Source organism: Haliotis rufescens, unplaced genomic scaffold (genome assembly GCF_023055435.1).
Source record: "Haliotis rufescens isolate VD_foot unplaced genomic scaffold, xgHalRufe1.0.p SCAF_58, whole genome shotgun sequence".
Classification (NCBI taxonomy): Eukaryota; Metazoa; Mollusca; class Gastropoda; order Lepetellida; family Haliotidae; genus Haliotis; species Haliotis rufescens.
The window spans coordinates 827823-972001 of NW_025964312.1; the positions used below are offsets into that span (position 1 = coordinate 827823).

General features: G+C 38.6%; 5 protein-coding genes, 4 long non-coding RNA genes and 1 pseudogene across 18 annotated transcripts; 4 read left to right on the plus strand and 6 right to left on the minus strand.

The window, feature by feature from the left end:
- The first annotated feature begins 2571 nt into the window (after positions 1-2571).
- LOC124112818 lies at positions 2572-14805 on the plus strand. Of its 3 annotated transcripts, none has more exons than XR_007218637.1 (5): positions 2572-2699; positions 4722-4781; positions 5156-5218; positions 5626-5688; positions 14669-14805. XR_007218637.1 is itself a non-coding variant. In XM_046472975.2 (5 exons), the coding sequence occupies exons 2-5, from the start codon at positions 4768-4770 to the stop codon at positions 6475-6477; spliced, it is 768 nt and encodes a 255-aa protein (XP_046328931.1). In that variant the 5' UTR covers positions 2572-2699; positions 4722-4767; the 3' UTR covers positions 6478-6604. The 3 variants fall into 3 exon arrangements, 1 of the variants encoding a protein (XP_046328931.1); XR_007218638.1 differs by having other exon boundaries at positions 5626-5699; positions 14669-14796; XM_046472975.2 differs by lacking the exon at positions 14669-14805 and adding an exon at positions 5850-6604.
- LOC124112816 (caspase-3-like) lies at positions 4890-21234 on the minus strand. 5 transcript variants are annotated; one of them, XR_006857674.2, is made up of 11 exons: positions 20899-21232; positions 19273-19828; positions 17818-17873; positions 16904-17086; positions 16100-16319; positions 15891-15944; positions 15651-15737; positions 15014-15123; positions 14654-14781; positions 6086-7533; positions 4890-5669 (listed from the first exon to the last, which is right to left on the minus strand). XR_006857674.2 is itself a non-coding variant. In XM_046472973.2 (10 exons), the coding sequence occupies exons 2-9, from the start codon at positions 19814-19816 to the stop codon at positions 14677-14679; spliced, it is 1359 nt and encodes a 452-aa protein (XP_046328929.2). In that variant the 5' UTR covers positions 19817-19828; positions 20899-21232; the 3' UTR covers positions 4890-6270; positions 14654-14676. The 5 variants fall into 5 exon arrangements, 3 of the variants coding, with proteins under 3 accessions (XP_046328929.2, XP_046328928.2, XP_046328927.2); XM_046472973.2 differs by having other exon boundaries at positions 4890-6270; XM_046472972.2 differs by having other exon boundaries at positions 4890-7533.
- A 3368-nt stretch (positions 21235-24602) lies between these two features.
- LOC124124429 lies at positions 24603-48641 on the plus strand. 4 transcript variants are annotated; one of them, XR_007218629.1, is made up of 9 exons: positions 24641-24727; positions 25220-25284; positions 35329-35386; positions 36069-36131; positions 36540-36601; positions 44992-45051; positions 45426-45488; positions 45896-45958; positions 46119-46252. XR_007218629.1 is itself a non-coding variant. In XM_048385388.1 (8 exons), exons 5-8 carry the CDS (start codon positions 45038-45040, stop codon positions 46744-46746), a joined length of 768 nt encoding a protein of 255 aa, XP_048241345.1. In that variant the 5' UTR covers positions 24603-24727; positions 35329-35386; positions 36069-36201; positions 36540-36601; positions 44992-45037; the 3' UTR covers positions 46747-48641. The 4 variants fall into 4 exon arrangements, 3 of the variants coding, with proteins under 3 accessions (XP_048241345.1, XP_048241344.1, XP_048241346.1); XM_048385388.1 differs by lacking the exon at positions 25220-25284 and having other exon boundaries at positions 24603-24727; positions 36069-36201; positions 46119-48641; XM_048385387.1 differs by lacking the exon at positions 25220-25284 and having other exon boundaries at positions 24603-24727; positions 46119-48641.
- On the minus strand, positions 45151-108968 carry LOC124124428 (annotated as a pseudogene).
- LOC125374492 (caspase-8-like) lies at positions 59135-64203 on the minus strand. Its single transcript, XM_048385392.1, has 5 exons — positions 64167-64203; positions 62506-63073; positions 60728-60781; positions 60114-60298; positions 59135-59558 (listed from the first exon to the last, which is right to left on the minus strand). Exons 2-5 carry the CDS (start codon positions 63059-63061, stop codon positions 59310-59312), a joined length of 1044 nt encoding a protein of 347 aa, XP_048241349.1. The 5' UTR covers positions 63062-63073; positions 64167-64203; the 3' UTR covers positions 59135-59309.
- Positions 67805-93112, plus strand: LOC125374493. The gene is made up of 6 exons (XR_007218630.1): positions 67805-67843; positions 82222-82279; positions 82962-83024; positions 83433-83494; positions 92622-92681; positions 93056-93112. It is a non-coding gene; the product is annotated as an uncharacterized LOC125374493 (long non-coding RNA).
- Positions 93531-94674, plus strand: LOC125374490. Its single transcript, XM_048385390.1, has 2 exons — positions 93531-93588; positions 93749-94674. Exons 1-2 carry the CDS (start codon positions 93581-93583, stop codon positions 94374-94376), a joined length of 636 nt encoding a protein of 211 aa, XP_048241347.1. The 5' UTR covers positions 93531-93580; the 3' UTR covers positions 94377-94674.
- Positions 108969-113424: 4456 nt separating the features above from the next.
- Positions 113425-114145, minus strand: LOC125374496. The gene is made up of 3 exons (XR_007218634.1): positions 114014-114145; positions 113671-113732; positions 113425-113466 (listed from the first exon to the last, which is right to left on the minus strand). It is a non-coding gene; the product is annotated as an uncharacterized LOC125374496 (long non-coding RNA).
- Positions 114146-114706: 561 nt separating this feature from the next.
- LOC125374494 lies at positions 114707-116382 on the minus strand. Its single transcript, XR_007218631.1, has 5 exons — positions 116339-116382; positions 116095-116148; positions 115242-115334; positions 115044-115072; positions 114707-114770 (listed from the first exon to the last, which is right to left on the minus strand). It is a non-coding gene; the product is annotated as an uncharacterized LOC125374494 (long non-coding RNA).
- A 705-nt stretch (positions 116383-117087) lies between these two features.
- Positions 117088-119613, minus strand: LOC125374497. Its single transcript, XR_007218635.1, has 3 exons — positions 119559-119613; positions 117497-117565; positions 117088-117140 (listed from the first exon to the last, which is right to left on the minus strand). It is a non-coding gene; the product is annotated as an uncharacterized LOC125374497 (long non-coding RNA).
- Positions 119614-144179: the final 24566 nt, after the last annotated feature.

Sequence of the window (144179 nt, forward strand, 5' to 3'; positions counted from 1 at the left end):
TTAAAATACGCGCACGCGTACCTGTATATTGCATACCTGGTGTCACGTAATTGCCCAGTGTGATGTATCAACGGGACATTAAATGGGAAATGAAATAGAAACTAACTAAAATTTAATGTTGTGGAAAATCACTCCAATGAATTGGAGTAAACGCACATGAATTCGTATGATAAACTGTCAAAACGTTTTGAGAGGTAAGGCCGGGTTCATTAAAGATCGCTACAATATGTAAAACAGGTGAAATTTGTAGAACTAAAGGAAACATCCAACCAAATGCCCTTTTTAAATAGTCATGTAATGATATAATATAAAGTATATTTCACATGATACAATATACTTTGCAAACAGTTAGTTGATGCTTGAAAGGGACTGACGAAAACATGGGCGAAATATTTTAATAACGCCGTAAAATAGTTGAATTAAGTAAAAATTAGTTAAATTTTGTGTCATGATACTAGAATAAATACATTTAATGTATTTGCGAAACAAAAACATGAGTTTTGAGTAAAGGAACATATACTCGCCCATGGGCCAAACCTTTTTCTCGCCCATGGGCGAAATATTTCAATATCGCTATAAAATCGTTGAATTAAGTTAAAATGAGTTTAATTTTGTGTCATGATACTTGAATGAATACATTAAATGTATTTGCGAAACAAAAACATGAGTTTTAAGTAAAGGAACATATTCTCGCCCATGGGCCTGCCCATGGGCCAAACCTTTTTCTCGCCCATGGGCGAAATATTTTAATAACGCCGTAAAATAGTTGAATTAAGTTAAAATGAGTTAAATTTTGTGTCATGATACTTGAATGAATACATTAAATGTATTTGCGAAACAAAAACATGAGTTTTAAGTAAAGGAACATATTCTCGCCCATGGGCCTACCCATGGGCCAAACCTTTTTCTCGCCCATGGGCGAAATATTTCAATATCGCTATAAAATCGTTGAATTATGTTAAAATGAGTTTAATTTTGTGTCATGATACTTCATTGAATACATTTAATGTATTTGCAAAACAAAATCATGAGTTTTAAGTAAAGGAACATATACTCGCCCTTTGGCCAAACCTTTTTCTCGCCCATGGGCGAAATATTTCAATATCGCTATAAAATCGTTGAATTAAGTTAAAATGAGTTAAATTTTGTGTCATGATACTTGAATGAATACATTAAATGTATTTGCGAAACAAAACCATGAGTTTTAAGTAAAGGAACATATTCTCGCCCATGGGCCAAACCTTTTTCTCGCCCATGGGCGAAATATTTCAATATCGTTATAAAATCGTTGAATTAAGTTAAAATGAGTTAAATTTTGTGTCATGATACTTGAATGAATACATTAAATGTATTTGCGAAACAAAAACATGAGTTTTAAGTAAAGGAACATATTCTCGCCCATGGGCCTGCCCATGGGCCTACCCATGGGCCAGACTTCGCCCATGGGCAGGCCCATGGGCGACATAGTCTAAATATTGAGTTTTTAAACAATTTTTTTTTCATTTTTTCTTCCTTAGTATGTTCCCATGAAAACGGCATGTTTAATTTTGTAAATACCTTTAACCGAGACTGGGCAAAGAGCGTAGAGTTTCTGGACTTTTGGGTTTCCAGAATTAAAATGGGACGTGTTATATGGTATTCTGGCACAATTAATACTTCAGACGGCGTGCGAGTTAATAAAAGCGATAATGATTAAAGCGACAAAGCACATTATGCAACAAGGGTCACCAGGAGATGACCTGACCCCACATTCCGGGGCAATTTCGAAATCGAATTTAGCTACTTATGCCATTGGGCACCTCCAGGTCAGTGAAGAACACAGTAATGCTGTTCAGTATACTTCAGTAGACCAAATCATGAAAACGCACTAGTTAACTTCAAGACTGATCTGTACAGCAAAGTTCATCTAAAATATAACAACGCTCTTGGAGTTCACACACACACACACAAACACACACACACAAACACACACACAAACACACACACACACACACACACACACACACACACACACACACACACACACACACACACACACACACACACACACACACACACACACACACACACAAAAGAAATAAGAATCCGAAATCATTAAAAGGCACCAGTACACCACTTGACTGATCTGTGTAGCAAGTTTAAACAACATATATTCAACGGTTCGGGTGTTCTGCTCTGGAAAACAGGGAGGAGGGTGGACATCGCTATAACACACACCCCAATCCCCATCCCGCCTGCGACCCCCTCCCCCATCTCCCCTAACTAATGAATTGAATGCTTTCTTCATCAGTCTTATAACTAAATCAAATAACCGTTATATCAAGCCACCAACCTCAGCAAGGCCCCGACATGTTACTGATGATCGAATGGTTCGTCGTCATACATATAGCACAATGTATGTGAAAAAAAGGTTGTGGGTGAATTGTGTGATAACAAAGTCACCAGGTCGGTATGACATAGTCTGCACACATGAGCAATCTTAAACCAGGAGAAATCGTTTGCCGTAGCCATGGTTACATGTATTTGTCAGTGGAGTCGATCAATAAATTTTCTCTCCCATGTTACATGCACATTTGGCAAATGCCAGTATTCGTCGTCACATTTCTGGATGTGTGCATACAGCTATTACATTGAACCGAGACATCGATCTGCATCATGTGCGAATGGATCGGCGGGCAGGATACGATGAATGCTAACAGGTAAAGCAGAACTCTTACACGTTAAAAACACTTTCTTCATTGTTTTTTTTTTTTAATCTGTATCAAGGCATACTGTAAGCTTTTAAATGTCTGTTAACAGGATGCGAAATATTAAAAAAACAACGTGTTCCACTGACTCGAATAATACACATGCTTGCTCATTTACCATTATTCCTAGGGAATTATGGGAAATTCTAGATTGCCAGCATCCGGTCTGTGGATAACCCATCGGTTGGCCAGGCTCGTTGACTTCACTGTGTTTTGTCTAATGTTGTAAAGGCATAGGTCATTGTGCGTTCATAGTTGTTTGCAAGCTGTTGTAATTTTCATCTGGGATAGTTTGACTAACCCCTATACGTATATTTCATTCATTAGATCTATATGAGCTCTTATTATCAATAATAAATTGAACGACCTATTGACTGCCTATCGTATATTGTTCTCACATTTCATTGTACGTAAGGCTGGTGTTTTTTAATCTACATGGGTTATGAGTATGTTTGTAAATTATATCACACGGTTATACGCACGTTTGTACAGACATTTCACAAATGCAATATTTTGGTTGTGCAGGCAAATATGGCCACACTTATCTATTTTGTTAGATGAAGTGCAAATGTAAAACATTGTTTCTCGAGCTCCTTTGGGGAGTGAAATATGAGTTTTCTTAAAGACCTATACTGTGGAAGCCATTTATATACATTGGCTTTTAGGCAAATACAGCGTGTCATGGAGAGATTATTTAATGTTGTTGCGATCATGTATTGACTACATATCATGTTTCTAACTAATAATATTTTGGAATCAAGTCAACGAAGACCTAGCTTATTTCTTGTACAGTGTAGGGTATATATCTGTATGTCTTGAACTGACTTTGCAACAGTGTATCAAAATAATGCATCTTAGAAATGATACTTTACTATGCATAAGGAGCACCTGATGCTTGCTTTGAACCTGTTCCTGACGAATTCCATTCAATTTTAGTGTTCCTTTTTTGAAGTCTTTGATGATGCCCATGATTCTATACTTCTCATCCTCATCCGTCAAATCATACTGGTTCAGATCTTCCTGGCAAAGATCTAGAAGCATTCTCTCTTTTGTCAAATATGGCAATAGTTTCTTCTTGTCGGAGCAGGTTTTGAACATCTTTAGATGAGGCCTTCATTGAATATGTTGAACCTATTTGATCACTTTATTAAGTTTTATCATGCACTATTATACTGCTTTATATGAAACGTTCATACATTGGTAATGGCATATCGTTCTTAGGTGTTGATACAATTAATGATACTCTGTTTGCTTTTAAACTGTAGTAAGTTTTATGACACTATTTGCATGCTGAATGCATGAAATGTACCATGGGTAGATTACTCGGATTTTCAGTGATTTGTGGACCCACGTCTGCAGTCTTTGACCCTGTGTGATTGTCTCTAGTAGCTACAGCTCACAATAGTTCCAGATTGAATTTTCTGTATGTATCTTTAAAAACAAATTGACTGTTAGTGATCCATTCATATGATTTTCAAATATGATTTTCTATTTAACGTTTGGAATCTGTTTCGGCAGATAATCGAGGCGTTGACGTGTTCAATCGGCACTGAATGCATACCAAACGCAATACAACTACGCCCAACATAGGGATGTGCTCAGGTGCGGGTCCATGAGAAATGTCCTATTGTACCTCAAAAGTTGTGAAATGTAGACATAAAAGAATCGGGCTGCTGGAATATTGTTCTACATAAAGTTGTATATTGGCAGATTAAAGTCATCCCTCTTGTCATACAATATTGTGAATATGTTTTGTCAATCTTACTCGTTATAAATAGATCTAATTATCAAACAGATGGGTCACGTGTTCATATACACAAAAATGCACCTTGGCTTTCATTTAATGCCATTGTGAATGTCTGGCGTCAGTTTACATGCAAACAGCTACACTACCGGTTGCCTCTTGCCAGTATGTTCATACATGTACGTGCCATTCATACATTTTCGTTGATGTGAACATGTTAATGTTTGCAGGACTGTCACCTTGATAGTGAAGTCATAGATCAAGGAGAAAAACCACATGCCAAGAACACGGTAAGAAATCTGATAAGGTTACCTCATACATAATTGTTATGAATAATATCGTACTGATACTAGTCACACAGAGAAAAATATACGAAGGAACACACTGGAAACATAACATAACTTAAATTAGCATTTAATGACACACCTCATTCAATGCGACATAACATATAAATGACATATATATATTTCTGTACACAAAACAAAGTAACACTCTGGTTCAGGATAGAGCAAAAGTGGTCTCACGTCATTGTCACCATCCCAGACTTTTATGCAATATGCCGCAACGAAAACAAGGAAACAGTATACAAGATATAATTAATTCAATAATGATGGCAACATTACACGTTCCTAAGAATAATTTAATACATTTGATTTCCCTTCAGATCCGGTAATACCGGTCACAGACAATGCAAAGATGAAGCAACAGGGATGAGCGAAACCATTAGGTGAGGACAATGCGTTACTGGAAACTCTATATTCATACAGGACAGCAATGCTCGTCCCCACTGTGAAAATGTGGTTTATGACTTATGATTTTTACGCAGGCATTTATCTTTAACATTAAAATTACACATAACTCATGTAATAGTTTCTTGATTCTAATACAGATAACAATATTTTGCTGCATTTGAATTCTTTTCAGGTCAGGTGATGCATATTTCGGTCAATGTAAAGATGAATCAGCAGCTATTAGAAAAGAGGCATTATGATTTTAAGAAATATTGAAGTCAGAAGCCGCAGAGCAGCACTGATGTGCTACAAAACTTCAAATACAAATTGCACTTTACTCTGTAATAAGTTTTTGACACTAATACAGATAACAACATTTTGGGTTATGTGGCTTCTGTTTCAGACCCGGTAAAAGTAATCATGGTCAATCTTCCACAACAGATGAAGCTACAAGAAAAATGCTGAGGTGAGGACAAGGTATGACAAGAAACGCAACAACCATTCAGTACAATAATGCTCTTTCACTCCGGGGAAATGTGGACAATGCCTTTCAGCAAAGCAAAGTATTCATAGTTTTATTATATTGATGCAGATAACAAAGTGCTGCTATTTCTTATTTTGTTTCAGACCAAGTAAACCATATTTAGATCAATGTAAAGATGAAGCAACAGCTATCAGAGAAAGCATTAGGCTTTTAAGAGAAATTGAAGTCAGAAGCCGCAGAGCAGCCATCTTGTGCTACAAAACTTCAAGTACAAATGAATGCTTATATATATTATTTGCAGTTATTAAAGTGATGGTCGTTGCTGTTGTTGGGATCATGACACACAAATATCTGTCGAAAATAGTAGAGGAAAATTTACCAGAAATCGTGTCATCGATAAAGCAGGCTCCAATTGTCGCACAGGTTATTGCAGGTATCCTGGCGAGTTGCATTGTGTTTCTGGTATCCAGTGAAGTTCTGAAGTCATATTACGAAGACAGAAGCATGCGTTACAACGTGGCAGCCGCAGGGTGGCAAGCCTTAGAGCTTAAGATCCGTGCTTTCCTGGCAACAGCAATTGAAGGCAAAATTTCATCTGCTGAATACAAGATCTTCATTAATGAATGTATTGAAAAAAGAGAAGAAATATGTATCAAAGCTCGTCCAGATGAAAAGATCTACAAGGAGTATGAAAAAGTTATGACCATATATGATAGAGATGAAAACGTAAATGATATACATGTAATACGAATAAATAAGTGTTTGTATTAAGTTTGATGGATTGATAAAGGCTACAAAAGTAAAAATGGTTCACTAAACCGTGTACAGACTTACGTATTTAAGAATATGTAAGGTAACCCTACATAAGTCGCTGAGCTTATAAACTGACCTTCGTAAATAAACGCGACAAAAAACAGTTCCACAATTTTACGAAATCTCCACTAAAAGCAGAGTCCATTGTACGATTTCAACCGAATCATTAGCATGTCTTGATGAATCACTATCAAATAAGGGGTGTTCGCAAAAGGGTGATCGTATCCTGCCCCTCCGGTAGCATCCATTACACTTTGACCATATATTCCATCAATCTTTAAATTAAGCATTACTACTTACATGTCGTGCGCTGACAACACTAAATATTTTCTGAAATCTAAGAACTCTCTCCTGATCTTTTGATTTGTCTGGAATTTGATGTCAACTTTAATATCCTTGTAAACAAAATGACTGCGCGTCGTGAAATCTATCCAGCCTTTATGAAGAACATGACAATATATTTACAGAATAAATGGTATTAGATTAGATAGATGTATAAGAGGTGTAAGTATAAATAATTCCCGTGACTTATGTATGTAGTAACGAAAATGTAAATAAAAGCGACAAACGCTTTATTTATAAGAAATCTCTGCCAATTACAGAGTCGATTGTACGATTCCGACTATATCACGAACATGTGTTCCTGAAGCGCCATCAAATAGTGATGATGCCAGATGTTTTCTAAATATATAGGTCGTTGAGCTGATATACTGACGTTCGTATATAAAAGCGACAGGACCATTTCAATGAGCATAAGAAGTCTCTGCTGAAAGCAGATTCCAATGTTCAATTCTGAATTCATCATAAGCATATCACATCCTACCCCAAGGCAAGTGTTTACTTATACTATACCGGTAATACGGGTGTCACATGTGCAACAAACTCCATCCGTGTTGAAGTGGATAGAACATCTTCCCTGACAGCTGTTCAATCCCGGACTGCGTCATATCAGAAGACGGTTCTCTTACCCTGCCTGGCGCTCGGCATTAAGGAGATGAGGCAGGGACTGGCGAGCTATAGAGTCAGTAAAATGTGTCTGTGTGGGCTATCCAAGTTAAACTGTGGCATGGTATATCAGTTGGGTTGTCAATGATATTGGAGTAGTACAAGCAGCCTCACTCACATGGACATGCACCTTGTTATATAAATGAAATATTCTTGAACATTACGTATCAGACGAATATATCATTCGGCACCACATGCATGTTTCCGTACCCTATAACAAGGCTCGTCCCCTTCTCGAAGGCATGCCGAAGCGTCTAAACGGCGCAGGCCACTCAGAATGCGTGTCAGGATATGGGTACGTGATTAATATAATACCGAGTATTTAAAGTAATTTTGGGAATACGCTTTTGTTTATAAAACGTGGATAAATGTAAATTGTTGGTTCCACACCACAGTGTATACGGAGAACAGAACTGTGTTATATTAACTGATGTTCTTATTTGTAGAGCCATGTTGGTTGATAGATTTATATGTACACATGCACTTGTTTACATTCCATTAACTGCGACATCTGTTCATTTGAGACGTCACAAGCCTTGGCAAAAACTACATTCAGTGTAATATCCATTTGATGGTATACCACGACATTAGAGTTTCCTGCTGCATCAAAATTACCCGCTAAGCTAATTGAAGATAGCATACGAAAGGCTCTTAGTATTGAGCAATTAAACCTGAGAGAAAAGTCTGAAGAAAACAACATTTGGAATAATTTAACTCCAGTATCTAACTTCAACCCTAATCATGAAAAAACATTGTCCACGCTGACAAATGACTGGTCCGTAAACGGTGTTGAAGTAAAAGTACTTCATGACTAAATATGACGTGCATGAATAACCATCTTGAAAAGGGAAATGTCGCAACCGTCCCTTACCTGCCAGACGGCGGCGTGAGAGATAACGCTAGTTCTTTACCTACTGGATAGGATGATGCCCACCATATGGGTTATGTCAGAGATACAAAAACAACTGTAGTGGAGGGTAAGAACCGTATTTGAAACCATTTTAGCAAACGTATCTAAATTCGTCTAGAAACATGCATTCATTGCGTCGGGATTTGAATTAATCAATAAGAAATGAACACTTGTTGAATACGAAACTTTGTTGAATGATTTCAATTATCAGAAATACATGTAACCTGTGCCATTTCCATACATGTACGTTGTGAAAAAAGGCTGAAATCAACTTGAAATTCTTTGTCCTTTCTACGGATTTCATAAAAAGAACTTTATCATCAATTAATTAATGTTTGATCTTAAAACACTGCAAACACGAAACGTCGTTTGTGGTCACTGGACTGAAAAACGACGTCATTTGGACGCTTTCAAACCATCGTTTTTCCGTCCAAATAACGTCGTTATTTGACAACTGAATTTACAGGTTGAGAACGATATTATCAAGCTCCTCCCTTTCTTGATTGACATTGACTTTGTCAATCAAGCAACAGCGTCTACCGGTATTTCTACTTCTCAAATTTCATTGGTCAGTTCTCGCGTGTTAGATTACTGGCCGGAGTTTGACGCTGCCTCTAAAACTGTATCGTTTTCAAAGAAACAAGTAATTCCTTTTAAATTGAAGATGATCCCTGTGTTCTTTGTCTCATTGCATTTATTCACCTGATGAAGGAGTAAGTATATACTCCGAAACGATGTGTTCCTCATAATAAAGACGTTGACATCCATATATTTTCTTCCTTATGTGTATCACTTCTTAACGTGTCTCAAAGGTCATACTGGCCGGGCATTCGGCATATCCACCCGAACTACGTAGCCATTTTTTATGCTGTACAATTCTTCTTCTTCTTTTTCTCCACACACACACACACACACACACACACACACACACACACACACACTTTTTATTGTTTTATTACATGTATCCTCGAGAGTCAGTAAGAAACTAGAAATAACTGCCTTTGTTCTGTAAATCTCACCAAGTTTCAGCTTTCGCCTCTTCCTTTTTGGAATGAGGTTTCACATTTCTAAAATGATCTCGCTTATCTGTCTGTACCATCAACTTAACTGCCCTCACCCCCTGCAGTTTCCCGTCCCATATTGCCAAGCAGGTGACCCACAAGGAGGAATACGGCCCTCCCTCGGTTATACTGTGCCCAGCACAATATGTTGTGAATATGTAGCCTTGCTGTGGCCAAACATTTTGAAACAATTTGGCAAAAATGTAAACAGCAAATATAATTCAGTTTTATTTCATCTTAATATCAGTTGAATCCTGTGAAGAGCCGGGTTAGAATAGGTCTCGGGTGGTCGGGCTTGCTGACTTGGTTGATGCATGTCATTGTATCTCAATTTCGTGGATCGATGCTCGTGATATCAATCACTGGATTGTCTGGTCCAGACTCGATTATTTACAGACAACCGCCATATAGCTTAATAATGCTGCGTGCGGCGTTAAACACAGAACAACAAAAACGGGAAAAAATCCGGATCCTACTTATTTTGTGGATACCCCAACAATTAATCAAATCAATAGATCGTTTGAGCTAGCATGAATATCAAACATAATTAGCAAGACGATAGTCATAATTCCCTCGGTTGGTCCGACGTGAAATGTTCGTCATGAATACTGTAAATATTAAAATTAACGCAATAATACGTCAGCACATCAATGCGAGTATAGAACCCTGACCTAAAATGCGTCATGACATGTATGAGAGTAGCCTTGCACAAATCACCGTAGGCTCACAATTCAATAATGCAGTATTGGCTTATAGACGTTCGGCCGAATAATATCATTTGCTAATTTCAATTGTTCATCTAATTTCCATTAATGTATGTCACATACATGTAGTTAATATGCTCATGGATGTCTTCTTTGAATGTACAGTGTGGAGGACTACTTCAGTTGAGGATAATTAACATAAATAATGATGATATTATTATGATATTATTGTCATTATTGAAACTAATTTGTGATAAGTCACGCAACAAACGTATACTCTCGATATACATGTTGCTCTTTCTTTAAAAAAAACTATTGGGTTAACAAGATAAGTATATTAAAGTGTCATGCTTTCCTGCTGTGCTATCATTTTAATTTGAAATCATGACATAAAAAGTGACCACTCATCTTAGAATATTTTTCAAGGTTGGGTTAATCACAAACATATTTGAATTTATATGCAACAGCTAAACTTACTTATCTTTATACCTAAAAACATCAGGTTTGTCTGTCATACAGACCTCGAAAAATATACAACCCAATATTTGGCAAAATGAAGAAAGTCTCTTGGCGTCTTTTTATTATATTTTATAACTATTGTTTTACAACTGGTTTTTTTCTGTAAAATATGTTTAATTCAGAGATGTTATTCAAGCATCACGTCTGTGGTACGTTCACTGCATCAGTGTTGACATTTAAACGATATTTACATATATAAATACATACAGAAGAAATGCCGGCTTTCTAGTGTGATGTAACATCCCATAATTTCCTATAGAAAGAGAGCTAAAAGCACGAATAAAGATCACGAGATGAAACTGATGCATACATCTGGACATATTTGCGTAGAATTACTACGTTAATTCATCAGTATATATGTAATTTGTGCTAAAGGATATTGTAGGATCGACGCTGACATGCGCATTTAACTTATTTACCAGTGTTGTAATATTTAACGTTTGATATATATCGATAGGAACATGCATATGGAGAGTCTGTCTGTAGAAATATAGACAGGCATGGGATCTTTTGGATAGTTGTACTTTACGGTTAGTCTCTGAAAATATATCAGTTGGATGTAAACGAGAAACTATATTAAAATTTAAAAGGAGTCCCAGTGGGATTAGAATTTCAGCCGGAACTTGTTGAACATCTATGCTTGTTTCATTTGGGGCTATTGCATTGCAGTAAGGCCTGGGCGGAAGGGAAAATAATATGGTTCAGGGACTGTGAAGCAAACTACCTCACGGTCTGTTTCGCCGCCGTGACCTTTAGAGCTACGAAATTTGAGACAGCGACTCGACACCTGTTTGCACCCTTCAGATACCAGTCACTACTGTCACTACAACTCTCTCAAAACGAAAACAAAATACGAAAAATGTCGGAAGTGTATAATTTTAATCCTTCTAATTTACTATTTAGATACATGTTTTAACTTTAAAGTAATTATATGTATCTCATGTTCGAAATTGTACTATTGGTATCTATGATGCTGGTACCGTTTTGTCGCCATTGTGTAGCTTTTGTGGAGTTACTATGAGTAGCAAATACATGTCTTGAAATATTGACTTGTAAAAGAGCTCATCATTGAACCATATGCATGCAGTCTAACCCATTTAGTTGGCGTGTATAGATAGATGTATTATCCATCTACTTATACACACTTATCAGGGGCATATACAGAATTCAATTGAAAAAGATTTTCCGTGAAAATTATCCGGGTTAGAATAGGCCTTCAACAACCCATGCTTGTACGAAGGCGACTAACATGATCGGGTGGTCAGGCTCGCTGACTCGGCTGATGAATGTCATCGTATCCCAATTGCGTAGATCGATGCTCTTGATGTCAATAACTGGATTGTCTGGCCCAGACTGGATTATTTACAAACCACCGTCATATAGCTGGAATAGTGCTGAGTGCGGCGTTTAACAACAAACAATCAAACAAAAACTATTTATTAAACACAGATTATTCAAAGAGCGACAATGCGACAAATGGCCAAAATGTGGCGTTGTGCGAGCTTTGGTTAATTTTGACAAGTTTTGCTTTTTTTGGTAAGGGCGTCAATGCGACAATGGGACAATACGACAACGCGACAATGTCCCTTCCAAGATCCCATAGTGATCCGTGCAAATAAAACTGAGTTACGAAATAGAAGTCTAACATGCCAATTGAAAGATAAAGTGTAGAAATGTGCTATTGCAGCTTCTGATTTTATAACTCTTCAAGAAGGATTATCAATAATGGAATGGCTGAACAGTTCAACTGCATGCAGAGTCTATACGCTGTGATTAACAATAATGCTCTGAGTCAATACATTTTGTCAAATTATGATATGTATTACCTGTAGGAACATTTTGTTTATACTCGTCCGTGTTTTTGACGGACAATATCGTTTACATGCTCCGCAATAGTGAGGACGGGCATCATTGTGTGTTTCCGTGCTCTGTTCGGGTGAACAATTGACTTATTCTTGCACGTGTTTGTGACGGGTGCCACCTTTGTGGCAGGATACGCTCAACTTTTCGCGAACACCCGTTGAATGGCCTGAACCACTTCGGAATTTTATCCCATATCAGTGTGATACAGCGTGATTTAACTGAAATACTGTTCAAAGTGGTGTTTAATGCGATCACCATAGTGTGTTACTGCAACTGTCCAAATTTTGGGTAGTGATGTTATGTGATATGTAAAAGAAAGCATATTTAATTATCCAATTGATTTGATTAGAATATATTTGCGTCGATGTATTTTATTAACGCCCAAAACCGTATTTTTTAAACACGTACATTTTATTAACGCCAAAACAATACATACAATAACGGATCATATACACGCATGGTCCTTGACTTACTACTAGCTTTAATAGGCCATCCCGGAATAAAATAGTTCCCTCCAAAAGCGAGGAACATCTGTTTTAGTTTGTTTACAAGAAATGTATTCCAAAAAATATCCTCATTAGATGAGAAGGTCTGATAAGAACTACGTCAGTAAGTCAATGACAGCGTCGTAATACATTTACATCAAGTACAAGACGTCTAAATGGCTGACACGATAAACGTGATGGGGGATATTCGATAGTTGTTAATTAACCTGTGGCTTTTTCAAGTCTTTGTTATCACTGATCAATTGGCCGAACATAGAAATATGTGTCAAATATATACTGAGGTAAATTCATTGATTGCTGTAGATTGTCACCACGATAGTTTGGATTTTTGTTTTTTGGGTGTTTTTTCTTGTTCTCCAGGGATGAGTTGTAACAAGTGTATCCTTGAACGGGCATGCAAATCAAACTTTCTGACTTATCCCAGAGAATGCTAAGACGCTAAGTTCAAGAATACAGTCACGTGAAAAACGTCATGTGACCGACCTCTCGTCCTATGGAAAAAAACGGATATCTTGCAAATTGCACATTGAAAAGTTAGTTACTGTTACAAAATAAAACACTACCCATTATCTCATAGAGGTAACTGTGCATAGCGGAGGGATATGCTGTCTCAATAAGCTTGCTAACATTGTTTGATTTGACTTCTTGGCGCGTGTCTGAATTCCATTAACATGTTACATATCCTAAAACTGACCTATCAGCAAATCTCGCTGCACTGCGCACGACGGATACTATAGCAAGGCACGCCAGAAATACGAAATTTCCGTCTATTTTACGCTTGAAAAACTCGACGCTTCACTAAGAAATGACAGTATGCGTCAACTGATGAACTCTTGAAATATAATAATTGATTTCAAAAGTATGTACTCGGAATGATAATGGACAATAATACACTAAGAGACCGACCATTTGATAGTTGTGTTTCCTGCATGTTTTAAATATTGTCTCAGAAAAGGCTTGAAATAAATAGGTGTGCTTTGGAATGTTTAAAATAATACAGTCAGTCACAGAAAATATTTTTTTCCATGTGGTTCTTTTTCCAAAATTAATTTAGCCTCTCAGTTAAAAAATACCTATTTTTGCAGCTGTTCCTGAAACAATATCTTCTCTCCACACACAATCCTAGGCCTCCTCCAGAATATCAAATGGTTGGTCCCATTTGACCCAATTGTCGAAAAGTCGAATTGGATATCAAATACCGCAACTCTCAAAGAATGAAGCATTTAAACTACGTTGGCAACCCTGAGAGCTTGCTTCTGTTGTCAACGCTTGTTGACATATGTGATATCAAATGACAAGACACTTCCTAGTAGAACAGATTGGTTAAAGCTTTACCTCGTCACCCAGAAGACCGGGCTCCCGATCCCCATATAGTCACAATTGATTTGAAGTCAATATATGAAATTGATGATTTTTCTGCTTTCAACACATTTCCCTTTTTTCGCTATTATTGCTGATTATGGGCTTATCTTAAATAAAAGATCGCCTGTATCAAATGACAATCTTAATATGTGTGGTTAAATTCATGAAAAGTAAAGCTTTATGTCCTAATGTTCAATTACCTACATTTCTTGATTTCAGATATGTCCCTAAATCCCTGGAAAGAAGAACAGCTGCTTTAGTAAGGTTGATTTTCTCTCGATGATCTGAGGACTGTGATCCCTTGATGTCAGGCGCTCAACGTCGAATGCAACCTACAAAGGCACATTATCCTGTTACATTATATTTTTCTTTGACATCTGCCATACAATCCCTTCTTGAATATATCCGACCTAAGTGTATAAACCTCACACCTCCTCAGTCATCGTTTGTGGCGAAATTACTAATTGTTATTTGAGGAACAGATTTCGCCGAACACAAAGTGTTGATCATGACGATCCACCCCAAGCAGGATGCAGGACTCATATATTTAAAAGTCGGACTCACTTTAGACATCATGTTGTCCAAATCGTATTGATGGGCATACTTTGTGAATACATTCACAAGACTTGAAATGAAATACGATCCATCTTCTTCATCCCTCAGTGCCCCGTAACCTATAACAGAAACGTGATAGTTGCATCTTTCTGTGTGTGTATACTGACTAAGATGTACATGTGCAGGCGTGACAGTCACACGTTCGTGATACTATATTTACGTGATACAAATCATAACCAAATATTGCTCTTATATATGAACATTGAAAATCAGTAAAGACACCAGGTGTCCCGGAAAGGGTAAGCACGTCCTGCTCTGCAGGTACCGTTGATATATTTCTGAGAGGCCTCAGAAATTATCAAGTGTAGCATTCTTAATATTTACGTGAGAATATGAATATGAGTAAGAGGGTGAAACGCCACGTCCAGACAGCAATGGTACAAAAACTTGATAATGGTACATAATATCAGTGGCAGGGAGGACTTTTGGATATTTGAAATGAGAGGATGAATTTATAGTACTTGTCAATGCTGAAGTGTTCACAGGAGGAACCAAGTGTACTATGTGAACATGGCGTAAACCAAACACCTCCAGGCACTCCTTCATATAAAATTACACAATCATGGGTAGCTATGATTGGATATACCAGGCACGGTTGCTGAGGTCCAGTAAAAGTGCGCTCCTGGGTGTAATTTGGATTGTTTGCCAGTAGTCACCGCGTGCAAAGCCGGACCTGAGAAAAAGAAAATTACTGTTTTCATATATTTCAACGCTTCCTTTATCTTCAGATGTCCATTATGCCAAATTATCTTTATTGTATAGAAGGGTTAATATCATACATTGTTGCAATTAGGGATTCACAATTATAGATGTGTAGCTCACTCGCCTTCCTGAGATAATTTGCCTGGTTTGTCAGGCGTCACATCGGGCGAAGTCGGACCTGAGAAAGAAAGAAATTAGTGTTTTCTTATTTTTCAACCGATCCATTGTTTTCAGGTGTCCAACATGACTAGTTATCTTGATTGTATGGAGGGGTTATTATTAATGCGTTGTTGCAATAAAGGATTCACAATGATATATTTGTATCTCACATGCCTTCCTGACAAGCTTGAATAAAGAACAGCTTCGGTTTGTCCTTGTGAAGTATCAAGTGTTCATCCAAAAATATATTCTTGATTTTTTCTATAGACACAGAGTCGCCATCTGTGCCGACTACGCCACCTTTTATGCCATGTGATAAAATGACAGTAGCGAAGCAGCGATAGCCACTCTGTTCAAATGCTTCGACTTGTTGCACAAATGTGTCCATTATGCCCTGAAAAGAGGAAGCACTATTAACATGACTTTGTCACAAACTGTGCACAACAAACAGTTCATCAACTAGAAAGAAAAAAAAATTCAAAGTTTAAGATACCAAATGAATGTGTAATCAAATTATATACTTAAAGGCTGAATTCAAAAACATGGTCAAACTATGAGCTAGTCGTTGACCTGCAATGTAAGGTTTACCAAATGTCTGTTCTGATTTTCAACATTTCATTATCAAACTCAACTTGTGAAGGGGAAGGCTTCGCGAGAACGTTTGAAATGGCCTAATTAACAGTTCATTCTATACATCTCTATTTAATGTTGCTTAAGGTCAGGCATGAATGTGATAAACCTAAAAGAGTACCACGTGTCAATGTTACCGTTAGGAAATGGCTTCTTCATTGGTTTTAAATGTTGAAACAGAAGGCTCGTATATCGTAGTGTTAACAGTACTTATAAATTACCGTGTTTCTGTTTTTCACTATGCACATGTGAGATTTATGACCGGTGATACATGAACGCAATAAATGTATATGAACACAATAAATTATGTATCCATCTCTCAATAAAACTATGAACTCAAAGCAGTACCTGAGCTGTCAGATTGTTCTCCGTTTCAACTTTAAATCCAAACTTCTCAAACAATGTTTTCAGAGACTCTGCGTCTTTACAACTGCTATCTCTGCTGGGATATTTTTTTGAATCTGTAAATTCGTAGTTGTTAATGATGAACAGGAGCCCTTTTTTATCGCCACTCATGTCATAAACCTGTAACTAACAACATGAAGAAGCAACCATTATGTGTTTCCATTATGTTTAAAGATTTTGTAAGGGCAAAAGAAATGTGGTTAAGTCGTATAGGTCGTCGCATTCCGGGTTGACTTGTCCTAAAGTTATTTGTATATATACATTCCTGTATATGCAGTATGGGTCATATTACCCGTGCTCATGGGTTTCACCATATTGGTAAACGTCTGAGTCCTGCACCTGTTTAGATTCCCTTCCAAATGAAAGTGGGGGCTCGGGTGGCCCAGTCGTCTAAGGCGCCGCGATTCGCTGTGCAGAGTTGTGTCCCTTGGGCACGCCAGAAACCTATGATTCTGAGTTCGAATCCCGGTTCGCCTCGATTATGTTTCTAGGTTTGTCAGCACCATACCCGTGCTCGTGGGTTTCACCGAAGTGGTAAACGTCCGAGACCTGCATCACTTCGGGCTTTCCTCCCACATTAAGCTGACACGCCGCGATATAACTGTAATACTGTTAAAAGCGGCGTTAAACCCAACTCACTCACTCACTCACTCCAAATGAAAGTTAAACGCAGAAACCGAAATACTGTTGAAAGCGACGTTAAACCAAAAACACTATCACATGGATTGTTGTATATATCTATCTTGACTTATCTGGGCGATCATGGATTATTACATCACGATAAATAATCATGCCTTTATAGTGTAAACAAGAAGCTCGACAGGACCGAGTAACAGTAACAGGTCAAAAGTACTTACATCGGAAAAGAGGCGTTTGGTTTTCCCGTCATTCGGGTCACAGAGTTTCACCGGAGCTGCAATCAAGTAGCCAATATAACAGTTAATATTAATATAATATTTCCGAAAATGAAATATTTGTTCTTCCACTAATATTGTCTTATTTATAAGATAAAATTAGACGCCACAATACTCAAAAGAAATAAGAGGTAGAAATTGCGAATCACTTCGAATATTAGAGTTTACAAGGTATCCCTTTCCAATCTGGAAAATATACACTCGTGAATGGTGTTTAGTTTTCTTTTAGAAAGTAAAGTTCATTTCAAAATACTTTTCAAGTATATTTTTGTTCCATCAGTCAATCAATATAATGTTCCCTTGCACTGAAAAGAATCAAATCTATTTTCGTGAAACATACTCATGTAGTAAATCCTGTACTATACAAGTTTCATTTTCTCCATTCTGTCGCAATGACAAAATGGTCTCTATCGACTCAAACAACCAAGAGGTACTGTACCTAGGTTGCAAGCGTATGTGTTTTATTATGTTACTGCAATATAATGTGTGAATAATCAGTCTCGATTTTCTACCGAAACAGATTACATTGGGCATAAAATGGGGCAATATAGTGGTGCGAATTATGTGAAGGGATCATTGAAAATCGTGAAATCATGTTTACAACACATGTTGAACTTGGAAGACACAAAAATATCATAACAGAAAACAACAGTTAACATGCCAGTTTCGAAAGACCCTGTTGGTAGCGAGTGTTGTCGGGAATGATTTTAAGGCGTTTTCCAGCCAGTATTATCAAATTCCCTTCATTCGTTGTGCATATGTTTAACCAGCCACAAAGTCACGTCCATACAAACAGAACATCGATGGACATTTTGGTATTTTGAGGAATTTATACAAAGCCTGCAATTAACCACCAGGGCCCACTTGCACGAAGCGATCTTAGCGCTAAGACTATCGTAAGTAAGCCTAAGTATGGGAGTTACAATCATCTTAGCGCTAAGATCACTTCGTGTAAGTGGGCCCTGGGGAGACCTATAAAAACTGATACCTTGTAGATGTTTGTTGTTTAACGTCGCACTCAGCAATATTCCAGCTATATCCCAGTGATTGACTTCATGAGCATCCATCCACCCAATTTGGATGCGATGACATGCATCAAACAAGTCAGCGAGTCTGACCACCCGATCCCGTTCGTCACCTCTTACGACAAGCATAGCTGCCTTTTCTAAGTAGATGTAGATGTATCCGATAGACATAATTAGACATGTGGACGGCACCGTTTCGAGTATCTGTCCTCATGACAATAAATTGATGTTTCCATCGTGTAACCAGGATTTTGTGGCAGTAGCGGGGTTCGGACTAAAAGGTTTCAAGTCAAGAGCAACCTGATGGAAGTGATATAGAAGAATGCAGGTTTTTATTCGGACAAATATGACATCAATTTGTGTGGAACTTTACCTTCAAGTTTCAAATTTTCGATGCGCCATGTTACATCTTGTTCCTTTTGCCATATAATAAAGTCCTCAATCTTTCTCTTCGTTCTCGTTTTGGCTGATGGATCCCAAAGTAATGATTCAATAGATGCCAGACCTGATAAGTTAGGAAGTCCTTTTTCAGTGCAAAGGGGGCGAATATAATCCTTGGCCTCTGTGATACGAATTTTCACAATTAGTTCGTCTTTAGTGAATTTTGCTACCATGTCGTTGGTTGTATTATGTGTTTGAACTACTAACACAAGCCAGCATTGTGAGGCAATTCTCCCAGGTTTCTCAACAAGACTTCCGCTAAAACACTCGTCTGTCTGCAGACGGACATCAAGGTTTGTTTCCTCAGTCATTTCGGTCAATATGTTAAAAGCTTCCTCCTGGTCGTCCTCCGCATATATTAAAGCAACATCATGCGTTCTTCGCAAACACCACTCTAAGTCAGGCTCATCGGAAGGTGGAAGATTTAGACTGCTGGGTGGAGATGATGGCACTGGGGGGAAGTCAAACTCTTCCATCCTTTTCTTTCACTGCAAAAACACCAACAAGTGTTTGCAAACCCACGTTACGGTTGATATCAGTATAAATACCAAGAATATCAATGTATTAGACTCCCATGTAATGCTCCACAAGGAATGAAATGTGTCTATTATGCGTAAATGATATGATGGAAGTATATTATGAGAATGCACCGCGATAGGGATGTAGTGAGTGAGTGAGTATGGTTATACGCCGCTTTTAGCAAAATTCCAGCAATATCACGGCGGGGGACATCAGAAATGGGCTTCACAAATTGTTCCCATGTCGGGAATCGAACCCGGGTCTTCGGAGTGACGAGCGAACGCATTAACCTCTATGCTACCCGACCGCCCCCAATAGGGATGTAGGTAGGTCATGCAGGTGCATGTAGATGTGCATGTGCTTACAAAATTGGCTCACAATCCGGAAACACGTCTGTATCAACATAGACTTTTTTTATCAACGCCACGCGCATTAACAGCAGTGTAAACTCCTCGAATATTTGCTGTTTACACTTTCTTCATTTTATTTCACAGACATAGACAAGGGAAATAACTCATGGGTAACCTTTGAACTCATACATTGCTGGATATTGTGTATTTCAGAAAGCTGAACTACACTGGTTCTATACATGTACATGTCTGTACACTTTACATATGTACTTAAACTCTATTATTCTATTAACTATCAAGTACAGTACTACCCTGTGTTGACATGGCAGCAAACGCGCTATTGCCGGCTCGCTTGTAAATACTTCCTTGTTTCGTTTTAATTTTCATAGTCGGGACAGAAATAGATGTGTAATGCTATGATGTGTGGATTAAAGTAAATTTACCATCACAGGTCACATGGATGTCTGTGGTTGAACTCTCTCCTAGGCAGGATAACCTTTCAGGTCAACCGAACATGTATTAAGAATTACAAATTGACACTACTGGGTGGAACTACGAACACGACATCACAATCTTAACTATGAGGAGAAATCTGAACTTAAAGTTTACTTCCCAGAAGAGGATCTATACATTAATGTAATAACAATGTGGAAGGTGCTTCCCATAAAATAATAGTACTACATATTCACCTTATTGTATCCGTAATGAAGTCAAACCTCTCGAGTGCAGGGCGCCTGTCATATGTAGGTCAATCGACAAGCCTTCACGGTGTAACGACGCAGCGGTACATCTCGTTAATGCATGGTGGAGGCGCATGGCACTGAGCGTCACATGTGCAAGTGGGACGTGACAGTGAGCTGACTCGCTGTCTTTGTTCATTTCCAGCAAAATTGTTCACATCAATTCATGTTGCGGGTACGGGGCTTCTAACTGCTAACCATGAGGCAGGAGGCATAGACTTACACAGGCTCTTGCCAAACCATGATATAGTCATATACCACCTCCCGTTAACGCCTAGTGATCACAATAAGTCTGTAATCTGTAACCACAATCTCGTTATATATTCGCTATTTTAAATAGGAAACAAAATGTACAAACATGCAGTTAATCTACGTTTTCGGATACAACATATGTACATGTACCTCCCCAGCATAAGGGAGGTTATCAGTTTTATCGTGTGGACAGCAAGGAAACCGAGTGGCACAAATAGGCACATCTATATAACTAAAGCACTAGGACTGAAACAAGTTTTTGTTTCTGCCATCCGTTATAGGTTCGAATAACTGGTCCTTATTATACGCTCAAACCTCTTATATATAATAAACACACTCGTAGTGAGTGAAGATGGAGCTTCTGTGATGCAATCCAATGTAAAACAGGTGAGGTGTTTCACGTCGCGCCCCATATAATAGCACTTATATAGCGACGTTCATGCACGTGCGTGTGTGTGGCTGCTTGTACTACTCCGGACTGATGCCGATTTAAAGGGCTACTAGCCCACTGAGATATCATGCCGAAGTTTAACATAAATACCCAACGCAGACACAGTATACTGAGCCGTCCAGTCCTTGTTTTAGCCCCTTTACGCTGAGCGCCAGACAGGGTACCATCAAGTACCATCTTTTCACGTCTTTTGGTATGACGCGGCCGGGGATCGAACCCCGGACTTGCTGCTGTCCGGGTGGACGCTCTACCGCTAGACCACGGAGGCGGTCCAATATATTACAGAAGAAGGTACACATACATTAAAGTAGATCGTAAGCTAAACAGTTGAAGCAAAACCTACTAATTTCCAAAGGACAAATCGACATGGATGTTAGGGGAAAAAGCGATAACACTAATTCCATAATCATAATAAATATCTGTTAAAACCACAGTCTGTTTCAAACGTTTGCAACTATATTATCAACATGTGTTTTTGAAACGTTATCAATTAGTGATGAAACCAAAAGGCGTTCCGTATCCTGCCTCACTGGTGGCACCCTCCACATACACATGCAAAGTCAAGTCAAACGTCCACATGAATACAAGTAAAAAAAAGAGCTGCATTGGACATGAATTATGTCACTGATGCGTTAAAAATATGGAAATGTCCTCCACATGTCTGCCATCAAACATTGCATTTTCCAAACTACATTAAGCCTATACATGCTGTAACACTGACAGCCCAAAAAGCAAGAATTTAATTACGCTTTTGAAGTAATATAATTATACAAAATCTGACATTATTAAAGATATGTGATGAAAAAAAGATCAGGTGTAGGGAACAGTGAGGCCATCTGATGACAAAGGTGAACACAGAACAAGATTATCATATAAAAGGTAACGTAAAGGCAACACAAATCGAACAAGGTAAAGGATGGATACTTTTCTTCAGGCACATACAGTAAAATATCGTGTCTGGAAACCTCACCTTCAATGTACTGTTGTGGACGTCTACAAACATACGTAAAATAATATAAGAAAACACACGAACATAGATGAATCCGGATTGATCCAAAGATATTGTGAAATGTTAACGTTTTATAAACTTACGTGATGTGCTGTAAGACTGGTAAGGGCCCTGATTGCTTATCAATATTGTCAGAATTAGTAACAGCTCAAACGTAAAGCATATACTAATAATTATTACAATTATAAGAGAATATAAAACGATAACGCCAGACAATAATTATTCTCGCTTATCCGTTCCATTAGGCGTCAAAGGCAAAACCGAGACGAACACTGTAATAATTGTACGGAAGCCTTTTAGGTCCATTTTTTTAGTTTGTATCTTGAAATTTCAACTTATTATCTTGAAATTTCAACATAGTATCTTGAAAAGATTTCAACTTAGTATCTTGATCTGAGCCTCTGATTGACCATTAGAATGGAGTCTTTTACAAATTAATGGTGGAATTTTCATTAACAATCGGTACATTTCGAATGCGACTTAAATGAGTGGTTAGCAAACATAGTTGAACTCCACTTTGAAAAGTGTCTCAGCTGCAATGGGAAAGCCGAGGTGATGCAGCGTGTACAATCTATGACCACGGGTATGACACTCACGAAATGATAAACATAATCATGACGATTTGGGTTTGGAACCCACGATTATAGGGATCTACGATTTCCTAATTTGGGGATGTTAATGGACTCTCTAATTGTCTTGCTGTACAGGGTTAACATACACATCTTCTGTTGTATGACGCGAAACAGCTAATCTGATATAATTTCAACGCTTCAACGACCAGGATACCCCAACTCCCGCCACAAGAATACGTTTTTGAGGGTAGACATGGACGGATGACAGAAGCATAGGGTGAAACCTTAATATAAACGCAGGAACGAGAGTTTCAAACTCTTCCAGCAAATCTGACATATTTTCATATTCAAAATATGATTTTGGACAGGTTATAGGCGTGTATTCATCTCCTGCAGCACAAATCCTGGAATCATGTTGGAACCAATTATGGTAAATCGAGTCACAATTAAGTTTAAGTTTTTAATGCTGTAATGTGTTGTTACGTATATTATTCGTAAAACAGTGATAGTATTCTATAGTGATCTGATACTTCTGATGACAGTTTCCATGATAGTCAGTGTCTTTTGGTATAACATACTAATCATTAAAGCAGTTGGTATGGTACGCCACTTTTAACAATATTACAGCACAAGCATGGCGGGGGACACCAGAAATGGGTTTCACACATTGTACCCATGTCAGGAATCGAACCCGGGTCTTCGGCGTGAGGGGCGAACGCTTTAACCACTAGGCTACCCGACCGCCTCAATGATTAAAGGAGCAGAACTCCTACATTTAGACCTTCCGGAGAGTTTTTTCGACGGTAGTTGTTTCTTAAAGTTTTAAAAGACACGAGGGCTAAATTTTATTTATAATCATTCTGAAATATTAATTGCAATAGTTCCTTTTTTTCAAGTTAATGTTTGGGATTAGCTGCATCATTTTCCTCATTACCAAAGCGTTCAATAATTTTACGTTTATATGACGATAAGATGGGTAGGTGTTTGCGAGCACCATTTCGAGAAACCTGGTGTCATCATTATTTGATAGTATAAATACATGCTCATGATATTGTCGGAATCGTACAAACGACGATTATGCAAATATATCTATTGGATATGGAAAGGGTTTTATCGCTTAATTTGTGAGAAATAAACACTACAGAGTTAAGCGATTCCAATGGGTGAGCCGCACCCATATAAAAAAAACATAACTATGTTTATGGTGCTGACAAACCTAGAAACATCATCAGGGCGAACATGAGCTTCTGGCTGTCCTACGAGACCCAACAGTGTACCTCAGATTGCACCGCCACTGTTGTATGCTAAACACTTATTAGGCCATTTATGATTGGCTGTGCACTGGATTTAATCTTATCAGTCAGGAAAATGTGACAGCGTGTTACTTCTGGGTATGTGTAGTGCATTTATTGAATCAGATCCTGATTTATTATTGAGTCAGATCAATTCGTGTATCTGGAGTCTAAAGGATTCGTCGAGCATGGATGTTAACAGGTTTGATTTAAACATTTTATTGCAAAAATCACATAGATAAGGCACAAATTAGTTAAACACTTTACAATGTGTGTGTGTGTGTGTGTGTGTGTGTGTGTGTGTGCGTGCGTGCGTGTGTGTGTGTGTGTGTGTGCGTGCGTACGTACGTGCGTATTAGTTCCTTTCAGTTTTCCTTTCATATGTCCAAGAAAGTGTATTTTCACAATTACTGATCCACACATGCACCAACGGATTTTTCATGTTTCAACCGAGGTCGTCAGAAATTGTACGCAGAGGTTACATTTTCCTTTGGGTGGCCTGTGTTGTAGCTGTGGCAATGGACATATTTGTACAGTACAACTCAAAAATATATTACCCTAGAACGCGTTTATAAGGCACTCATGGCTGAGGAACAATCGGGGAAGGTAAACGCTTCTCATCATGCGCGGTACCGTGTGTAAGAATAAAATGCCAACGCCACAGAATAATCTTTTTCGATTTTTCGCCGAACAGATTCCATTGGATGTAAAAGGCAAAATGGTGGTGGAAGTACCAACTTTGTATGAGCTTATAAAAAGGTAGGGGATACTCGGAAACAACTTGACATTTAATAAATTGCTAGCCATATTAGTTTCTTGTAATAGTTGTGAGGTAATAATGAAGAAATTACACCCGATAGTGAAGTATGACAGTAGATATTATGATCGCCAACAATCCTTAAGGACGAAAGGGATAAGATGGGAAAGTTGACATGTTTGGCCACGATTTGTCATACATTCATTCACACGACTAGACAACAAAGTCTGTCAATGACGATTTGAGGCATTCTGTCCCACTCCTCTTGTAGCGCCTGGCCAAGTTCAGGCAACGTGGTCGGTGGCCTATAATGTTGACGCAAACGTCTCTCTATCATGAACCGGACGCGATCAATGACGGCAAAGGTTTGGCTCATTGCTTGCCTTGGCATTCTATGGCTGTTGTCCTGCCTGAGGTGAGCGCGGGAGTTGTCGTCCTGAAAGACGGACAACAACGAGTGTCAGTGCCCAGTTGCACAATATGGTGTGGTGTGGTGTTCAGTCAGTCATTGTGATTCCACCCCACACCATGACCGGTAAAATCTGTCATGAGGCAACAAGTTGACTTTGGCTTGACGTTCATTTTGACGTCGCCAGACACGACCACGCCTATCATAACTAACGACGATTACACCAGTTTCGACGTTGTATACACCATTGACGCCTGTTACAAATATATGTGGCCGTCGAGCATGGGGTTCAGTTGCATGTAAGCGATTTCTAAGATTAGCTGACTAGTCACCGATCGGTCTCAAACAGTTGCAAACATTTCGCCGTATCTGCGGTGAACCGTTGCCGATCAATCACTGACAAGTTGCAAAACGTATCGCTGATTGATCGGCGATCATATGCTTATTCCAAATATGGGCAGAAGTAGTTGCACCAGTCTCAGCGATCGCCAGTCGGTCGCAAAAGAAATCAGCCGCCAAGAGGTTGCACCGCGGTCGAATTGTCTGTGTGACTATAGCTTAAATGACACTTCAATGATCAGTAGAAAATGGTCCACGGAGCTTAATCGACCTACGCACGTGTGTGTCGCTACTGCGTGCGGCACATGCAAACTATCAAATGTCTTTTACAGACATGATATTTCATGATCCTCTACATTTTAAGGTTATGAAATAGAGGTATGTAAGGAAGGCATTGTAAGGCTTTTGATGCGTAAGTTAATCGCAAACTACATTGGAATACCCAGAAGATATATTTATAATATGTGTTATAATATGTTGGTTGTTTTTATAGTTTACAAGATAAATTAGGCGCCTACAATAAACAGTATTACGGAGGATGTTCAAAGAGTTAATTATTAAAAAAGCTAAAATATTGCATTCTTGACGACTCCTCGCTTATTGCAGAATGAAAGTTCATGCTTTCATCCAACAATGGATTATTGCTTGGCAGGCATCAGCATCCACACAGACTTTTGAATAAATAACATAAAAAGAATTAAAACACTGCACTGAACGGGGAGGTAGAAGGACCACCTGCGTAGTCTATGTATGTACTCTGTGTATGTAGTCAACGTATGTACTCTGTGTATGTAGTCTATGTATGTAATCTGTGTATGTAGTCTATGTATGTAGTCTGTGTATGTAGTCTATGTATGTACTCTGTATATGTAATCTGTGTATGTTGTCTATGTATGTACTATGTGTATGTAGTCTATGTATGTACTCTGTGTATGTAGTCTATGTATGTACTCTGTATATGTAGTCTATGTATGTACTTTGTGTATGTTGTCTATGTATGTACTCTGTGTATGTTGTCTATGTATGTACTCTGTGTATGTAGTCTATGTATGTACTCTGTATATGTAGTCTATGTATGTACTCTGTATATGTACTCTATGTATGTAATCTGTGTATGTAGTCTATGTATGTAATCTGTGTATGTAGTCTATGTATGTAGTCTGTGTATGTAGTCTATGTTTATACTCTGTGTATGTAGTCTATGTATGTACTCTGTGTATGTAGTCTATGTATGTAGCCTGTGTATGTACTCTTCGTATGTACTCTGTGTATGTACTCTATGTATGTACTCTGTGTATGTAGTATATGTATGTAGTCTGTGTATGTAGTCTTCGTATGTACTCTGTGTATGTAGTCTATATATGTACTCTGTGTATGTAGTCTATGTATGTACTCTGTGTATGTAGTCTATGTATGTACTCTGTGTATGTAGTCTATGTATGTAGTCTGTGTATGTAGTCTTCGTATGTACTCTGTGTATGTTGTATATATATGTACTCTGTGTATGTTGTCTATGTATATACTCTGTGTATGTAGTCTATGTATGTAGTCTGTGTATGTAGTCTATGTATGTACTCTGTGTATGTAGTGTATGTATGTACTCTGTGTATGTAGTCTTCGCATGTACTCTGTGTATGTAGTCTATGTATGTAAGCTGTGTAAATATGCATATCATGTAGGCAACGTATATCCCACATTAGCACATGGCACAAAAGGTATCAGCCCATAGGTATAATTCTCCAGGAAGCAAGCCACGATTGAAATGGGTTTCCTACATGTATATTATTGGTGCAGGTTGCGCTGAACACACTATCCTGCCTGGAATCACACATTGCCCATAAGGTAGTTGTTCACATAAGTCAACAAGTGGTGGTGTTACGGTACAATGCCCACGTATACGAGATAACGCCTATGTCATCGTGACCTGAGAGGACTCGATCTCAATGCATTCCATGACAGCTCGTGCGGGAGAGTGTAGGGTGTCCAACAGAAATGTGACACAAATAATATGGCAGTGTTTAAAGATCTGAAAGTCTTAGTATTCCGGATATTGCATGACTTGGCAAAACGAACGTGAAGATCCGCGATAGAATAGCTTTTCAGCAACACGTATGCCGATTTTACTATGTTTACCGACAACAGAGAGGACAATGAAAAACAGATAATCCATAAGCTACCGTGGTCGTCACGCCCTAGATTACAGGTGCTAAATAGCATAAGGAAAATAGTGTAATGTTGTCCTCAAATACAATACACAAATAATATCGATTTCCTCATGCTTGCGCCAGAGCTTCCGCGTCGGTGCGTTACAGATGTGATTAAATATTAAATACTATTTGCCATGGGGCCGACTACAGTTGACAGAGAATACTTCTTATGGTTACAATGAAACACCAGCACAGAGGAATATGTGTAGCACAGTAACACTGAAACCCTGTTAATCTGGACGGTACGGTTCCCAGAAAACTCATTGATATATTAACGTTTTATCCTACTTACTTGACAACAGATCTCGTTCTAAAACGTGAGACAGTTCAGAATAACTCTAATAGTAAGTTTTCGTCGTTATGATTGTCTTATTCATTTCTCTTCCATTGTTTTAATGTCAGCAGCATTGTCACGCATTATTGAAGATGACGTGATACATCGCAGCTGTTCAGTTACTATGGCTTAATCAGTAGGTTGGATCAGGCCAAACATTAAGCTTGACAGATCATTGATGACAGTTTATACAATAGTTTCTTCTCAAATGCACTAAAGGTATAATAGCCAAAATCAAAAATAAAAATAAAACAAATTAAAAAACAATTTTAAATATCTCGGTTCTATGTCATATAAACATTATGAAATTACAGTATATTACCTGGGTTATCTATTTGTGCCATGAGTGATTTCTGGTCTTTTAAATCACCTGTCAAATCACCCGGTCATATGTAGTTTAGCCCTGGACAACCAGCAGTATTCCATGATGCGTTGGGGTTTGAGGGACTCAGAGGTAGCATAATCGAAAGGGTGAACCTATCAACTACATTTAGGGTGCTGACATGATGGCAACATTTCAAAAAGCATTAGGATTCGTTGTGGACAGGATTAAGTCCGAGCACATGTATTAAATAATGCAACACAGTTAAATTGGACCGCCTCCGTGGCCTTGTGGTAGAGCGTCCGCCCGGAGAGCGGAAGGTCCAGGGTTCGATCCCGGGCCGCGTCATACAAAAAGACGTTAAAAGATTGTACTTGTTGTCACCCTGTCTGGCGCTCGGCATTAAGGGGCTAAAACAAGGACTGGTCGGCTCGGAGTCAGTATACTGTGTCTGAGTGGGGTATTCATGTTAAACTGCGGCATGGTATCTCAGTGAGCTAGCACTATAAATCGGCATCAGTCCGGACTGGTACAAGCAGCCACACACACACATACACGTGCATGCACGTCGCTAGATAAGTGCAATAATCTTGGACGCGACGTTAAACCCAATTTCACCTCACCTCACCTCAGTTAAATTGATTTGTGTATCTTGATTTGTGTATCAGTCTGGAAAGGCAATCAATGAATCTGTATGTAATGCTTGTGCATGGTTTGAACACGTATTGTACATGTCAGTTGGGGCGATCAATGCGTTATCTCGCTGAAGTAACGTACATACTTTGGCAAAGTGCCAGTATTTACTTATGGGTTTGTGCCCTACACGTACCTCGTGCAAATGGATTCGGAGGTTTGATGTAGTAATATTTTATTGCAAACAGTCAAATTGATTAGGCAGGTGCAGCCCTATCGAAAACAAATTGTGATGAGTAAAAAGTAATAAGGATTCGCTGTGTGCATGATATAGTCAGGACACATGTATTGATAATTCACCCGAGTTAACTATTATCCAGTTGAGGCGGTCAATGCGCTCTCTTGCTCACGCAGACCGTCTCCGTGGTCTAATGGTAGAGCGTCCGCCCGGAGAGCGGAAGATCCGGGGTTCGATCCCTGACCGCGTTACTTGTTCTTACTCTGTCTGGCGCTCGGCATTAAGGAGCTAAAACAAGGACTGGTCGGCTCGGTGTCAGTATACTGTGTCTGAGTGGGGTATTCATGTTAAGCTGCGGCATGGTATCTCAGTGAGCTAGCACTATAAATCGGCATCAGTCCGGACTAGTACAAGCAGCCACACAAACACACACACACACACACACACACACACACACACACACACACACACACACACACACACACACACACACACACACACACACACACACACGTGCAATAAGTGCAATAATCTTGGACGCGACGTTAAACCCTATTTCACCTCACCTCACCCCACCTCTTGCTCCCGCGATATACATACTTTTGCAAAGCGCCAGTATTTGACGTGTTACTTCTGGGTATGTGCAGTACATGTAGTGGATCAGACCCTGCTTTAATCTACACTGCGTTCAAAGTGATTCGGCCGATATGGGCGTTAACAGGTTTGATTTAAACATATTTTACTGGAAATGTAATGTAATGTATGTATGTATGTGCGTGCGTGCGTGCGTGCGTGCGTATATAGAATACTGAAAATACACTTGTAATTTTATGAATTTAATGAAACTCATGTAGAGTTCTTTCGCTCGTCATAAAATTTCGTTTCATAAATTGGTATTACACGGAAGCCAGTTTAGTATTTTATTTATTACTTGCCGTTGATAACGTTTCCAAATTTCACATTAGTGTGTGAATAGACAGACATCTACGCAATCCGCAGTCATTTACTTGACTAGCGCTAAGGTTATCGAAATACCCATAGACTCTCGACTGCCTATGCGCTACCGATCGCCTGGTCCTGCGCCACAATGTTTACAATACGTCTCAATACCCTATGACGTAGTTTGTGGAATTCTGTTGCAAGCCATGTGACGTCAGCCTGGCAACAGGGTTGCTGGGGTCATCGAGCATGCATAGGATCGTCTCTGTGATCTAAAATCTCTCCACGCAATGTCATTGAATAAGCCCAGGGATATTGGGAGTGTTCAATGTTTTTTAAGTGAAACTTGTTCCCGCAGTCAAACACTGGTATTACACAATGTGTAATACAACTAAATGTTTATTAAACGGGTGATCTCTTCACGGTCGAGTAATGAATGTATGTATGTATGTATGCCTGTGTATAAGTGTACATTTATATAACAAATACGTAGCGTTAATATCGCAGTAGGTAGTAAAACGATGACAATGTTGGACATTTAGAATTTCAGTAACACGCGGAAGCTAGAGAATAATTACTTAACCGTGATATTTACATGATATATTATTTACAACAATAAAATATATAATACAAAATATGACTGCGGCTATTGTACTATAGCAATATATTACATATGCAAGCAACATGGAAGACGTGATACAATAGAGAAGTAGTGATCAATACTTCTTCTTAATTAATTAATATATTGATTGACATCGTTAAAATATTAAATATTTTGTTCTTCAGATTGAATTTCGTTACCATTTAGAATTTTGCCGTATTAGGCTTAGACCCCATATTAATAATGCTAATAGACAAAGGTTGTCTAATTAATGTTTATTTGTTACATTCGGGAAATGTTTTCCAAAGGTGAACAGCAAAAGCAAAAAATAATGTGAGGCAAATTAACCCTGAACACCTCATCATTCAGATTGCTACATGTACATCTACGTAGCTCTGATAACATGCGGATGAATTCTTGTTTTTAATTCAGCGATTGTACCATTTCCATTTTGTGAATTCCATTCCTTTACCGAATGTATATTAACGGACACGGATTCTGTGCTTCATATAAAGTGGTGAAATGTTATGTTGTTGAAATGAACAACATAATACTGGGTGTTTTGTCTGGTCAAGGTTTTATCATGACAAGTTTATTGACAACACCCGTACCTGGTAGCAGGAGACAGAGGGACACGCCCTGAAAGAGGGATGGTGTAACAACTCAATTAACAAAGTCAATATCGTAGACGTCTCTCCATCTAATCCCAGACATATTAAATGGGGAAGAGGTCCGGAGAAACAGCCAGCCATGGTAGTACCACAATGTTATCCTGCCACAAACAATCTGTTGCAACTCGTGCAACGTGTGGGCGGGCATCAGCCTCGTGCAAAGTGAACTTACGTCTCTGCATTTGCACGACCATCAGAGCTGTCAAGTTTCCCCTGGACTCATCTGTGAGCAGTTGTAACGCCCATTCTGGTCTTCTTAACCTCAGATCCTCAGATCATGTTAGGCATGCCTGACAGTGACATGGAGTGGCCATTGGGCCTATCGCTGGACGTTCCAGCTTCAGAATCTGAAAATGATCTAAAAATTCGGGAACTGTGTTTATCAGTGAGCAAAAGCGGCTGACTTAAGAATCCTTTTCCAATATTTAGAACTGTTTTCATTCATTTGTGTAGACAATGATCAATCCAAGTTTATATAAAAAAATACTTTGCAACTTTCCTCAAACCTTCACTTTGTTTCCATGTTTTCAATATTTTGAAAAATCGCGTCGCGTTGCATTTTCATTTACTAGTTGAAAGGTGTAGTCGGGTACCTGTACCGACAATATAAAAGGGTTTTTTGCTGTTAAAAGTGCAGGCAGGTTGTCAATTGCCCTCAAATAGAAATACATGTAGAAATGAGCTGGACACAATTGATAACTGTTGCCAAGCTCCATGGTTGCTCTCCCATATTTGCCAAATAGTGTTACACCTTACAAAAGGTGACCGATTACAATATAGTTATTGTAAGAGCTAAGAACGTTGTACACATCTAGACTTGTAATTAGTGACTAAAAGCATTTTCTTTGAATGACGTCTTGGTGTTCTGCTCCGGAAATGGGAAACCGGATAGAGGATGGACACTGCTATAACCATTGCTATAAGTGATAGCAAGTCAATGAAGACCTAGCTTATTTCATGTACAATGTAGGGTATACCCTCTTCAAATTCGAGACGCACAGGTAGTATGTAGTTCATTGAACCTGACTACACAAAAAATCCGGTATATGATTTGGATACATGTTATTTAAAAACTTTGGTGGCCTGATGTTCGACAAACGGTGCGTCAAAACGCAGCCATTGTGGATTTGCAATGTCTTAAATGGCATTGTCTTCACACTTGTTCCAAAATGGCATGGCGGAAAATAGTAAAGCAAAATGCACGTGCAAGTTATGGCATTAGTAAGTCGTGGTAGTGGCTATAAAAAGGCACGCATGAGCCAATAATTAGTCATTCAATTGTCAACATTTTTCAAGATCGAAAATGCCGCGACTCAGCGCTGCTGATCGGAGAGTCGCTAAAGAGGGGAACCGCAGTCTTCGGTTGCACTTCAACGGCCACCACAGCACCATTTGCCGCCTTGGGATCGATACACACAGTTTAATTCCACTGCAGGCCGTCCGAGAAATGTCCGAGGCGAAGAGTTACCACCCCTGCACATGATCGCTACATTCGACTGTTCCACCTAAGTCACCGCAATGCCACAGCTACTGTAACTGCTCGACGCATACCTGGTTTGAGGAGGATATTGGACCAGACTGTCAGGAACCATCTTCGCGGGACTGGAATCCAACCCAGAAGACCAGTTATCGTCCCTGTTTTGTAGCACATCCATCGACAGCGACGCTTGCGTTGGTGCCATACCTTACAGTCTTTGAATTTGTGAAGCTTAAAACGAGTGTGGTTTAGCGATGAATCACGATTTCCTCTTCACCATTGAGATGGAAGACAACGTGTTTATCATCGTCGAAATGAGCGTTTTGCCCCACATTGTGGACGTGAATTCGACAATTTCGGTGGCGGTAGTGTCATGATGTGGGCGGTCATATCCTAAACCATGAGCCCTTACTTGGTTTGTGGTTCAGGGAAATTTGACAGTAAATCAATACATGAATCAAATCCTTCAACCTCGCCTTCTTCCAATCATTGACCGCCAGAGGCAGCTGTTTCAACAGGACAACGCTCCACTTCACACAGCTCGTGTCACGATAGACTACCTTCATAATGCACACAGCAACGACTTGCCCTGACCGTCGAGATCTCCAGATCTCAAACCAATTGAACACCTCTGGGATGAGTTCGATCGACGTGTACGTCAACGTAAAAACACGCCACAGACACTCCTACAACTGACCAAAGCATTACAAGCAGAATGGCGCAGAATTCCGCTGGACAGAATTTGTACACTTATCCAGTGAGTGCTGAGGAGATGCCAAGACGTGATAGCTGTCTGGGGCGCAACCTTGTGGCCTTATGTGACAAGACAATGAACAGTTTTCAATGCCTTTGTTCAACGACAACATGTGACTATCGAGCTCCAAAACGTCCTATTTGTATCAATGATATTAAATTAAATTTATCGACTTTATTAGGTACAATACATTTACTAAAATCTACCTGTGCGTTTCATTGTTTGAAGAGTGTATGTCTCTATTTCTTCAACGGGCTTTGCAAAAGTGTATTAACATAATGCATCTCAGAAATGATAGGCACATAATAATTAGCGGAGCAAGAGAAGCAAAAATAAATGCATACTTTATTCAGCATAATGAGCACCTGATGCTTGCTTTGAACCTGTTCCTGACGAGATCCATTCAATTTTAGTGTTCCTTTTTTGAAGTCTTTGATGATGCCCATGATTCTATACTTCTCATCCTCATCCGTCAAATCATACTGGTTCAGATCTTCCTGACAAAGATCTAGAAGCATTCTTCCAATAATTCTCTTTTTTTCAAATATGACAACAGTGTCCTCTGTCGGAGCAGGTTTTGAGCATGTTTAGATGTGGCCTTTATTGATCTGTTGAACCGATTTCAGTTTTATCATGCAATAGTTTACTGTTTTGTATTAAACGTTTATACATGTGTAATGGTACATGCATCTTAGGTGTTGATACAATTAATGATACTATGTTCCCGTGTGAACTGAAGTAAGATTTATCACACTATTTGCATGCTGAACGCATGAAATGTAACAGTGGCAGATTACCTAGAAGCTCCAGTGATTTGTGGACCCACGTTTGCGGTCATGGTCCTGTGTGGTTGTCTCCAGCAGCTACTGCAGCAATAGTTCCAGATTGAATTCTTTGGCCTGAAAACCAAATATTTACATGTAAAACAAATTGATTGTTAGGGATCCATTCATATAAATTTTAAATATGATTTTCTATTTTACCTTTGGAATCTGTTTCGGCAGATAATCGAGACGTAACGTTTTCAGTTTCCCCTTTGTCTGCCTCTTGCCAGTAGGTTCACACATGACATTCATACATTTTCTTTGATATGAACATTTTAATGTTTTTGAATGCTTGCAGAACTTTCACCTTGATAGTGAAGTCATACAAAGGAGATAGGCAACATGCCAAGAAAACGGTAAGAAATACGATGTTATGTAATAAATGATTGTTATAAATAATATAATAAATACTGATAACCTGTTAACCTTGTCCTGCATAACAGATTTCTGACATCAGATCAAATGACAAGAACTTTAAATAATGCCCCATACGGTCACATTAGCATGACCACCATATGTATGACAGTCTCCATTCGCAATGTCAGACAGTTCGCTCACCACTGACACAACGTTATAGGCAAGCTCGTTTGCTTTGATTCCTGCGTCATCAGTTTTGGAATCAACGGTAGTGGCAGTCAGTCCTGTTTCTATATTAGACCAGTGTCAATCGTTTCAAACATAATGGCCGCTGTTACCAAGCTGCCATGAACGGTTTGATAAGGATGTTCTAGTGGCGCATACTTGATTTGGTGTCAATTCTTTAATGCTCTGGGTGACATTATAGGTTCTGCAAGGACACCGGTACACGTTGTTGAGAATAAGAATAAGTTGGCCCACAGTGTGGTCCTGTGGATGAGGACTATACATCATATAAACGCTACGATCTTACAGGATATAACACACCTTTGAAATCTACCCAATTCATTAACGTGCTGTACACGGGCATATAAATTCAACATAAAAATAATCTTTTCTCATATAGTTTTTTTCTATACTGATACAGATAAGAATAATTTGATACATTTGGTTTCCCTTCAGATCCGGTAATACCGGTCACAGTCAATGCAAAGATGAAGCAACAGCTATGAGCGAAACGATTAGGTGAGGACAATGCGTTACTGGAAACTCTCTATTCATACAGGACAACAATGCTCGTCCACACCGTGAAAATGTGGGTTATGACTTATGGTTTATACACAGGCATATATATTGAACATTAAAATTACTCATAACTCTTGTAATAGGTTTTTTATACTGATACAGATAACAATATTTTGCTGCCTTTGAATTCTTTTCAGATCTGGTAATGCCTTTTTTGATCTAAGTAAAGATGAAGCAGCAGCTATTAGAAAAGAAGCATTATGATTTTAAGAAATATTGAAAGTCAGAAGCCGCAGAGCAGCAATCATGTGCTACAAAACTTCAAGTACAAATTGCACTTTACTCTGTAATAAGTTTATGACACTAATCCAGATAACAACATTTTGGGTTATTGGTCTTCTCTTTCAGACCCGGTAAAAGTAATCATGGTCAATCTTCCCCATCAGATGAAGCTATAAAAAAATGCTAAGGTAAGGACAATGTATGACAAGAAATGCTACAATCATACAGGGCAATAATGCTCTTCCACTCCGGGGAAATGTGGACAATGTCTTTACTTGGCATACATAGACATCTATATTGTACAGGAAAAGTACACATAGTTTTATTATATTGATATTAATAAATTTTGTTTCAGACCAAGTAAACCATATTTAGATCAATGTAAAGATGAAGCAACAGCTATCAGAGAAAGCATTCGGCTTTTAAGAGAAATTGAAATCAGAAGCCACAGAGCAGCCATCTTGTGCTACAAAACTTCAAGTGCAAATGAATGCTTATATATATTATTTGCAGTTATTAAAGTGATGGTCGTTGCTGTTTTTGGGATCATGACACACGAATATCTGTCGGAAATAGTAGAGGAAAATTTATCAAAAATCGTGTCATCGATAAAGCAGGCTCCAATTGTCGCACAGGTTATTGCAGGTATCCTGGCGATTTGCATTGTGTTTCTGGTAGCCAGTGAAGTCATATTATGAATACAGAAGCACACGTTACAACGTGGCAGCCGCAGGATGGCAAGCCTTTGGAGCTTAAGATCCGTGCTTTCCTGGCAACAGCAATTGAAAGCAAAGTTTCATCTGCTGTCTACAAGATCTTCATTAATGAATGTATTGAAAAAAGAGAAACAGTATGTCTTGCAGCTCGGCCAGATGAAACAATCTACAAGAAGTATGAAGAAGATATGAGCATCTATGATAGAGATGATAAAGTAAATGAACTACATGTAATACGAATAAATAAGTGTTTGTATTAAGTTTGATTGATTATTAAAGGCTAAAAACGTAAATATGGTTTCCTAAATTGTGTACATAACAGGGTTCTCCACTCCAGTGTAATTACATCATAAATCTACTCTGCCTCCTACATGTATATGTACTTGTCAACCATACTCTGTGCATCACTCGCTTCATAACGGTATTAGAACTTATACCAAAACGTCACTCTTTATTGTTATAAAGAAGTTGTTCATCCTATATATCTTATCCTTACTTAATTACAATGAGGTTACCTTGTAACATAGAAGTGACCTAAATAACAATCTGTTTCTGTATACACAACAATTCTCGTTTCACGGAATGAAAGTGTTTTGCACAAAGGTGCACAGCTCCGTCAGTTTTCCAAGGTCAGTTGATGGTAAAGTAGTCTCTTGTCATTCTCCAAAATCAGAAAACGCGATCAAGTCACTATCTCGTAATGTATACTACAGGCAGATTGTCCTGAAATATGCTTCACAGAAAACAAAAACAAACAAGCATAGATGTTAATATACACATGATAAAGTTACTTAAAATGGCAACATTGCATGCTTCTTTCTGTATCCTACATTATAAACTACATTATAAAATTCTAGAAAACCAATGTGACATCATAAATGAAATTCTTATACATGCAGGTAACAAAAGTATCCCACAAAGTGTGTTTAAGCTCTTTCTTAAACCATTTTGGAGACAAGATGGTCTTGATAACACACACTATCGTATGAGGGTGGCTCGAAGAGCTTGGATTCAAAATGGTACATCGAGAGATAAAGATTCAAACGAACGTATATCTTACAAAAATGAAAAAGGTGTTTTAGACGCCTTTATCGCAAATCCAAAAAAGGTAAAAGGAAGAAAGTCCTTACAGAAATAGAAAAATCATCTGAACTTGATATACATTCCTTTTACAAAACTGTAAGAAAGCGTGGTCACAAACTACAGATATGACAAAACTCAACTATGAGGGAGAGAGAGAGTGTCACAACACCCTCGGACATTTGTAAATTGTGGGGAAAATATTACTCTGATCTAGCTCAGCCATATTGCTCAGACACTTTTGATGAGAATTTTCGAAAAGAAATATCTTCTTCCCTAGAACATATTCACAAAGAGAAAGGGGCACATAATGAGGAACTAGAAAGACAATTTTCTACTGTAGAAATAAACGAAACTGTAAAAACACTGAGTAGAAACAAGTCCCCTGGGCCTGATAAAGTTACAAACGAGCATATAATTCACGGGAGTGAATCCTTGATAAGATATATATGTGCCCTGTTTAATGCTATGTTAAGACTACAATACATTCCTTTTAATTATAGACTAGGAATGGTCATTCCTATATACAAGTGTTAGAATGACAAATCGGATCTCCGAAACTATAGAGGTATAACCTTAACTTCATGCATTGGAAAGCTGTTTGAAAAGCTTATTGCTAAGCACCTTGAACTAAAACTAACAAAGACTAATCTTGATTTCCCTGACATGCTCCAGTTCGGCTTTAGGAAAGAACATTGGGCAATAATGTCCGTTTTTACCCTTATTGAAAGTATTCAATTTTACATAAAGCGAGATTTTACTGTATATGCTGCTTTCTTAGACAACGAAAAGGCTTTCGGCAGAATATGGCAGAACGGCCTTTATTTTTTATAAATTACACCAAATGGGTATCAGAGGAAATACATGGAAGTTATTAAACCATAGCTATACACATAGCCATGCTTTTGTTACTTATCAGGGTGAACAGTCAGATATATACCATTTAAGACAAGGTGTCGGACAAGGAAGAGTTCTCTCTGCTTGGTTCTTCTTAGTCTTTATTAATGACCTTATAACAGCCCTTAGACAAGCAAATAGTGGTATTTGTGTATTTGGTCTAGATATTCAAACTGTTTTGTTTGCAAACGACACAACTCTTGTTAGCACCTCACCACGAGGCTACAAAAAGCACTTGATACAGTACATTCATATGCCTCAAAGTGGCGACGAACGTATCACCCTTCAAAAAGTAATGTTGTTGTCTTCTCTAAGACAAAACAAAAGGGGTTAGATATTAACTGCAAACTTGATGATATAAATATAACAACCTCTGACTCTGTCATGTATGGTGGCATGCTGCTAACACATAACCTGTCATGTAAATCAAGTATTGAAAAATGTTGCCAAAAAGCAAGACAAAGTATTAATTCGTTAAAATCTGTGGGACTCAACAGATCTGAGCTACATCCAGCTACCAGTGTAAATATCTGTTTAAGAATGATATTAAAAACAAGATTTTACGGCTGCGAACTGCTCTTTGATATTAAGGGTCAAAACAATATTGTCATTGAAAATACTCAATGCTATTTCGCACGAACTGTACAAGGACTTGATAAAAGATCTCCATCAGAATCCACTATTGCTAATCTTTGGCTTTGGACAATGATCGGCAAGTGTAAACTTCAGCTGCTTGGCCGCTTATGTAACTTACCCTGTAACAATTTTTTGTTAAACATCTTTTTTGTGCATACAGTGCAAATCCAACTAATCCTAAATCTGTATGTGTACATTTATTATCAGTTCTTAACAAGTATAACCTACGAAACAACCTTTGTACATATGTAAGCTGTGGTGTATTTCCTACAAAGAGAAACTGGAAGCAACTGGTTAATCAAACCATTCATGAATATGAAGAAAATATGTGGCGCAGAAAAGTTTCTATCAATACAGGTCTTTCACGCTTCATGCTAATACACACTAAGCTCACTCACCATATATTATGGCAACTAGCATATCTGTACCCAGATCAGAGGTCAAGTTTAAAATTTTGTGTTAGAGTTTCATCACGAAACAAAACTTCCAGGGACTGTTTATTGTGTAACAAGCATGCCTTTGATTATGATTATCACATCATATTACATTGTGAGGCTCTACTGCAGGAAAGAAATTAACTGTTTCAAATTTTTTGTGTGAATACGTTTGATTTATTATGTATAATCTTCGGATTAACTTCTGGAGGAAATAAAGAATCTCTCTCTCTCTCTCTCTCTCTCTCTCTCTCTCTCTCTCTCTCGATGTTAATATACACATGATAAGTTACTTAAAATGGCAACATTGCATGCTTCTTTCTGTATCCTACATCATAAACTGCATTATAAAATCCTAGAAGGTGCCTTGGGGTATTGTCTCATTGTCGACCTTACAAAAACATAACGTCATCCTTCAATATCAAATCAAGTTTGCTGTAAATGATGAAAACCATTTTTCCTCCAAGACGTCAAAAGACGACAGCTGCCACACGTTCACTGAGACAAGTGAAGGTCCGAGGTGGAATAGGTCTTCATCAACCCATGCTTGCCTAAAAGGCGACTATGCTTGTCGGGATCGGATGGTCATGCTCGCTGACTTGGTTTATGCATGTCAGAGTGTCCCAATTACATGGATCGATGCTCGTGATGTCAATCACTGGATTTTCTGTATTGCGTTCCTTTAACAGACAAGTGTTAGAGGATTGCATGTAAAATAAATATAACTGTAAAATGAACGTATTTCCCTAATGCTACCGGGAGGGCAGATCATGCTTACGTGTACCCTTTTCGCGAACCATTGGTATCATGTCATCACTGATTATCGGTGGTCCATTCATATTTTTTTCACAGCTATTTTGCCTTTTACGCCAAATGCAATCTATTTCGGCTGACAATCTAGACTAGTTATTCTCTTGCATTGACAATATATATTTGGGGTGTTATATTATATTGCCGGAGTGCCGTGATATTGCTGGATTATTGCTAAAAGCGGCGTAAACCATACTCACTCACTCACTCACTCACTCGACGACGACAAGAAAGACACAGGCAAATCTCAGGCATGTAACGTCGAGAAAACATTAAAACAAAAATACATAAACATATGTAGTTGTAAAGTTCAAATTTGAAGTAGCTTTGGCCTGAGCGGTTATAAATTACTTATTATATGAAACTTGACTGTTACGCAGCTTTATCTCATTGTAGCCGTCAATAAATGTGGATCTGTTAAAATCACACTTGATTTGTTACAGTTCGAAGTGATTGAGAGTAAGATCGGCATGTGGCTTGACAAGCTGCTGAGGTGATAAATTGCCTGTAGAGAAGAAACATTGTGCAAAGATCAAATAATTTCAGCTGGAAGACATGTTATATTTTAGTGGAGAATCGCGATTCTGAACGAACGAAGAAGTGAATAATGGTTGTTGTATTTCTTTGGAGAATGAAATGAGTGATTGCTGGCGAAACTGACGCAAAAAAAAGCTACGAAAACACTTTCCATAATCAAAGGAAATTTCTGCTAAAAGTTATGGCTATCGTACGATTCCGACTTTGGCATAAGGATTATGAATCAGTATCAAATAAAGCTGATACCAGGTGTATTGAACGTGTATACCAATATTTTATTTTTCTTGTTTTTCTTGCTGCACGAAATGTGTTATCATAACAAATTACTACATATTGATCGATTTAAATCGATGATTCATATTCATGTCGACAAATTTCCAATTTCGAAACATATTTCTCACAAACTGTGTATTGCATATAGATCTCTAGTCTGTCATACAGGCCCTGAAACAAATACATCCAATGCAACCCATGTACAGAAGTGAGTCTCTGGGCTCCTTTGTGTTTCATTTCATAACTATATTTCAACAACGGTGTTTATCTGGAAAATATATTTCATTTCTGGACGCATGATCGGCTGTTTACGAAGCTGTGACTTGGCCAAAATCGTTGCTTATGATTTCAGTCACTGAATTGGCCTGGTTTTCCAAGCTGTCCAACAATAGCTGGGATATTGCTTTTTCGCAATAAATCTCCAACTTCAGAGAATACAATACACACGCAGATATTGATAGTCACTGACCTTAATGATGCCAATGATCTGTGTGCTTTGGGTCTTTGTAAATGCTGACCAACGACATTCTTTTTTTCTGAACACATTTCTACACATTGTACGTTTACAACGAGTGCAGTTCAAAACTGTGACTGATCCACGATATCGACCAGGTCACAGCTGTCGACCAGCCGATCTAACATAGCCCATTATTCACCCAGAAGTACATATGGATTCCTACATGTATTCTAACGTGATGCAGGAATTAGCCGTTCACCGCCTTGGTGAATCCAACGAGCATCGGTATTATGCTGACAAACCTATAGTGAGTTAGTTAGTTGGTATAACACCAACGAGTCACCTTTATGTTGGAGGAAAGCCCGAAGGTCTCAGATGTTTACCACTTTGGTGAAAGGACAAACCTGGAACCATAATCAAAGTGAATATGGTATTCTGGCACAATGAATACTTCAGACGGCACATGATCATGAGCAATCTTAAACCAGGAGAAATCGTTTGTCGTAACCATGGTTACATGTATTTGTCAGTGGAGGCGATCAATAAATTTTCTCTCCCATGTTACATGCACACTTGGCAAATGCCAGTATTCGACGTAACATTTCTGGATGTGTGCATACAGCTATTACATTAAACCGAGACATCGATCTGCATCATGTGCGAATGGATCGGTGGGCAGGATACGATGGATGCTAACAGGTAAAGCAGAACTTTTTAACGTTAAAAACACTTTCTTCATTGTTCTTTTTTTTAATCTGCATCAAGGCATAATGTAAGCTTTTGAATGTCTGTTAACAGGATGCGAAATATTATAAAAACAACGTGTTCCACTGACTCGAATAATACACATGCTTGCTCATTTGCCATTATTCCTAGGGGATTATGGGAAATTCTAGATTGCCAGCATCCCGTCTGTAGATAACCCATCGGTTGACCAGGCTCGTTGACTTCACTAACTGTGTTTTGTCTAGTGTTGTGAAGGCATAGGTCATTGTGCGTTCATAGTTGTTTACAAGCTGTTGTAATTTACCTGGGTTAGTTTGACTGCGACGTTAACCACCGACATCTAACCCCTATACGTATATTTTATTCATTAGATCTATATGAGCTTTTATTATCAATAATATATTGAACGACCTATTGACTGCCTATCGTATATTGTTCTCACATTTCATTGTACGTAAGGCTGGTGTTTTTTAATTTACATGGGTTATGAGTATGTTTGTAAATTATATCACACGGTTATACGCACGTTTATACAGACATTTCACAAATGCAATATTTTGGTTGTGCAGGCAAATATGGCCACACTTATCTATTTTGTTAGATGAAGTGCAAATGTAAAACATTGTTTCTCGAGCTCCTTTGGGGAGTGAAATATGAGTTTTCTTAAAGACCTATACTGTGGAAGCCATTTATATACATTGGCTTTTAGGCAAATACAGCGTGTCATGGAGAGATTATTTAATGTTGTTGCGATCATGTATTGATTACATATCATGTTTCTAACTAATAATATTTTGGAATCAAGTCAACGAAGACCTAGCTTTTTTCCTGTACAGTGTAGGGTATATATCTGTAGTGCTTGAACTGACTTTGCAACAGTGTATCAAAATAATGCATCTTAGAAATGATACTTTACTAAGCATAATGAGCAGCCTGATGTTTACTTTGAACCTGTTCCTGACCAGTTCCATTCAATTTAAGTGTTCCTTTTTATAATAAGTCTTTGATGATGCCCATGATTCTATACTTCTCGTCCTCATCCGTCAAATCATACTGTTTCAGATCTTCCTGGCAAAGATCTAGAAGCATTCTCTCTTTTGTCAAATATGGCAATAGTTTCTCCTTGTCGGAGCAGGTTTTGAACATCTTTAGATGAGGCCTTCATTGAATATGTTGAACCTATTTGATCATTTTATCATGCACTATTATACTGCTTTATATGAAACGTTCATACATTGGTAATGGCATATCGTTCTTAGGTGTTGATACCATTAATGATACTCTGTTTACTTTTAAACTGTAGTAAGTTTTATGACACTATTTGCATGCTGAATGCATGACATGTAACAGTGGTAGATTACTCGGATTTTCAGTGATTTGTGGACCCAAGTCTGCGGTCTTTGACCCTGCGTGATTGTCTCTAGTAGCTACAGCTCACAATAGTTCCAGATTGAATTTTTTGTATGTATCTTTAAAAACAAATTGATTGTTAGTAATCCATTCATATGATTTTCAAATATGATTTTCTATTTAACGTTTGGAATCTGTTTCGGCAGATAATCGAGGCGTTGACTTGTTCAATCGGCACTGAATGCATACCAAACGCAATACAACTACGCCCAACATAGGGATGTGCTCAGGTGCGGGTCCATGAGAAATGTCCTATTGTACCTCAAAAGTTGTGAAATGTAGACATAAAAGAATCGGGCTGCTGGAATATTGTTCTACATAAAGTTGTATATTGGCAGATTAAAGTCATCCCTCTTGTCATACAATATTGTGAATATGTTTTGTTAATCTGAATCGTTATAAATAGATCTAATTATCAAACAGATGGGTCACGTGTTCATATACACAAAAATGCACATTGGCTTTCATTTAATGCCATTGTGAATGTCTGGCGTCAGTTTACATGCAAACAGCTACACTACCGGTTGCCTCTTGCCAGTATGTTCATACATGTACGTGCCATTCATACATTTTCGTTGATGTGAACATGTTAATGTTTGCAGGACTGTCACCTTGATAGTGAAGTCATAGATCAAGGAGAAAAACCACATGCCAAGAACACGGTAAGAAATGTGATAAGGTTACCTCATACATAATTGTTATGAATAATATCGTACTGATACTAGTCACACAGAGAAAAATATATGAAGACACACACTGGAAACATAACATAACTTTAATAAGCATTTAATGACACACCTCATTCAATGCGACATAACATATAAATGACATATATATATTTCTGTATACAAAACAAAGTAACACTCTGGTTCATGAGAGAGCAAAAGTGGTCTCACGTCATTGTCACAATCCCAGATTTTTATGCAATATGCCGCAACGAAAACAAGGAAACAGTATACCAGATATAATTAATTCAATAATGATGGCAACATTACGCGCTCCTAAGAATAATTTAATACATTTGATTTCCCTTCAGATCCGGTAATACCGGTCACAGACAATGCAAAGATGAAGCAACAGGGATGAGTGAAACCATTAGGTGAGGACAATGTGTTACTGGAAACTCTTTATTCATACAGGACAACAATGCTCGTCCGCACTGTGAAAATGTGGTTTATGACTTATGATTGAAACGCAGGCATATATATTGAACATTAAAATTACACATAACTCATGTAATAGTTTCTTGATTCTAAAACAGATTACAATATTTTGCTGCATTTGAATTCTTTTCAGGTCTGGTGATGCATATTTCGATCAATGTAAAGATGAAGCAGCAGCTATTAGAAAAGAGGCATTATGATTTTAAGAAATATTGACGTCAGAAGCCGCAGAGCAGCAATCATGTGCTACAAAACTTCAAATACAAATTGCACTTTACTCTGTAATACGTTTATGACACTAATACAGATAACAACATTTTGGGTTATGTGGCTTCTGTTTCAGACCCGGTAAAAGTAATCATGGTCAATCTTCCACAACAGATGAAGCTACAAGAAAAATGTTGAGGTGAGGACAAGGTATGACAAGAAACGCAACAATCATTCAGGACGATAATGCATTTTCACCCCGGGGAAATGGGACAATGCCTTTCAGCAAAGCAAAGTATTCATAGTTTTATCATATTGATACAGATAACAAAGTGCTGATATGTCTCATTTTGTTTCAGACCAAGTAAACCGTATTTAGATCAATGTAAAGATGAAGCAACAGCTATCAGAGAAAGCATTAGGCTTTTAAGAGAAATTGAAGTCAGAAGCCGCAGAGCTGCCATCCTGTGCTACAAAACTTCAAGTGCAAATGAATGCTTATATATATTATTTGCAGTTATTAAAGTGATGGTCGTTGCTGTTGTTGGGATCATGACACACAAATATCTGTCGAAAATAGTAGAGGAAAATTTACCAGAAATCGTGTCATCGATAAAGCAGGCACCAATTGTCGCACAGGTTATTGCAGGTATCCTGGCGAGTTGCATTGTGTTTCTTGTTGCCAGTGAAGTTCTGAAGTCATATTATGAAGACAGAAGCACACGTTACAACGTGGCAGCCGCAGGGTGGCAAGCCTTAGAGCTTAAGATCCGTGCTTTCCTGGCAACAGCAATTGAAGGCAAAGTTTCATCTGCTGAATACAAGATCTTCATTAATGAATGTATTGAAAAAAGAGAGGAAATATGTATCAAAGCTCGTCCAGATGAAAAGATCTACAAGGAGTATGAAAAAGTTATGACCATATATGATAGAGATGAAAACGTAAATGATATACATGTTATACGAATAAATAAGTGTTTGTATTAAGTTTGATGGATTGATAAAGGCTACAAAAGTAAAAATTGTTCACTAAACCGTGTACAGACTTACGTATTTAAGAATATGTAAGTTAACCCTACATAAGTCGCTATCAAATAGGAGGTGTTCGCAAAAGGGTGATCGTATCCTGCCCCTGCATCCATTACACTTTGACCATATATTCTTGAAATTGAGTATTACTACTTACATGTCGTGCGCTGACAACACTAATTTTATTCTGAAATCTAAGAACTCTCTCCTGATCTTTTGATTTGTCTGGAATTCGATGTCAAGTTCAATATCCTTGTAACTAAAATGACTGTGCGTCGTGAAATCTATCCAGCCTTTAGGAAGGGCATGACAATATATTTACAGAAAAAAATGGTATTAGATTAGATAGATGTACATGTATAGGAGGTGTAAGTAAAAAAACTTCCCCTGACTTAATGTATTTAGTAACGAAAATGTAAATAAAAGCGACAAACGCTTTATTTATAAGAAATATCTGCCAATTACAGAGTCGATTGTACGATTCCGACTATATCACAAACATGTGTTCCTGAAGCACCATCAAATAGTGATGATGCCAGATGTTATCTAAATATATAGGTCGTTGAGCTGATATACTGACGTTTGTATATAAAAGCGACATGACCATTTCCATGAGCATAAGAAGTCTCTGCTGAAAGCAGATTCCAATGTACAATTCTGATTTCATCATAAGCATATCATATCCTGCCCCAAGTCAAGTGCTTGCTTATAATATACCGGTAATACGGGTGTCACATGTGCAACAAGCTGCATGCGTGTTGAAGTGGACAGAACATCTTCCCTGACAGCTGTTCAATCCCAGACTGTGTCATATCAGAAGACGTTAAACATTTCTCTTACGCTGCCTGGCGCTCGGCATTAAGAAGATGAGGCAGGGACTGGCCAGCTTGGAGTCAGTAAAATGTGTCTGTGTGGGCTATCCAAGTTAAACTGTGGCATGGTATATTGGGTTGTCAATAATATTTGAGTAGTACAAGCTGCCTCACTCACATGGACATGCACCTTGTTATATAAATCAAATATTCTTGAACATTACGTATCAGACGAATATATCATTCGGCACCACCTGCATGTTCCCGAAACCTATAACAAGGCTCGTCCCCTTCTCGAAGGCATGGCGAAGCGTCTAAACGGCGCAGGCCATTCAGAATGCATGTCAGGATATGGGTACTTGATTAATATAATACCGAGTATTTAAAGTAATTTTCGGAATACGCTTTTGTTTATAAAATGTTGATAAATGTAGATTGTTGGTTCCAAACCACAGTGTATACGGAGAACAGAACTGTGTTATATTAACTGATGTTCTTATTTGTAGAGCCATGTTGGTTGATTGATTTATATTTACACATGCACTTGTTTACATTCCGTTAACTGCGACTTCTGTTTCCTACTGCATCAAAATTACCCGCTAAGCTAATTGAAGATAGCATACGAAAGGCTCTTAGTATTGAGCAATTAAACCTGAGAGAAAAGTCTGAAGAAAACAACATTGGGAATAATTTAACTCCAGTATCTAACTTCAACCCTAATCATGAAAAAACATTGTCCACGCTGACAAATGACTGGTCCGTAAACGGTAAAAGCACTTCATGACTAAATATGACGTGCATGAATAACCATCTTGAAATGGGAAATGTCGCAACCGTCCCTTACCTGCCAGACGGCGGTGTGAAAGATAACGCTAGTTCTTTACCTAATGGATAGGATGTGAAAAAAGGCTGAAATCAACTTGAAATTCTTTGTCCTTTCTACGGATTTTATAAAAAACCTTTATCGTCAATTAATTAATGTTGGATCATAAAACACTGCAAACACGAAAACGTCGTTTGTTTTTCGTTTATGGTCATTGGACGGAAAAACGACGTCATTTGGACGCTTTCAAACCATCGTTTTTCCGTCCAAATAACGTCGTTATTTGACATCTGAATTTACAGGTTGAGAACGATATCATCAAGCTCCTCCATTTCTTGATTGACATTGACTTTGTCAATCAAGCAACAGCGTCTACCGGTATTTCATTGGTCAGTTCTCGCGTTTTAGATTACAGGCCGGAGTTTGACGCTGGCTCTAAAACTGTATCGTTTTGAAAGAAACAAGTAACTCCATTTAAATTGAAGAGGAGCCCCGGTGATATTGCTGATTCCGAGATGAACCTATTTTATGGATATCTAGGCTGCCACCCAAACAGATCCAAACGGGACCCGAAGCTTATTGTATGCTTTAAAGTCATATGGAGGTGGACCACAATTATACATGGTATTTAGGACTACTGTGTTCTTGCATTTACTTATAAGTCAGGGAAAAAAACTTAAAAGGAGAGTTGTTGAATAATACATGTATATGTATCAGATATTCATTAACGCATGTTATCTTTCTAAAGTCATATCTCATATATACTCAATTCTCATATAACCCTATAATGTTCATAGTATCAAAGTTTAATCAACAATATCAAGTGCAGCAATTTAAACTACTGAAACACCCAAACACAAGGCTGTTTTCAAGCGCTAAAAACTGTATCGGGGTGTCTTCAGAAATACAATGTCTTGCAATATTTACACTACGTATTTGAATGTTGATACTAAAGACAACAACTCATTACTTTTGCAGTGACAATATAACACTTATACACCTTTATTGGTAACTTTCATCAGTTTTGCTCTTCATTTTTATAACGTTGTTTTCGCATATACATGTAGCAATACCCGACTAGCCTGTCATTCATAATTATGGGGCCGTTTTAACTTACTCTGGTGTTCCTGAGCGAAGCTTATAGGCTTCGGTGTTGTACCCCTTTTTTTTCTGGTAATCCTATTATTACTTTATTTTTTTCTAATGACACCCTGTTCTCCGGATCACGGCTGCGTGACTATCCATAACAATTAAGATGAACATTCGGTTCAAGTAACTGAATGAGTTTGTGATTACATTTCTACCAGGTCGAACATCGCGGATGCTCATTTTCTACCTTAAGATAATCAGAGTTCATAAGCTAATCCATCTACGAATACCGTCCCGCTCTAAATGACCTTACTTGTTGTTAATTCAATCTACTTTACCCAACTCTCCTCCTGGATATTCCTGGTCCCCATGTACCTGGAAATCTCATTAATATATTCATGCGCGGCATTCTCCACCTTAAGAAGATCATAGTTAACATGCTTATTCTTCTACCATCCCGCTCAAGATGAATGTTTTATGTAATATCCAATAGCCCCCCCCCCCCCCCTCCCCACACACACACCCCAACACACACCCCAACACACACACACACACACACACACACACACACACACACACACACATACATTTTGCGTTACCAATCCCTGAATTGAGAAGACGTGCGTTACGAAGCTCCTCCAAGTCGTCATCAATACCCCTAAATACCTGAGATATTATTACCCCTCCAAAGCCGAATATACAATGTATATATTGTGCTTTCTTGAAAACAAATGTTATAATTGGATTAACACTTCCCTGGTAAAGTACAGATTCCCGTACGGGATTTGAACCCACACCGTTAGTAAGGCACACAAAGTCAGCGATCGAACACAGCCACCGAGCCTTCCACCAAAAATCCGAAAACTGTCCATACCACGTTCTTTGCCTCATAGCATTTATTCACTGGTGAAGGCGTAAGTATAAACTCCGAAACGTTGTGTTCCTCATAATAAAGACGTTGACATCCATATATTTTCTTCCTTATGTGTATCACTTCTTAATTGGGGCTGTTTGGATAGCCTAGTGGTTTAAGCGTTTGCTCGTCACACCGAAGACTCGGGTTCGATTCCCGACATGGGTACAATGTGTGAAGCCCATTTCTGGTTCTCTCCCCCCCCCCCCCCCCCCCCCCCCCCCTCTCAAAGGTCATACTGGCCGGGCATTAGGCATATCTACCCGAACTTCGTAGCCATTTTTATGCTGTACAATTCTTCTTCTTCTTTTTCTACACACACATTTAAATGAAACTAGACATAACTGCCTTTGTTCTGTAAATTTCACCAAGTTTCAGCTTTCGTCTCTTCCTTTCTGGAATGAGGTTTCACATTTGTAGAATGATCTCTCTTATCTGGCTGTGCCATCAACTTAACTGCCCTCACCCCCTGCAGTTTTCCCGACCCATATTGCCAAGCAGGTGACCCACAAGGAGGAATACGGCCCTCCCTCAGTTATACTGTGCCCAGCACAATATGTTGTGAATATGTAGCCTTGCTGTGGCCAAACATTTTGAAACAATTTGGCAAACTTTGATATGTACACAGCAAATATAATTCAGTTTTATTTCATCTTAATATCAGTTGAATCCTGTGAGGAGCCGTGTTAGAATAGGTCTTCAGCAACCCATGCCTGCCGTTAGAGGCGACTATGCTTGTCATAAGAGGCGACAAAAGGGATCGGGTGGTCAGGCTCGCTGACTTGGTTGATGCATGTCATTGTATATCAATTTCGTGGATCGATGCTCGTGATATCAATCACTGGATTGTCTGGTCCAGACTCCTACTTATTTTGTGGATACCATAACAATTAATCGAAGCAATAGATCGTTTGAGCTAGCATGAATATCAAAAATAATTAGCAAGTCGATAATCATAATTCCCTCGGTTGGTCCCACGTGAAATGTTCTTCATGAATACTGTAAATATTGAAATTAACGAAATAATAAGTCAGCACATCAATGCGAGTATAGAACCCTGACCTAAAATGCGTCATGACATTTATGAGAGAAGCCTTGCACAAATCATCGTAGGCTCACAATTCAATAATGCAGTATTGGCTGACAGACGTTCGACCGAATAATATCATTTCCTAACTTCAACTGTTCATCTAATTTCCATTAATTAATGTTACATACATGTAGTTAATATGTTCATGGATGTCTTCTCTGGATGTACAGTGTGGAGGACTACTTCAGTTGAGGATAATTAACATAAATAATGATGATATTATTATGATATTGTTGTCTTTATTATTCCTTTAGATTATTAAAAAAAGTTATTATGTTTTTTTATATTAAACATAGAGAAAGAGGTATGGAGATGGTGGAGATTATTTTTAGTATCGGCATTGTTAACATAATTCTTAAAGATATTATGTTTTGCTTGTTTGTTATTTAATGCCGCACTAAGCAAATTAAGGTTATTACAACATGCATACATTTAGGTTCAGTTGTATTATTACATTTGTATTATTTCGCAAATGTTACAGAGACCTGATAAAGTGATATAAAAATGTATAGTCGCTATTCTTAAAAGTAAGCATATGTTACATTTATCAACCAGAAATATTGCACACCAAAGGATAATATATATCAAGACACATTTAAAGCAATTAGAAATTGACATTTGATGATATAAGATAGCTACACGATAAATCGCAAAGAACAAAGACGAAGGAAGCGTTATTTCACGATAAAAAACATTATTCTATCATGACGTCATTTATGGAGATTCGAACATGCACTCGCAACTTGAGGACGTCGTTAATTTGACATTATTTGTGAGAGGCAAGTGTCTCGTGAGTTGTTCCCAATAGATGTAGCTGGGGAAGGTAGATATATGCAGTGTCCGAACAATCGAATTCGAAAGTGAGAGTGAAATGACAATCAGTATTGGGAAAAAAAGGTACAGATAATCGACGAGAAAATTGTGAGAATATGCGGGAAAAACCAAATTCAAACCCCCCTGTTCATAAAATGGATTTATCTGACATTGCCGCGGTCAGATTATATTCAGGGAGTCATCATTATTTTAGTACGGGGAAATATTTTTAAAGGGTGTATATGTTCCTAATTTTACACTCGTAAAGAGGCGGTACGTAATGTTGATATCCCATATAAGTAATAAACGAGTCATGATCGTTTTTTATCGTACAATAAACAACTCCCACTCGCCGTTTGTTTCTTATTACATGACCATATACACTGACATTATGTCTCATGTTGATCAGTTTACAAAAGCGGCAGAAACCTTTCCATTATCACAAGACACCCTTGCCAAAAGTAGCACCAACTTCACGATTCTGACAACACCAGGAGCATGTGTCATGATTCACCATAAAAAATGATGACATCGGGTGCTCGCGAGAAAAGGCGAGCTCACCCCGATCCACTAGTGGCACCCGCCACAAACACATGCAAAGGCAAGCCAATTGTTCCCCCGAAAAGGCACGGAAACATACAGTTCAAGTCAAAATAGAGAATTGCATCAGACATCATTTTGGTCATTGATACGTCAAACACGGAAATGCCGTCTACACGTCCAACACAAAGCCCAAGTGAGTATTGTTTTACGCCGCTTTCGGCAATATTCCAGCAACATTATGTCCAAAGCCCAAGCCAGCACCCAAATTATTTTAATCTGCCCAAACAACACCCTGAGCACGATGCTTGCCGAAAGCCTAAATCCTGTTAATTACATACCTTTTCCCCCAACCTAAAATAATCTATACTAGTTCTGAAGTAAATCGTATTTACCCGTGTGAAACGTTTTGTGTCATTTATTGCCGATGAACAGAATATGCACCCTTTTTGAAAGTAGTCTGTGATAAGTCACGCACCAAACGTATACTCTCGATATACATGTTGCTCTTACTTTAAAAAAACCTATTTGGTTAATAAGATAAGTATATTAAAGTGTCATGCATGCTTTCCTGCTGTCCTATCATTTTAATTTGAAATAATGACATAAAAAGTTACCACTCATCTTATATTTGAAATATATTTGAATATATATACAACAGCTATACTAACTTATCTTTATGCTTAAAAGCATCAGGTTTGTCTGTCATACAGACCCTGAAATAGATACAACCCAATATTTGGGTTCTTTTTATTATATTCTATAACTATTGTTTTACAACTGTTTTTTATCTGTAAAATATGTTTAATTGAGAGATTAGATGTTATTCTAGCTTCAGGTCTGTGGTACGTTCACTGCATCAGTGTTGACAATAAAACGATATTTACATATATAAATACATACAGAAGAAATGCTGGCTTTCTGTTGTGATGTAATATCCCATAATTTCCTGTAGAAAAAGAGCTAAAAGCACGAATAAAGATCACGAGATGAAACTGATGTATACATCTGGACATATTTGCTTAGTATTACTACGTTAATTCATCAGTATATATGTATTTTGTGCAAAAGGATATTGTAGGATCGTCGCTCACATGCGAATATAACTTATTTACTAGTGTTGTAATATTTAATTGATGTGTCGTTTGATATATATTGATAGGAACATGGAGAGTCTGTCTGAAGAAATATAGACATGCATGGGATCTTTTGGATAGGTGTACCTCACGGTTAGTGTCTGAAAATATAAATTTGATTTATACGAGAAACTATATTTATATTTAAAAGGAGCCCCAGTGATCGGAATTTCAGCCGGAACTTGTTGAACATCTAGGCTTGTTTCATTTGGGGCTATTGCATTGCAGTAAGTCCTAGGCGGAAGGGAAAATAATATGGTTCACCGACTGTGAGGTTAACTACCTCACGGTCTGTATCGCCGTCGTGACCTTTAGATCTACGAAATTTGAGATAGCGACTCGACACCTGTTTGCACCCCTCAGATACCTGTCACTACTGTCACTGCAACTCTCTCCAAACGAAAACAAAATACGAAAAATGTCGGGAATGTATAATTTTAATCCTTCTAATTTACTATTTAGATACATGTTTTAACTTTAAAGTAATTATATGTATCTCATGTTCGAAATTGTACAATTGGTATCTATGATGCTGGTACCGTCTTGTCGCTATTGTGTAGCTTTTGTGGAGTTATTATGAGTAGCAAATACATGTCTTGAAATATTGACTTGTAAAAGAGCTCATCATTGAACCATATGCAGTCTAACCCATTTAATTGGCGTGTATAGTTGTATTATCCATCTACTTATACACACTTATCATGGACATATACAGAATTCCATTGTACAATAATATTTAAAAAATTATCCGTGAAAACTATCCGGGTTAGAATAGGCCTTCAACAACCCATGCTTGAACGTAGGCGACTAACTAATCGGGTGGTCAGATTCGCTGACTTGGTTGATGCATGTCATCGTATCCCAATTGCGTAGATCGGTGCTCTTGATGTCAATTACTGGATTGTCTGGCCCAGACTGGATTATTTACAAACCACCTTCATATAGCTGGAATATTGCTGAGTGCGGCGTTTAACAAAAACAATCAAACAAAAACTATTATTAAACACCTTCCAACAATGAGAAATTAAACTCTTATTGTCTGTATATTTAGTTTTATTGATAAATTTATTGGATTCATAATTTAATCATTGCTTTGTTTTCTTGTCTGTCATTCACACATGTCATTGTCTGTCAATGCACGTGTTAAAAGCCTAAACTTTGAACATTTGATTTTTCACAAATGGTTACGTTAGTGAGTTGTCTCGATCTCTGGTTAGCTACTCACACGAACAGATTAAAAATAATTTGCTTGTACTATCAAATTTCAGTATATTTAATTCATAATAGGAATTTTATAATTCAATTATCACATTATATATCACATTCGTTTATATCACTTTCTGATGTGAAGGTTTTATTTCAGAAATTATAATGAATTCAAAATGTAGATAGATACACAATTTGCCATTACATCAAATGCAATATTTCTCAACTTTTAAACTATACATAGTATAATATCATGATTAGAATGCCTTTAACGGGCAGTGTTTAAGAAAGAAATATTTGTCGATTAGTCCAATTTTTCAGATATGCACTTCAGTAGCATTATTGTATATCTCCAGATAGATGTTTACATTGTAGTTCTCATTATTTGTGGATAATTCAAGAAGCAACATAGAAAATCATTATTCTACCATAACGAAAGAATACAGTATACAATAACTCGTAATTGTTCAAAAAGAGATTTCAAATCACAATAACATATCTGATATAAACAGACTTGTATGAGGTGGTAATACTTTAATCTCTACATTGTGCTCTTGTTCTTCACGAGCCCTTGTTCTATTCAGCAAACAGCCCAAACCCGAAACTCCACAGCAAATAAAAATGAGTTACGAAATAGAAGACTAACATGCCAATTAAAAGATAAAGAGAAAAAAGTGCGTTATTGCAGCTTCTGATTTTATACCTCTTCAAGAAGGATTATCAATAATGGAATGGCCGAAGATTTCAACTGCATGCCGAGTCTATATGCTGTGATGAACAATAATGCTCTGAGTCAATACATTTTGTCAAATTATGACATGTATTACCTGTAGGAACATATTGTTTATACGTCATTTCAAGAATACAGTCACGTGAAAAACGTGATGTGACCGACCTCTTGTCCTATGGAAAAAACCGTATGTCGTGCAAATTGCACATTAAAAAATTAGTTACTGTTATTACCAAATAAAACACAACCCATTATCTCATAGAGGTAACTTTGCATAGCGGAGGGATATGTTATCTCAATAAACTTGCTAACATGGTTTGATTTGACTTCTTGCCGCGTTTCTGGATTCCATTAACATATCCTAAAACTGACTTCTCAGCAAAGCTCGCTGCACTGCGCGCGACAGATACTATAGCAAGGCATGCCAGAAATACGAAACCTAATTCTTTCTAAAGGATGTCTTTGGTATCACGTGCGTCGTGGGATCAGCGCCATCTGATTGAAGTTAACAAAAAGCATCGTTTTTCCGTCCATTTTACGCTTGAAAAACTCTTTACGCTTTTCCGGACACTTTCTGGACGCTCACCAATAAATAAATGTTCATGAATTTTTAGTCGTTTTTTTCCCGACCAATGACAACATACGACGTTTCGGTATTTGCAGTGAAAGCAGAAACCTCCAGAAGAGGTTGTATAAACTTTCAAATTGTTTTAATATTGATTAATTGAAAACTTCAAATAGAAGTAAACGATCAGGTGGATATAATTTTGAAACAGTTGTCTTTTTTTCACAATTATGAATTCTAATGTCTTTGCCGAATACATCCGGTTCCAACGCACAGTAACAACGAATTTTAAATAATTATACACATATGACAAGCTGGATGATTTTCAATGCATTTTAACCTTATATACCAGCAGCAAGGTTCTGATGCAAGGTTCACTAAGAAATGACAGTATGCATCAACTGATGAACTCTTGAAATATAATAATTGATTTCAAAAGTATATACTCGGAATGATAATGGACAATAATACACTAAGACACCGACCATTTGATATTTGTGTTTCCTGCATGTTTTAAATATTGTCCCAGAAAAGGCTTGAAATAAATAGATGTGCTTTGGAATGTTTAAAATAATACAGTCAGTCACAGATAATATTTTTTTCCATTTGGTTCTTTTTCCAAAATATATTTAGCCTCTCAGTTAAAAAATACCTTTTTTTCAGCTGTTCCTGAAGCAATATCTACTCTCCACACAAAATCCTAGGCCTCCTCCAGAATATCAAATGGTTGGTCCCTAAGTCCAACTGGATATCAAACACCACAACTCTCAAAGAATGAAGCATTTAAACTACGTTGGCAACCCTGAGAGCTTGCTTCTGTAGTCAACGCTTGTTGACATATGTGATATCAAACAAGACACTTCCTTGTAGGACAGATTGGTTGAAGCTTTACCTCGTCACCCAGAAGACCGGGCTCCCGATCCCCATATAGTCACATTTGAATTGAAGTCAATATATGAAATTGATATTTTTCTGCTTTCAACACATTTGTCCCTTAATCCCTGGAAAGAAGAACAGCTGCTTTAGTAAGGTTGATTTTCTCTCGATGATCTGAGAACTGTGATCCATTGATGTTGTGCGCTCAACGTCGAATGCAACCTACAAAAGCACATTATCCTGTAACATTATATTTTTCTTTGACATCTGCCATACAACCCCTTCTTGAATATATCCGACCTAAGTCTATAAACCTCACACCTCCTCATTCATCGTTTGTGGTCTTATAAACAATGTTACGTCTGCGATATGATTAACAAATTGTTATTTGAGGAACAGATTTCGCCGAACACAAAGTGTTGATCATGACGATCCACCCCAAGCAGGATGCCCTTTTTCCGCAAAACCTGTTCTGAATTCTCTCATCAGGCACAGTGACTATGCTTTTCGTTAGAGGCGACTAACGGGATGGGGTGGACAGGCTCTCTGACTTGGCGGATGATGTCATGATGCCAATCACTGGATTGTCTTATCCAGACACGAACATTTACAGACCATCGCCATAAAGCTGTAATATTGCTGACTTTCACAACAAAGAAATAAACAAACGGCCAATCATCAAGACTTATTCCCAATGAAATATGTGACAAACTGCCAATAACATAGCAAATCAACCACGCAGGGTACCTGGTCTTTCTGAGCGTATGTTTTGGAAGCGTATAAGCGTATGTTTTGATGTAAGTTAGATTTAGATTTGTATGGCTCCCTTATCAATACAGATCAACTCATAAAGTTAAAAAGTCGGACTCACTTGAGACATCAGGTTGTCCAAATCTTTTCGATGGGCATACTTTGAGAATTCACGCACAAGATATTTAATGAAATACGATCCATCGTTTTCATCCCTCAGTGCCCCGTAACCTATAACAGAAACGTGATAGTTGCATCTTTCTGTGTGTGTATACTGACATATATGTACATGTGCAGGCGTGACAGTCACACATTCGTGATACTACATTTACGTGATACAAATCATAACCAAATTTTGCTCTTATATATGAACATTGAAAATCAGTGATGACACCAGGTGTCCCGGAAAGGGTAAGCACGTCCTGTTCTACAGGTACCGTTGATATATTTCTAAGAGGCCGCAGAAAATATCAAGAGTAGCATTCTTAATATTTACGTGAGAATATGAATATGAGTAAGAGGGTGAAACGCCGCGTCCAGACAGCAATGGTACAAAAACTTGATAATGGTACATAATATCAGTGGCAGGGAGGACTGTTGGATATTTGAAATGGGAGGATGAATTTATAGTACTTGTCAATACTAAAGTGTTCACAGGAGGAACCAAGTGTACTATGTGAACATGGCGTAAACCAAACACCTCGAGGCACTCCTTCAAATGAAATTACAAAACCATGGGTAGCCATGATTGGATATACCAGGCACGGTTGCTGAGGTCCAGTAAAAGTTTGCTTCTGGGTGTTATTTGGATTGTTTGCCAGTAGTCACTGCGTGCAAAGCCGGACCTGAGAAAAAGAAACTTACTGTTTTCATATATTTCAACGCTTCCTTTATCTTCAGATGTCCATTCAGCCAAATTATCTTAATTGTATAGAGGGGTTAATATCATACATTGTTGCAATTAGGGATTCAAAATAATAGATTTGTAGCTCACTCGCCTTCCTGAGGTAATTTGCCTGGTTTTTCAGGCGTCACATCGGGCGAAGTCGGACCTGAGAAAGAAAGAAATTAGTGTTTTCTTATTTTTCAACCGATCCATTGTTTTCAGCTGTCCATCATGACTAATTATCTTGATTGTATGGAGGGGTTATTATTAATGCATTGTTGCAATAAAGGATTCACAATGATATACTTTTATCTGACATGCCTTGCTGACAAGCTTGAATAAAGAAGATCTTCGGTTTGTCCTTGTGAAGTATCAAGCGTTCATCCAAAAATATATTCTTGATTTTTTCTATAGACACAGAGTCGCCATCTGTGCCGACTACGCCACCTTTTATGCCATGTGATAAAATGGCACTAGCGAAGCAGCGATAGCCACTCTTTTCAAACGCTTCGACTTGTTGCACAAATTTGTCCATTATGCCCTGAAAAGAAGGAGCACCATTAACATTGCTTTGTCACAAACTGTGCAAAACAAACAGTTCATAAACTAGAAAAAACAAATTTCAAAGTTTAAGACACCTAATGAATGTGTAATCAAATTATATACTTAAAGGCTGAATTCAAAAACATGGTCAAACTATGAGCTAGTCGTTGACCTGCAATGTAAGGTTCACCAAATGTCTGTTCTGTTTTTTTAAATTTCATTTCAAACTCAACTTGTGAAGATGGCCTCATTAACAGTTCATTCTATACATCTCTATTTAATGTTGCTTTAGGTCAGGCATTAATGTGATACACCCAAAAGAGTACCACGTGTCAATGTTACCGTTAGGAATTGGCTTCTTCATTGGTTTTAAATGTTGAAACAGAAGGCTCGTATATCGTAGTGTTAACAGTACTTATAAATTACCGTGTTTCTGTTTCTCATTATGCATATGTGAGATTTATGACCGGTGATACATGAACGCAATAAATGTATATGAACGCAATGACTTATGAATCCATCTCTCAATAAAACTATAAACTCAAAGCAGTACCTGAGCTGTCAGATTGTTCTCCGTTTCAACTTTAAATCCAAACTGCTCAAACAATGTTTTCAGGGACTTTGCGTCTTTACAACTGCTATCTCTGCTGGAATATTTTTTGGAATCTGTAAATTCGTAGTTGTTGATGATGAACAGGAGCCCTTTTTGATCGCCACTCATGTCATAAACCTGTAAATATCAACATGAAGAAGCAACCATTATGTGTTTTTCCATTATGTTTAAAGATTTTGTAAGGGCAAAAGAAATGTGGTTAAGTCGTATAGGTCGTCGCATGCCGGGTTGACTTGTCCTAAAGTTATTTGTATATATACATTCCTGTATATGCAGTATGGGTCATATTACCCGTGCTCATGGGTTTCACCATATTGGTAAACGTCTGAGTCCTGCATCTGTTTAGATTTCCTTCCAAATGAAAGTTAAACGCAGAAACCGGAATACTGTTGAAAGCGACGTTAAACCAAACACACTCACTCATACATGGATTGTGGTATATATCTATCTTGACTTATCTGGGCGATCATGGACTATTACATCACAAGATGTCATTATAGTGTAAACAAGAGGCTCGACAGGACCGAGTAACAGTAACAGGTGTAAAGTACTTACGTTTGAGAGGCGTTTGGTTTTCACGTAATCCGGGTCACAGAGGTTCACCTGAGCTGCAATCAAGTAGCAAATATAACAGTTAATATTAATATAACATTTCCGAAAATGAAATATTTGTTCTTCCACTAATATAGTCTTATTTATAAGATAAAAATAGACGCCGCAATATTCAAAAGTGGTAGATTTTGCGAATCACTCCGAATATTTGAGTATTACGAGGTATCCATTTCTAATCTGGAAAATATACACTCGTGAATGGTGTTTAATTTTCTTTTAGAAAGTAAAGTTCATTTCAAAACACTTTTCAAGTATGTATTTGTTCCATCAGTCAACCAATATATTGTTTCCTTATACTGAAAAGAATCAAATCTATTTTCGTGAAACATATTTTAACGAAACGAAATTTAACTGTTTATTTCATAAATCTGGTGAAAATACTCATGAAGTAAATCCTGTACTATACAAGTTTCATTTTCTCCATTCTATCGCAATGACAAAATGGTCTCTATCGACTCAAACAACCAAGAGGTACTGTGCCTAGGTTGCAGGCGCATCTGTTTTATTATGATACTGCAATAAAAAAAGTGTATAATCAGTCTCTATTATCTGCCAAAACAGATCCCATTGGGCATAAAATGGGGCAATAAAGTGGTGTAAATTATGTGAAGGGATCATTGAAAACCGGGAAATCATGTTTACAACACATGTTGAACATGGAAGACACAAAAATATCATGACAGAAAAACAACATTTAACATGCCAGTTTCGAAAGACCCTGTTGGTTTGTTTGTTTGTTTGTTGTTGTTTACCGCCGCACTCAGCAATATTCCAGCTATATGACGGCGGTCTGAAAAATAATCGAGTCTGGACCAGACAATCCAGTGATCAACATCATGAGCATCGATCCATGCAATTGGGATCGATGACATGTATCAACCAAGTCAGCGAGCCTGACCACCCGATCCCGTTAGTCGCCTTTTACGACAAGCATAGTCACCTTTCAAAACAAGCATGCATGGGTTGCTGAAGACCTATTCTACCCCGGAATCTTCACGGGTCTGGTAGCGAGTGTTGTCAGAAATGATTTTAAGGCGTTTTTCAGCCAGTATTATCAAATTCTCTTTATTCGCTGTGCATATGGTTAACCAGGCATAAAATCACATCCATCCAAACAGAACATTGATGGACATTTTGCCATTTTGAGGAATGTATGCGAAATCTGCAATTAACCATCAGTGCTCACTTGCACGAAGCGGTCTTAGCGCTAAGACTATCGTAAGTAAGCCTAAGTATGGGAGTTACGATCATCTTAGCGCTAAGAACATTTTGTGTAAGTGGGCCCTATAAAAACTGATACCTTGTAGATGTTTGTTTGTTGTTTAGCAATATTCGAGCTATATTCCAGTGATTGACTTCATGAGCATCAATCCACCAAATTGGGATGCGATGACATGCATAAAAAATGTCAGCGAGTCTGACCACCCGATCCAGTTAGTCACCTCTTACGACAAGCATAGTTGCCTATTCGAAGTAGATGTAGATGTATCCGATAGACATAATAAGACATGTGGACGGCACCGTTTCGAGTGAAGCCGTCTGTATGTTGCTCTGTCCTCATGACAGTAAATAGATGTTTCCGTCTTGTTACCAGGATTTTGTGGCAGTAGCGGGGTTCGGACTTAAAGGTTTCAAGTGAAGAGCAACCTGATGGGGATAATATAGAAGAATGCAGGTTTTTATTCGGACAAATATGATATCAGTTTGTTTGGCACTTTACCATCAAGTTTCAAATTTTCGATGCGCCGTGTTACATCCTGTTCCTTTTGCCATTTAATATAGTCCTCAATCTTTCTCTTCGTTCTCGTTTTGGCTGATGGATCCCAAAGTAAGGACTCAATAGATGCCAGACCTGATAAGTTTGGAAGTCCTTTTTCAGTGCAAAGGGGTCGAATATAATCCATGGCCTCTGTGATACGAATTTTCGCAATTAGTTCGTCTTTAGTGAATTTTGCTACCATGTCGTTGGTTGTATTACGTGTTTGAACTACTAACACAAGCCAGCATAGTGAGGCAATTCTACCAGGTTTCTTAACAAGACCTCCGCCAAAACACTCGTCTGTCTGCAGACGGACATCAAGGTTTGTTTCCGAAGTCATTTCGGTCAATATGTTAAAAGCTTCCTCCTGGTCGTCCTCCGCATATATTAAAGCAACATCATGCGTTCTTCGCAAACACCACTCTAAGTCAGGCTCATCGGAAGGTGAAGGATTTGGACTGCTGGATGGAGATGATGGCAACGAGGGCATCTTAAGGTCAAGCTCACATTCTTCCATCCTTTTCTTTCACTGCAAAAACACCAACAAATATTTGCAAACCCACGTAACGGTTGATATCGGTATAAATACCAAGAATATCAATGTATAAGACTTCCATGTAATGCTCCACAACGAATGAAATGTGTCTATTATGCGTATATGATATGATGTAAGTATATCATGAGAATGCAACGCGATAGGGATGTAGTGAGTGAGTGAGTATGGTTTTACGCCGCTTTTTGCACAATTCCAGCAATATCAAGGCAGTGGACACCAGAAATGGGCTTCACACATTGTACCCATGTCGGGAATCGAACCCGGATCTTCGGCGTGATGGGCGAACACATTAACCACTAGGCTACCCGACCGCCCCCGATAGGGATGTAAGTAGGTCTTGCATGTGCATGTACATGTGCATGTGCTTACAAAATTGGCTCGCAATCCGGAAACACATCTGTATCATTGTAACATCGAATTTATTGATCAACGCCACACACATTAACAGCAGTGTAAACTCTTCGAATATTTGCAGTTTACACTTTCTTCACATGTTATTTCACAGAGCTATTATCCCTTGTCATAATGAAGGAAGATAACTCATTGGTAACCTTTGAACTCATACATTGCTGGACATTTTGTATTTCAGAAAGCTGAACTACACTGGTTCTATACATGTACATGTCTATACACTTTACATATGTATTTAAACTCTATTATTCTATTAACTATCAAGTGCAGTACTATCCTGTGTTGACATGGCAGCAAACGCGCTATTGCCGGCTCGCTTGTAAATACTTCCTTGTTTCGTTTTAGTTTTCATAGTCGGGACAGAAGAAGCTGTGTAATGCTATGCTGTGTGGATTGAAGTAAATTTACCATCACACATCACATGGATGTCTGAGGTTGAACTCTCTCCTAGGCAGGATAACCTGTCAGGTCAACCGAACGTGTATTAAGAATCACAAATTGACACTACTGGGTGGAACTACGAACACGACATCACAATCTTAATTATGAGGCGAAATCTAAACTTAAAGTTTACTTCCCAGGTGAGGATCTATACATTAATGTAAGAACAATGTGAAAGGTGCTTCCCATAAAATAATAGTACGTACATAATCACCTTATTGTATCCGTAATGAAGTCACACCTCTCGAGTGCAGGACGCCTGTCATATGTAGGTCAATCGATAAGCCTTCACGGTGTAAGGACGCAGCGGTACATCTCGTTAATGCATTGTTGAGGCGCATGACACTGAGCGTCACATTTCCAGCAAAATTGTTCACATCAATTTCATGTTGCGGTTACGGGGATCCTAACTGCTAACCAGGGCGCAGGTGGCAAAGGCTTACTCAGGCTCTTGCCAAACCATAATAAAGTCATATACCTCCTCCCGTTAACACCACAGGGCCTAGTGATCACAATAAGTCTGTAATCTGAAACCACAATCTCGTTACGTATTCGTTATTTTAAATAGGAAACAAAATGTACAAACATGCTGTTAATCTACGTTTCCGGATACAACATATGTACATGTACCTCCCCGGCATAAGGGAGGTTATCTGTATTATCGTGTAAACAGCTTGGAAACCGAGTGGCACAAATCGGATGTTTTCGCATCTATATAACAAAAGCACTAGGACTAAAATAAGTTTTTGTTTCTGCCATCCGTTATAGGTTTCGAAAACGGGGCCTTATTATACGCTCACACATCATACATATAATAAACACACTCGTAGTGAGTGAAGATGCAGCTTCTGTGATGCAAACCAATGAATAACAGGTTAGATGTTTAACGTCGCGTCCCATATTATAGCACTTATATAGCGACGTTCATGCACGTGTGTGTGTGTGGCTGTTTGTACTACTCCGGACTGATGCCGATTTATAGTGCTACTAGCCCACTGAGATATCAAGCTGACGTTTACCATAACTACCCAACGCAGACACAGTATACTGAGCCGACCAGTCCTTGTTTTAGCCCCTTCATGCTGAGCGCCTGACAGGGTACCATCAAGTACCATCTTTTTACGTCTTTAGGTATGACGCGGCCGGGGATCGAATCCCGGACTTTCTGCTGTCCGAGTGGACGCTCTAACACCAGACCACGGAGGCGGTCCAATATATAACAGAAGAAGGTACACATACATTAAAGTTGATCGTAAGCTAAATAAGAAGTTGAAGCAAAACCTACTGATTTCCAAAGGACAAGACGACATGGATGTTAGGGGGAAAAGCGATAACACTAAATCCATAATCATAAGAAATATCTGTTAAAACCACAGTCTGTTTTAAACGTTTGCAACTATATTATCAACATGTGTTTATGAAACACTATCAATTAGTGATGATACCAGGTGTTCGCGAAAAGGCGTTCCGTATCCTGCCTCACTGGTGACACCCTTCACAAACGAATGCAAAGCCAAGTCAAACGCGTACATGAATAGAAGTAAAAAAATTAAAAGAGCTGCATCTGACATGAATTATGTCACTGATGCGTTAAAATATGGAGATGTCCTCCACATGTCTGCCATCAAACGTTGCATTTTATATTATAATTAAGCCTATACATGCTGTAACCCTGACAACCCAACAAGCAGGAATTTTATTACGCTTTTGAAGTAATATACTTACACAACAAAATTTGAAATTATTAAAGATATATGATGAACAAAAGATCAGGTGTAGGGAACAGTGAGGCCATCTTATGACAAAGGTGCAACACAGAACAAAATGATCCTATTATAGGTAATACGTACGCACAGTGAATGAGTGATTTGGGATAAAGGGCAACACAAATCGAAAAATTTAAAGGATGGAGACTATTCTTTAGGCACAAACAGTAAAATATCGTGTCTGGAAACCTCACCTTCAATGTACTGTTGTGGGCGTCTACAAACATACATAAAATACTAAAAGAAAACACACGAACATAGATGAATCCGGATTGATCTACGGATGTAGTTAACGGTTTATAATCTTACGTGATTTGCTGTAGGAATGGTAAGAGCCCTGTTTGCTTATCAATATTTTCGGAATTAGTAACAGCTCAAACGTAAAGCATATACTTATTAGAATTGTTAGAGAATATAAAACGTCAACGCCAGACAATAATTATTCTCGCTTATCCATTCCATTGGGCGTCAAAGGCCAAGCCGAGGTGAACACTGTAATAATTGTACGGAAGCCTTTTAGGTCCATTTTTTAAGTTTGTATCTTGAAATTTCAACTGATTATCTTGAAATTTCAACTTAGTATCTTGAAAAGATTTCAACTTAGTATCTTGACCTGAAGCCTCTGATTAACCATTAGAATGGAGTCTTTTACAAATTAATGGTGGAATTTTCATTAACAATCGGTACATTTCGAATGCGACTTAAGTGAGTGGTTAGCAAACTTAGTTTAACTCCACTTTGAAAAGTGTCTCAGCTGCAATGGGAAAGCCCGAGGTGATGCAGCGTGTACAACGTATGACTACGGGTATGGCACTCACGAATCGACAAACATAATCATGACGATTTGGGTTTGGAACCCACGATTATAGCGATCTACGAATTCCTAATTTGGGGATGTCAATGGACTCTCTTTGCTGAATGTAATTGTTTTGCTGTACAGGGTAAACATACACATCTATGACGCGAAACAGCTCATCTGATATTATTTCATATTCAAAATATGATTGTGGAAAGGTTATAGGCGTGTATTCATTGCAATAGCTCACCTTCTGCAGCACAAACCCCGGAACCATGTTGGAACCGATTATGGTCAATCGAGTCGCAATTAAGTTTAAGTTTTTAATGTTGTAATGTGTTGTTACGTTAATTATTCGTACAACAGTGATAGTATTCTATATTGATCTGATACTTCTGATGATAGTTTCCGTGATAGTCAGTGTCTTTTGGTATAATATACTAATCATTAAAGCAGTGAGTGAGTTGGTATGGTTTTACGCCACTTTAAGCAATATTACATCTTATGGCGGGGGACACCAGAAATGGGTTTCACACATTGTACCCATGTCAGGAATCGAACCCGGGTCTTCGGTGTGACGGGCGAACGCTTTAACCACTTGGCTACCCGACCGCCCAAATCATTAAAGGAGCAGAACTCCTACACATGGACCTTCAGGGGAGTTTTTTCGACGAGAGTTGTTTCGTAAAGTTTTAAAAGACACGAGGGCTAAATCTTATTTATAATCATTCTGAAATATTAATTGCAATAGTTTCTATTTTTCAAGTTAATGTTTGGGACAATCTGCATCAGATTCCTCATAACCAAAGCGTTCGATAATTTTATGTTTATATGAGGATAAGATGGGTAGGTGTTTGCGAGCACCATTTCGAGAAACCTGGTGTCATCATTATTTGACAGTATAAATACATGTTCATGATATTGTCGGAATCGTACAAACGACGATTATGCAAATATTTCTATTGGATATTGAAAGGGTTTTATCACTTTATTTGTGAGATATAAACACTACAGAGTTAACAGATTCCAATGGATGAGCCGCACCCATATGAAAAAAACCATAACTATGTTTGTGGTGCTGACAAACCTAGAAACAGCATCAGGGCGAACATGAGCTTCTGGCTGTCCTACGAGACCCAACAGTGTACAGCAAATTGCACCGTCACTGTTGTATGCTAAACACTTATTAGGGCATTTATGATTGGCTGTGCACTGGATTTAATTTTATCTGTCAGGAAAATGTGACGTCGTGTTACTTCTGGGTATGTGTAGTGCATTTATTGAATCTATCTGGAGTCTAAAGGATTCGTCGAGCATGGATGTTAACAGGTTTGATTTAAACATTTTATTGCAAAAATTCAAATAGATAAGGCACACATTAGTTAAACACATTACAATGTGTTTGTGTGTGTGCGTGTGCGTGCGTGCGTGCGTGTGTGTGTGTGTGTGTGTGTGTGTGTGTGTGTGTGTGTGTGTGTGTGTGTGTGTGTGTGTGTGTGTGTACGTACGTACGTGCGTATTAGTTCCTTTCAGTTTTCCTTTTATATGTCCAAGAAAGTGTATTTCACAATTACTGATCTACACATGCAACAACGGATTTTTCATGTTGCAACCGAGGTCGTCAGAAATTGTTAAGCAGAGGTTACATTTTCCTTTGTGTAGCCTGTGTTGTAGCTGTGGCAACGGACATATATGTACAGTACAATATGTTACCCCAGAACGCGTTAATAAGGCACTCATGGCTGAGGAACAATCGGGGAAGGTAAACACTTCGCGTCATGCGCGGTACCGTGTGTAAGTAAAAATTACAACGCCACAGAATAATCTTTTTCGATTATACGCCGAAACAGATTCCATTGGATGTAAAAGGCAAAATGGTGGTGAAAGTACCAACTTTGAATGAGCTTATAAAAAAGAAGGGGATACTCGGAAACAACTTGACATTTAAAAAATTGCTAGCCATATTAGTTTCTTGTAATAGTTGTGAGATAATAATGAAGAAATTACACCTGATAGTGAAGTATGAAAGTAGATATTATGATCGCCAACGATCCTTTCGGACGAAAAGGATAAGATGGGAAAGTTGACATGTTTGGCCACGATTTGTCATACATTCATTCACAGGACGAGGCAATAAAGTCAGTCAATGACGATTTGAGGCATTCTGTCCCACTCCTCTTGTAGCGCCTGGCCAAGTTCAGCCAACGTAGTCTGTGACCTATAACGTTGACGCACACGTCTCTCTATCATGAACCGGACGCGATCAATGGGGGCAAGGGTTGGGCTCATTGCTTGCCTTGGCATTCTATGGCTGTTGTCCTGCTGGAGGTGAGCGCGGGAGTTGCCCAGTGACACTTCGTTGCACAATATGGTGTGGTGTTCAGTCAGTCATTGTGATTCCACCCCACACCATGACCGGTTAAATCTGTTATGAGACCACAAGTTGACTTTGGCTTGACGTTCATTTTGACGTCACCAGACACGACCACGCTTACCATGACCAACGACGATTACACTAGTTTCGACGTTGTATACACCATTTACGTCTGTTACAAATATTCTCCTCAAAAAAAAGAAACTTGACATAGATTTTAAACCACTTTTTTCAAAATATCTAAAATAATTACATTAAATGAGAGCCAAATAAGTCAAACAGAAAGATGTTGTGTCGATAATTTGCGAAAACACATGCAAAGCACATAAACGTAGCGTTTGGGGATCAATTTTACAGCTTCATCCAAACGCAACCGCCTGTAAAAACGTGAAGCACAGGATCCTGCATTTAGGCATGCAGGCTCCCCTGCTGAATGGGTATAAAAATCAACATCAACGGCTGTTCATACAGTCCTTATAACGGCAGTAGAGGCGTTAACAGAATGCCAAGACTGAATGCAGCTCAACGGAACAACGCCATTGGGAGATTACAAGCTGGAGCAACTCAGCAAGAAGTGACCAGGCACTTTGGCGTATCCAGACAGACAATCTCGGCACTGTGGACCCGATACAACAACACCTACAGAGTTAACGACAGACCAAGGTCAGGAAGACCAAGGGTGACAACCCAAGCACAAGATCGATACATCCGGCTGCGACACCTCCGAGACCGCACTACCACAGCCACGTCTACAACCACACAGATACCTGGGGTACGCAGAATATCAGATCAAACGGTACGCAACAGACTGAGGGAGGCTGGACTTTTTGCACGAAGACCTGTTCGACGTCATGTATTGACCCCACGTCATCTGGCGGACCGTCTGCTTTGGTGTCATTAGAGGGTTGGATGGGCACGTGCAAGGTGGAGAAATGTACTGTTTACTGACGAGTCCCGTTGCCTACTCACACGTGCTGATGGGCGCGCACGTGTCTACAGACGTCAGGGTGAACGTTACGCCCCAACTGTGTGCAGCAGGTTGTCCCATTTGGCGGCGGGAGTGTCATGGTATGGGCCGGAATTCATAACGGTGGTAGGACGCCTCTCGTGCATGTGGCAGGTGCACTGACAGGTGTGCGTTGCAGAGACTTGATCCTACAGCCTTACGTTCTTCCTCACGTCAACGTTTATGGCGGACAGTTCCAGCACGACAACGCTCGACCGCATATTGCCCGTGTTTGTCAGGACTTCTTACAGCACAACAACATCCAGACATTACCTTGGCCAGCCCGGTCATCAGATTTGTCCCCGATTGAGCATCTGTGGGACGAGTTGGATCGACGCGTTCGCAGAAGGAATCCGCCGCCCCAAACACTTCCGGCGCTTCTTGAATGGCAGCACATCCAACAGCGTGTTATTGACAACTTGATTGCATCTATGGGTCGTCGGTGTCAAGCGGTGATTGATGCACGTGGTGGGCACAACCGATACTGACATTTTCTATACCCCTGTGACATTAACTGTATCGTGTACGTGTGTCTGTCTAGGTGACACGATTAATGTTTTGAACTTTGTGTACATTGATCTTCAAACAGTGTTTCAATTATGGTTTCTGTGTCCAATTTTGAAACAATCGCATTATATTACATTTTGAAAGTCAGTGTCAAGTTGTTATTTTTTAATTATATGTGGCCGTCGAGCAAGGGATGAGTTGCATGTAAACGATTTCTGAGATTAGCTGACTAGTCACCGATCGGTCTCAACCAGTTGCAAACATTTCGCCGTATCTGCGGTGAACAGTTGCCGATCAATCACTGACACGTTGCAAAACGGATTGCTGATTGATCGGCAATCATACCCTAATTCCAAATGTGGGCAGAAGTAGTTGCACCAGTCTCAGCGATCGCCAGTCGGTCGCACTAGAAATCAGTCGCCAGAGGTTGCATCGCGGTCGCATTGTCTGTGTGACTGCAACTCAAATAACAGCTGTATGATCAGTAGAAACGATAGGACTGACAGAATTAATGGTCCACAGAGCTTATCGACCTACGCACGAGTGTGGCGCTACTGTGTGCGGCACGTGCAAACTATCAAACGTGTTTTACAGACATGATATTTCATGCTCCCCTACTTTTTAAAAGTATAAAATAGTGGTACGTTAGGGAGGCATTGCTACAGCCATTAGATGCGTAAGTTAATCGCAAACTGAGCTGGAATACCCAGGAGATATATTTATAATATGTGTTATAATATGTGGGTTGTCTTTATAGTTTACAAGATAAATTAGGCGCCTACAATAAACAGTATCACTGAGGATGTTCAAAGAGTTTCTTGACGACTCCTCACATATTACAGTATTCAAGTCCATGGGTTCATCTAACAATGGATTATTGCTTGCCAGGCTACAGACTATTTAAATAAATAGGGTAAAAAGAATAAAAACATGCGAAAATCTGCACTGAAGGGGGGGGGGGGGGGGTAGAAGGACCACTTGCGTAGTCTATGTATGTACTCTGTGTATGTAGTCAATGTATGTAAGCTGTGTAAATATGCATATCATGTAGGCGACGTATATCCCACATTGGCACATGGCACAAATGTATCAGCCCATAGGTATAATTCTCCAGGACGCAAACCACGATTGAGATGGGTTTTCTATATGTATATTATTGGTGCAGGTTGCGCTGAACACACTATCCTGCATTTTCTATAATCACACATTGCCCATAAGGTAGTTGTTCACATAAGTCAACAAGTGGTGGTGTTACGGTACAATGCCCACGTATACGAGATAACGCCTATGTCATCGTGACCTGAGAGGAATCGATCTCAATGCATCCCATGACGGCTCGTGCGGGAGAGTGTAGGGTGTCCAACAGAAATGTGACACAAATAATATGGCAGTTGAAGTTGAAGTTGAAGATAGAATAGGTTTTCAGCAACACGTTTGCCGAATTAACTATGTTTACCGACAACAGAGAGGACAATGAAAAACAGATAATCGATAAACTACCGTGGTCGCGACGCCCTAGATTACAGATGCTAAATAGCATAAGGAAAATAGTGTAATGTTTTCCTCAAATAACTACACAAATAATGTCGTTTTCCTCATGCTTGCATCAGAGATTCCGCTCCAGTGCGTTACAGGTGTGATTAAATATTAAATGCTATTTACCATGGGGCCGACTACAGTTGACAGAGAATGCTTCTTATGGTTACAATGAAACACCGGCACAGAGGAATATGTGTAGCACAGTAACAGTGAAACCCTGTTAATCTGGACGGTACGGTTCCCAGAAAACTCATTGATATATTAACGTTTTACCCTACTTCCTTGACAACAGATCTCGTTCTGAAACGTGAGACAGTTAAGAATAACTCTGATAGTAAGTTTTCGTCGTGATGATAATCGTATTCATTTCTCTTCCATTGTTTTAATGTCAGCAGCATTGTTGCGCATTATTGAAGATGACGTGATCTATTTTTTGATACATCGCAGCTGTTCAGTTACTATAAATTAATCAGTAGGTTGGATCACGCCAAACATTAGGCTTGACAGATCGAGTGCAATAACTTTCGGTGCACATTTGTTCTTGGTCATGTGTACAGCACTTAGTACACAAAGCACGCGAAGTTAAGCAATGTTGGTTCTGGAGAGTAGTTGGAAGGACGGTTCTTTGTACGGCTTCTACTGCATCGCACTGAAGGACACAGTTCATATGGTGTCTTCTTAAGCAAGTGACTGTTTGAAATAAGCTTCTGTTCGTCCAGAAATGAACGGGTACCAGGTAGGATGAGATGGTTACTTGGCTGTTAACCTTTCAGCTATTCAAAGGCAAACTGGGGTTATACACCCTACTGCATTGTTCAGAACAATGTCACATGATGCCATGAATTGTAATGGTCTGTGTGTAGAGCTTTTGTAACAGAATGAGGATATCTGGCCATGGATCAACTGGTTCTTTCAAATGAAGCCTTCCAGTCGTTTTTCAAGTTGTAAGACACTGTCAAGTAAAATGCATTTTGACAATGTGGCGTCTTAGGTTAATGTTTCATAAAATACACATTGATTCAAATTGAACCAAATAACCATTCCTTAAATTACGGCCACTAAAAATGTTTTCACTCTATAATACGATGCGAAAAGAGCTGCTGTTGTTTGGAATGGAATATATATGAGTCTTAGTCTCCATGTGGGCGTAAGTAAAAATAGTCAAACTCTGAGATATTGTAACGAAATCTCATGCATAAACAATCCACCAAACACAACACCATTTCAGCTCGACATTTGCAACATAATGTCTCACACTTATCCTGCAGTGCCCTAATTGGCCACATCGCGTGTTTGGTACCTACAAATACTGCACCTGCACTTTGACTATTAGCATTAACCAAACCTACAGTCAACAGAATACAACTAAAAGAATAACTCACTGCAAAACAACAGATCGATCAATTTGAATGATCCAGGTAGAGACATCCAACGCCGATGTGGGGCGATCGGGTAGCCTAGTGGTTAATGCATTCGCTCGTCACGCTTAAGACCCAGGTTCGATTCCCGACATGGGTACAATGTGTGAAGCCCATTTTTGGGCTAAAATCAAACGCTCTCACTTACAACACTGATGATGCAAGAACCTTTGGTGTTCGTGTTTGTAATTTGATGTATTGATTCAACAGAAAACATTCAGTATGTACAAAACAAGGACTATGTAAGGCTGATTGTGTTTTAATGTGGCGGAACTGTGGAGGTGCTGCTTAAAGAGGATGTGAGAAGTACAAGAAAACAGTGTCTGTTCAGTCCAAGTTGAAAAAAAGGTTTCGAATGCCGTAGCCACTAGTCAAGTTCAATCCTCTGACGCATCTTCTTTTGCAAGGCGTCTCTTTTTTTCACCCAGCGAGGTCCATTGGAGATACGTACAACACACACTCCCAAACAACCTAGTATTCCATCAGCTCTTCCATTTGCTGTCCCACGCCCTGGTCCCGTGTGTTGATGTACCTGTCAGTGATGATGTTGCAGTTTCCCATGACCTGAGGCATAATTCCCCCATCTCAACACTGACACAGAAGTTCATATGGGCTGCTTGGCAGAACCATTCCGCAGTTGACGGCCTCTGACGTTAGCACATATTATGGCTGCTTTCTGTAAGTTGTTTCCATCTGTTCTGAGTGGTTACATGATCTTCCGGTAGGAGCAGAGTTTAAAATATACTGAACAACAAAAGTTCCTGTTACATTGAATAAGATTTGATGCAAAGTTATGTTTTTTACCAAATCTGAAACACTTTCGGTTTGCAACAGATAAAGGACTCCTGTTAGTGTTCAAATGGTTTAATTTGCGATACGGACTTCAGAAAATGCGTGATTTTATAAAAAAAAACCACATGAACATAGCGTGTGTGTCCACCTCTGGTTGCGATGCAAGCAACCTATCTTCTTCTCATGGAATGGACCAGGCGTCGCACAAAGTCCTGTCGTATATCTGTCCATAACTGCTGGAGCATGTTTCGAAGTTCCTGGAGTGTCTGTGGAACACGTGGTTGACGTCGAAGGCGCCGATCCATCGCATCACACATGTCCTCGATTGATGAGAGAGCGAGGCGGCCAGGGGATGGCATTCACATTGTCATCCGTTTGTTGAAGAGATTCCTAAACAATATGAGGCCGGGCGTTGTCATGTTGAAAGTAATGCCTGGGCTATGACGACGCAAAAACGGTAGAACAACAGGGCCATCTCGTCGCGGTAGCGCTTTCCATTGAGATTTCCCTCTATCACCATCAAACGGGTCCCCTGTCTTGCTGTAATCCCACCCAATACCATAACGCTGCCGCCCCCGAACCGATCTTCTTCCATGACACAATGATTGACGTAACGTTCACCTCGACGTTGGTACACTCGAATCCGTCCATCGCTGTGGCTGAGGTGAAAACGAGACTCGTCAGTGAATAGAACTTGTCCCCACTGCATGGCCATCCAGCGTAGACGCTGTCTGCTGCACCACTGTAGACGTGCTTGACGGCGGTTTCCTGTCAAAATGGTATGTCTGGCGGGTCTTCTGGCGACAATCCCTGCACATCTGAGGCGGCGACGTACGGTTTGTGAAGATATTCGTCGAAGGCCAGGGATGCTTCTTGCAGTCACTGTTGCTGGCTGGAATCGATTTCGTAGGTGTGTTGTTCGAATCCAGTTGTCTTGTCGAATATTGGTTACGCGTGGCCTGCCACTCCGAGGATGGTCTCTGACTGCATTCGTCTGTTGCCAACGTTGCCATAAACACCTAATGGTGTTGCTGTGGACGTTAAATTGTCTTGCAACATCACGTTGACTCGATCATGCTTCAAGCATACCAATGGCTCGCAGACGCTCATTTTCGGACCGGCGTGGCATTTCGTAATGTTCCATAATTGCGTAATTTTGTTGCTTTTCTGAGTGGTTGTTCTCAGCATGATGCTAAACAATGCATATGGAATCCCGTTAACGCACATGTTTTTATACCCATTCTTTGGTAGTGAAATGCATGGGGCTTGCCTAAAAGTCAACTTTTGCATGGAAAGCATGCTTTTCTGTAGCAGTTGCGTTTTTGTGACTTGATTCCATACATGTACTACAATATTGAAACCAAACTTTACTTGTTTCAAAAATACACTAAAATATTTGTTGTTGAGTATATATGTCAGTGCTGCCAAACGTTCCTCAATGACAGGAGTGGGCTCGCAGGAGTGGACTTTGAGCCAATCATTTGAGTTGTCCCCTGCTTCTTGCCAATGGCTGTGAATGAAACAGCGGGGAGATTGTCTCTCAGATGGCCCAGATCTTTACTTGGTAATCACCCTGTGGAGGTTCTGTAAACCAGATAATACATGACACCAGCATAGGAGTCATCCGCCTTTCTGCCTTTTCGGAAGCACAAACATTGAAGACCACAAATATGGAGTGCTGCTGTACTATTGGCGTTCAGGCAATAAGTTATGAGCACTCTCCCTCCATGTTTCTGCTACCAAACTGCTCTGTCATGAATGAACGTACGCCATTTTTATCCCACCACAAATGTATTTGTCATTGATGACAGTTTTTACCATAGTTTCTTCTCAAATGCACTAAAGGTATAATAGCCAAAAACAAAAATAAAAATGAAACAAATTAAAAAACAATTTTAAATATCTCGGTTCTATGTTATATAAACATTATGTATTACAGTATATTATCTGGGTTATCTATTTGTGCCATGAGTGATTTCTGGTCTTTTAAATCACCTGTAAAATCACCCGGTCATATGTAGTTTAGCCCTGGACAACCAGCATTATTCCATGATGCGTTGGGGTTTGAGGGACTCAGAGGTAGCATAATCGAAAGGGTGAACCTATCAACTACATTTAGGGTGCTGACATGATGGCAACATTTAAAAAAGCATTAGGATTCGTTGTGGACAGGATTAAGTCCGAGCACATGTATTAAATAATGCAACACAGTTAAATTGATTTGTGTATCTTGATTTGTGTATCAGTCTGGAAAGGCAATCAATGAATCTGTATGTAATGCTTGTGCATGGTTTGAACACGTATTGTACATGTTCAGTTGGGGCGATCAATGCGTTTTCTCGCTGAAGTAACGTACATACTTTGGCAAAGTGCCAGTATTTACTTATGGGTTTGTGCACTACACGTACCTCGTGCAAATGGATTCGGAGGTCTGATGTAGTACTATTTTATTGCAAACAGTCAAATTGATTAGGCAGGTGCAACCCTATCGAAAACAAATTGTGATGAGTAAAAAGTAATAAGGATTCGCTGTGTGCATGATATAGTCATACACATATACACATATATATGCACATGTACTGATAGTTCACCCGAGTTAACTATTATCCAGTTGAGACGATCAATGCGCTCTCTTGCTCACGCAGACCGCCTCCGTGGTCTAATGGTAGAGCGTCCGCCCGGAGAGCGGAAGATCCGGGGTTCGATCACCGACCGCGTCCTACCAAAAAAATTTAAAAGATGTTACTTGTTCTTACCCTGTCTGGCGCTCGGCATTAAGGAGCTAAAACAAGGACTGGTCGGCTCGGTGTCAGTATACTGTGTCTGAGTGGGGTATTCATGTTTAGCTGCGGCATGGTATCTCAGTGAGGTAGCACTATAAATCGGCATCAGTCCGGACTAGTACAAGCAGCCACACACACACACACACACACACACACACACACACACACACACGTGCAATAAATGCAATAATCTTGGACGCGACGTTAAACCCTATTTCACCTCACCTCACCCCACCTCTTGCTCCCACGATATACATACTTTGGCAAAGCGCCAGTATTTGACGTGTTACTTCTGGGTATGTGCAGTACATGTAGTGGATCAGGCCCTGCTTTAATCTACACTGCGTTCAAAGTGATTCGGCCGATATGGGCGTTAACAGGTTTGATTTAAACATATTTTACTGGAAATGTAATGTAATGTATGTATGTATGTGCCAGCGTGCGTGCGTGCGTGCGTGCGTGCATGCGTGCGTGCGTGCGTGCGTGCGTGCTTGCGTGCGTGCGTGCGTGCGTGCGTGCGTATATAGAATACTGAAAATACACTTGTAATTTTATGAATTTAATGAAACTCATGTAGAGTTCTTTCGCTCGTCATAAAATTTCGTTTCATAAATTGGTATTACACGGAAGCCAGTTTAGTATTTTATTTATTTCTGCCGTTGATAACTTTTCCAAATTTCACATAAGTGTGTGAATAGGCAGACATCTACGCAATCCGCAGTCATTTACTTGACTAGCGCTAAGGTTATCGAAATACCCATAGACTCTCGACTGCCTATGCGCTACCGATCGCCTGGTCCTGCGCCACAATGTTAACAATCACGTCTCAATACCCTATGACGTAGTTTGTGGAATTCTGTTGCAAGCCATGTGACGTCAGCCTTGCAACAGGGTTGCTGGGGTCATCGAGCATGCATAGGCTCGTCTCTGTGATCTAAAATCTCTCCACGCAATGTCATTGAATAAGCCCAGGGATATTGGGAGTGTTCAATGTTTTTTTAAGTGAAACTTGTTCCCGCAGTAAAACACTGGTATTACACAATGTGTAATACAACTAAATGTTTATTAAACGGGTGATCTCTTCACGGTCGAGTAATGAATGTATGTATGTATGTATGCCTGTGTATAAGTGTACATTTATATAACAAATACGTAGCGTTAATATCGCAGTAGGTAGTAAAACGATGACAATGTTGGACATTTAGAATTTAAGTAACACGCGGAAGCTAGAGAATAATTACTTAACCGTGATATTTACATGATATATTATTTACAACAATAAAATATATAATACAAAATATGACTGCGGCTATTGTACTATAGCAATATATTACATATGCAAGCAACATGGAAGACGTGATACAATAGAGAAGTAGTGATCAATACTTCTTCTTAATTAATTAATATATTGATTGACATCGTTAAAATATTAAATATTTTGTTCTTCAGATTGAATTTCGTTACCATTTAGAATTTTGCCGTATTAGGCTTAGACCCCATATTAATAATGCTAATAGACAAAGGTTGTCTAATTAATGTTTATTTGTTACATTCGGGAAATGTTTTCCAAAGGTGAACAGCAAAAGCAAAAAATAATGTGAGGCAAATTAACCCTGAACACCTCATCATTCAGATTGCTACATGTACATCTACGTAGCTCTGATAACAAGCGGATGAATTCTTGTTTTTAATTCAGCGATTGTACCATTTCCATTTTGTGAATTCCATTCCTTTACCGAATGTATATTAACGGACACGGATTCTGTGCTTCATATAAAGTGGTGAAATGTTATGTTGTTGAAATGAACAACATAATACTGGGTGTTTTGTCTGGTCAAGGTTTTATCATGACAAGTTTATTGACAACACCCGTACCTGGTAGCAGGAGACAGAGGGACACGCCCTGAAAGAGGGATGGTGTAACAACTCAATTAACAAAGTCAATATCGTAGACGTCTCTCCATCTAATCCCAGACATATTAAATGGGGAAGAGGTCCGGAGAAACAGCCAGCCATGGTAGTACCACAATGTTATCCTGCCACAAACAATCTGTTGCAACTCGTGCAACGTGTGGGCGGGCATCAGCCTCGTGCAAAGTGAACTTACGTCTCTGCATTTGCACGACCATCAGAGCTGTCAAGTTTCCCCTGGACTCATCTGTGAGCAGTTGTAACGCCCATTCTGGTCTTCTAAACCTCAGATCCTCAGATCATGTTAGGCATGCCTGACAGTGACATGGAGTGGCCATTGGGCCTATCGCTGGACGTTCCAGCTTCAGAATCTGAAAATGATCTAAAAATTCGGGAACTGTGTTTATCAGTGAGCAAAAGCGGCTGACTTAAGAATCCTTTTCCAATATTTAGAACTGTTTTCATTCATTTGTGTAGACAATGATCAATCCAAGTTTATATAAAAAAATACTTTGCAACTTTCCTCAAACCTTCACTTTGTTTCCATGTTTTCAATATTTTGAAAAATCGCGTCGCGTTGCATTTTCATTTACTAGTTGAAAGGTGTAGTCGGGTACCTGTACCGACAATATAAAAGGGTTTTTTGCTGTTAAAAGTGCAGGCAGGTTGTCAATTGCCCTCAAATAGAAATACATGTAGAAATGAGCTGGACACAATTGATAACTGTTGCCAAGCTCCATGGTTGCTCTCCCATATTTGCCAAATAGTGTTACACCTTACAAAAGGTGACCGATTACAATATAGTTATTGTAAGAGCTAAGAACGTTGTACACATCTAGACTTGTAATTAGTGACTAAAAGCATTTTCTTTGAATGACGTCTTGGTGTTCTGCTCCGGAAATGGGAAACCGGATAGAGGATGGACACTGCTATAACCATTGCTATAAGTGATAGCAAGTCAATGAAGACCTAGCTTATTTCATGTACAATGTAGGGTATACCCTCTTCAAATTCGAGACGCACAGGTAGTATGTAGTTCATTGAACCTGACTACACAAAAAATCCGGTATATGAATTGGATACATGTTATTTAAAAACTTTGGTGGCCTGATGTTCGACAAACGGTGCGTCAAAACGCAGCCATTGTGGATTTACAATGTCTTAAATGGCATTGTCTTCACACTTGTTCCAAAATGGCATGGCGGAAAATAGTAAAGCAAAATGCACGTGCAAGTTATGGCATTAGTAAGTCGTGGTAGTGGCTATAAAAAGGCACGCATAAGCCAATAATTAGTCATTCAATTGTCAACATTTTTCAAGATCGAAAATGCCGCGACTCAGCGCTGCTGATCGGAGAGTCGCTAAAGAGGGGAACCGCAGTCTTCGGTTGCACTTCAACGGCCACCACAGCACCATTTGCCGCCTTGGGATCGATACACACAGTTTAATTCCACTGCAGGCCGTCCGAGAAATGTCCGAGGCGAAGAGTTACCACCCCTGCACATGATCGCTACATTCGACTGTTCCACCTAAGTCACCGCAATGCCACAGCTACTGTAACTGCTCGACGCATACCTGGTTTGAGGAGGATATTGGACCAGACTGTCAGGAACCATCTTCGCGAGACTGGAATCCAACCCAGAAGACCAGTTATCGTCCCTGTTTTGTAGCACATCCATCGACAGCGACGCTTGCGTTGGTGCCATACCTTACAGTCTTTGAATTTGTGAAGCTTAAAACGAGTGTGGTTTAGCGATGAATCACGATTTCCTCTTCACCATTGAGATGGAAGACAACGTGTTTATCATCGTCGAAATGAGCGTTTTGCCCCACATTGTGGACGTGAATTCGACAATTTCGGTGGCGGTAGTGTCATGATGTGGGCGGTCATATCCTAAACCATGAGCCCTTACTTGGTTTGTGGTTCAGGGAAATTTGACAGTAAATCAATACATGAATCAAATCCTTCAACCTCGCCTTCTTCCAATCATTGACCGCCAGAGGCAGCTGTTTCAACAGGACAACGCTCCACTTCACACAGCTCGTGTCACGATAGACTACCTTCATAATGCACACAGCAACGACTTGCCCTGACCGTCGAGATCTCCAGATCTCAAACCAATTGAACACCTCTGGGATGAGTTCGATCGACGTGTACGTCAACGTAAAAACACGCCACAGACACTCCTACAACTGACCAAAGCATTACAAGCAGAATGGCGCAGAATTCCGCTGGACAGAATTTGTACACTTATCCAGTGAGTGCTGAGGAGATGCCAAGACGTGATAGCTGTCTGGGGCGCAACCTTGTGGCCTTATGTGACAAGACAATGAACAGTTTTCAATGCCTTTGTTCAACGACAACATGTGACTATCGAGCTCCAAAACGTCCTATTTGTATCAATGATATTAAATTAAATTTATCGACTTTATTAGGTACAATACATTTACTAAAATCTACCTGTGCGTTTCATTGTTTGAAGAGTGTATGTCTCTATTTCTTCAACGGGCTTTGCAAAAGTGTATTAACATAATGCATCTCAGAAATGATAGGCACATAATAATTAGCGGAGCAAGAGAAGCAAAAATAAATGCATACTTTATTCAGCATAAGGAGCACCTGATGCTTGCTTTGAACCTGTTCCTGACTAGATCCATTCAATTTTAGTGTTCCTTTTTTGAAGTCTTTGATGATGCCCATGATTCTATACTTCTCATCCTCATCCGTCAAATCATACTGGTTCAGATCTTCCTGACAAAGATCTAGAAGCATTCTTCCAATAATTCTCTTTTTTTCAAATATGACAACAGTGTCCTCTGTCGGAGCAGGTTTTGAGCATGTTTAGATGTGGCCTTTATTGATCTGTTGAACCGATTTCAGTTTTATCATGCAATAGTTTACTGTTTTGTATTAAACGTTTATACATGTGTAATGGTACATGCATCTTAGGTGTTGATACAATTAATGATACTATGTTCCCGTGTGAACTGAAGTAAGATTTATCACACTATTTGCATGCTGAACGCATGAAATGTAACAGTGGCAGATTACCTAGAAGCTCCAGTGATTTGTGGACCCACGTTTGCGGTCATGGTCCTGTGTGGTTGTCTCCAGCAGCTACTGCAGCAATAGTTCCAGATTGAATTCTTTGGCCTGAAAACCAAATATTTACATGTAAAACAAATTGATTGTTAGGGATCCATTCATATAAATTTTAAATATGATTTTCTATTTTACCTTTGGAATCTGTTTCGGCAGATAATCGAGACGTAACGTTTTCAGTTTCCCCTTTGTCTGCCTCTTGCCAGTAGGTTCACACATGACATTCATACATTTTCTTTGATATGAACATTTTAATGTTTTTGTATGCTTGCAGAACTTTCACCTTGATAGTGAAGTCATACAAAGGAGATAGGCAACATGCCAAGAAAACGGTAAGAAATACGATGTTATGTAATAAATGATTGTTATAAATAATATAATAAATACTGATAACCTGTTAACCTTGTCCTGCATAACAGATTTCTGACATCAGATCAAATGACAAGAACTTTAAATAATGCCCCATACGGTCACATTAGCATGACCACCATATGTATGACCGTCTCCATTCGCAATGTCAGACAGTTCGCTCACCACTGACACAACGTTATAGGCAAGCTCGTTTGCTTTGATTCCTGCGTCATCAGTTTTGGAATCAACGGTAGTGGCAGTCAGTCCTGTTTCTATATTAGACCAGTGTCAATCGTTTCAAACATAATGGCCGCTGTTACCAAGCTGCCATGAACGGTTTGATAAGGATGTTCTAGTGGCGCATACTTGATTTGGTGTCAATTCTTTAATGCTCTGGGTGACATTATAGGTTCTGCAAGGACACCGGTACACGTTGTTGAGAATAAGAATAAGTTGGCCCACAGTGTGGTCCTGTGGATGAGGACTATACATCATATAAACGCTACGATCTTACAGGATATAACACACCTTTGAAATCTACCCAATTCATTAACGTGCTGTACACGGGCATATAAATTCAACATAAAAATAATCTTTTCTCATATAGTTTTTTTCTATACTGATACAGATAAGAATAATTTGATACATTTGGTTTCCCTTCAGATCCGGTAATACCGGTCACAGTCAATGCAAAGATGAAGCAACAGCTATGAGCGAAACGATTAGGTGAGGACAATGCGTTACTGGAAACTCTCTATTCATACAGGACAACAATGCTCGTCCACACCGTGAAAATGTGGGTTATGACTTATGGTTTATACACAGGCATATATATTGAACATTAAAATTACTCATAACTCTTGTAATAGGTTTTTTATACTGATACAGATAACAATATTCTGCTGCCTTTGAATTCTTTTCAGATCTGGTAATGCCTTTTTTGATCAAAGTAAAGATGAAGCAGCAGCTATTAGAAAAGAAGCATTATGATTTTAAGAAATATTGAAAGTCAGAAGCCGCAGAGCAGCAATCATGTGCTACAAAACTTCAAGTACAAATTGCACTTTACTCTGTAATAAGTTTATGACACTAATCCAGATAACAACATTTTGGGTTATTGGTCTTCTCTTTCAGACCCGGTAAAAGTAATCATGGTCAATCTTCCCCATCAGATGAAGCTATAAAAAAATGCTAAGGTAAGGACAATGTATGACAAGAAATGCTACAATCATACAGGGCAATAATGCTCTTCCACTCCGGGGAAATGTGGACAATGTCTTTACTTGGCATACATAGACATCTATATTGTACAGGAAAAGTACACATAGTTTTATTATATTGATATTAATAAATTTTGTTTCAGACCAAGTAAACCATATTTAGATCAATGTAAAGATGAAGCAACAGCTATCAGAGAAAGCATTCGGCTTTTAAGAGAAATTGAAATCAGAAGCCACAGAGCAGCCATCTTGTGCTACAAAACTTCAAGTGCAAATGAATGCTTATATATATTATTTGCAGTTATTAAAGTGATGGTCGTTGCTGTTTTGGGGATCATGACACACGAATATCTGTCGGAAATAGTAGAGGAAAATTTATCAAAAATCGTGTCATCGATAAAGCAGGCTCCAATTGTCGCACAGGTTATTGCAGGTATCCTGGCGATTTGCATTGTGTTTCTGGTAGCCAGTGAAGTCATATTATGAAGACAGAAGCACACGTTACAACGTGGCAGCCGCAGGATGGCAAGCCTTTGGAGCTTAAGATCCGTGCTTTCCTGGCAACAGCAATTGAAAGCAAAGTTTCATCTGCTGTCTACAAGATCTTCATTAATGAATGTATTGAAAAAAGAGAAACAGTATGTCTTGCAGCTCGGCCAGATGAAACAATCTACAAGAAGTATGAAGAAGATATGAGCATCTATGATAGAGATGATAAAGTAAATGAACTACATGTAATACGAATAAATAAGTGTTTGTATTAAGTTTGATTGATTATTAAAGGCTAAAAACGTAAATATGGTTTCCTAAATTGTGTACATAACAGGGTTCTCCACTCCAGTGTAATTACATCATAAATCTACTCTGCCTCCTACATGTATATGTACTTGTCAACCATACTCTGTGCATCACTCGCTTCATAACGGTATTAGAACTTATACCAAAACGTCACTCTTTATTGTTATAAAGAAGTTGTTCATCCTATATATCTTATCCTTACTTAATTACAATGAGGTTACCTTGTAACATAGAAGTGACCTAAATAACAATCTGTTTCTGTATACACAACAATTCTCGTTTCACGGAATGAAAGTGTTTTGCACAAAGGTGCACAGCTCCGTCAGTTTTCCAAGGTCAGTTGATGGTAAAGTAGTCTCTTGTCATTCTCCAAAATCAGAAAACGCGATCAAGTCACTATCTCGTAATGTATACTACAGGCAGATTGTCCTGAAATATGCTTCACAGAAAACAAAAACAAACAAGCATAGATGTTAATATACACATGATAAAGTTACTCAAAAAGGCAACATTGCATGCTTCTTTCTGTATCCTACATTATAAACTACATTATAAAATTCTAGAAAACCAATGTGACATCATAAATGAAATTCTTATACATGCAGGTAACAAAAGTATCCCACAAAGTGTGTTTAAGCTCTTTCTTAAACCATTTTGGAGACAAGATGGTCTTGATAACACACACTATCGTATGAGGGTGGCTCGAAGAGCTTGGATTCAAAATGGTACATCGAGAGATAAAGATTCAAACGAACGTATATCTTACAAAAATGAAAAAGGTGTTTTAGACGCCTTTATCGCAAATCCAAAAAAGGTAAAAGGAAGAAAGTCCTTACAGAAATAGAAAAATCATCTGAACTTGATATACATTCCTTTTACAAAACTGTAAGAAAGCGTGGTCACAAACTACAGATATGACAAAACTCAACTATGAGGGAGAGAGAGTGTCACAACACCCTCGGACATTTGTAAATTGTGGGGAAAATATTACTCTGATCTAGCTCAGCCATATTGCTCAGACACTTTTGATGAGAATTTTCGAAAAGAAATATCTTCTTTCCTAGGAACATATTCACAAAGAGAAAGGGGCACATAATGAGGAACTAGAAAGACAATTTTCTACTGTAGAAATAAACGAAACTGTAAAAACACTGAGTAGAAACAAGTCCCCTGGGCCTGATAAAGTTACAAACGAGCATATAATTCACGGGAGTGAATCCTTGATAAGATATATATGTGCCCTGTTTAATGCTATGTTAAGACTACAATACATTCCTTTTAATTATAGACTAGGAATGGTCATTCCTATATACAAGTGTTAGAATGACAAATCGGATCTCCGAAACTATAGAGGTATAACCTTAACTTCATGCATTGGAAAGCTGTTTGAAAAGCTTATTGCTAAGCACCTTGAACTAAAACTAACAAAGACTAATCTTGATTTCCCTGACATGCTCCAGTTCGGCTTTAGGAAAGAACATTGGGCAATAATGTCCGTTTTTACCCTTATTGAAAGTATTCAATTTTACATAAAGCGAGATTTTACTGTATATGCTGCTTTCTTAGACAACGAAAAGGCTTTCGGCAGAATATGGCAGAACGGCCTTTATTTTTTATAAATTACACCAAATGGGTATCAGAGGAAATACATGGAAGTTATTACACCATAGCTATACACATAGCCATGCTTTTGTTACTTATCAGGGTGAACAGTCAGATATATACCATTTAAGACAAGGTGTCGGACAAGGAAGAGTTCTCTCTGCTTGGTTCTTCTTAGTCTTTATTAATGACCTTATAACAGCCCTTAGACAAGCAAATAGTGGTATTTGTGTATTTGGTCTAGATATTCAAACTGTTTTGTTTGCAAACGACACAACTCTTGTTAGCACCTCACCACGAGGCTACAAAAAGCACTTGATACAGTACATTCATATGCCTCAAAGTGGCGACGAACGTATCACCCTTCAAAAAGTAATGTTGTTGTCTTCTCTAAGACAAAACAAAAGGGGTTAGATATTAACTGCAAACTTGATGATATAAATATAACAACCTCTGACTCTGTCATGTATGGTGGCATACTGCTAACACATAACCTGTCATGTAAATCAAGTATTGAAAAATGTTGCCAAAAAGCAAGACAAAGTATTAATTCGTTAAAATCTGTGGGACTCAACAGATCTGAGCTACATCCAGCTACCAGTGTAAATATCTGTTTAAGAATGATATTAAAAACAAGATTTTACGGCTGCGAACTGCTCTTTGATATTAAGGGTCAAAACAATATTGTCATTGAAAATACTCAATGCTATTTCGCACGAACTGTACAAGGACTTGATAAAAGATCTCCATCAGGATCCACTATTGCTAATCTTTGGCTTTGGACAATGATCGGCAAGTGTAAACTTCAGCTGCTTGGCCGCTTATGTAACTTACCCTGTAACAATTTTTTGTTAAACATCTTTTTTGTGCATACAGTGCAAATCCAACTAATCCTAAATCTGTATGTGTACATTTATTATCAGTTCTTAACAAGTATAACCTACGAAACAACCTTTGTACATATGTAAGCTGTGGTGTATTTCCTACAAAGAGAAACTGGAAGCAACTGGTTAATCAAACCATTCATGAATATGAAGAAAATATGTGGCGCAGAAAAGTTTCTATCAATACAGGTCTTTCACGCTTCATGCTAATACACACTAAGCTCACTCACCATATATTATGGCAACTAGCATATCTGTACCCAGATCAGAGGTCAAGTTTAAAATTTTGTGTTAGAGTTTCATCACGAAACAAAACTTCCAGGGACTGTTTATTGTGTAACAAGCATGCCTTTGATTATGATTATCACATCATATTACATTGTGAGGCTCTACTGCAGGAAAGAAATTAACTGTTTCAACTTTTTTGTGTGAATACGTTTGATTAATTATGTATAATCTTCGGATTAACTTCTGGAGGAAATAAAGAATCTCTCTCTCTCTCTCTCTCTCTCTCTCTCTCTCTCTCTCTCTCTCTCTCTCTCTCTCTCTCTCTCTCTCTCTCTCTCGATGTTAATATACACATGATAAGTTACTTAAAATGGCAACATTGCATGCTTCTTTCTGTATCCTACATCATAAACTGCATTATAAAATCCTAGAAGGTGCCTTGGGGTATTGTCTCATTGTCGACCTTACAAAAACATAACGTCATCCTTCAATATCAAATCAAGTTTGCTGTAAATGATGAAAACCATTTTTCCTCCAAGACGTCAAAAGACGACAGCTGCCACACGTTCACTGAGACAAGTGAAGGTCCGAGGTGGAATAGGTCTTCATCAACCCATGCTTGCCTAAAAGGCGACTATGCTTGTCGGGATCGGATGGTCATGCTCGCTGACTTGGTTTATGCATGTCAGAGTGTCCCAATTACATGGATCGATGCTCGTGATGTCAATCACTGGATTTTCTGTATTGCGTTCCTTTAATAGACAAGTGTTAGAGGATTGCATGTAAAATAAATATAACTGTAAAATGAACGTATTTCCCTAATGCTACCGGGAGGGCAGATCATGCTTACGTGTACCCTTTTCGCGAACCATTGGTATCATGTCATCACTGATTATCGGTGGTCCATTCATATTTTTTTCACAGCTATTTTGCCTTTTACGCCAAATGCAATCTATTTCGGCTGACAATCTAGACTAGTTATTCTCTTGCATTGACAATATATATTTGGGGTGTTATATTATATTGCCGGAGTGCAGTGATATTGCTGGATTATTGCTAAAAGCGGCGTAAACCATACTCACTCACTCACTCACTCACTCGACGACGACAAGAAAGACACAGGCAAATCTCAGGCATGTAACGTCGAGAAAACATTAAAACAAAAATACATAAACATATGTAGTTGTAAAGTTCAAATTTGAAGTAGCTTTGGCCTGAGCAGTTATAAATTACTTATTATATGAAATTTGACTGTTACGCAGCTTTATCTCATTGTAGCCGTCAATAAATGTGGATCTGTTAAAATCACACTTGATTTGTTACAGTTCGAAGTGATTGAGAGTACGATCGGCATGTGGCTTGACAAGCTGCTAAGGTGATATATTGCCTGTAGAGAAGAAACATTGTGCAAAGATCAAATAATATCAGCTGGAAGACATGTTATATTTTAGTGGAGAATCGCGATTCTGAACGAAGAAGTGAATAGTGGTTGTTGGATTTATTTGGAGAATGAAATGAGTGATTGCTGACGAAACTGACGCCTAAAAAGAGCTACAAAAACACATTCCATAATCATAAGAAATTTCTGCTTAAAGTTATGGCTATCGTACGATTCCGACTATGGCATAAGCATTATGAATCAGTATCAAATAATGCTGATACCAGGTGTATTGAACGTGTATACCAATATTTATATTTTTCTTAGAAATATGTTATCATTACAAATAATTACATATTGATCGATTTAAATCGATGATTCATATTCATGTCAAAAAATTTCGAATTTCGAAACATATTTCTCATAAACTGTGTATTGCATATAGATCTCTAGTCTGTCATACATGCCCTGAAACAAATACATCCAATGCAACCCATGCAAAGAAGTGAGTCTCTGAGCTCCTTTGTGCTACATTTCATAACAATATTTCAACAACGGTGTTTATCTGGAAAATATATTTCATTTCTGGACGCATGATCGGCTGTTTAGGAAGCTGTGACTTGGCCAAAATCGTTGCTCATGATTTCAGTCACTGAATTGGCCTGGTTTTCCAAGCTGTCCAACCATAGCTGGGATATTGCTTTTTCGCAATAAATCTTCAACTTCAGAGAATACAATACACACGCAGATACTAATAGTCACTGACCTTAATGATGACAATGATCTGTGTGCTTTGGTCTTTGTAAATGATGACCAACGACATTCTATTTTTCTGAACACATTTCTACACATTGTACGTTTACAACGAGTGCAGTTCAAACCTGTGACTGATCCACGATATCGACCAAGTCACAGCTCTCGACCAGCCGATCTAACATAGCCCATTATTCACCCAGAAGTACATATGGATTCCTACGTGTATTCCAACGTGATGCAGGAATTAGCAGTTCACCGCCTTGGTGAATCCAACGTGCATCGGTATTATGCTGACAAACCTATAGTGAGTTAGTTAGTTGGGTATAACACCAACGAGTCACCTTAATGTTGGAGGAAAGCCAGAAGATCTCAGATGTTTAACACTTTGGTGAAACGACAAACCTGGAAACATCATCAAAGTGAATATGGTAATCTGGCACAATGAATACTTCAGACGGCGTGCGAGTTAATAAAAGCGATAATGATTAGAGCGACAAAGTACAGTATGCAACAAGGGTCACCAGGAGATGACCTGACCCCCCAATCCAGGGCAATTTCGAAATGGAATTTAGCTACTTATGCCGTTGGATACCTCCAGGTCCTTGAAGAACACAATAATCCTGTTCAGTTTACTTCAGTAGCCCAAATCATGAAAACGCACTAGTTAACTTCAAGATTGATCTGTTCAGCAAAGTTCATCTAAAATATATCAACGCTCTTGGAGTTCACACACACACACACACACACACACACACACACACACACACACACACACACACACACACACACACACACACACACACACACGCAATAAGAATCCGAAATGATTAAAAGGCACCAGTACACCACTTGACTGATCTGTGTAGCAAGTTTCAACAACATATATTCAACGGTTCGGGTGTTCTGCTCTGGAAAACAGGGGGGAGGGTGGACATCGCTGTAACACACACACCCATCCCCAGCCCGCCTGCTACCCCCTCCACCATCTCCCCTAACTAATGAATTGAATGCTTTCTTCATCAGTCTTATAACTAAATCAAATAACCGTTATATCAAACCACCAACCTCAGCAAGGCACCGACATGTTATTGATGATCGAATGGTTCGTCGTCATACATATAGCACAATGTATGTGAAAAAAAGGTTGTGGGTGAACTGTGTGATAACAAAGTCACCAGGTCGGTATGACATAGTTTGCACACATTAGCAATCTTAAACCAGGAGAAATCGTTTGTCGTAGCCATGGTTACATGTATTTGTCAGTGGAGGCGATCAATAAATTTTCTCTCCCATGCTACATGCACACTTGGCAAATGCCAGTATTCGACGTAACATTTCTGGATGTGTGCATACAGCTATTACATTGAACCGAGACATCGATCTGCATCATGTGCGAATGGATCGGCGGGCAGGAAACGATGAATGCTACCAGGTAAAGCAGAACTCTTACACGTTAAAAACACTTTCTTCATTGTTGGTTTTTTTAATCTGTATCAAGGCATACTGTAAGCTTTTGAATGTCTGTTAACAGGATGCGAAATATTAAAAAAACAACGTGTTCCACTGACTCGAATAATACACATGCTCGCTCATTTACCATAATTCCTAGGGAATTATGGGAAATTCTAGATTGCCAGCATCCGGTCTGTGGATAACCCATCGGTTGGCCAGGCTCGTTGACTTCACTTACTGTGTTTTGTCTAATGTTGTTAAGGCATAGGTCATTGTGCGTTCATAGTTGTTTGCAAGCTGTTGTAATTTTCATCTGGGATAGTTTGACTAACCCCTACACGTATATTTCATTCATTAGATCTATATGAGCTCTTATTATCAATAATATATTGAACGACCTATTGACTGCCTATCGTATATTGTTCTCACATTTCATTGTACGTAAGGCTGGTGTTTTTTAATCTACATGGGTTATGAGTATGTTTGTAAATTAAATCACACGGTTATACGCACGTTTATACAGACATTTCACAAATGCAATATTTTGGTTGTGCAGGCAAATATGGCCACACTTATCTATTTTGTTAGATGAAGTGCAAATGTAAAACATTGTTTCTCGAGCTCCTTTGGGGAGTGAAATATGAGTTTTCTTAAAGACCTATACTGTGGAAGCCATTTATATACATTGGCTTTTAGGCAAATACAGCGTGTCATGGAGAGATTATTTAATGTTGTTGCGATCATGTATTGATTACGTATCATGTTTCTAACTAATAATATTTTGGAATCAAGTCAATGAAGACCTAGCTTATTTCCTGTACAGTGTAGGGTATATATCTGTATTTCTTGAACTGACTTTGCAACAGTGTATTAAAATAATGTATCTTAGAAATGATACTTTACTAAGCATGAGGAGCAGCCTGATGTTTACTTTGAACCTGTTCCTGACCAGTTCCATTCAATTTAAGTGTTCCTTTTTATAAGTCTTTGATGATGCACATGATTCTATACTTCTCGTCCTCATCCGTCAAATCATACTGTTTCAGATCTTCCTGGCAAAGATCTAGAAGCATTATCTCTTTTGTCAAATATGGCAATAGTTTCTTCTTGTCGGAGCAGGTTTTGAACATCTTTAGATGAGGCCTTCATTGAATATGTTGAACCTATTTGATCATTTTATCAAGTTTTATCTTGCACTATTACACTGCTTTATATGAAACGTTCATACATTGGTAATGGCATATCGTTCTTAGGTGTTGATACCATTAATGATACTCTGTTTACTTTTAAACTGTAGTAAGTTTTATGACACTATTTGCATGCTGAATGCATGAAATGTAACAGTGGTAGATAATCGGATTTTCAGTGATTTGTGGACCCACGTCTGCGTTCTTTGACCCTGCGTGATTGTCTCTAGCAGCTACTGCTCACAATAGTTCCAGATTGAATTTTCTGTATGTATCTTTAAAAACAAATTGATTGTTTGTGATCCATTCATATGATTTTCAAATATGATTTTCTATTTAACGTTTGGAATCTGTTTCGGCAGATAATCGAGGCGTTGACGTGTTCAATCGGCACTGAATGCATACCAAACGCAATACAACTACGCCCAACATAGGGATGTGCTCAGGTGCGGATCCATGAGAAATGTCCTATTGTACCTCAAAAGTTGTGAAATGTAGACATAAAAGAATCGGGCTGCTGGAATATTGTTCTACATAAAGTTGTATATTGGCAGATTAAAGTCATCCCTCTTGTCATACAATATTGTGAATATGTTTTGTCAATCTGAATCGTTATAAATAGATCTAATTATCAAACAGATGGGTCACGTGTTCATATACACAAAAATGCACATTGGCTTTCATTTAATGCCATTGTGAATGACTGGCGTCAGTTTACATGCAAACAGCTACACTACCGGTTGCCTCTTGCCAGTATGTTCATACATGTACGTGCCATTCATTCATTTTCGTTGATGTGAACATGTTAATGTTTGCAGGACTGTCACCTTGATAGTGAAGTCATAGATCAAGGAGAAAAACCACATGCCAAGAACACGGTAAGAAATGTGATAAGGTTACCTCATACATAAGTGTTATGAATAATATCGTACTGATACTAGTCACACAGAGAAAAATATATGAAGACACACACTGGAAACATAACATAACTTTAATTAGCATTTAATGACACACCTCATTCAATGCGACATAACATATAAATGACATATATATATTTCTGTATACAAAACAAAGTAACACTCTGGTTCATTAGAGAGCAAAAGTGGTCTCACGTCATTGTCACCATCCCAGACTTTTATGCAATATGCCGCAACGAAAACAAGGAAACAGTATACTAGATATAATTAATTCAATAATGATGGCAACATTACACGCTCCTCAGAATAATTTAATACATTTGATTTCCCTTCAGATCCGGTAATACCGGTCACAGACAATGCAAAGATGAAGCAACAGGGATGAGCGAAAGCATTAGGTGAGGACAATGCGTTACTGGAAACTCTATATTCATACAGGACAGCAATGCTCGTCCGCACTGTGAAAATGTGGTTTATGACTTATGATTTATACGCAGGCATTTATATTGAACATTAAACTTACACATAACTCATGTAATAGTTTCTTGATTCTAATACAGATAACAATATTTTGCTGCATTTGAATTCTCTTCAGGTCGGGTGATGCATATTTCGGTCAATGTAAAGATGAATCAGCAGCTATTAGAAAAGAGGCATTATGATTTTAAGAAATATTGAAGTCAGAAGCCGCAGAGCAGCAATCATGTGCTACAAAACTTCAAATACAAATTGCACTTTACTCTGTAATAAGTTTATGACACTAATACAGATAACAGCATTTTGGGTTATGTGGCTTCTGTTTCAGAGCCGGTAAAAGTAATCATGGTCAATCTTCCACAACAGATGAAGCTACAAGAAAAATGCTGAGGTGAGGACAAGGTATGACAAGAAACGCAACAACCATTCAGTACAATAATGCTCTTTCACTCCGGGGAAATGGGACAATGCCTTTCAGCAAAGCAAAGTATTCATAGCTTTATTATATTGATACAGATAACAAAGTGCTGCTATTTCTCATTTTGTTTCAGACCCAGTAAACCATATTTAGATCAATGTAAAGATGAAGCAACAGCTATCAGAGAAAGCATTAGGCTTTTAAGAGAAATTGAAGTCAGAAGCCGCAGAGCAGCCATCTTGTGCTACAAAACTTCAAGTACAAATGAATGCTTATATATATTATTTGCAGTTATTAAAGTGATGGTCGTTGCTGTTGTTGGGATCATGACACACAAATATCTGTCGAAAATAGTAGAGGACAATTTACCAGAAATCATGTCATCGATAAAGCAGGCTCCAATTGTCGCACAGGTTATTGCAGGTATCCTGGCGAGTTGCATTGTGTTTCTTGTCGCCAGTGAAGTTCTGAAGTCATATTATGAAGACAGAAGCACACGTTACAACGTGGCAGCCGCAGGATGGCAAGCCTTGGAGCTAAAGATCCGTGCTTTCCTGGCAACAGCAATTGAAGGCAAAGTTTCATCTGCTGAATACAAGATCTTCATTAATGAATGTATTGAAAAAAGAGAGGAAATATGTATCAAAGCTCGTCCAGATGAAAAGATCTACAAGGAGTATGAAAAACTTACGACCATGTATGATAGAGATGAAAACGTAAATGATATACATGTTATACGAATAAATAAGTGTTTGTATTAAGTTTGATGGATTGATAAAGGCTACAAAAGTAAAAATGGTTCACTAAACCGTGTACCGACCTACGTATTTAAGAATATGTAAGTTAACCCTACATAAGTCGCTGAGCTTATAAACTGACCTTCGTAAATAAACGCGACAAAAGCCAGTTCCATAATTTTACGAAATCTCCACTAGAAGCAGAGTCCATTGTATGATTTCAACCGAATCATTAGCATGTCTTGATGAATCACTATCAAATAAGGGGTGTTCGCCAAAGGGTGATCGTATCCTGCCCCTCCGGTAGCATCCATTACACTTTGACCATACTACTTACATGTTGTGCGCTGACAACACTAAATATTTTGTGGAATCTAAGAACTCTCTCCTGATCTTTTGATTTGTCTGGAATTCGATGTCAAGTTCAATATCCTTGTAAACAAAATGACTGTGCGTCGTGAAATCTATCCAGCCTCTATGAAGGACATGACAATATATTTACAGAAAAAATGGTATTAGATGAGATAGATGTATAAGAGGTGTAAGTATAAATAATTCCCGTGACTTAATGTATGTAGTAACGAAAATGTAAATAAAAGCGACAAACGCTTTATTTATAAGAAATCTCTGCCAATTACAGAGTCGATTGTACGATTCAGACTATATCACGAACATGTGTTCCTGAAGCACCATCAAATAGTGATGATGCCAGATGTTATCTAAATGTATAGGTCGTTGAACTGATATACTGAAGTTCGTATATAAAAGCGACAGGACCATTTCAATGAGCATAAGAAGTCTCTGCTGAAAGCAGATTCCAATGTTCAATTCTGAATTCATCATAAGCATATCACATCCTACCCCAAGGCAAGTGTTTACTTATACTATACCGGTAATACGGGTGTCACATGTGCAACAAGCTGCATCCGTGTTGAAGTGGATAGAACATCTTCCCTGACAGCTGTTCAATCCCGGACTGCGTCATATCAGAAGACGGGTCTCTTACCCTGCCTAGCGCTCGGCATTAAGGGGAAGAGGCAGGGACTGGCCAGCTTGGAGTCAGTAAAATGTGTCTGTGTGGGCTATCCAAGTTAAACTGTGGCATGGTATATCAGTTGGGTTGTCAATAATATTGGAGTAGTACAAGCAGCCTCACTCACATGGACATGCACCTTGTTATATAAATGAAATATTCTTGAACATTACGTATCAGACGAATATATCATTCGGCACCACATGCATGTTTCCGTACCCTATAACAACGCTCGTCCCCTTCTCGAAGGCATGCCGAAGCGTCTAAACGGCGCAGGCCACTCAGAATGCGTGTCAGGATATGGGTACGTGATTAATATAATACCGAGTATTTAAAGTAATTTTGGGAATACGCTTTTGTTTATAAAACGTGGATAAATGTAAATTGTTGGTTCCACACCACAGTGTATACGGAGAACAGAACTGTGTTATATTAACTGATGTTCTTATTTGTAGAGCCATGTTGGTTGATAGATTTATATGTACACATGCACTTGTTTACATTCCATTAACTGCGACATCTGTTCATTTGAGACGTCACAAGCCTTGGCAAAAACTACATTCAGTGTAATATCCATTTGATGGTATACCACGACATTAGAGTTTCCTGCTGCATCAAAATTACCCGCTAAGCTAATTGAAGATAGCATACGAAAGGCTCTTAGTATTGAGCAATTAAACCTGAGAGAAAAGTCTGAAGAAAACAACATTTGGAATAATTTAACTCCAGTATCTAACTTCAACCCTAATCATGAAAAAACATTGTCCACGCTGACAAATGACTGGTCCGTAAACGGTGTTGAAGTAAAAGTACTTCATGACTAAATATGACGTGCATGAATAACCATCTTGAAAAGGGAAATGTCGCAACCGTCCCTTACCTGTCAGACGGCGGCGTGAGAGATAACGCTATTTCTTATCTACTGGATAGGATGGTGCCCACCATATGGGTTATGTCAGAGATACAAAAACAACTGTAGTGGAGGGTAAGAACCGTATTTGAAACCATTTTAGCAAACGTATCTAAATTCGTCTAGAAACATGCATTCATTGCGTCGGGATTTGAATTAATCAATAGGAAATGAACACTTGTTGAATACGAAACTTTGTTGAATGATTTCAATTATCAGAAATACATGTAACCTGTGCCATTTCCATACATGTACGTTGTGAAAAAAGGCTGAAATCAACTTGAAATTCTTTGTCCTTTCTACGGATTTCATAAAAAGAACTTTATCATCAATTAATTAATGTTTGATCTTAAAACACTGCAAACACGAAACGTCGTTTGTGGTCACTGGACTGAAAAACGACGTCATTTGGACGCTTTCAAACCATCGTTTTTCCGTCCAAATAACGTCGTTATTTGACAACTGAATTTACAGGTTGAGAGCGATATTATCAAGCTCCTCCCTTTCTTGATTGACATTGACTTTGTCAATCAAGCAACAGCGTCTACCGGTATTTCTACTTCTCAAATTTCATTGGTCAGTTCTCGCGTGTTAGATTACTGGCCGGAGTTTGACGCTGCCTCTAAAACTGTATCGTTTTCAAAGAAACAAGTAATTCCTTTTAAATTGAAGATGATCCCTGTGTTCTTTGTCTCATTGCATTTATTCACCTGATGAGTAAGTATATACTCCGAAACGATATGTTCCTCATAATAAAGACGTTGACATCCATATATTTTCTTCCTTATGTGTATCACTTCTTAACGTGTCTCAAAGGTCATACTGGCCGGGCATTCGGCATATCCACCCGAACTACGTAGCCATTTTTTATGCTGTACAATTCTTCTTCTTTTTCTCCACACACACACACACACACACACACACACACACACACACACACACACACACACACTTTCTATTGTTTTATTACATGTATCCTCGAGGGTCAGTAAGAAACTAGAAATAACTGCCTTTGTTCTGTAAATCTCACCAAATTTCAGCTTTTGCCTCTTCCTTTGTGGAATGAGGTTTCACATTTGTAAAATGATCTCGCTTATCTGTCTGTACCATCAACTTAACTGCCCTCACCCCCTGCAGTTTCCCGTCCCATATTGCCAAGCAGGTGACCCACAAGGAGGAATACGGCCCTCCCTCGGTTATACTGTGCCCAGCACAATATGTTGTGAATATGTAGCCTTGCTGTGGCCAAACATTTTGAAACAATTTGGCAAAAATGTAAACAGCAAATATAATTCAGTTTTATTTCATCTTAATATCAGTTGAATCCTGTGAAGAGCCGGGTTAGAATAGGTCTCGGGTGGTCGGGCTTGCTGACTTGGTTGATGCATGTCATTGTATCTCAATTTCGTGGATCGATGCTCGTGATATCAATCACTGGATTGTCTGGTCCAGACTCGATTATTTACAGACAACCGCCATATAGCTTAATAATGCTGCGTGCGGCGTTAAACACAGAACAACAAAAACGGGAAAAAATCCGGATCCTACTTATTTTGTGGATACCCCAACAATTAATCAAATCAATAGATCGTTTGAGCTAGCATGAATATCAAACATAATTAGCAAGACGATAGTCATAATTCCCTCGGTTGGTCCGACGTGAAATGTTCGTCATGAATACTGTAAATATTAAAATTAACGCAATAATACGTCAGCACATCAATGCGAGTATAGAACCCTGACCTAAAATGCGTCATGACATGTATGAGAGTAGCCTTGCACAAATCACCGTAGGCTCACAATTCAATAATGCAGTATTGGCTTATAGACGTTCGGCCGAATAATATCATTTGCTTATTTCAATTGTTCATCTAATTTCCATTAATGTATGTCACATACATGTAGTTAATATGCTCATGGATGTCTTCTTTGAATGTACAGTGTGGAGGACTACTTCAGTTGAGGATAATTAACATAAATAATGATGATATTATTATGATATTATTGTCATTATTGAAAGTAATGTGTGATAAGTCACGCAACAAACGTATACTCTCGATATACATGTTGCTCTTTCTTTAAAAAAAACTATTGGGTTAACAAGATAAGTATATTAAAGTGTCATGCTTTCCTGCTGTGCTATCATTTTAATTTGAAATCATGACATAAAAAGTGACCACTCATGTACTGAATAAACAGATTAGACATAAAAAGTGACCACTCATCTTAGAATATTTTTCAAGGTTGGGTTAATCACAAACATATTTGAATTTATATGCAACAGCTAAACTTACTTATCTTTACACCTAAAAACATCAGGTTTGTCTGTCATACAGACCTCGAAAAATATACAACCCAATATTTGGCAAAATGAAGAAAGTCTCTTGGCGTCTTTTTATTATATTTTATAACTATTGTTTTACAACTGTTTTTTTTCTGTAAAATATGTTTAATTCAGAGATGTTATTCAAGCATCACGTCTGTGGTACGTTCACTGCATCAGTGTTGACATTTAAACGATATTTACATATATAAATACATACAGAAGAAATGCCGGCTTTCTAGTGTGATGTAACATCCCATAATTTCCTATAGAAAAAGAGCTAAAAGCACGAATAAAGATCACGAGATGAAACTGATGCATACATCTGGACATATTTGCGTAGTATTACTACGTTAATTCATCAGTATATATGTAATTTGTGCTAAAGGATATTGTAGGATCGACGCTGACATGCGCATTTAACTTATTTACCAGTGTTGTAATATTTAATTGATTTAACGTTTGATATATATCGATAGGAACATGCATATGGAGAGTCTGTCTGAAGAAATATAGACAGGCATGGGATCTTTTGGATAGTTGTACTTTACGGTTAGTCTCTGAAAATATATCAGTTGGATGTAAACGAGAAACTATATTAAAATTTAAAAGGAGTACCAGTGGGATTGGAATTTCAGCCGGAACTTGTTGAACATCTATGCTTGTTTCATTTGGGGCTATTGCATTGCAGTAAGGCCTGGGCGGAAGGGAAAATAATATGGTTCAGGGACTGTGAAGCAAACTACCTCACGGTCTGTTTCGCCGCCGTGACCTTTAGAGCTACGAAATTTGAGACAGCGACTCGACACCTGTTTGCACCCTTCAGATACCAGTCACTACTGTCACTACAACTCTCTCAAAACGAAAACAAAATACGAAAAATGTCGGAAGTGTATAATTTTAATCCTTCTAATTTACTATTTAGATACATGTTTTAACTTTAAAGTAATTATATGTATCTCATGTTCGAAATTGTACTATTGGTATCTATGATGCTGGTACCGTTTTGTCGCCATTATGTAGCTTTTGTGGAGTTACTATGAGTAGCAAATACATGTCTTGAAATATTGACTTGTAAAAGAGCTCATCATTGAACCATATGCATGCAGTCTAACCCATTTAATTGGCGTGTATAGATAGATGTATTATCCATCTACTTATACACACTTATCAGGGACATGTACAGAATTCAATTGAAAAAGATTTTCCGTGAAAATTATCCGGGTTAGAATAGGCCTTCAACAACCCATGCTTGTACGAAGGCGACTAACTAATCGGGTGGTCAGGCTCGCTGACTCGGCTGATGAATGTCATCGTATCCCAATTGCGTAGATCGATGCTCTTGATGTCAATAACTGGATTGTCTGGCCCAGACTGGATTATTTACAAACCACCGTCATATAGCTGGAATAGTGCTGAGTGCGGCGTTTAACAACAAACAATCAAACAAAAACTGTTTATTAAACACAGATTATTCAAAGAGCGACAATGCGACAAATGGCCAAAATGTGGCGTTGTGCGAGCTTTGGTTAATTTTGACAAGTTTTGCTTTTTTTGGTAAGGGCGTCAATGCGACAATGGGACAATACGACAACGCGACAATGTCCCTTCTAAGATCCCATAGTGATCCGTGCAAATAAAACTGAGTTACGAAATAGAAGTCTAACATGCCAATTGAAAGATAAAGTGTAGAAATGTGCTATTGCAGCTTCTGATTTTATAACTCTTCAAGAAGGATTATCAATAAATGAATGGCTGAACAGTTCAACTGCATGCAGAGTCTATACGCTGTGATTAACAATAATGCTCTGAGTCAATACATTTTGTCAAATTATGATATGTATTACCTGTAGGAACATTTTGTTTATACTCGTCCGTGTTTTTGACGGACAATATCGTTTACATGCTCCGCAATAGTGAGGACGGGCATCATTGTGTGTTTCCGTGCTCTGTTCGGGTGAACAAATGACTTATTCTTGCACGTGTTTGTGACGGGTGCCACCTTTGTGGCAGGATACGCTCAAGTTTTCGCGAACACCCGTTGGATGGCCTGAACCACTTCGGAATTTTATCCCATATCAGTATGATACAGCGTTATTTAACTGAAATACTGTTCAAAGTGGAGTTTAATGCGATCACCATAGTGTGTTACTGTAACTGTCCAAATTTTGGGTAGTGATGTTATGTAATATGTAAAAGAAAGCATATTCAATTATCCAATTGATTTGATTAGAATATATTTGCGTCGATGTATTTTATTAACGCCCAAAACCGTATTTTTTAAACACGTACATTTTATTAACGCCCAAAACACATACAATAACAGATCATATACACGCATGGTCCTTGACTTACTACTAGCTTTAATAGGCCATCCCGGAATAAAATAGTTCCCCAAAAAGCGAGGAACATCTGTTTTAGTTTGTTTACAAGAAATGTATTCAAAAAAATATCCTCATTAGATGAGAAGGTCTGATAAGAACTACGTCAGTAAGTCAATGACAGCGTCGTAATACATTTACATCAAGTACAAGTATCAAGTCTTTGTCATCACTGATCCATTGGCCGAACATAGAAATACGTGTCAAATATATACTGAGGTAAATTCATTGATTGCTGTAGATTGTCACCACGATAGTTTGGATTTTTGTTTTTGGGTGTTTTTTCTTGTTCTCCAGGGATGAGTTGTAACAAGTGTATCCTTGAACGGGCATGCAAATCAAACTTTCTGACTTATCCCAGAGAATGCTAAGACGCTAAGTTCAAGAATACAGTCACGTGAAAAACGTCATGTGACCGACCTCTCGTCCTATGGAAAAAAACGGATATCTTGCAAATTGCACATTAAAAAGTTAGTTACTGTTTTAACAAAATAAAACACTACCCATTATCTCATAGAGGTAACTGTGCATAGCAGAGGGATATGTTATCTCAATAAGCTTGCTAACATGGTTTGATTTGACTTCTTAGCGCGTGTCTGAATTCCATTAATATGTTACATATCCTAAAACTGACCTATCAGCAAATCTCGCTGCACTGCGCACGACGGATACTATAGCAAGGCATGCCAGAAATGCGAAATTTCCGTCTATTTTACGCTTGAAAAACTCGACGCTTCACTAAGAAATGACAGTATGCGTCAACTGATGAAATATAATAATTGATTTCAAAAGAATGTACTCGGAATGATAATGGACAATAATACACTAAGACACCGACCATTTGATATTTGTGTTTCCTGTATGTTTTAAATATTGTCTCAGAAAAGGCTTGAAATAAATAGGTGTGATTTGGAATGTTTAAAATAATACAGTCAGTCACAGAAATTTTTTTTTTTCCATGTGGTTCTTTTTCCAAAATATATTTAGCCTCTCAGTTAAAAAATACCTATTTTTGCAGCTGTTCCTGAAACAATATCTACTCTCCACACAAAATCATAGGCCTCCTCCAGAATATCAAATGGTTGGTCCCATTTTACCCAATTGTCCAAAAGTCCAATTGGATATCAAATACCGCAACTCTCAAAGAATGAAGCATTTAAACTACGTTGGCAACCCTGAGAGCTTACTTCTGTTGTCAACGCTTGTTGACTTATGTGATATCAAACGACAAGACACTTCCTAGTAGGACAGATTGGTTAAAGCTTTACCTCGTCACCAAGAAGACCGGGCTCCCGATCCCCATATAGTCACAATTGATTTGAAGTCAATATATGAAATTGATGTTTTTCTGCTTTCAACACATTTTCCTTTTTTCGCTATTATTGCTGATTATGGGCTTATCTTAAATAAAAGATCGCCTGTATCAAATGACAATCTTAATATGTGTGGTTAAATTCATGAAAAGTAAACCTTTATGTCCTAATGTTCAATTACCTAAATTTCTTGATTTCAGATATGTCCCTAAATCCCTGGAAAGAAGAACAGCTGCTTTAGTAAGGTTGATTTTCTCTCGATGATCTGAGGACTGTGATCCCTTGATGTCAGGCGCTCAACGTCGAATGCAACCTACAAAGGCACATTATCCTGTAACATTATATTTTTCTTTGACATCTGCCATACAATCCCTTCTTGAATATATCCGACCTAAGTGTATAAACCTCACACCTCCTCATTCATCGTTTGTGGTCTTATAAACAATGTGACGTCTGCGAAATTACTAATTGTTATTTGAGGAACAGATTTCGCCGAACACAAAGTGTTGATCATGACGATCCACCCCAAGCAGGATGCCCTTTATCTGCAAAACCTGTTCTGAATTCTCTCATCAGGCCCAGTGACTATGCTTTTCGTTAGAGGCGACTAACGGGATGGGGTGGACAGGCTCTCTGGCTTGGTGGATGATGTCATGATGCCAATCACTGGGTTGTCTTATCCAGACTCGAATATTTACAGACCATCGCCATAAAGCTGTAATATTGCTGAATTTCACAACAAAGAAATAAACAAACGGCCAGTCATCAGGACTTATTCCCAATGAAATATGTGACAAACGGCCAATCATATAGCAAATCAACCACGCAGGGTACCTGGTCTTTCTGAGCGTATGCTTTGGAAGCGTAGAAGCGTATGTTTTGATGTAAGTTAGATTTGTATGGCTCCCTTATCAATACAGATAAACTCATATATTTAAAAGTCGGACTCACTTTAGACATCATGTTGTCCAAATCGTATTGATGGGCATACTTTGTGAATACATTCACAAGACTTGAAATGAAATACGATCCATCTTCTTCATCCCTCAGTGCCCCGTAACCTATAACAGAAACGTGATAGTTGCATCTTTCTGTGTGTGTATACTGACTTACATGTACATGTGCAGGCGTGACAGTCACACGTTCGTGATACTACATTTACGTGATACAAATCATAACCAAATATTGCTCTTATATATGAACATTGAAAATCAGTGATGACACCAGGTGTCCCGGAAAGTGTAAGCACGTCCTGCTCTGCAGGTACCTTCGATATATTTCTGAGAGGCCTCAGAAATTATCAAGAGTAGCATTCTTAATATTTACGTGAGAATATGAATATGAGTAAGAGGGTGAAACGCCACGTCCAGACAGCAATGGTACAAACACTTGATAATGGTACATAATATCAGTGGCAGGGAGGACTTTTGGATATTTGAGATGAGGATGAATTTATAGTACTTGTCAATGCTGAAGTGTTCACAGGAGGAACCAAGTGTACTATGTGAACATGGCGTAAACCAAACACCTCGAGGCACTCCTTCAAATAAAATTACACAATCATGGGTAGCCATGATTGGATATACCAGGCACGGTTGCTGAGGTCCAGTAAAAGTGCGCTCCTGGGTGTAATTTGGATTGTTTGCCAGTAGTCACCGCGTGCAAAGCCGGACCTGAGAAAAAGAAAATTACTGTTTTCATATATTTCAACGCTTCCTTTATCTTCAGATGTCCATTATGCCAAATTATCTTAATTGTATAGAAGGGTTAATATCATACATTGTTGCAATTAGGGATTCACAATTATAGATTTGTAGCTCACTCGCCTTCCTGAGATAATTTGCCTGGTTTGTCAGGCGTCACATCGGGCGAAGTCGGACCTGAGAAAGAAAGAAATTAGTGTTTTCTTATTTTTCAACCGATCCATTGTTTTCAGGTGTCCAACATGACTAGTTATCTTGATTGTATGGAGGGGTTATTATTAATGCGTTGTTGCAATAAAGGATTCACAATGATATATTTGTATCTCACATGCCTTCCTGACAAGCTTGAATAAAGAACAGCTTCGGTTTGTCCTTGTGAAGAATCCAGCGTTCATCCCAAAATATATTCTTGATTTTTTCTGTAGACACAGAGTCGCCATCTGTGCCGACTACACCACCTTTTATGCCATGTGATAAAATGGCAGTAGCGAAGCAGCGATAGCCACTCTGTTCAAATGCTTCGACTTGTTGCACAAATGTGTCCATTATGCCCTGAAAAGAGGAAGCACTATTAACATGACTTTGTCACAAACTGTGCACAACAAACAGTTCATCAACTAGGAAGAAAAAAAATTTCAAAGTTTAAGAAACCTAATGAATGTGTAATCAAATTATATACTTAAAGGCTGAATTCAAAAACATGGTCAAACTATGAGCTAGTCGTTGACCTGCAATGTAAGGTTTACCAAATGTCTGTTCTGTTTTTCGACATTTCATTATCAAACTCAACTTGTGAAGGGGAAGGCTTCGCGAGAACGTTTGAAATGGCCTAATTAACAGTTCATTCTATACATCTCTATTTAATGTTGCTTAAGGTCAGGCATTAATGTGATAAACCCAAAAACGTACCACGTGTCAATGTTACAGTTAGGAAATGGCTTCTTCGTTGGTTTTAAATGTTGAAACATAAGGCTCGTATATCGTAGTGTTAACAGTACTTATAAATTACCGTGTTTCTGTTTCTCATTATGCACATGTGAGATTTATGACCGGTGATACATGAACGCAATAAATGTATATGAACGCAATAAATTATGTATCCATCTCTCAATAAAACTATAAACTCAAAGCAGTACCTGAGCTGTCAGATTGTTCTCCGTTTCAACTTTAAATCCAAACTTCTCAAACAATGTTTTCAGAGACTCTGCGTCTTTACAACTGCTATCTCTGCTGGGATATTTTTTTGAATCTGTAAATTCGTAGTTGTTGATGATGAACAGTAGCCCTTTTTGATCTCCACTCATGTTATAAACCTGTAACTAACAACATGAAGAAGCAACCATTATGTGTTTTCATTATGTTTAAAGATTTTGTAAGGGCAAAACAAATGTGGTTAAGTCGTATAGGTCGTCGCATGCCGGGTTGACTTGTCCTAAAGTTATTTGTATATATACATTCCTGTATATGCAGTATGGGTCATATTACCCGTGCTCATGGGTTTCACCATATTGGTAAACGTCTGAGTCCTGCATCTGTTTGGATTTCCTTCCAAATGAAAGTTAAACGCAGAAACCGGAATACTGTTGAAAGCGACGTTTAACCAAACACACTCACTCATACATGGATTGTGGTATATATCTATCTTGACTTATCTGGGCGATCATGGACTATTACATCACAAGAAAAAATCATGTCATTATAGTGTAAACAAGAGGCTCGACAGGACCGAGTAACAGTTACAGGTGTAAAGTACTTACATCGGAAGAGAGGCGTTTGGTTTTCACGTCATTCGGGTCACAGTGTTTCACCTGAGCTGCAATCAAGTAGCAAATATAACAGTTAATATTAATATAATATTTCCGAAAATGAAATATTTGTTCTTCCACTAATATTGTCTTATTTATAAGATAAAAATAGACGCCACAATATTCAAAAGAGTTAGAAATTGCGAATCACTCCGAATATTTGAGTATTAGGAGGTATCCATTTCTAATCTGGAAAATACACACTCGTGAATGGTGTTTAATTTTCTTTTAGAAAGTAAAAAGTTCATTTCAAAATACTTTTCAAGTATGTATTTGTTACATCAGTCAACCAATATAATGTTCCATTATACTGAAAAGAATCAAATCTATTTTCGTGAAACATATTTTAACGAAACGAAATTTAACTGTTTATTTCATAAATCTGGTGAAAATACTCATAAAGTAATTCCTTTACTATACAAGTTTCTTTTTCTCCATTCTATCGCAATGACAAAATGGTCTCTATCGACTCAAACAACCAAGAGGTACTGTGCCTAGGTTGCAGGCGCATCTGTTTTATTATGATACTGCAATAAAAAAAGTGTATAATCAGTCTCTATTATCTGCCATTCCATTGGGTATAAAATCGGGCAATATAGTGGTGTAAATTATGTGAAAGGATCATTGAAAACCGGGAAATCATGTTTACAACACATGTTGAACTTGGAAGACACAAAAATATCATTACAGAAAAACAACAATTAACATGCCAGTTTCGAAAGACCCTGTTGGTAGCGAGTGCTGTCAGAAATGATTTTAAGGCGTTTTTAAGCCAGTATTATCAAATTCTCTTCATTCGTTGTGCATATGGTTAACCAGCCATAAAATCACGTCCATCAAAACAGAAGATCGATGGACATTTTGCCACTTTGAGGAATTTATGCGAAATCTGCAATTAACCATCAGTGCCCACTTGCACGAAGCGATCTTAGCGCTAAGACTATCGTAAGTAAGCCTAAGTATGGGAGTTACGATCATCTTAGCGCTAAGATCATTTTGTGTAAGTGGGCCCTATAAAAAACTGATACCTTGTAGATGTTTGTTTGTTGTTTAACGTCGCACTCAGCAATATTCCAGTGATTGACTTCATTAGCATCCATCCGCCCAATTGGGATGCGATGACATGCATCAAACAAGTCAGCGAGTCTGACCACCCGATCCCGTTAGTCACTTCTTACGACAAGCATAGTTGCCTATTCTAAGTAGATGTAGATTATCCGATAGACATAATTAGACATGTGGACGGCACCGTTTCGAGTATGTTGCTCTGTCCTCATGACAATAAATTGATGTTTCCATCGTGTGACCAGGATTTTGTGGCAGTAGCGGGGTTCGGACTTAAAGGTTTCAAGTCAAGAGCAACCTGATGGAAGTGATATAGGAGAATATAGGTTTTTATTCGGACAAATATGATATCAATTTGTTTGGCACTTTACCTTCAAGTTTCAAATTTTCGATGCGCCATGTTACATCCTGTTCCTTTTGCCATTTAATATAGTCCTCAATCCTTCTCTTCGTTCTCATTTTGGCTGATGGATCCCAAAGTAAGGGTTCAATAGATGCCAGACCTGATTAGTTTGGAAGTCCTTTTTCAGTGCACAGGGGGCGAATATAATCCTTGGCCTCTGTGATACGAATTTTCACAATTAGTTCGTCTTTAGTGAATTTTGCTACCATGTCGTTGGTTGTATTATGTGTTTGAACTACTAACACAAGCCAGCATTGTGTGGCAACTCTCTCAGGTTTCTCAAGAAGACTTCCGCCAAAACACTCGTCTGTCTGCAGACGGACATCAAGGTTTGTTTCCTCAGTCATTTCGGTTAATATGTTAAAAGCTTCCTCCTGGTCGTCCTCCGCATATATTAAAGCAACATCATGCGTTCTTCGCAAACACCAATCTAAGTCAAACTTATCGGAAGGTGGAGGATTTGGACTGCTGGGTGGAGATGATGGCACCGGGGGGACCTCAAAGTCAAACTCTTCCATCCTTTTCTTTCACTGCAAAAACACCAACAAATGTTTGCCAACCCACGTTACAGTTGATATCGGTATAAATATCAAGAATATCAATGTATTAGACTCCCATGTAATGCTCCACAAGGAATGAAATGTGTCTATTATGCGTGTATGATATGATGTAAGTATATTATGAGAATGCAACGCGATAGGGATGTAGTGAGTGAGTGAGTATGGTTATACGCCGCTTTTAGCAAAATTCCAGCAATATCACGGCGGGGGACATCAGAAATGGGCTTCACAAATTGTTCCCATGTCGGGAATCGAACCCGGGTCTTTGGGGTGACGAGCGAACGCATTAACCTCTATGCTACCCGACCGCTCCCGATAGGGATGTAGGTAGGTCATGCAGGTGCATGTAGATGTGCATGTGCTTACAAAATTGGCTCACAATCCGGAAACACATCTGTATCAACATCGACTTTTTTTATCAACGCCACACGCATTAACAGCAGTGTAAACTCCTCGAATATTTGCAGTTTACACTTTCTTCATTTTATTTCACAGACATAGACAAGGGAGATAACTCATTGGTAACCTTTGAACTCATACATTGCTGGATATGGTGTTTTTTCAGAATGCTGAACTACACTGGTTCTATACATGTCCGTACACTATACATATGTATTAAACTCTGTTATTCTATTAACTATCAAGTTTAGTACTACCCTGTGTTGACATGGCAGCAAACGCGCTATTGCCGGCTCTCTTGTAAATACTTCCTTGTTTCGTTTTAATTTTCATAGACGGGACAGAAATAGCTGTGTAATGCTATGCTGTGTGGATTAAAGTAAATTTACCATCACCCGTCATATGGATGTCTATGGTTGAACTCTCTCCGAGGCAGGATAACCTTTCAGGTCAACTGAACGTGTATTAAGAATCACAAATTGACACTACTGGGTGGGACTACGAACACGACATCACAATCTTAACTATGAGGCGAAATCTGAACTTAAAGTTTACTTCCCAGAAGAGGATCTATACATTAATGTAATAACAATGTGTAAGGTGCTTCCCATAAAATAATAGTACGTACATAATCACCTTATTGTATCCGTAATGAAGTCAAACCTCTCGAGTGCAGGGCGGCTGTCATATGTAGGTCAATCTACAAGCCTTACCGGTGTAACGACGCAGCGGTACATCTCGTGAGTGGGGGAGGGCTCCTATGTGCCGTGTGCCGGGAGCCACAAGGAAGTGCCAGTAAGCGTGAACCCAGGGGGGAGTTAAGTTACATAGGGGACTGGCGGCAAGTCTCCCTCGCCAGATCCCTTATTACGAGGCTGTAGAAATACGGGACGCCCCTAACTCACATCTGTCTCCAGAACTCTCACGCCGACTTCTTGAGATAATTAAAATATTTGTTCAATGTTCTGCACTTTTTAATATAAAAATGCATTTAGTGTTTGTCAGAAAAGTTAGTTACATAGTTTACTTAATCAATTCTGGTTTGTTTACGGTAGACGAATTTATATGACCATAGTGTCATTGCCAAACCCTTCAGTCAATTCTAATTGATCCAGACTGCACAATGTCGGGGGAAATCATCATTACATCTCTGTAGTGTTTTGGTACCGTTAACAAAGGCGAAATATTGCATTAGATATAGTGTGTCGCATTATGTATGACGAACAATACACAATACATTACTAAAAATACAACATCTGGCCGATTCAAATAACGGGGATTGCTGATTGTAACAACCTGTAAATACCTCCCATGGTAGGTGAGACGCCGTTTATGCTCCTGATTAGAATCGGTCGTCAGCAACCAATGCATGTGGTAAAAGGCGATTAACAGGATCGGGTGGTCAGGCTCGCTGACTTAATTGATGTATGTCATCTTATCCCAATTGCGTAGATAGATGCTCATGATGTTAATCACTGGATTGTCTGGCGCAGGTTCGATTATTTACAGACGCCGTCATATAGCTAGAATACTGCTGAGTGCGGCGTTAAACAACAAACAAATCATCATTTATCACCATGCATTTGGTGAAGTCTTCCGTAAGGACGACCGCAGGATTCTCTGGAATGCTGAGAACACCGCAATCTATGTGTACAAAGCTTTGGAATTCCCTTTGCCTCCAACATTTGAGAGAATTACCCTATCGCATCAGCATTGCAATTGCGCATTCATCCAATGGGCTTTTGACGTTCAATTTTTATTGTGTAGTACAGTGGAATATCTGCTTCGGACTTCATTGCGTCATTGTTTTGACATCCAGGTGAAATGAACGTTTTACTTATTGTGGGGCCGAAAGTGAGTCTGATTTTTACAGAGGCCTGTGTTAGGAATATTATAAGAGAGGGTAACAAATGTAAATAGAAACAAGATTCAAAGAAGCATTATTATGAATCATAGTATATTCGGCACCATTGATATCGCCTTGTATGACAAATGCTGATTAGTTAAAGTCCTGTCTCGACAGATTCCACTGTGCACGGTAATATTTGTAAATGTAATAGGTGTGAAGAAAATATGTCCATATAAGCGATAGGGTAGATCAGTGTCTCAATGAACGCCGAAACTGTCGAGTTCGATTCCTTACATCGGGGTAATGTTTCGTTTGAAGCCCATTCCTGCAGCCACCCGACGCCGTGATGTAGCCGTTGAAGCGTATAAAACCATACACATGCATTAAGTGCACACAAAGAACTCAAACTTTGGGGTACATGATAACAAAGACATTTATTCATAACAGAATAATAAACACATATAATATATCCATTGAAATCAAAAAGGTGTGTTAGGTATACTTGCTTCAAATAGCTTCACCAGCAAATATTAACACACTCGGGATACTGTGACACTCAATCAACCGAGTCACCGAGTCCGACCACCCAGTCCACGTAAGTCGCCTCTTACGACAAGCACAGGTTACTTGAGGCAACGCCTACTTCTTTAGGACTCCCCATAGGGTCACATCAACATTTAAGGCCATTAATACATTTATATTTGTTATTCAACGCCGCACTCAGCAATATTCCAGCTAATGACCACGGGTCTGTAAATAATCGAGTCTACACCAGACAATCCAGTGATTGACATCGTGAGCATCGATCACGCAAATGGGATACGATGATATGCATCCCGTTAGTCGTCTTTTACTACAAGCATGGGTTGCTGAAGACCAGTACTAACCCTCGCGTTCTTTGGGTCGTGATTACATAATTAAGAAAGTATTAGATATAAACACAGAGCAAGTAGCACAAATGACACAATTATTCAAATGAACAGTTCACTCATTCACGTTGCCCTAGCGACTGTCACTTCCGTCCATTACACATACGTATGGAAGTTCCTGCAGACGACACTGAACTGAACTTTATATACATTTGATGGCTAATGGTGGTATTAGACTTTATGTACAAACATATATCTACAAAATTGAAAATATGGAAAAGAGTAAACTAAGTGAAGAGCCTTTGACTTTAAGTGAAGTGTGTTAGGGGTGTTCTGTAAACGTCAGATCTGAGAATAAGTTTTTCGGCCTTTGACACAGTGCATGGGTTGCGTCTGTCTGGACTGCTTGAGTACTCAGCTCAATGATGCCCAGTTTGCCACTCGGTGAGTGAGTAGATCTCTTGACCCCAGCAGTGATAACTCACCGGATGCCTATTGTGTAAGTTCTATTCTTTCAATGACATTGTTATAAACTTGTTACAGCTGCTGCTTAATAAACCGTAAGGTGCAATATATAGTTCTTTGTATTGTATTTATATTCAGGTTGGTATTTCTGCTATCCAAAGTGTGCAGTGAGGCCTTCTTATTCTTGATAGTAATTTTGGAGACAAAAGTGCTAAGTTTATGAACTCACAAATGTCATTTTAGAAAGTGGTCCTATGTCACAAATGTTATATTTTTGATGACACTTTCTTAGTAAAGTTCATAGCTTTCGGCCATGGGAGCTGTGCCAATTTACACTTGTCAGAACGGTACACAAAGTACGTGATCTAGACTACCAGTTGTCGTACTACCATTTTTGCGGAAGCCTCGGTGGCTGAGTGGGTAATTAGATAGGGAATCAACCATACAAAGTGCGAGAATTTGTACTTTACTAAGAATGTGTCGTCCCAAATATGACACTTGTTACATATGACCACTTTCTGAAATAACATTTGTGTTTAAATGTGTTGTTTAGTTTCGGTTGTTTTGCTTGTACATTCCAGGAAGTGGGCAGTGTTCCCATATGTATAATGTGTTGATTTCAATCTAGTAGTAAATAGGGTTCATACACGACTTTTATATTTAATTTAGTACCATGAATTGCACACTACATGTTCTGAATTTGCTGCAATTTCGCGTTTTGACAGGTTTTCGTACAGGTATGTGTCAGCTGATTAAAACGGAAATATTCTGGCATAATTAATAGAGACTCTTCTTGAAAGCATATCAAATGAAGTTCTCTTCTTTCCGTTGTATATCATATGCCTTAAAGGACGTCTAATATTGACAAGTTACAAGTATTTGTTCATTGGAATATTTAGCTCTCTTTCACTTATCCAGCCTTGTAATAAGTGGATAATCTGTCAACTGTTTTACGCTAATTTCTATTAAACAAGTTTTCTATGGCCTTCCACTAAGCACAAACATCAAATATTTAATATTCAAACAACATATCTTCTTAATGTCACTCACTCATTCACTCCAATATCAACCTTTCACTCACTCTTATATCAACCCGGTCCTCATTTTTTGTAATAGATATACTCTTATATACTCATAACGCTTTCTCTTAAATAAGCGCATATCCAATCTGTCATGAATCTGAAACAAAATATCGTACTAAAAGTTACATACATGACAATTGGACAAAATTGTAACTACATGTACATACGTGTATGAACAATTGGTTCAAAATCTATTTACAGCATTGTTAGATGTGAAAAGAAATATACTACGAATAGGCCTATACATGCATGTATGTAGAAGAATTGCTCACAACTATGCGATATGTTTATTTCCGCTTCTCAAAACTGTTAACGTGGCAAGCATTAAATATTTAAGTCAAATTTCGAGATAGCGATATGTTATATCATGTCTAATTAGACATATGCGGGTAAATTTATATGTATTTGTATAGGCGGTCGCGACCACAGACAAGGTTCGACATATCGGTACATTCGACAAAACAGGGTTCGAGTATACATGTTGAAAATGCAAAAGTAGTATATTTACACAAAATGATTTCAACGAAGTGACAGTTATTTAAGGATTACATGACTTCGACCTGCATGACCTCGGCATTTTCTCTCTTCTTTAATGTGCTGACAAATCCTTTCATTTATTATTGGTATACTGATATCCACGAACATCACACTCACTCACTCACTCACTCACCCACTCAAGAATTACATACCTGTGTGCCTTGTTTCGAAATGCTTTCTGGCATGGTAGAAAATGAAATCTTCCACCACTTTGAGGAAATAGTCGTTCCTGAAAAATATATGAATCGAGTGACAGCAATTTTTGTGATGGCTGAAGCCTCATGTTTCTGTCACCCGTACAACCATTAGGACAGAACTATGTATTACAACTTACAATCATCAGTCACATACCCTGGACGTCCAAATTGTAGTGCAGCATCGGGTAGTATCAGATTTCTTTTTGTGATGTCATAAAGTCTGAAAATGCAAATTAAATAAATCACTACATCATTTCATTATATTTGTTGGTAGTGTATGCCGTAAAACTATCGGTCAGTTGTGGAAACAAAGCTCATTCGTTCTTAATACCCGCTTGATTCTTATATAGTGATGACAAACAAGCAGAAGCTTCTTGATGGAAAAATAAATATGTTCCTAAAGTTTATTTTATCCTATTCTTACCTTGGACCTCTTGTCCTCGTCACCAAATGTGTCTCCATGGACTGCATCAGTATGGCATATCCCTGAAAGCAGTCATTCTATCATTAGGTCATGTCATGTACTCTCAGTATAAATTTACGTGTAAAAGTTTGGATCGAAAATATCTTCATTATATGGGCATATCCGCTTTAGACAGAGGCCGGTTAGACAAATGTCACTGTAGTATGAACATACCGTTTATCTGTAAGCAAATTTAATATGTAACTCAGTATTTCTGTGTTGAGATGGTTATCAGTATTTCCAAACACTGGCAAATTATTAAGCGTTATCAACATTCGTGAAGTCACATTAGAGTAATATTTACAACAGCATTGAGGTGGGACATGGCTCTGCTCCTCTCCAGCTTCTTTCGTTGAAAATAAAGCACATGTCTCCTGAACTCTTCAGGTACTTCTTCTGTATCATTTGTTGGGTACCGGTACAGCCTGGGTACATCTTCATCAACTATCTTTTCCAACTAAAGGAACAAAACATTCCTAGTTATACCGTTTATCAAGTGTACACAGAAACATATTTATATAGTTACAAATCCAATGGAATAAAAACGTCATCAAAAATACGTTTTCATATTGTTATTCGTGACACATTTACTACAGTCTAGAGATTGGAAATTAACACTATCTATCTATCTATCTATCTATCTATCTATCTATCTATCTATCTATGTATCTATCTATATTGAAACTCACAAGTTGTTATACCAATATAATATTTACAACTGAAACTGTAGGTCAATATATATGAATGTTCATACCACATTTCGAAATTCTGATCGTTCCACAGTCCTCAGCTCCTCGAGATCATCAGCAAGTATGTTCACTTGTTGGTCACCATATTCCTTCATGTCTACTGCAGGAACTGCTATTTGTATTAAACAAACATATTGATACTTTGAGTTTATAGCATGGGCATCTTTTTCTCTCTCTGTGTTTGTCTGTGTGTGCATGTGTGTGCGTGTGCGTGCGTGCGTGTGTGTCTTAATTCTTATATGAGGTTGGTTTCTAAACAAATACTCACGCATGGCTTTTCTTGTCACTGTCGTCTTTTCGACACATTTTGTGCTGCAATAATATGTAGTAAATTAATAATTATCTCTAGTATTCCCTCTTTCACAGTAAATGCAATTAGTAATTATTCTTTCTCCAATATATTTTAATTGCTGTATGATAACTGCCTGCAAATCTCTGTGACTAGTCGATGTGTATCAAGCGACACAAGTATAGAAATTTATTATTCACAAACTTATGATATCGTCTTAATCATATCCTGTTTCAAGCAAAGATTTATTATGATTATTAAAATGTTTTCATATATTATTGTCAGAAGTATCATACCTTTTAAGCTGCACCTCAGGATTCGGTTTCTAAATGAAATACAAACAATTCTATGGTCATTCACAAACCAATTTTTAACAAATGTATACTATTTATCAACTTAAGATACGAACTGTACAACACTTTCGTAAGTCTTCATGTGATGGAGCAAGAACAGAACATTCAGATATTTCATGAATCAGATTTTACTTTCTGTACCTGTGTTTGGATCTTCAATGCCGCATATTCAGGTCTTCGTATTCGTTTCAATGGCAGAGGTTGGTCAGCACACCACGAATCCGAAAATCTCTTCTGATTCAGAAACATATAGAAATGTATTTGTGTCCCGAGTGTAGTAACAGAATTTCAGGAGCGAATAAATTTTATATGAAATTTTGAAACAGTGTACCATTATTACTAGTTATTATGTTTAATGAATTATAGTACGAATTAAATTACGTCAATTCTATATTACCTTATGAAATCAGAAAGTGCACGTGAATACAACATGTATATAGGGTCGCATCACTTCCATGCAAACTTATGGAGATAAATTCTCTGAATAAAAGTCGGCAGGCACAGACTCCTTTTACGAAAAGCATGGGTTGTTGAAGACCCTTTTCTAACCCGGATCTTCACGGGTGTATTTTAGGTATGAATAATAACAGTTTGTTGTCATGGGTACTTAATGCATTATGTGCATAACACATGCATGTGTACTAGTTGGTTGGTTGGTTTGTTGTTTAACGCCGCACTCAGCAATATTCCAGCTATATGACGGCTGTCTGTAAATAATCGAGTCTGGACCAGACAATCGAGTGATTAATATCATGAGCATCGATCCACGCAATTGGGATAGATGACATGCATCAACCAAGTCAGGGAGCCTGACCCCAATCCCGTTAGTCGCCTTTTACGACAAGCATAGTCGCCTTTTACGGCAAGCATGGGTTGCTGAAGACCTATTCTACCCGGATCTTCACGGGTCGCATGTATACTAAATGTATTTTCAGTACTACATGAAATGGAATCGACCATCTAGATGTATCAGTGAAACCTCATTATGTTTTACCACTGGAACTTGCTCCCGCAGTCCGTATTTGCTTGGTATTTCCTTTGTTGTATTCTGAAATGGAACGATGTTCCAAGTAGCACACATTTTATAAGTAGAATGGAATTTCATGTGAATTACTTATTGAATATTCGAAATACGGGGATATATATGTGACACATACCTTTGGTTAGCTTACGAACAATAAACAGTAGCGTATATGCCCATTACTGTCACAATTATTCACAGTGCACAAATAAAGTACCTTTGGTTCCACATCCTTCACTGCATTCAAAATTTCTTTGGCTATGAAAGAACGGCATCTGCTCGGGTCACACTGCAAAATATGTCATGTTTTTATTTTAAAAATAATAATTGATACATATCGTCTGTAATATATCTGCTATACATTAGAACTTCAATACACCAAAAAACGGTCGTACCTTCTTGTCCTTGCTGCATTCGTTCCACGCATACTGAAACACGAAATCATATTCAATGTTACCATTAAATCACTCACTATTCCAGGTATTCTTTCATTTACATAAATTTAAAAAAATATTTTCATAGTAATTTTTCATTTTCATTTTTCATAGTAACCGTGAATAAGTCAAAGTGTAATCAGTGGCGAGAAAATATTTAATCGTTATTATTCAGTTTTGAACAACTCTTTTTGAGACCTTGCTGTACTCACTATGCATATGCAAACACCACAGCTTGTAGCATCCGTCTGTGTGGTGTACTCATGACTGACCTCTACGTTGTAGTTTGATAGGTCAATTGCATCATCTGGTACATTCTGAAGTCTGTATTCCATGTACTCCCTTTGAAGAAAAGTGCAAATGCAATGAGTTTTGACCGACAGGCAACTCAGCAGTTCATAGTAATAACGTAAGCAGCCATGTACTTGTAGGGCTATAAAACTACTTAATTTATTATTATAGATGTGGCGATATAGGGAATTTACTTATTCAGCAACCCTACCTTGTTGTGTTGACCACTTCTTCGTCTATTCTCCGGTTCAAGGGGTCATAGAAGCGCATTCGTTTGGCTTGTACATCCAACACCTGCGTCAGAAATAAGGAGTGACAGTAACTGTTGTACGTCTATATGTGACCTTCACATAAAGGTAAACTGAAAATCAAAGGCCGCCAGGTTTTTACGAAAGGGGTAAGCATGTCTCCCCAAATGGAAGAACCTGCAATTAGTACAATTTGCACAAAAACGTATGTATTTGTTGCCATCCGACGTGGGCCTGTACACAAATCTGAGGATCAAGTGATCGACCCGAAATTCAGTCACACGATTGAAATCCATCACACGCCCACACACTTCGACGTGAGTCACACATCTACACACATACGATCGGCACCATTCATGTGTGGTCAATTTCTGTCTCAAATACCTAGGAAATACAACTTACCAGCAATGTCCAATGGCTTCCATGTCTGTGAATCGGTATAAACACTTTCTCTGCTTCCGAGAGTTTTTCCTGAAATACAACGAACATGGTCCTTTACATTCGGAACAATACTCAAATACCTACAATCTACAGTACAGGACTAAGGTTGTGCTTTCTCACGGCATTGTGTACTTTATCTCAGCCTACAAACGGTATCTCATGTCGTCCCTTGAACATCTCTGGTATCATATAAATTAACAGGCAATCGGTTGTTCACATATATTATTGAGGACATTAAATTGTGTTTTCTTTATTAGTATGGCGAGTCTTTCACAGTAGCCTATGTTGTTGTGTTGTGGCAATTTTCGGTTAGCCATAAAATATTTAATTGAATAAAATATCACTGGTAAATTATATCTATGTTCGTCTCATGTACATAGTTCGTTTCCATGTCATTATGTTAAAACATCAACCATCAAAAGAACTGCATCTATCTTCTATTAAAACGTTTCTTATGACATTCACTGCCCATATATATCTGACAACTGAAGACAGTATAACAACATGCATCCATCTTGAAAACATACTTTTTGTTTCATACCATAGCTCATATTATATTGTTAATCTAGAAATATTTCCAACAGTAGCATCTACATGATTAAAACGTCGCCATATACCTAGACTATTGTTTATTGTTGCATTACACAACAAAGGAACAAAAACAACATAATATCCCTTCTCAAGGTTTCATATATGTGCAACGATTAGACTTGATATGTATCCAGTTACCTGTTGCTACATTAAGGGAATGTTTGTCTTCATCAACTTTATTCAATTCATTCAATTCATTTCCTGAATATGTCGGCGTCTTTCGGCGGTTCAGAAACTCTTCCAGTGCATCTTATCTCACTTATGATACTGTCAATTTCAGAAAACGCTTTTTCTTGAAGATTTAATTTTCTTTTCTCAATAATGACAAGCCTTGCAAGGCTAGGCGATTCTTATTCACCAACCGACAGTGAATGATATCTTCTCCTCAACGTCATCTTCTCTTTACCCATTCCCACTATATGACAAATAGAGAATACTAAACGAGCTCCTGTGTAATACTAATTGTATGAAACGAGTGAATAGTTCTGATATCTCACGCTCGAAAGGGAGTCCGATACAAGAAACTATTCACGAGTTTCATAAAAATGTTATTAAAGAGGAGCGAGCTTAGTAATTTATTTATTACTTGCCGTTTATAACTTTTTAAAATATGTTACTGACCCACTTTTACAAATATGGAAATGTCATAGAACAAACCAGATGATGTCATACTTGGGTTTTGACTATTTGTTAGGATAGGGATAGGTGACGTCATGTTCAATAGTGACGTCATCTGGTTTGTTCTATGGCGTTTCCATATTTGTAAAAGCGGGTCAGTGACATTCGTTTTGATTGCAGTAAATGTTTCAAAACCGATATTGTTGATTCTTTTTATTTGATAACAAATTCCATCCTTTTTAGCTAATATAACGGTAACGCTATTTTTCAGGGCATTATCATTTGCAGAAGCCCTCGGTCTTATTAGAAGACCTCGGGCTTCTGCAAATGATAATGCACTGAAAAATAGATTTACCCTTATAGTAACATAAACTTACGTCTGTCGTTGCGCTACTATCGACTTGTGGAACAGGATCCTGCATCAAAAAGATTACAACACGTCACAATACCCTCTGACGTAATATGTAGAATATTGTTACAAGATCCAACCACGAAACAATGTCATGTGACGTCAGCATAGCGTCAGGGTTGAGAGGGTAATTGCGTGTGCATACCCTCTCAGTGATCTATCGTCACTACACGCAATGTCGTTGAATAAGCCAAGGGATGTTGGGAGTTTTCAATATTTGTTACTGAAATTGTTCCCGCAGTATATAAGCACGCGCTTTGGTATTATACAACGTGTTATACAGCTGTATGTTTATTAAACGGGTGATCTCTTTACGGGCGAATAAAAAAACTAGATATTCCCTTGGCATATTTTGTCTTCAGTTTAAAATTGTAACTGCAGATATTTCTAAAAAGCAATTCTGACCTTTTGAACAAGTGGCGCCCGGCGTCTCCTTTTGGACTTGAAATGTTGCCATCCCTCTATAACTTTGCTTGATAAAGCTGCGTTTCTCTGCTTACCCCGAAACAAATAACATATTCTAAAATAGCAAGTGATATATTCAAGGACGAATATTGTTTTGGTATTTGCACACATTATCACAATTTGTAACAAAGTTGATTAATCTATTAATGAATGACATGGCATCTTGTAAACATATCTACATATCATTTTGTACATATCATATGTATATATCACGGTATGTTGAATATCCTGTCACTTACCCCCCGCCTTTGACACAGCACATACAAGAAGACGTTTATTATCTGCAAAGAAACATAATATTATTAACGTTATTGTTCCACTTTATCACCGCTTAATAAATGTACTTCATGTGTATACAGTGGTGTACACATACCTGATCATTTAGCCAGTCCACAGTCCATCTGGTCTCTTTGTCAATTTTCACTCTGAGCTGGTCTTCTGTTTCTTTCGGAAGTATTGGTGCTATTGTCAGAATATCCAATTTTGATATTCGGTAGGGACCTATCGTCACTACTATTTCGTCCAATCTTCTGTCATCATTACAGATATCTTGAAACTGAAAAACATACAACAAATTATATCTATATATCAAATATATCATTGTATCCGCCAAGTTTATATTTCTTTTATATATTGTAAGTGTACTTAGTTATAGGTTACAAGTAACAGTTAAAGTTAAACCGCCCTGTAATAACAAACATTATTACATGACTCTCTACTTTAAGGCAGTTCGTCCTGTATCGTAAGCATATTTGTAAAGACGAAAATATCAATATGTTTCATCACACTCACCACATCCTCCGCCGGCAATGGTGATGAATCTGCTTGAGCGGTGGAACATTCCACTTGTCCTAAAATAACAATGACGGATTGTTTCGGCAACAGCTTGCTAAAATGACATATACGTCATGTATTACTTTTTTATTACTTGTACTTATATACATTTCAAGTGATTCCATGGCATTTCCTTGACTAACCAAGGAATTTTAGGCGGAAACAAAAACCGAAAAATATTTGGGTCACTAACGAACAACTGTGTTATGATTGCCTTATAAAGTGTGTGCGCTGTTTTAGCTCGAAATGTTGGCTACATTTGTTTGTTTAATGAACAGTCTGTTAAGTTACTATCGTTGACGTACTTATTTATGCTTATGTACACAGTGTGCAAATCGGTTTTTACCTTTATACCAACATAAAAGCAAAAGATATATATTGAAGTTAATTCTTAAATGTAACACGTCAACGACAGAGATTAACCAGTCTCGATAATCTGACGAAATAGATTCCACTGGGCGTAAAAGGCTCAATAGTGGTGATAGTTAAAGGAAATATTCGCGTTGTATGCGGTTGTGTTAGATTCTATACTTTGTATTTAATTAGAATAAGTCGCCAGCGCTTGTCTTCAGAGATTAAGAGACTAAAATGTATCGGATGATAACACTTATTATGCCCACCAATGGCCCAAGTTCTTGAATTAGAAGAATTGATATAGAAGAACTGTTGGTGAAAGCAACTGTGTGGCAAAAGTGGGTACTTATTTCATATTTGATCTTTTAGTTACTTATATATGAAACCCGTATGAATGAAAATATTGAATATAGAATACTTACCAGCACGTTGGAAATCTAGACTTTGATAATGTGCTTCATGATAGTGACCTAACATAATAGCCGCTCCTGGTCCACCAGATATCATTACAACATTGCTGTCGGACGCGGTTCAGTCTTCGGAACTTGTGAGAACGGCAATGTCCTTTTTGAGAAACTGCGATGTTCTCTGTACTACAAGGTGATCAACGTATTTACCCGGTGTAGACATGGCCTCCAAGTAAAGGTTCCAGGCTTCGTGCCGTTGCACATCGACAAAATTGGATAGGTGTGTGCCTCCTTCCTATAGAAAACAAGTATATATAATTGACGTAACACAAGCAGGTTTGGTAGCATTTTAATTAGTAATTTATCATATATCAATTTTAGGCACACTTGGGGTGTGGGTGTAGTATTGTGGCTGAAACGTCTGCTTGTCACGCCGCAAGCCATTGTTCCATTTCCCACATGAGTATCATCTTTGGATCTAATTTCTGAGGTCATCAAGCGGCTAAAACCGCAATCACTCTCTGAAATTAAACACCTACATGCGCCTTAAACTCTAATCATGGCGAGGTGAGGTTGAATGTGGCGAGGAACAAGGAGCTGTCATCTATTCGCTGTGCAGAGTTACGTCCATTAACCATGTTACAAAATACCGACCATGTACACAGCTATAGAACTGACCTTATCCTCCACTTTAGTCGGCATGTTTTATGCCAGTCGTGGAACTGCCTTGTCCAGCGAAATTTCGTACCTCCACCTGAACCCCACTGAATACCTGTGTTATGAATTTGAATGATGTGCGCAGACATGCTGTATCATCTGGATTCACTTATCGAGTGTATCTGCATCCGAAGGGCAACCCCAGTACCCCCACCAGACCAATAACACGTCACAATGGTTATCTGCATGCACTCTCTATGTGATTCCTTGGCAATGCTGTTTTCCATTATGTTGTTATCTGATTATGTATTATCCTTTCGAAATGTGTTCCTAGACACAGATTAATTTGAAGCCAATACTAGCCTATTATACTGTACTCACCTTAGCATATATCAGTGGCATGCGTCTTCAATGACAGCTCGCCCTTATATAGAAGGGTTCTGTATGAGCTTACATATGCACAAATATATGGTCCGGTATGCACTTACATAAGGATACCTCCGTAGGCTGTCAACTACTGCCATCCTTTGTCCCCTGTGGTCAAACACTGATCTGGTATCGAGGCGTTGAAGCTGATCTACAACTGCGTGGAAAAAACAGTTGCCATCTCCGGGAGTTCTCCCTCTAAAACGCAGCCCGTGTTCGGTTACCGAGGCCAGAAGTCGTTCTGATGTCCCTTGGCAAAACGTTGTCACGTTTGATGGACTAGCCTTCTGCAGTGCTTCTTGCAGTTGTTTCAAGGTAACTTTGTGATCTGTATCATACAAAAGTACAATAAAAAGTAGGCAATATGTGTGTAAATATATATATATATATATATATATATATATATATATATATATATATATATATATATGTGTGTGCGTGTGTGTGTGTGTGTGTGTGTGTGTGTGTGTGTGTGTGTGTGTGTGTGTGTGCACATGTATCAATCTAGGCACGGATCGAGTCTATAGTCTGTGTGTGCATATCTTTAAATATTATGTTCACTAGGATGAGTCGTAACGAGGATATTCCATCACTGCCATACAGTCAAACACTTGTATGCAGAAACCCTAAGTTCAAGATGAAAATGCCCAAATGATCAATTCTGACACTTCTCAATTCTTCGTGATAGGGAATTCCCAGGAGTTTCCCATGGGGTTGTGGAAGAAGTCCGCCATTGTTTACGACAATATCTGAAATACAGTCTCATGAAGACATCCATCTAAATTTCAATGTGTGTTGTTCATACGCTTATAAACGTCAGTTTTGTGGTCATGTGACCGGCCTCTCGTCAAGTGAAAAATACTTCATGACATGTGAACTTCACATTAAAACATTATATTAATGTGTAAAACATACATGCAGGTCAACAGATTCATCAGTGAAATGACTAATATTTGATGCCGCTGTTAGCACTATTCTAGCAATATCCCATACGGGGACATAAGACATTTGCTTCATGCATTTCCCATGTGTGAAATCGGACATTTACCATTGGGAAGAACACCCACATCTAGGGTACCACACTGCCCAACAGATACATAAATGTTACTTACATTTGAGCGATATTTTCTTCTGCTTCTGTGTGTCTTCAGTCCTCGTCCAAAGGTCTGTTTTCCCTGTAAATATGAAAGGTTAACACCAGAACGATTAATGCATGGTGGAGGCGTATGGCACTGAGCGTCACATGTGCAAGTGGGACGTGACAGTGAGCTGACTCGCTGTCTTTGTTCATATCCATTTCCAGCAAAATTGTTCACATCAATTGCATGTTGCGGGTACGGGGCTCCTAACTGCTAACCATAGCGCAGGAGGCATAGGCTTACTCAGGCTCTTGCCAAACCGTAATAAAGTCATATACCTCCTCCCGTTAACACCACAGGGCCTAGTGATCACAATAAGTCTGTAATCTGAAACCACAATCTCGTTACGTATTCGTTATTTTAAATAGGAAACAAAATGTACAAACATGCAGTTAATCTACGTTTCCGGATACAATATATGTACATGTACCTCCCCGGCATAAAGGAGGTTATCTGTATTTTCGTGTTGACAGCATGGAAACCGAGTGGCACAAATCGGGTGTTTTCGAATCTATATAACCAAAGCACTAGGACTGAAATAAGGTTTTGTTTAAGCCATCCGTTGTAGGTTCGGAAAACGGGTCCTCATTATACGCTCAAACCTCTTATATATAATAAACACACTCGTAGTGAGTGAAGATGCAGCTTTTGTGATGCAAACCAATGTATAACAGGTGAGGTGTTTCACGTCGCGTCCCATATTATAGCACGTTTATAGCGACGTTCATGCGTGTGTGTGGCTGCTGGTACTACTCCGGACCGATGCCGATTTAAAGTGCTACTAGCCCACTGAGATACCATGCCGAAATTTAACATAAATACCCAAAGCAGACACAGTATACTGAGCCGACCAGTCCTTGTTTTGGCCCCTTTACGCCGAGCGCTAGACAGGGTACCATCAAGTACCATCTTTTCACGTCTTTTGGTATGACGCGGCCGGGGATCGAACCCCGGACTTTCTGCTGTCTGGGCGGACGCTCTACCACTAGACCACGGAGGCGGTCCAATATATAACAGAAGTAGGTACACATACAAGGTCAACGTAAGCTGAATAAGAAGTTGAAGCATAACCTACTGATTTCCAAAGGACAAGACGACATGGATGTTAGGGAAATAAGCGATAACACTAATTCCATAATCATAATAAATATATGTTAAAACCACAGTCTGTTTTAAACGATTGCAACTATATTATCAACATGTGTTTATGAAACTTTATCAATTAGTGATGATACCAGGTGTTCGCGAAAAGGCGTTCCGTATCCTGCATCACTGGTGGCACCCTTCACAAACACAGTCATGCAAAGTCAGGTCAAACGTTCACATGAAAAAAAACATGGGGACAAATGGTACTGGCCAAAATAGGGAAAAAAAGAGCTGCATCGGACATGAATTATGTCACTGATGCGTTAAAAATATGGAAATGTCCTCCACATGTCTGCCATCAAACATTGCATTTTGCAAACTACTTTTCTTCAGGCACATACAGTAAAATATCGTGTCTGGAAACCTCACCTTCAATGTACTGTTGTGGGCGTCTACAAACATACATAAAATAATAAAAGAAAACACACGAACATAGATGAATCCGGATTGATCTAAGGATGTAGTTAACGGTTTATGATCTTACGTGATTTGCTGTAGGAATGGTAAGCGCTTATCCATTCCATTGGGCGTCAAAGGCAAAACCGAGGTGAACACTGTCATAATTGTATGGAAGCTTTTTAGGTCCATTTTTTAAGTTTGTGTTTTGAAATTTCAACTTATTATCTTGAAATTTCAACTTAGTATCTTGAAAAGATTTCAACTTAGTATCTTGATCTGAGCCTCTGAGTGACCATTAGAATGGAGTCTTTTACAAATTAATGGTGGAATTTTCATTAACAATCGGTACATTTCGAATGCGACTTAAGTGAGTGGTTAGCAAACTTAGTTTAACTCTACTTTGAAAAGTGTCTCAGCTGCAATGGGAAAGCCCGAGGTGATGCAGCGTGTACAACGCATGACCACAGGTATGGCACTGACGAATCGATAAACATTATCATGACGATTTGGGTTTGGACCCCACGATTATAGGGATCTACAAAAATCTTCATTTGGGGATGTCAATGGACTCTCTTTGCTGAATGTAATTGTTTTGCTGTACAGGGTTAACATACACATCTTCTGTTGTATGACGCGAAACAACTAATCTGATATAATTTCAACGCTTTAACGACCAGGATACCCCAACTCCCGCCACAAGAATACGTTATTGAGGGTAGACATGTACGGATGACAGAAGCATAGGGTGAAACCTTAATATAAACGCAGGAACGAGAGTTTCAAACTCTTCCACCAAATCTGATATAATTTCATATTCAAAATATGATTTTGGACAGGTTATAGGCGTGTATTCATTGCAATAGCTCATCTTCTGCAGCACAAACTCTGGAACCATGTTGGAACCGATCATGGTAAATCGAGTAACAATTAAGTTTAAGTTTTTAATGTTGTAATGTGTTGTTACATATATTATTCGTACAACAGTGATAGTATTCTATAGTGATCTGATACTCCGGATGATAGTTTCCGTGATAGTCAGTGTCTTTTGGTATAATATACTAATGATTAAAGCAGTGAGTGAGTGGGTATGGTTTTACGCGACTTTTAGCAATATTCCAGCAATATCATGGCGGGGGACACAGAAATGAGTTTCACATATTGTTCCCATGTCAGGAATCGAACCCGGGTCTTCGGCGTGAGGGACGAATGCTTTAACCACTAGGCTACCCAACCGCCCCAATCATTAAAGGAACAGAACTCCTACACGTGGACCTTCAGGGGAATTTTTCGAGGAGAGTTGTTTCTTAAAGTTATAAAAGACACGAGGGCTAAATCTTATTTATGATCATTCTGAAATATTAATTGCAATAGTTTCTATATTTCAAGTTAATGTTTGGAACAATGACGATAAGATGGGTAGGTGTTTGCGAGCACTATTTCGAGAAACCTGGTGTCATCATTATTTGATAGTGATTCATAAACACATGCTCGTGATTTAGTCGGAATCGTTAAAAACGACTGTGCTTAATGCAAATATTTCTATTGGATATGGAAAGGGTTTTATCACTTTATTTGTGATTCATTATTACCGATGGGTGAGCCGCACCCATATAAAAAAACCATAACTATGTTTATGGTGCTGACAAAACTAGAAACATCATCAGGGCGAATATGAGCTTCTGGCTGTTCTACGAGACCCAACAGTATACAGCAAATTGCACCGCCACTGTGGTATGCTAAGCACTTACTAGGGCATTTATGATTCGCTATGCACTGGCTTTATTCAGAACACATGTACTTATAACTGATCTGGGTAAAATTAATTTCTGTATCAGTCAGGAAAATCAATGCACTGTTATGTCGAAATACCTATGTCAACCTGTCACACTTTACAAATGATAAAATGATCAGTCGTACGGCATAGTATGTGTCACAAGAGGTTATCAGTGGATAGAATGACATAACTGTTCACACGGTCGCTTTTGCATTGTTTGTACATGTATTTTATATTAGGAGATCAGTGAGTAATCTTACTCATATCTTATATATGTCATGGCAAAGTGCCAGTTTTTGACGTCGTGTTACTTCTGGGTATGTGCAGTGCACTTATATAATCAGGTCATGGTGTATATCTGGAGTCTAACGGATTCGTCGAGCATGGATGTTAACGGGTTTGATTTTATCATTTCATTGCAAAAACTCAAATGGATAAGGCACACATTACAGAGTGTGCCTGTGCGTTGCGTGCGTATTAGTTCCCTTCAGTTTTCATTTCGTATGTTCAAGCAATTGACGGTTGTATTTCACAATAGCTGATCTCCACATGCAACAACGGATTTTTTTATGTTTCAACCAAGGTCGTCGGATATTGTTAAGCAGAGGTTACATTTTACATTGTTACATTGGGTGGCCTGTATTGTAGCTGTGGCATTGGACATACATGTACAGTACAACTCAAAAATATATTACCTTTGGGCTTTGCAGACGCCGCATGGCTAGTTCATACACACACAATGACTTAAATCAAGTAAATAACAGCTGTATGATCAGCAGAATCGACAGGACTGACAGAAATAGTGGTCCACAGAGCTTAATCGACCTACGCACGTGTGTGGCGCTACCGCGTGCGGCACGTGCAAACTATCAAATGTGTTTTGGTGTTATATTTTACAGACATGATATTTCTTGATCCCCTAAGAGTATAAAATAGTGGTACGTAAGGAAGGCATGGTAAAGTTATTAGATGCATGATTTTTTTTTATATCTATTGATTAATCGCAAACAACATTGCTATTCCCAGAAGATATATTCATATTGTGTGTTATATTATGTGGGTTGTTTTAAAAGTTTACCAGATAAATTAGGCGTCTACAATAAACAGTGTTTCGGAGGATGTTCAAAGAGTTACTTTATTAAAATAGCTAACATTATTGCATTCTTGACGACTCCTCACATATTGCAGTATTCAAGTTCATGGTTTCATCCAACAATGGATTATTGCTTGGCAGGCAACAACATTCACAAAGACTTTTTGAATAAATAACATAAAAGGAATTAAAACATGCAAATATCTGCACTGAACGGGGAGGTAGAAGGACAACCTACGTAGTCTATGTATGTACTCTGTGTATGTAGTCAATGTATATAATCTGTGTAAGTTTCTATGTATGTAGTTTATGTATGTAGTCTATGTATGTACTCTTTGTATGCAGTCTATGTATTTACTCTGTGTATATAGTCTATGTATGTTCTCTGTGTATGTAGTCTATGTATGTAATCTGTGTATGTAGTCTATGAATGTACTCTGTGTAAGTTTCTATGTATGTACTCTGTGTATGTAGTCTATGTATGTACTCTGTGTATGTAGTCTATGTATGTACTCTGTGTATGTAGTCTATGTATGTAAGCTGTGTAAATATGCATATCATGTAGGCCACATATATCCCACATTAGCACATGGCACAACAGGTATCAGCCCATAGGTTTAATTCTCCAGGAAGCAAACCACGATTGAAATGGGTTTCCTATATGTATATTATTGGTGCAGGTTGCGCTGAACACACTATCCTGCAATTACTCGAATCACACATTGCCCATTAGATAGTTGTTCACATTAGTCAACAAGTGGTGGTGTTATAATCCCCATGTATGCGAGATAACGCCTATATCATCGAAACCTGTGAGGAATCGATCTCAATGCACCCCATGGCAGCTCGTGTGTAGGGTGTCCAACAGAAATGTGATACCAATAATATGACTGTGTGTAAAGCTCTGAAAGCCATTCTTATTAGAATTCCAGATATTGCATGACATTTAGGGTCTAACAAATGGAACATAAGTTGGTTTTCTATACAAACAATCACTACAAAACAAGTTCTTATTATTTAGTAATAAACTTCTTGTTTTTTTCAAAATGAAGATACAAGAGAAAACGTTTATGTTTGGCTCCGCCTCTCCATGTAACATGGCCATAGTACACATTGAACCGGGAATATGCGATGGAAGCGACATGTTTGACTGTCGCTTATTTCATTTCAAAACGATTGCTATCGTATTGTAATTCAAAATTATTAATGAAATTTTTATCAGACCTTCTCAGTAAGTCAGCAAAGAATACTGTTTCATTTGCAGAGAGAATCTTTACTGCAGTCCTGCTGAAGACAGTGAAATGGCTATAAAGAAAAGCATGATGAACTTACGAGAAATTGAGGTAAGATGCTTCAGAGCAGCCCCCATGTGCTATTCCTCATCAAGTGAAAATGAGACCAAGGCTTTCCGTGTAAGATGTCTTGCAGCAGCAGTTTCTGGTGTTGTGGCATTGGTTTCTGGTGCAGCAGCTTCTGATACAGCCGAGCTTATTGTAAAGCTTTACTCCAACTCCCTGTTTCGAGAATCCAAATATTTCAAATACCTGATTGGATTTGGATCTGCGATTGTCGTCTTTGCTGGTATGCTGAAAGGAATAGAGAAGGTGATTCCAAACATGTATGAAAGGAAGGCTGAGAAGCTCAACGAAGCTGCGGCTGAGTGGCAGCTACTGGAGCTGCGGATCAAAGCTTTCCTGGCTGCTGCTGTCAAAGATACAATTACAGTTGATGACTGCAGAGAATTCACAGAAGAATGCGCAGAGAAACGCAAGGAAATATGTCTTATTGCTCGTCCAGATCAATCGGTCTACCAAACGTACGAATCTGATGTGAATTTAATTCTCGCTCGCAAGAAAAGACTGCGTGAAATTCATGAGAAAATAATAGAAGAAAAATTGTTCAATTCATAGTGTCTGGACATTCTCCTTTACAAATAGTTACCTTTACCCGGGAACCACACACTGCATGATTTTAAGCATCCTTTTACGAGTGGAATGCAGTTAATAAAAACAACTGGATCCTATGTTAGGTACATGTACTTATTGCCATTGTCTGAATTGTCTGAAACACACGCCTATTACCTTCAACAAAAATAGTACATCATATTTTCCAGTTAAACATGCTTGAGCCATTCTCCAGCAATGTATTATTAACTGATTGCCCGCTCATACTGCTTTATCTTTTACTTTATTTATTTTATGTAAATACCATGCTTAAACTCACAAACTTGCAGCTTATTATTGAGTGTTATTATTAAGGGTGTTATTCACATTATGCTAGATTACACGACGCGATAAATATAGGCGTAATACACTCAATTTAACTGGTCAACTTGGCAATATCGATTTATTGGCACAAATAATCGCATTGGGGTGTAGTATACATAAAATAACTATATATTTTGTTTTATATATTCTCCTGCTGAACATGCTTGATTTGTCCTGCAGTATCGTATTAATCACATATATTCGGCTCCGACTGCTTTGTCGTTGATATAATGTAATTTTTAATCAGAAATGTGTGAATTGATTTCTCAAAACAGAATTCCGGAACATTGTGTTTTTTTAAACAACGCTGTTCGAGAAACAGATATTAAATCATGAGTCAAAATCCTTAAACAATCATAAATGTGAATATTTTGAGTTTAAAATACTATTATAATGTCTATTATGACAATAAATACTTCACCTTAATATCACAAACCTGCAGTTTATTATTTAGAGTTCTATTGCTCTTATTACGAATATGGCGATTTTTGATACATGTTGTGAGATATTTACATTCGAAACAGGTTTTGTATATTTGCAATTGCTAGAAGGCAAGATGTTGAGCTAAAACTGCACTTATGTAATATCTGTTTGTCATTGTGCCTGTGATGTCGAATAAACAATCTCCTAATTATGCTTTTGTCGGTGTATTGCTTAAATGTTTTTTATATATTTTCCGGCCAATGCCAATGTTTGTCCATATTTCTTCCTAAGAGGTAAAGCTTTATCGCTGCATTCGCTTTACACATGACAACAACAAGGTAAAGACTCAAAACATGTATTGGTTACACAGATAAACAAATCAAAATCCTTCTGTCAGTGGCAACGATTCATTGTAAGTACAGATAATAAACTAATTTAGCCATACCATAATACCTCTATCTTAAGTACTGATGTAACAATATTATTAGATTCAAGTGCATTCGGATCACGCCACTTTCACGTGATAGCAAAATGCAGCCTTCTGATTGGCTGCGGCCTTGCGCCATGTTGATTTTATCTTGGATAAATGTTTGAAGATTTCATCACGTCTCCATCTCAAACTTTGTACATTGTTAGATAATGAATCACACATCACAATTTATGTAGGCTTTCTATCTCATATATGCCAATTTAATCTGTATTTGTGGTTAAATATATCACGGCAAACTCCGAAGGTCAATAATACCACTCAGAAACATCTTCCCGAGGCAAGAGAGTTAACTGACTTTAAAAGTCCAGTTTCCACCTTTGCCGAACTAGGCTGGAATTCCTGGGCTCAATCTAGCGCCATTAGTGGCTGTTAGGAGTTATGTCCCTTCTTCGCCTCGCCTTTGGACCAATCAGATTCCACCTCTCGTATCAATTGCATTTGCTTCTAACAAAATGGCGGCGCCCAGTCAAGATGATCTGATCGACAATCAAGATCTATATTGTGGAAAAACGGTTCTTACTTCGCGAAGTGCATCAAATAACGTGAGCACCTTGATTAAAAATATGAAAAGATTTGGAAAATATCTGTTGACAACGAGTTGGCGTTGCACATACTTTGCAAATCCTGCAATCGAACGAACTCTGCATGACAGTTTACGAACCGGATTTGGATTTCGTTGCGCGCCTTTGATTGGGCTATGCACAGACTCTCGTTAGTCCAGCCAAAATGTAACTCCATAATACCAGCCTAGTTCGGCAACTGGACTTTTATAGTCAGTTAACTATCTTGCCTCGGGAAGATGCTCAGAAGATTTCATCACGTCCCCTTCCTATTTTGCGGGTGGCAACACTAACATTTAATTAATATATAGAAGATTATCTATGATCTTGACAATATTCAATGATAGACCATATTTCTGGAATATCTTGGATGACGCATGTGCTTTGATCTTGAATCAATGCCGAGAATCAGTGTTGGAAACAGGCTGAAATGTCAGTGTTTTCCGACAGGCATTCCGTCCGCACTGGGCAAGTAGATAGACGCAACTCAGGTCGTAGGTGGAAGGCCTCGAATCTTCATCGTCTCGCTCTTTTATAGTTACATCCAGCCTTCCATAAAATACTGGTTTGAACAATAATAACTCAATACTCTACGAGCGCCTCAATATATTGCTGCCAGTTACATTCATCGTAAAGAAAGTTCCACAGAACACATATGCACAGTGAATGCTGCGCTATACAAATGCATATATTATTATTATTATTATTATTATTATTATTATTATTATACACTGCCATGTAGCACACCACAGTCAATAGTCAAACTTAATCCTGACAACGGTGCCGCGACTGGCTTCAACACATCATCACGGTGATAGATACTGGTGACCCTACTAAAAAGGCGAGTGAGGTTAGTTCTGTTATTAAACGTGATCCTGTCACACCCTATCACACACCCGCCACCATATCTGTCATATTCCGTGATGGTTAATTGCATGTAACGTTCATGAACCCGCCGCCAAACGCCAACCCAACCTTCTGAATGGTCCAGAAGGAACCTAGACTTATCACTCAACCCGGTGCGACGCCACTGACGTGGTTCTTGAACGCCAAACTGCGGTACCCACTCTAAAGGTAAACGCCTATGCGTATTGGTCATTCTGATGCTTTTCACAGGACGACTACTTTTGAGACCCGCCTATAGAGGGCGACTTTGGACCGTGCGATCACTAAGTCTGATGTTTGTCCTTGCTCTGAACTCGGTGTTCTCTTATTAAGTAACTCGATCCGGGCTAGACCAGGTCTTCAGTAACCCACGCATGCTTGCCGTAAGAGGCGACTAATGGGATTGGGTGGTCACTATCACTGACTAAGTCGAGGGATGTCGTAGTTTCCCAAATTGCGTAGATCGATGCTCATGATTTCAATAACTGGATTGTCTGGTCCAGATTCAATTATTTACAGACCGCCGTCATATAGCTGGAATATTGCTGGTTGCGGCGTTTAACAACAAACAAACAAAACTCTTGTGAAGATGATTTGAAGCGTTCACGTAAAACAGTTAGCCTTATTTCGCGATCGTCATGAGGGTTTTGTATTGATATTCCGTTTTCGACCACGTTTCATTAAAACGTCCCCTGTTTGCCTGTAGAGTTTCTAACGCCGTGACATCACATTGTTGACCTCTTACAGACTTCTGAGCACCGTCATATAGATTGTCCGGACGAAATGCTACATTTCTGTTCTGAGCCCATCTTTTGTCTTGCCATGTTTCTACTACGAAGAGACGCGACGTTTCATGACACACACGCGCATTGTCTTTATGTTAACGTTGACCAGATCGTGGGCACATAATGTCCATGATTGCTGTGTTTTGTCGCACTAATTTCGCAATCAACCATCGACTGTTGGATGTTCCCATACTCACGTCTTTGTGAAATATGCTTTCCCTTTTTTCATTCCGTTTATGCGCGCCACTCATTCATAATAATATTATATTAAAACTGAAAAAAAACACAGCAAGTACAGATTAATTATGTTCATACCTACGTCAACTTTTGGCACATAATAACACCAGTCCTGTACACAACTATTATCAGTGTCTCTCCGACCAAACTATCGTTCGTGAGAATTCGGACAGATATTTGTGCTGCTGGTGAACATTCCAGCCAGTGCTAAATGATAGGAAAGCAGCAGAGAAAATTCACGATGACATAGATGAGCTGGACAGTCTCAGCACTGAAGCATCAGGGTGTTAGGAGGCTTTCCGGCTGTACACTGAAACATGCTTTGCAACATTTCGAGCCATACGCTACATGCTTTAGATGGAATAACAAAACAATCGAAGTTAAAATATATGCAAACCACAATCACTGGGTAAGAAGAAAGATTTTGTGGAAAAGAATTCATTACTTGTTTGATCAAAATCTTGTTGTAGGTGACATTGCAAATAATAACACATATAAGGCCATTAATTTAGGATAATGCTTTAGCAGAGGTAGATGCTGCACCATTGCAATAAAAAAGACAAAAACTTGAGTTGCACCTAAGGCCATTGGTTTACAGAAAAGTACAAGGTACTGGAGAAGAAGAAGTACAAGGATAATGGAGAACACTCCCGGGCTGGGAAAAAATACATAGGGAGTCTGTTGTAGGCTCTACAACCACAATTATTCAATAGGGCCTAGAGGGTTGGCCTCAAATGCCCCCAAACCACCAAAATCACTACTCCCAGCCCAAAAGTGTTCAGCAACGAGATGTGTCTATACACATCTCCTCCTTCTTGTAAAGTGTTGACAAATCATTTCCCACTTCGGAAAGATGTACGCTATCATGAATACATCGGCCATCCCAATGCAGCACTGCTTTGACTCCAGCTCGGTTCAGTCGACGTCGAGGCATCTCTATGGCCTTTGGATTGACAACTCCATGTCAGTATAACCGTGGTAGCACCTCTGACCAAACAAGAACTGTCCTTGGCAGCAGTTGAGCAAGGTAGTAGATGTCATCAGCAACATGCCAAACCAGGGAACCAATATTCTGGTCAACAAGATCATTCGATCCCCAATGCAAGAGTATTAGACTTTAGGAGGTATATGGCATAATTGTGTCTGGACGACTTGCAAGCTTCCTGACCACTTCATGTCCCGTTTTCCAAAGCAGGGAAATCGTAACCCTAGGTAGGGCAATCACAGATTGTTTCCCAGTTTCAACTTTAATGATTGAAGAATCTTTGCTAAAAGCTTGGTCAATTGTTCGTTTCCGACTATATCATGAGCATGTGTCTATAAATCTCTATTAAATAGTTATGATACCAGGTGTTCGCGAAAAGGTGAGAGTATCCAGCCCCACCCGTCATAAACAGATGCAAAAGCATGGCAATTGTTTACCTAAAAAACACGGAACATGTGGTAAAAGCCAAAATAGGGAATTACATCAAAAATCGTGTTTGTCCAATATGCATAAAATTTCGAATAGTTTTATTATGCAGACTGATATTTTCAAGATACATCATTGATACCTTGGTTATATTACACAAAATGTGCTCTCATCAACTTGAAACGATTTTGTTGTTTGAAAAACCCGGTGTGAACTGACTATTTGACCGCAATGGTTCCCGGATCCCGTTCCACAGCAGTAATTGGTTGTTTGTTATTTAACACCGCACTCAGCAATATTCCAGCTATATGACGGCGGTCTGTAAATAATCGAGTCTGGACCAGACAATCCAGTGACTGACATCATGAGCATCGAGCTACACAATTGTGATACGATGACATGCATCGACCAAGTCAGCTAACCCGATATTTCTCAGACCTGGCGTTTTGTGCCAGAAAACCAGCATGGGTTATGAAACAGTTGTAAGCTAAAGTGAATGATCTTGTTGCCTTCAATCATAACTGTACCTGTGTACGTGCTTGGAAGTTGATTATATCCATACACGTTCTAGCGAACTGAGAATGTTTTGCATGATTTGTGTGATGTTCATTCAAACAAATATGTATATACAGTCGAAGTTGAAGTGCCCTACATATGTAGGTAAACACATCAAGTTATCCGAGGATCGACAGACCAAATGTAATGATTAAAAAAGGTATACGCAGGGTCCAAGCTTTTACTTCGAGACTACGTACCATAAGCTCGACACATCAAAGCTCGACACAACGGTTTAACATTGATGTTCTGACGTAACGTTTTATTTGTCTTCCACTCCTGTGCAACATATCCCGCCACTACATTTACATACAAAGTGCCCAAAATATATTTATTAGAAATAATTCGATCGATATGTCAAGCACTGATGCATTCTGTCACGTGTTAATTGTTCTCACCATATTTCCATTCTCGAATGTCCATATTATAGTATGAATAGCTGTGTAAGGCAAAATGAATGTAGCGTTCATAATCACTGCACCCCTATGACATACGTGAATGCACGTGTATGTGTTGCTGTTTGAAGTCTGGTTATATAAGCCACTCATACCATGCCGCCGTTTAACGTGAATACCCCATTCAGACACATTATGTTGTGTCCGAGGCGACCAGTTTATGCTTTGCCCCCTTGATGCCAGGCACCTGGGCCCTGGCAGGGTAGCTACAAGTATCATCTTTCCACGTCTGTTGGGGCAAGGGAATCGTACTACCGACCTTCCGGCCTCCGATCTGCTCTGACATAATCGTATCATACCCATTCGCTGCTGAGTGAAGACAGACATATTTCGGACAAAGCCACTTGCCTGAACAGACACAACACGTAACAGGTGCTTCAGTGTAGCGAAGTCCTAGAACCTCTCATGAGTCAAGGTTGCCCCTGGTCACCCATCCATCTAGTTTCTTCGACCAACCCTCGTAGGAATTACGGGCAAGAATAGGTCCCCAGCAAACTATTATTCTTATAAAGTGAGAAAGTCGGGAGGTCAGTCTCTGTGACTGAGTTACTTGTGCGTTATTGTACTCATGCTATTGTTGGAATCACCCAATCTATTCTGCTTTTGGCGGAGATTTCTTTGAAAGACGGAAATGGTTCTATCGCTTTTATTATTTCACACAAAGACCACATAACTATTTTTCCAACCATACACATGAATGTCGGATTCTCACTGGTTGAGTCCCATTCTGTTATTGTCAATATATCCCCCTAACAAGTATGGGACATGTTCCCCGTTCGACTTGCCTAACTGTTGTCATTACATACCAAACCTATTTTGAAACAATTAAATGATGTTATTATCCGGACATATACGATATTTTCCGAATGAAATGAAATATAGGGAGAATAAATCTGTTTGTTTTCTGTCGTTTATTGATAAATGCATAACAGTCGCATTCTTACCGATTCGGACCAATAAAACATCTGGAGAAAGCACATTTTTCCAGTACAAACTAATCAGCAGGTGTCAATGGGGGTGAGTTTGGGTTAACGCTGCTTTCAACAGTATTACTGTTATATCGCGACGTGTCGGCTAAAATGTGTGAGGAAAGCCCAAAGTGATGCAGCCTAGAAACATAATCCGGGGGTTGGGGGTGTATCAATGGTATCGTGCACATCAAGGCCATGCGAACACTTTCGAGAGGATATGGAAGTTCTGATTATATATGAACACAGCTATTGTGTGTGTGTGTGTGTGTGTGTGTGTGTGTGTGTGTGTGTGTGTGTGTGTGTGTGTGTGTGTGTGTGTGTGTGTGTGTGTGTGTGTGTGTGTCCTTATCCTACTTTCACATTTCATACCCACCTGTGAAAATCTGGTCTTCAGCAATTATCAATCACTGGATTTCTGGTCCAGACGCGATTATTTACAGACCGCATTCATGTAGCTGGGATGCCACATGAAACAACAACAAACAAGCAAAGCATTCATGCTGATTTGGCAGCTGAAAAATTCTCATGTTGATTTGTTGATCTTGAAAGATTGATAATTGTCTCTCTAAACTTTTTGTCATATTCATATTCATATTCTTTGTTGGGTAAAATGTAAACAACCAACTGTGAAATGTAGACTATAACAATGTTTAATCCAAGTCCGACGCTCTTGCTGAAGGTTATAAGAAGCGTTCGTAAAATGCTAAACCACTCTTTAATGCAAATGCTCACGTTACCTGAATTACACGGCATCAGGTCTGGAGTGAGTGAGTATGGAGTGAGTGAGTATGGTTTTACGCCGCTTTTAGCAATATTCCAGCAATATCACGGCGGGGGGACACCACAAATGGGCTTCACACATTGTACCCATGTCGGGAATCGAACCCGGGTCTTCGGCGTGACGAGCGAACGCTTTAACCACTAGGCTACCCGACCGCCCCACAGATTATGGAACTGATTTTGTCACTTTTATGACCAAATGTTGGTGAACAATTTGAAAAGGTTCCTACATAAGCGGCAGTCTAAATCGGCTTATGTGACGTTAACTGCTAAAGGTACAACAGACACCTTCCTAGCTTGATGTATACGCACAATAACAATGGAACTATGCATTTATATTTGTTCAAATCCTCCTAAATCAATACAGAAAGTTTGAAATCTTCTAAGCAGTTCTCAGAGAAATACTGACTTTATACATACGTTTGGTACTGTCTGCAAACCCTACCCAAAACTGAAATTTCTGTCAGGGATGCTGTATATTAAAGAACATCAGTATATTAAAAAACATCAGTTCGGCTCTTTTTAATGTCTATAAAATGTTTCAAAATTAATAAACCAACCTCCACTTCCACTCGGATACAACTTGTTGCCTTGGAAACGCAAAAGAAATATAGTAGAAAAGGCCCTTTAAACACTTTTAGATTACATGCCTGTTTAACCAAAAAAAGAGACATCGAGGAGAGTCATTTATTCGAATACTAAAAACAAATTTGACACAAATTACACACACACACACACACACACACACACACACACACACACACACACACACACACTTCATAAAATGAAGACCTTCTTTGTACCTTCCTACTCCCTTTCCTGAAATGAGAGTAAACATACTCACCCACTTATTTCATTTTACAGCTTCATATTTTTTCCACTTTTGTTCTTAACTTTTAGGCTATGCGTGTAAACGTTAAACGCCTTAATGTCAGAATTCATTAACTCGTGGTCATTTAAGTACATAGTTGTTAACAGGTCGTAGACGTAAAATGATAAACAGTGACACTCTTTGAATCTCAGGCCTTCAGTCGGCCACTCACTAGGCCGGTATCCCCGCCGGTATCCCCGCTGTGCAATGAGCATGGTTCGGTTTCCTTGAACTATCACTTGAATGTACATCGTGTATACATGTTGGAAAAAGTAAATCAGTGCAGTCGACAAGAAGTTCATGTTACATACTGAAGTAGTAAAACAAACTCGATTCTGCATTGAAATCGTGTCAGTGACACGTTCAAAGGGAGTGTAAGGTCACTACCAAAAGAAAAATGACAATCGTGATCTACACTCGACGTGTTACTGGATCAGTCCAGAATGTTATCGTTCACGTTTTGCATTTTTCTGGGCCACATAATTGGAAGTCAGTCAGATTTTTCCTGACCAGTTCAATTCAATTTTAGTTTTCCATCTTGAACATCTTGGATGATGTCCAGGACTCGTTTCTTCTCATCCTCATCCGTCAGACCATACTTGTTCAGATCCTCCTGACTAAGTTTGAGAAGCATTCTTCGATTAATTCTCTTCTTTTTGAAAATGGCAATAGTGTTGTCATCATACTCTTCTTGTCGGAGCAGGTTTTGAACATCTTCAGATGTGGCCCTCATTGGATCTGTTGAAATTATGTCGGTTTTGTCATGCACTGATGTACTGTTGTATATGAAACATGTATAAAGGTACGTGCTTTCTATGTTTTGATTCAATTAACGGTACTCTACGTGGTAAATAAGTTAAGATGTATTACATAATTTGCATGTATGAAACGTAACAGTGGTAAATTACCCCAAGCCTCGGTCCTTTGTTGGCCCATGTTTGCAGTCATTGGTCCTTGGTGGTGCCCAGAAATCATGACATACAACGACGCATATCAGGTCCCCTAAGCGTCAGTTTGGTGAAAAACATGCGTACTTTACCTGATAGTCTTTTGCCAGTAGCTAACTCAGGCTCGTTGCTCGTTTGTAAAAGTCACATAAGCCAGATCCGGGGTAGAATAGATCTTTAGCAACCCATGATTGCCGTAAAAGGCGACTATGCTTGTTGTAAAAGGCGACTAACGGGGTCGGGTGGTCAGGCTCGCTGACCTGGTTGATGCATGTCATCGTTCCCAATTGCGTGGATCGATGCTCATGATAATAATCACTGGATTGTCTGGTCCAGACTCGATTTTTTTACAGACCGCCGTCATATAGCTTGAATATTGCCGAGTGCGGCGTTAAACAACAAACAAACAAAACACGGCGTGATAAAACTGACTTGATGTTCATACCCCAACTCACTCTCTAAACATATGAAGGGCTTCATTCACATCTATTCATAAACGGACATAAGGACCATTATTCGAGAAAGTTGGTTTACGTTCACATATTAATGATGCATATACCTTGTTTCATCTTTACAGATGAGAATGATACCAACTGGACATATATCTTACTTGAACCCAACCATCTATAAATATCTACAGCTATGAAAAGATCTTACAACAAAAGAAAGAACTGGTCTTGCCACGACTCGCTATTCACTGTGCATAAAGGGGCGGGGTGAAATAACTACACTAGAAAACGTACAGCATATTTTCGCTACATGAGTTTCCGGAGAATTGAAAGCTGACATAAAATGAGAGTACCTAACGCTTGCAAACAAAAGACGAATTTTTCTGTGTCATGCGTTTGCGACTGGTGTATTGAAGCGCATAGAAATCCAAGGGATAAAAAGGGTCTGTGAACTAGAAAGTACACGTTTATTTCCATATATGTCATGACAAACTTCAAGGGGTACGCCAGACTATTTCCATTCAAAAGCAACGATTTGGTTGGCTAACTCAAGTTTTTTTATATATTTATATCAGTCCTTCAGTTAATAGGACAATGTTACTTTGGTGTTCTGGTTCATTATGCTGCCCAACAACGTTAGCTCCCACGGCCTTTCCTCCAGACATACCAACGATAATAGTTGTCCGTTGTGTCATATTCTAAATCAACGATATAACAACTTAAACAGTGTGTGCAAGTACCTACCAAAAACGGAGCCCTCACCACCATTTCTAGTACCTGGAGAGTATACCGTATTCGACGTAATAAGCGCCCAGGATGCTCTCACAATTAGAAATTGGCGGCTGTTATTAGAATATTATTTTCGTGAACAAAACAGAGATGAAAGATAAATGTCGTGGTTTATGCTGACAGCCTGAAGTGTTAATGTACGACAAATATATTTTTCCAGAATTTAATTGACCATAATTAAAGGTGCATATAACACACGAGTGCGTATTATGCACGAATAAATCAGTCTTGTGTACAATGATCAATCGGAACGGGTTATAGCAGAATTATAGAAAGCCAAGTATAACAAATAATGGTGTTTAATGATAGGGTCTGTCGTTGGTGTTGATATTTTGCCTCTGGATTTGATTCACATTAACAGCCCTTTATTTGGCATTTGTTTTCTTATTACACAATGAAATTAATCATAAATAGATCTAATAATTTTTGGAACATATTGGATTGATTTCAACCTAATGTTTCTGAACTATGTGTGTGCTTGTAAGAATGTCGGGGCCTCATAGGATAATAATAAAGAATATCATATTCATGTATTCTATATGATGCAATATAGCCACTGGGGAATCCGTGTAAACATAACACAAAGAAGTGTGCATATCATTATTATTGAAAAATAGTTATGATAATAACAATATCATGATAATTATCAGTTTAGATGAAATACCTGTGTACGATTGTTTTTACAAATAAACTACTCAAAAGGTGAGTGAGTGAGTTAAGTTTAACGCCACTTTTAACATTATTCCAGTTATATCACGGCGTGTCAGCTTAAGTGGGAGGAAAGCCTGAAGTGATTCAGGTCTCAGACGTTTACCACTTCGGTGATACCTACCAGCACGGGTATGGTTCTGACTAAGCTAGAAACATTATCGGGGCGAACCGGGGATTCGAACCCACAATCATAGGTTTCTGGCTTGCCAAAGGGACGCAACACTGCACAGCGAATCGTGGCGTCTTTGACGACTTGGGCACCCGTGCCCCAACTACTCAATAAAAGAAGTTCAGTTACATTATTGTTCAAGCATAGGAAAAAAACCCAGAATGATCATGATGGTAATACATAACACACAAAAATTGTAATATTTGAAAATGACAGCGTGAGACATGTGTACTTTCCACTATTTATTTGTAAACTGTTTAACTAGGGGTAATGATTACCGGTACGAATGGAACCCGTCTTGACTATGAGTACCATAGTTTTGGGGGCTTAAAACCAGTTTCAAAGCATATACTGACATCATTCAGAGCATGATATACAAGTAGATCTGACAGAAGTAATAAATCACATACATGTAATATGATGTCATCATTTATTCAGCCAGTGGATAAAATGATGCATTGCTTCACAGTACCACTTCCATACCTGGATCAGCACACAATCAGTGATTCTGCTTTGAATTTAGGAGAATGTATACTGAACTCTCTGACCATTTGGCTTTGTAATTTACATACTAACAAGTTCCAAAACTGATTATGTTATTTTTTATTTTTTTTCATTCCGGACATCATGTTCATCAGCTTTGATTGTTCAATTTGTAGAAAACAAAAAACATGGAATTTTCTCAGATGTCTGATTGTTGAAAACTCTTTGGATTCAATGCAGATTGGTCAGTAGATACATCTTAAATTACAATTATTTATAATTTTCTTGAAAGTTATGGTTATTTGCTACTTGTATGTGCGTTACGTAGAATGCATTATTTGAATTTTGATAATATATATTATGTATCATCATAACTTGGTGACAACCCCCACTACCCAACCCAAGATATCATGTTTATGACAATAGACAGATGGAAACATTTTTAAATTGTAATAACTACTTAGCTTTTAAACCAAACTACAGCCCTTGAAACATAGTTTCCTATGGTTTTCTTAACCAAATCCGTTGCCACTTTCAGGACAAACTGTTTGGGTGTCTGGATCTCAAACATGGCATTGGTATCCAGTAGAATTTCATGGCATAGTGATATTCCATATGAACTAGAAAACCGGCCAATGATGTAATTGATAATAAAGCTTACTATAACCTCATGTTTAATTGTCTTCAGGCGATTACTTGCCACACCGTGACTTCTGTTACATTTTTATTTTTTTCATCCTGTGAAAAAGAGAATACACATGGATGTGTATGCCACTGAACCAAATTAATTCAAAATAATAAACATATTTTTTATTGATATGTCATTCAGACCCAACAGTTTTATAAGCATACACATAGGTAAAAAAACACTAGCTTCTTCCAAAATTATTTTATTTATTTATGATTAATTTCAATGTGTAAAAAGAAAACTAATGCCAGATAAATGTCTTTTCATGTGAAGAAAATCCAGAGGCCAAATGTCAGAACCAATGACAGACCCTGTCAATAAATATCATTATTACGGATAAAAAGTGTTTGTTTTTTCTAGTTATTATACTAGGCGTTCAATAACTCCGCTAAACCCACCACTTTACAATGGGAGAAAACGGGGCATAATCGGCAAATGTCTGAAATACAGATGCTAACGGTATTTCATTGACGTGTTCGTTTTATTCTATGTATAATGTATACGATTTCGTGATAACAGTGAGCTGACACGAACTATTAACGCACATAACACTGCTGCAAATAAGGTGTGCATAATGTTTTCCTTCACTAAAAATGGACGGTATTCTCGTGACATATACATTGCAAGAGCATTCATGAAAATGCTAAGAAAATGTTTTAACCACCCGTTCTGGCGTTTTTCTATCGTAGGCGGCCATTGTGCAGTCATTGCCTGGGTCAGTGTAGCGCCAGCGCAGTATACCCAGGGACCCAAGCAGCGATGCGCCGTGTCACATCCTGTTCCTTTTGCCATGCAATAAAGTCCTTAATCTTTCTCTTCGTTCTCGTTTTGGCTGATGGAACCCAAACTAAGGTTTCAATAGATGCCAGACCTGATCCTTGGCCTCTGTCATACGAATTTTCACAATTAGTTCGTCTTTAGTGAATTTTGCTACCACGTCGTTGGTTGTACGATGTGTCTGAACTACTAACACAAGCCAGCATTGTGAGGCAATTCTCCCAGGTTTCTCAACAAGACTTCCGCCGAAAAACTCGTCTGTCTGCAGAGGGACATCAAGATATGTTCCATCAGTCATTTCGGTCAATATGGTAAAATCTGCCTCCTGGTCGTCCTCGGCATATATGAAAGCAACACATGCGTTCTAAGACAGACTCATCGGGAGGTGGAGGGTTTGGACTGCTGGGTGGAGATGATGGCACCGGGGGCATCTTAAGGTCAAGCTCAGATTCTTCCATCCTTTTCTTTCACTGCAAAAACAAAAAGAAATGTTTGCAAACCCACGTAACAGCTGATATCTGTATAAATACCAAGAATATCAATGTATTAGACTTACATGTAATGCTCAACAACGAATGAAATGTGTCTATTATGTGTATATGATATAATGTAAGTATATTATGAGAATA

Excerpts from the sequence above, each read along its gene's own strand:
- LOC124124429 (XM_048385388.1), top strand. Across the intron at positions 45,489-45,895 it reads GGGATGAGTGAAACCATTAG|ACCCGGTAAAAGTAATCATG; the intron begins GTGAGGACAATG and ends CTTCTGTTTCAG. Across the intron at positions 45,959-46,118 it reads GCTACAAGAAAAATGTTGAG|ACCAAGTAAACCGTATTTAG; the intron begins GTGAGGACAAGG and ends ATTTTGTTTCAG.
- LOC124112818 (XM_046472975.2), top strand. Across the intron at positions 5,219-5,625 it reads GGGATGAGCGAAACCATTAG|ACCCGGTAAAAGTAATCATG; the intron begins GTGAGGACAATG and ends CTTCTGTTTCAG. Across the intron at positions 5,689-5,849 it reads GCTACAAGAAAAATGCTGAG|ACCAAGTAAACCATATTTAG; the intron begins GTGAGGACAAGG and ends ATTTTGTTTCAG.
- LOC125374492 (XM_048385392.1), bottom strand. The coding sequence starts at position 63,061 with ATGGAAGAATGTGAGCTTGACCTTAAGATGCCCTCGTTGCCATCATCT. Across the intron at positions 60,299-60,727 it reads AACCAAACGCCTCTCAAACG|ATTTACAGGTTTATGACATG; the intron begins TAAGTACTTTAC and ends CTTCATGTTGAT. Across the intron at positions 59,559-60,113 it reads AGAACAATCTGACAGCTCAG|GGCATAATGGACAAATTTGT; the intron begins GTACTGCTTTGA and ends CCTTCTTTTCAG.
- LOC124112816 (XM_046472973.2), bottom strand. The coding sequence starts at position 19,816 with ATGGAAGAGTTTGACTTCCCCCCAGTGCCATCATCTCCACCCAGCAGT. Across the intron at positions 17,874-19,272 it reads CGAAAATTTGAAACTTGAAG|CTCCGGTGAAACTCTGTGAC; the intron begins GTAAAGTTCCAC and ends ACTTGATTGCAG. Across the intron at positions 15,945-16,099 it reads TATTCAAGCTTGTCAGGAAG|GTCCGACTTCGCCCGATGTG; the intron begins GCATGTGAGATA and ends TTTCTTTCTCAG.